Source organism: Musa acuminata, chromosome BXJ2-3 (assembly GCF_036884655.1).
Source record: "Musa acuminata AAA Group cultivar baxijiao chromosome BXJ2-3, Cavendish_Baxijiao_AAA, whole genome shotgun sequence".
Classification (NCBI taxonomy): domain Eukaryota; kingdom Viridiplantae; phylum Streptophyta; class Magnoliopsida; order Zingiberales; family Musaceae; genus Musa; species Musa acuminata.
The window spans coordinates 33,788,308-33,906,925 of NC_088340.1; the positions used below are offsets into that span (position 1 = coordinate 33,788,308).

General features: G+C 40.6%; 14 protein-coding genes and 3 long non-coding RNA genes across 25 annotated transcripts; 8 read left to right on the top strand and 9 right to left on the bottom strand.

The window, feature by feature from the left end:
* Window positions 1–2,091: 2,091 nt before the first annotated feature.
* On the top strand, window positions 2,092–4,556 carry LOC135607803 (protein IQ-domain 26-like). The gene is made up of 3 exons (XM_065099898.1): window positions 2,092–3,187; window positions 3,337–3,543; window positions 3,620–4,556. Exons 1-3 carry the CDS (start codon window positions 2,768–2,770, stop codon window positions 4,325–4,327), a joined length of 1,335 nt encoding a protein of 444 aa, XP_064955970.1. The 5' UTR covers window positions 2,092–2,767; the 3' UTR covers window positions 4,328–4,556.
* A 1,862-nt stretch (window positions 4,557–6,418) lies between these two features.
* Window positions 6,419–9,890, bottom strand: LOC135607804 (profilin-like). Its single transcript, XM_065099899.1, has 3 exons — window positions 9,679–9,890; window positions 7,884–8,021; window positions 6,419–6,830 (listed from the first exon to the last, which is right to left on the bottom strand). Exons 1-3 carry the CDS (start codon window positions 9,799–9,801, stop codon window positions 6,696–6,698), a joined length of 396 nt encoding a protein of 131 aa, XP_064955971.1. The 5' UTR covers window positions 9,802–9,890; the 3' UTR covers window positions 6,419–6,695.
* A 912-nt stretch (window positions 9,891–10,802) lies between these two features.
* On the top strand, window positions 10,803–16,889 carry LOC103978572 (uncharacterized). Of its 5 annotated transcripts, none has more exons than XR_010485266.1 (4): window positions 10,804–11,426; window positions 12,140–14,676; window positions 14,789–15,217; window positions 16,613–16,889. XR_010485266.1 is itself a non-coding variant. In XM_065099900.1 (4 exons), the coding sequence occupies exons 3-4, from the start codon at window positions 12,316–12,318 to the stop codon at window positions 15,062–15,064; spliced, it is 2,637 nt and encodes an 878-aa protein (XP_064955972.1). In that variant the 5' UTR covers window positions 10,804–11,426; window positions 11,623–11,732; window positions 12,140–12,315; the 3' UTR covers window positions 15,065–16,357. The 5 variants fall into 5 exon arrangements, 4 of the variants coding, with proteins under 4 accessions (XP_009392683.2, XP_064955972.1, XP_064955973.1 ...); XM_065099900.1 differs by lacking the exon at window positions 16,613–16,889 and adding an exon at window positions 11,623–11,732 and having other exon boundaries at window positions 14,789–16,357; XM_009394408.3 differs by lacking the exon at window positions 16,613–16,889 and having other exon boundaries at window positions 10,803–11,426; window positions 14,789–16,357.
* Window positions 16,456–17,138, bottom strand: LOC135607805 (uncharacterized). Its single transcript, XR_010485267.1, has 2 exons — window positions 16,883–17,138; window positions 16,456–16,767 (listed from the first exon to the last, which is right to left on the bottom strand). It is a non-coding gene; the product is annotated as an uncharacterized LOC135607805 (long non-coding RNA).
* A 6,444-nt stretch (window positions 17,139–23,582) lies between these two features.
* On the bottom strand, window positions 23,583–24,666 carry LOC103978573 (uncharacterized). Its single transcript, XM_009394411.3, has 2 exons — window positions 24,217–24,666; window positions 23,583–24,131 (listed from the first exon to the last, which is right to left on the bottom strand). Exons 1-2 carry the CDS (start codon window positions 24,547–24,549, stop codon window positions 23,682–23,684), a joined length of 783 nt encoding a protein of 260 aa, XP_009392686.2. The 5' UTR covers window positions 24,550–24,666; the 3' UTR covers window positions 23,583–23,681.
* LOC135607807 (uncharacterized) lies at window positions 24,576–27,427 on the top strand. The gene is made up of 2 exons (XR_010485268.1): window positions 24,576–24,780; window positions 24,963–27,427. It is a non-coding gene; the product is annotated as an uncharacterized LOC135607807 (long non-coding RNA).
* Window positions 26,355–28,252, bottom strand: LOC135607806 (glycerol-3-phosphate 2-O-acyltransferase 6-like). The gene is made up of 2 exons (XM_065099903.1): window positions 27,443–28,252; window positions 26,355–27,245 (listed from the first exon to the last, which is right to left on the bottom strand). Exons 1-2 carry the CDS (start codon window positions 28,055–28,057, stop codon window positions 26,355–26,357), a joined length of 1,506 nt encoding a protein of 501 aa, XP_064955975.1. The 5' UTR covers window positions 28,058–28,252.
* A 21,426-nt stretch (window positions 28,253–49,678) lies between these two features.
* LOC135606522 (transcription factor BHLH42-like) lies at window positions 49,679–53,406 on the bottom strand. 2 transcript variants are annotated; one of them, XM_065097554.1, is made up of 9 exons: window positions 53,186–53,406; window positions 52,853–53,107; window positions 52,574–52,670; window positions 52,389–52,403; window positions 52,237–52,293; window positions 51,608–52,124; window positions 51,113–51,534; window positions 50,643–51,023; window positions 49,679–49,935 (listed from the first exon to the last, which is right to left on the bottom strand). In XM_065097554.1, the coding sequence occupies exons 1-9, from the start codon at window positions 53,287–53,289 to the stop codon at window positions 49,858–49,860; spliced, it is 1,926 nt and encodes a 641-aa protein (XP_064953626.1). In that variant the 5' UTR covers window positions 53,290–53,406; the 3' UTR covers window positions 49,679–49,857. The 2 variants fall into 2 exon arrangements, with proteins under 2 accessions (XP_064953626.1, XP_064953627.1); XM_065097555.1 differs by lacking the exon at window positions 52,389–52,403.
* Window positions 53,407–54,054: 648 nt separating this feature from the next.
* Window positions 54,055–58,822, top strand: LOC135606523 (uncharacterized). 2 transcript variants are annotated; one of them, XR_010484839.1, is made up of 5 exons: window positions 54,067–54,196; window positions 54,290–54,458; window positions 54,572–54,690; window positions 54,815–54,956; window positions 58,567–58,822. It is a non-coding gene; the product is annotated as an uncharacterized LOC135606523 (long non-coding RNA). The 2 variants fall into 2 exon arrangements; XR_010484838.1 differs by having other exon boundaries at window positions 54,055–54,196; window positions 54,290–54,690.
* Window positions 58,823–61,316: 2,494 nt separating this feature from the next.
* LOC103978578 (putative ABC1 protein At2g40090) lies at window positions 61,317–72,178 on the bottom strand. The gene is made up of 12 exons (XM_009394414.3): window positions 71,892–72,178; window positions 67,405–67,559; window positions 65,590–65,715; window positions 65,329–65,424; window positions 65,111–65,211; window positions 64,572–64,608; window positions 63,230–63,448; window positions 63,020–63,131; window positions 62,423–62,514; window positions 62,144–62,323; window positions 61,883–61,996; window positions 61,317–61,752 (listed from the first exon to the last, which is right to left on the bottom strand). Exons 1-12 carry the CDS (start codon window positions 72,058–72,060, stop codon window positions 61,555–61,557), a joined length of 1,599 nt encoding a protein of 532 aa, XP_009392689.2. The 5' UTR covers window positions 72,061–72,178; the 3' UTR covers window positions 61,317–61,554.
* A 303-nt stretch (window positions 72,179–72,481) lies between these two features.
* On the top strand, window positions 72,482–88,564 carry LOC103978579 (uncharacterized). 2 transcript variants are annotated; one of them, XM_009394417.3, is made up of 8 exons: window positions 72,482–72,852; window positions 73,607–73,735; window positions 85,303–85,500; window positions 86,404–86,500; window positions 87,371–87,474; window positions 87,921–87,972; window positions 88,130–88,339; window positions 88,457–88,564. In XM_009394417.3, the coding sequence occupies exons 1-7, from the start codon at window positions 72,644–72,646 to the stop codon at window positions 88,334–88,336; spliced, it is 996 nt and encodes a 331-aa protein (XP_009392692.2). In that variant the 5' UTR covers window positions 72,482–72,643; the 3' UTR covers window positions 88,337–88,339; window positions 88,457–88,564. The 2 variants fall into 2 exon arrangements, with proteins under 2 accessions (XP_009392692.2, XP_009392691.2); XM_009394416.3 differs by having other exon boundaries at window positions 88,130–88,564.
* Window positions 88,565–89,079: 515 nt separating this feature from the next.
* LOC103978583 (protein NRT1/ PTR FAMILY 8.1-like) lies at window positions 89,080–91,540 on the top strand. Its single transcript, XM_009394423.3, has 4 exons — window positions 89,080–89,484; window positions 89,561–89,778; window positions 89,857–90,407; window positions 90,481–91,540. The coding sequence occupies exons 1-4, from the start codon at window positions 89,376–89,378 to the stop codon at window positions 91,343–91,345; spliced, it is 1,743 nt and encodes a 580-aa protein (XP_009392698.2). The 5' UTR covers window positions 89,080–89,375; the 3' UTR covers window positions 91,346–91,540.
* A 137-nt stretch (window positions 91,541–91,677) lies between these two features.
* Window positions 91,678–96,295, bottom strand: LOC135607809 (phosphatidylinositol:ceramide inositolphosphotransferase-like). 2 transcript variants are annotated; one of them, XM_065099905.1, is made up of 13 exons: window positions 96,035–96,295; window positions 95,783–95,942; window positions 95,528–95,617; window positions 94,497–94,583; window positions 94,324–94,392; window positions 93,685–93,765; window positions 93,541–93,612; window positions 93,382–93,442; window positions 93,191–93,293; window positions 93,023–93,118; window positions 92,882–92,928; window positions 92,665–92,789; window positions 91,678–92,071 (listed from the first exon to the last, which is right to left on the bottom strand). In XM_065099905.1, the coding sequence occupies exons 2-13, from the start codon at window positions 95,798–95,800 to the stop codon at window positions 91,991–91,993; spliced, it is 930 nt and encodes a 309-aa protein (XP_064955977.1). In that variant the 5' UTR covers window positions 95,801–95,942; window positions 96,035–96,295; the 3' UTR covers window positions 91,678–91,990. The 2 variants fall into 2 exon arrangements, with proteins under 2 accessions (XP_064955977.1, XP_064955976.1); XM_065099904.1 differs by having other exon boundaries at window positions 95,783–96,295.
* A 381-nt stretch (window positions 96,296–96,676) lies between these two features.
* LOC135607810 (universal stress protein PHOS34-like) lies at window positions 96,677–101,959 on the top strand. The gene is made up of 5 exons (XM_065099907.1): window positions 96,677–96,791; window positions 99,062–99,232; window positions 99,331–99,440; window positions 99,562–99,680; window positions 101,585–101,959. The coding sequence occupies exons 1-5, from the start codon at window positions 96,707–96,709 to the stop codon at window positions 101,655–101,657; spliced, it is 558 nt and encodes a 185-aa protein (XP_064955979.1). The 5' UTR covers window positions 96,677–96,706; the 3' UTR covers window positions 101,658–101,959.
* A 259-nt stretch (window positions 101,960–102,218) lies between these two features.
* On the bottom strand, window positions 102,219–107,177 carry LOC103978580 (probable pectin methylesterase CGR2). Its single transcript, XM_009394418.3, has 7 exons — window positions 107,005–107,177; window positions 106,483–106,650; window positions 106,343–106,382; window positions 106,138–106,179; window positions 104,859–105,230; window positions 103,226–103,281; window positions 102,219–102,544 (listed from the first exon to the last, which is right to left on the bottom strand). The coding sequence occupies exons 2-7, from the start codon at window positions 106,606–106,608 to the stop codon at window positions 102,398–102,400; spliced, it is 783 nt and encodes a 260-aa protein (XP_009392693.2). The 5' UTR covers window positions 106,609–106,650; window positions 107,005–107,177; the 3' UTR covers window positions 102,219–102,397.
* Window positions 107,178–110,980: 3,803 nt separating this feature from the next.
* Window positions 110,981–112,656, bottom strand: LOC135607811 (probable protein phosphatase 2C 68). Its single transcript, XM_065099908.1, has 4 exons — window positions 112,126–112,656; window positions 111,705–112,040; window positions 111,501–111,606; window positions 110,981–111,401 (listed from the first exon to the last, which is right to left on the bottom strand). The coding sequence occupies exons 1-4, from the start codon at window positions 112,546–112,548 to the stop codon at window positions 111,100–111,102; spliced, it is 1,167 nt and encodes a 388-aa protein (XP_064955980.1). The 5' UTR covers window positions 112,549–112,656; the 3' UTR covers window positions 110,981–111,099.
* Window positions 112,657–113,889: 1,233 nt separating this feature from the next.
* Window positions 113,890–115,828, top strand: LOC135607812 (E3 ubiquitin-protein ligase RDUF1-like). The gene is made up of 2 exons (XM_065099909.1): window positions 113,890–114,163; window positions 114,248–115,828. Exon 2 carries the CDS (start codon window positions 114,297–114,299, stop codon window positions 115,470–115,472), a length of 1,176 nt encoding a protein of 391 aa, XP_064955981.1. The 5' UTR covers window positions 113,890–114,163; window positions 114,248–114,296; the 3' UTR covers window positions 115,473–115,828.
* The last annotated feature ends 2,790 nt before the right edge of the window (window positions 115,829–118,618 follow it).

Genomic DNA, 118,618 nt, shown 5'->3' on the forward strand with positions numbered 1-118,618 from the left:
AGTGATTTACACTATAATATTTGTTTATTGTTATATACTCTTTGAATAGTATATAAAATATTATGATTTTTTTTATTTTAATCTTAATTCTTTCTAAACAAATATACTAGTCAATTCATTTAAGATTCATTTATCTTTAATTTTATTATAGTAAATTTTAAATTAGCCAAACTAAGAAGAAATAAAATTAATAATAAATTATATAAAAAAAGACTCAACCATATTCATGCATATCTAATGTTTTTAGGGCACAAATTTATCAATGTTGATGAAATAATTTTAAAAATTTAAATACTATTATACTAAATTTTAATATTTTTTAGTAAGATATTAGCTAATGACTTGTTAGTAAATTTAAATTTATCTTTAAATATTCTAATTTATTAGTTTTAGACTGTAATTAATTCTAAATATTATTTGTTAGTGTCCATTTGATGTTGGTTGCGACTAGCAAACGTCATCAAGGTGGTATTGTTGTAGTCACCGCAGGCAATGACACTACTATAGTCACCTACGACTAAGGTAGGTTGATTGTTGCAAGGCTATTACAACACACAGGCATCCGTTGCACCTCATTGTGCTTCTGTCGTATATAATAACAACAACAACTGTACACAGTCCGCGACTAAGCTAATGACTATCGGAGGTCGCCACCCTCAATAATGCATTCGCTAATAACAGACTATTAATGATAGTCCATTAATTAAACATGAAAAACCTCACATCGTTCACAAGCAAGCAATACGAAAGATGAGATATAAAAGTAGATTGATAATTCACACAAATTGTTTAAGTATCATACAATCAAAACCGTATAATAATCTTTCATAATCGAAGGGTACTAATAAACATATCTAAATAAAATAGATCTGACATACTTTATAATCAAAAGTATTTGATTTATGATACCAATTGTGAGAATAAAAATCATAATTATGCTATTGTTATATAAAAACTTTAATATCAGAAATCGAAATCAAATAAAGAAGATCAAATTTATGATGCACACATTTCAATTTTATTCAAAAAATATTTATTTGATCTACGAGTGCAAGACAGGCTCGTCTTCTCCCCTCTTTCTATCTTTCATAGGATAGTTATAAGTTATAAAATAGAGAGCGAGAAAGATTGAAAATAAATATATAATATTAATATCTATTGTTTTATCCCTATCAAGTTATTTATTTTTATAGATTAAAACAGAGAATTTAAGACGATGGTTCGATCACTTATTAAGGAATCATATCATAATTAAAATTTTTTTATTGATCGATAATTATAATCAAATCTAATAAGATTTATAATATATTTATCTAATTAAATAGAATAATATAATATAATAATCAGATCAATTTTGTACGAATTAAATGATTTTTGTCGATGAGTGAGAGAGTTTTTAGGTTAAAAAAAAAGAAATCTTTTTGGTGGGCTTTTACAGTAGCTGTTTCAATTGCTGGGCAATATGGTGGGAGGGTGATGTAGCTCATTCCACTGCTCTGCTCTGTTTCATATATATTTTTTATATGATGACGTCCATATACGATCTTCTTGGAAGATGAGAGGAATGACCGGTGGTCTCTTTTCCCTCCGTCTTTAGGAATTAAGGTGTTGTCCTTTGGGAGCAGTTCCTGATGCTAGGAAGAGCAAAAAAGCTGAGAACTTGTGAACAGTGGCAGAGTATGAATGGAATGACAGGGAGGGACGACGCTCGTCATGAAGCGAAGCGCAGGACTAATAACTGCACTGTCAGCGGTCAAGTGGAACTCAGAGAGAGAGAGAGAGAGAGAGAGAGAGGTGCAGCGGTGGGAGTCGCCACTTTAGATCTCGGTTCAAAATCTCTCCTTTTCTTCTCTTTCTCTTCCTCTTCTGGTGAATAAAACTGGACCAGAGGCGACGGGGTCGGGTCGGTTGGCTATCTTTTGACGTGCGACGATCTGTACTTGTGTGAGGGATTTGGTGGAGGAAAGGCCGCGTCTTCTCTTCCTCAACCCCTGCGTTGCGTGACCCAGTGGGGCTACTGGTTACGTAGTTTCGATATGGAGAGGCGTGGGTGGTGGGGGTGATCTCTTCTTCCTGGTGTCCTTTTCTGAATCCTCAGGGTGCGTAGGGTGAGGAAAAATCCGATCTTGCGCCGCGTTTAAGATCGCCGGTCCTTTGCTTTATTCGATCCCTCCCTCCGTGTCGTTTCTGCCCAACTTTTGCAGGGGGAGAGAATATTTGGATCGCCGGTTCCTCTTCCTGCGCCCCTTTTTTGAACTCCCAGATGAGCTTATGTGCACAAGCCAAGCCCTTCCTTGGTCTTCCACTTTTGAATCTGGACTCCGTTCATCTCTCTCTCTGTGCGCTGCTTTTTTTTTGTGTAATGGGCATAGGTTATGGGTTTTACGTGGAGCTGCGATTAGTTTAATGGCAGCGGGGTGGTGGTGGGGAAGGCTTCCTTATCCTTTGGGTCACCCTGCGACGTACTTTTGTCTTGTAATGCTGTTCTTCACGAGGGTTTGACAGAGTTTTCCTTTTGAAAAGATCCCATCTTTCCATCTTTTTTGGCCGAATTCTTCTTCCTTCGGTTTCCCCTTGTGTTGTTCGAAGCGCTTCTTTAATCATTGTATTGCCTCTTTTTTAGCTTTTACCTCCTCACTGTGAGATTCCCTGCTCTCTTGTTCTTTTAGGGTGTGTGAGACCACCGCACTCACATCCACTTCTCTTGAGCTGCTGTGCTCCTTGTAGGACCTTCAAATCACTTGGCTTTGTTGCTACAGTCCGAGAAATGGGCCGGGCGACGCGGTGGCTGCGGAGCCTGTGGGGTGGGAAGAAGGAGAGCAAGGATCTCAAGGAGTACTCCCGCTACAGCGGTGGCGAGGACAGGAGGGAGAAGAAAAGGTGGAGCTTCGGGAAGCCAGCCAGGGACGCCGGGGAGGTGGTGCTCGGCCAGAATGCTTCGACGGCCGCGGCGGTGGAGGCGGCGTGGTTCAGGTCCTTCTACGCTGAGAGCGACAAGGAGCAGAGCAAGCACGCCATCGCCGTCGCCGCTGCCACAGCTGCGGCCGCCGACGCAGCGGTGGCGGCGGCGCAGGCTGCGGTCGCGGTCGTGCGGCTGACGACCAGGGGGACGGGCGCCGCTCTCGACAGCTGCCGCGAGCGGTACATGGCGGCGGTCAAGATCCAGACATCATTCAGGGGATACTTGGTACTGAAACCAGCTCACCTTGGTTCCCTCTGCGTGCTTCATGCTCGCCTTGTTCTTGCTAAACGTCCCATATTTTCTGATCCTAATCAATGACATCATCCTGTTCTTCCAGGACGAGATTTAATCCCTTCTGGTTTGCGATTTTGCAGGCAAAGAAAGCCCTCCGAGCTCTCAAAGCACTGGTGAAGCTACAAGCTTTAGTTAGAGGCTATCTGGTACGCAAGCAAGCCACAGCTACTCTTCGTAGTATGCAGGCCCTCATCAGAGCTCAGGCCACCGTCCGAGCTCAGAGATCTCGAAATCTTCTTCCACATGACCGAAGGTTTCAGCTAGAATTCCGCCATCGGCGATCGTTGGTATGCTTCCAACACAGGCTGCTGCGCCATGTAATGCTGCGTTGCTCGGTTCGCTATCTGTTTGCTTTGGTCGCAGGAAAGGTTCGATGATACGCGGAGCGAGAACACGTCGTCGTTCCACAGTAGAAGGCTCTCCGCGTGCCTCGATAATGTCTCGAACAGCTTCGACCGGAGCCCGAAGATTGTCGAGGTCGACACCGGCCGCCCGAGGTCGAGGTCTTCCCGACGAAGTACTCCATCTGTCTTAGACCCCGCCGAAGACTTGCACTGGAGTTCCATCACGTCTCCTCTCCCATGCCAGATTCCGGCGAGGATCTCCGTCCCCGACTGCCGGGACTTCCAAGACTACGACTGGTGCCTCGCCTTCGAGAAATGCCGACAATCTGCAACCGCGCAGAGCACCCCTCGCTGCGCAAGTTCATGCAGCAACTGGCCAGTCACTGGGGCGAAGAGCGTGTGCGACGAGGACGGAGTTCTCCGCCGCTTCCCGAACGTGCCGAGCAGCCCCAACTACATGGCGATCACGGAGTCATTCGAGGCGAAGTTGAGGTCTCAGAGCGCTCCGAAGCAGCGGCCGGATCCGGCCGGGACGAGGAAGAGGCTGCCTCTGAGCGAAGCGACGGTGGAGTCCATCGCTGCTCTTAGCGGAGTGGGATTCCAGAGGCCCTGTTCTCGAGCTCAGGAGGACTTCAACTTTAGGAGTGCTGTCGTTGGGAAAATCGACCAGTCCTCCGAGTTGAGGACGGAGGCAGAGGAAGAGTTCTACTTGCCAAGGAAGTGGTAATGCAGGAACAGAGCCATAAGATTATTAGAACAAGAGGAACATAGAGAGATCTGTCCTTCTTTCTCTGGATCATTTCTTTTGCTGTTGTGTTCACAGCACTGGTGGAGAGAGAAGCATAGTGTGGTTTCCATGTAAATTCTTGACAAATCTCATCTTCCTCAGGAGATGCATTGTTTCCTTCCAAGTTAATCATCTTCAACCTCTTTATCTACTGGACTTTGTTGGATTGGTTTGCATGTGCCTCTTTTCTGCAGCTTCCTCTTATCCTTCTTGGGTTAAAAGAAACAAAGAGACATCAAAGGTTGCTCAACCATTCATCTGATGTACTTTGGTCAAAACATCTGTAACCACTCAGATCAATACTGCAATAAAGTTTTGTTTCACAAGAAGAAGAAGAAAACACACAAAGTTGAAGGAACCCAAGATGGGCATAAGTACCCGAAGAGTGTGATCAATCCAAGAAAGCAAGACACTCCTTTATGTCTTTCTAAGCTCCACTGGCTTCTGAAGCCAATGGATGCGGAGTTGAGAAAAGCACACATAGACAACTTATCATAAGGTAAATGAAAAGAACTCCACAAGATTGAAGGGTGGGCATGGTTTTCAAAGATGAGATGACACAAGTCATGTGGGAGGTCTGCGAGGGTGGGTCAGCAGATGAGCAGCAGGTTGCTGACCTGAAAACTTTCCACTCCCTCCTTCATGTTTCCTTTTCAGCAATCATTAGGTTTTGCTATGATTGATGAGAGGGTTTGGGAGTGTGTGCACACAAAACACCATGTGGACTTTCCTCGGTGCTCTCAGTCTCTCCCTACGCTGCGTGCACTGTCGCCTTCCAATCACAGGGCCCGTAGCTTGCATCACCTTGCCACACGACTCCAACTGGAGTTCCTATTGCCACCGTCCTCTTGACCCCTCGCCCTTTGGCCACTTCCGCTGCTCTCCTCCGTCACCACAGCTTCCTCCACGACCCTATCTCTCGACTGGCACAGCAGCCCGTGTCCTTGCTCCACTCCACCGATCGAGTGCATCGCTGCTGCATGCCGCTCCTCGTCTTCCTTCTCGAACGAGGAGACAGCAGAACGGACTGAACCACACGATCACATTGCTCGATCGGCATGAAGCATCACGTTAATGGTGTCACCTCAGCGTGAAACAATCTACGAAGTTGATGCTTGTAGGTACGTAGGATTATTGTCCTTGTCCTTTTCTAACTCTCATCGATTAATTCGTTGCTCCGATGAAGCATTGATATGATAGTGCACCAGTTCTTGTTCCATGTTCTATCACGGTTGAAGTACTAGGAGTGTCCGATTACTGTTTTGAGGAGTTCAGCAAGGTCAAGGCTAACGCTATCCTATGAAATTAATATTATTAGTTCACGCAGGGTTTTAGAATAGGGGTCATGAATACAATAATGTCATGACCTAATGGATCCAATCTTAAACAAATGAGGACAAGGAAGTGGGACAAGCTTACCTGATGGGATGAACATTCAAAATTTCCCTCCAAACTCGGCACCACTAATCTACACTACAGTGATACAGTGACACACACACATACACACACACATATATATATATATATATATATATATATATATATATATATATATATATATATATATATATATATATATATATATATATATATATATATATATATATATATATTTGCTCACTATTCATTTCTATCACTATAAACAAGAATGAAAGAAAATAGTTACTTGAGAGAGCTTCTCATGGGTTGAAGAAATGTTTTACAGCTTGCAAAGTCCAGGAATTCGCTGCAGGAATGGAGGCATGACCCACAAAGGCACATGTAAAGGGACATGGTTGCAAACCCCCAAACGCCTTGTTCGTGCCTCATGTCTTCCACTGGTTCTTCCTCGAGAACAGTTGGGTGATGCCAGTGTCAACTAGGCTGAAAAGAAGAGGAAGAACAATAATTACCACACTGTGATAACCTTATCTAATATGATATGTGCTATAGCAGATGGTTTTGATCAGTATACCAGACACTATCCAACCCCAAAAGTACATTCTAAGTTTCTATAGACATGCAACGGAAAGCAACACACAACAAGCATGCTGAAGAGAAAGACGACAAGCATGATAAATGTTACAGAAGAGAGGTCTCTCAACGTAGTAGTTTACACAAACAGGTACAAATAACAACCAGATTTTGCAACAAAACGCCCAAAATAGACCACAAGCTCGTTATTCCTCACGCTCATTGCAAGTTCAGGTAGATTCAAGGGTTTAACACCAACGACACGACTGGCAGAAATAGACTCCATAAAGTCCATCCAAGGATTTAACACCAAAGACACGACCGGCAGAAAAGGATCGCGGCTCCATGGCCATGTTCAAAAGCCCTGATCAAAGAGATAGTCGCCAAGCCTCTCCACTACCATATTGCATTGACCAGGCGTCATGGGCTCATTATATATGCCAATGATCAAAGCCAGATTGGTTTTCTTGATGGTGACACCGCCAGAACCCTAAACATTTAAAACAAGTCAACGGTCAGCAGAAATTGCGGCTGAAGACATTATTTACTAAAAAGTATCAGATTGCGTTTCTTAATTATGTACTCCACTGGGAACATGTGTGTGTGTGTTCTTTTATTTTAAATATGCCACTGCAACATTCATATAGCCAATTTTTCAATAAATAATGCAAAACAGACTCTGGACGATGAGCATAGGCAATGACAACACAGGCAATTATCGTGTTTTGTCAACACATCAGTTAGTAAGAAACAAGCTGATAGATAGCCAAATGGGAATCAAACATTCTCAATATAGTTTTTTTCACAATGCATTGAGATGATCTAACCAGCAGACTGAATAAACCCACAAAGCCATTTACAATGCATTTTAACACAAAATTTTGCCATAAAAGACTGATGATTGATTGCTATAATATCAAAAGGTTTATAAAACAAACAACATTCTCGATGTTCATAAAGAAAATCTGAGTTATCAAATTGTATGCGCTCTATAGTTCATTGTTTCCCATGTTTAATTTATTTTTATCTTCATTATATTATTTTATAACAACAACAACAAGATGTTGTAATGTCTCAATTATTTGGTATAGGAAAGAACAACATAATGCAGGGAGTCCCATCAATATGAGGCCTAGAGAAAATCAATGCACATAGCCGCCTTAGTTACAGAGAAGCTGTTTCCATTTACTGGATCCCTAATCTATCAGGTTAGATAGAATAAACCTTACCTCACACCTTAACCTTTAGAAAATTTAAAGTTGAGCACTACTGACAAAACCAGTATTTATGTATTGACCCTTCTCAAAACAAGTTGACAAGTCATCTATGGAGAAACTACCACATAAATTACTGAAATCATTAAACAATTTGTTAAGTGTTACAAGTATATTACTGAACATTAATCACTTGAAAAATCAAGTGAGTACCATGAATGAGACATTCTTTGTAACAAAGTTGAAATTTCATGCACTTGAAATTCTGAATCCATACTAAAATTTGCATGAATTTAGTCTAGTCCATAAATGGGATGTAGAATTCTGACCTTCTTCCCTCGAATAACAGCTCCTGATTCCCCTTGGATGACCATGTACTTCGTCCCACCAAGGTATAAACCAGTTGGAGCAAGAGACCCAGGTTCATCGAAGTCTTTCATAATTGCAGCAATCTCTTCAGGCTTGCACTGCACAGTTAATAAGAATAAAGCTATTGACTGAATAAATAAAAGATATAGAAAGAATCCTCGGAACGATCAGATAGTGCATTATATTGAATATTTGCACTGACAATCGGAGAGAAAAAAAGCCTTGAAATAAAAAAAAAGCAAATAAAGTAACACACTTTTCTTTTTTATTTTCATGTCATCCACAAGTAAATGTCCATATTCATTGACACAAAGGCAAACATATTCATGCCACATATCAACAGATGTATGGGTATCAAATGTATATCTGCATAATGTACACATGATATCTTGATCATTATACTTCATAAACATAATTTAACAGTTACTCATTGACTAACTTAAGAAATTAGCAAGCTCACTTGATAAATTTATACTCTAAGCTATATAAAATTATAAATAATAAAAGTTCTTCAAAACCACTATAATATGAAAATGCCTTTGGATTAACTGACCACATCATATCCCTTTGTAAAATGACGTGAAACTAACCTTGTTCTATCTTAGTTGTTATGATGTGACCCAATGAGATAACTGACCCATTAGGATGATAATAGTAGAAGACTCAAATCAAAGCTAATAGTAGAAGACTCATTTAGTTCTCGTAGACCAATTCAATTCAAACTAAAGTTGAGGTATTGCAATATTTCATCACTTAGGGCTTCACATCATTGTCAAGACCCGACATATCTTAGAATCAAACCTCAGTGCAACTTGAGGGTCAACATATTGGTGGTTTCACATAGTGATGTCTCTCTGGTCATATCCACATGTATCTAGCTCTTTCCTATTTGGGTTCCTCAACATGATTAATACTAAGTGTGTTCTAATACCATTTGTCATGATACCGTTTGATGAGACAACTAACTCATTAACTTGATAGGTCTAGAATCATATGCTCTCTAGTAAAGCTCATCTAGCTCTTATAAGCCAACTCAATTCACTTTCCACATCCAATGTGAAACTATTTGGAGTGTTATAATCTCTCCTACTCATATTAGGGAAGTTCACAATAAGTTTATTTGCAATGATCCTATAACAATAATTATCGCCACCACAAACATTTAATGATCCTACAATATAGGCTGAGCTCAACGGTCTTAGAGGATAAAAAACCCTTGACAACTCCGTCTACATCGTTTTGTAATTAAAATAAAAGAACCAAAATTGCAAACGTTTCGAAATTGTATTGACCTCTAAGAGCCGAAGCTTATCTTACAGTAACGAATGCAACAACTAATGTCACTTGAGCATGAAATCCGGAATTAGATTCCCTCTCGAATCACCGTTGGTAATCCCTGCAGAAACTAACACCTGAAATTTAATGCGATGTAAGAAAGTCACATGATTTGATCTGCCATCCAATCCCTCCCAGCAAAGTTCCCGTTGCTCCATGAAGTCAAATTCTTCGTCGACAGGAAAATCACAACCCAAGGGGATCGAATCTACGACGAGCCAACAGTCCTCGATCAGATAGAGAAAACCCCTCCCCAGTCACTTTCACCACCGACCACAGAAAAAGGACCCAAAGATAGATCTCCGGCTCCAATCATCATCGGCCAGATCCAAAGATCACAACAAGATCCGATCGAATCTAACTAGAACGACGGGCAGGAGAATCAAGCGAGGCTACTAGGAGAAGCGAAAGGAAGGATACCTGAGGGAAGGCGTCGCTCTGGGCCCAGACGCTGCCATCGTGGCCGACGATGGCGGCGGCCGTGAGACACTGGCCATCGATGTCGCACAACAAATGGTCGTCAACGTACGTCTGCCAAGACATCGTCCTTCCCCTTCTTCTCCGGGCGCTCGCCTCGGCTCCAACGCGTGAGCAGTAAGCGCTCGCCTCCTCTGCCTAGGGTAACTCCCACTCGCATATATATGTATATATATATATGGAAGAATCGACTGGTGAGGGAGGGGCAATAGAATAACGACATCGTCGGAGGTGGGAAATGTAAAAGGCGCCGTGGGCCTAAATTCCATTCAATAATTGCTCCAAGTCCAATAGGTCGTCGGATGGGCAGTGGGCCCAATGGGCCTGAGAATTAAAAACGATTAACTAAAATGATTGTCCGACATGTCATGGATTCAGATCAGAGACTATCTTTCAAGTTATCACGAGTTTAGTAAAAGAGATGATAGGTTTGATAATTAGTTTTGTAAATACTTATTTGAAATATTTTCAATAAATATCCCTCCGATGTTTGAGATCAAGAACTAAATGGATCTTTATGTTAGACGCTAAGTCGATATCATACTTGAATTTAAGACTGATGAGATAGGATGATATCATATTTCTTACATGTTAGAACTTCGACAACAATTGAACTCGATAACAAAAAAAAAATTCATGTAGTTGACCTCAACGACTAAAAAAATTATTCATATTATTTTTCCCAAATAACTGAAACATCATTCTTTAATTCGGTTTGTAGTGTCAGTACCAAAATAACCTCATCGATGTACATTAATATACTGGTGTTGATCACATAGTGATAGCGAGATGGCCAACCATGTCTCCCATTTACATGGCATAAATGCATGAGTGCATGTGAGCTCCATCGAGGCCACAACAATAATGTCATTTCATTAATAATTTTGTATATATAAATCTTGTGTACACCAATAATGTCAAGTCAAAATTAACCCAAAGTCAAACTAGACGCTTAGATTACATTGGAACGTACTCTCCATATCACATAAGTTATATCTCGACAAGATCGAGCTCATACCCACTTGTGATCGCACATCCCACCGCCCTTTTGATCCTTGGATTCTTTGTAGGCGGGAGCGAAGTGGATGATTGCAAGCTAGCGCTGTGGCATCGTCGCCTATCCACGCATAGACAGACCAAAGCTTTGTTTTGGCTTCTTGCTTTGCTTTGAACTAAAGATTACCGCCGCACGGCCTTTTGAGCGACCATTTATCAAAGCTGCCTCTTTGTTCAGCGCTTTGCATGGAGTGGTCCTATCGAGATTTGTCGCTAAAGAAGATAAAGCCTACAGCGATTACTTGCAGAGGACGGGAGCAATCATTCGTGCTTCATTGTGATCGAAGCAATCATTGGCAATTCCCCTTTGCTTACCGAACCCACCACGGATTGACCGCAACGGGGTACGCACTCGACGGCCGCATAGAAGATGGAGGACGACGAGGCGCGGTCGCATGACGGGCCGCACGTCTTTTCTTGCCCACCGCCACCACCAGCCGCTTCCCCTCCCTAATTCCCTCCGCGATCGCGGGTTCCCCGCCCCGCTTCTCTCTCTCGTTTGGTCTTGCACCTGCGGTGGTAAGTCTCTTACTTTACTACCAAGGCTACCTTGATGCCAGCTACACTCTTCGATGTGACCCAGGAGACGGGGCAAGGCAGATCTACTTCGGCAATTCTTCTTCTTCTTCTTGCTGGTACGCCCCCCACCCCCATTCTATGTTCTCGTAATGGTTGCTCATGTCTGGTCGTCGGTCTCTAGTTTGCTTACTCGCACATGGTGATCTCTGAGACGATGCTTTCCCCTGCGATTTGCCGTCGTTCTTTCATTCGTGGCTCTCGTGTAGGGAAATTGATCTGGCTCTGTCGAGTTTGATATCATGATTGAATTAGGTACGATGCGCAGGTCTGGGGAGGATGGTGCTGTAGTTTCTGTTGCTGGTGTATCTTTCTTTCTTTCTCCGATGGGCGGTAGCCACTCAAATCAAAGCAATTTTTTGGTGGTAACAGTTCGAGCACCTTTGGATTGTTCATAGAAATAAGAAAGTTGCGGTCTGGTGCTCCCGAGCTCGCCGATCGAACATAGAGTTCATCGACCATCGGCGGTGGAGACACCCTGTTCCTTTCATCAGCTTTCATTTTTTACTGCTGCGTCTCCTCTTGGCATCTTTGGTTTGTGAACGAAATGAAGCATTTGATAGTGATTTGTGAAAGAAAGGAACTCATGTTCTTTAGTCTTGAATTAGATCAGTTTTTACTGTGATGACAAGCAATTTTGTCTCAAATTTCCCTTTTTGCTACTGAATCATGTCAAAATCATGCCTCACTTTCTGATTGTATTACTCTTTCTTGTAGTTATTATCACTACTTGAGCAACTTATGGACGCTGATCTTTCTTACGTGTATGCAGCATTTTGCATTTGTCATACCGAAAGAGATTGAATGCGAAGTTTCTTTCTCCCTCAACATGAAGCCATGAACTCATGAGAACCGAGTACACTGTCTTGTTGTCAGAGTCATCAATTGCTACCACTTCTGTTGCGTCATACTAGGAAGCTAGCTGCAGTCAAGAACAATGAAAGAACTATGATAGAAATGGGATTCAATCAGAGTGAGAAGATGAGATCACTTCAGCACCGTTCCTCAAAATCATCCAAGGAGAAAGGTCTCCCCTCGAGTGAAACCAAGAATGCTCATGTGTTAGAGAAGGTTGGAACCCTTAAAACCGAAAGGCTTCGAAAGCCATGGCCTCGTAGGAATGCGACCGGGATCGAAGGACCAATTAAGAACATGTCGAATGTACCTTACTATCTTCAGCGCAAAGAAAATGGAGATAATATTCATGAAAAGGCACTGAACTTTGGAGTACTGGATTGGGGGCTTCTCGAGAGATGGGCATACCACCAAAGAAGTGTCACAGATGTGGGTGGTGGAGACTCTGCATCTAGTAGCACCATGTCATCAACATTTTCTACATTTGGTTCTTCAAACCAATCTTGTAGAACCATGTCTAGTTCTCGAGGGAAGAAATCTCCTTCAGCGTTTCATCGTAAGAAACCACCTGTTATGGACAGTTCAATTAAGATGTCTGAGAAAGAAAGCTCTGCACATACAAATGGCTTTTGTGGTTCAAGAACCTCTTCTTCTTCTTCTTCTTCTTCTTCTTCTAAGTTTCCTGTCCAGCATGAGAGACATTCCGATAGAGATTTTTGTTTAATCGTTGACCACAAACTTGGTACAGATGACAATAAAAATTTGGATTCACAAGCCATTTCAAGTGAAGTATGCGTAGCTCTGCATTCTGCAACTTCGCCTTCAGGATATAAGATTGATGACTCTCCTGCAACAAAAGTGGTGGAGGACCAAAACAGTAGCCTGATGAAAGCAGAAATGCCACAGGACTACCCTCATAGCCTACCCATAGCCGATGATATGCTATGGTTATCCCTGGATCGGAGAGTAAGATGGGATTATCTTCGACAGAGTGTGGACGGAGGATGTCTTAATTCTGATTCCCCGTTAACTAGTGATGGCTGGCTGGATGAGCGGAATGACAACAATTATTCAGGCAGTTTAGCTGAAGATGTTGAGATCATCCGACAGTATCCTCATGTTCCGCATTCATGTCCTCTCCCACGGACAATTCTGAATGATGAACCTGATATATCCTGCACTCTTCCGTCGGAAAGTTCAGGACCAACCGATAAATTATTTCCTAGAGATCCTTGCAATCAACTTGAAGTTAACACAATCCAAGAATCTAGAAAATCTGGGGCAAAAGCTATGGCTGTGACAGGGAAGAAATCATCTGACCATCCAACTAGTGTTGGTTTAAGCCGAATGAGCAGAAGTTGTAGATTGAAGGAGGGTTCATCTGAAGAACAATTCGAGACAATTTCTTATCTATATAATTCACAGGGAGATCAAGCAACCAGAAATAACAAAGGCCGGCAAAGCCCACTGAGGAGGATACTTGATCCTCTATTTAAGCCAAAGAACAATCTTCGTTTGACTGGGATAGCTGCAGCCTTACCGGGCCGCCATTCCTGTGAACTAAGTAGAACCGTCAAAGCATTCCATGGATTGCACAAGCCATCAAAACCAAGTGTTGATTCTACGTGCCAGCCTAGGAGAAGCATGAACGCTTCAAATAGATTGTCCATCAATGGTAAAGGAATACATCAGGATGAAAAGCATATGGCATCAGTGAAGCAAGCATTTCTTCAACTTGCTTGGGAAAATGGATATCCTTCGTTTATAATCTCGTCTTGCGACAGTGAGGTACTGGCAGCGACGACAACAATGACAAGTGTCAGCAATGATGATGGCCTTGAGTGCATATATAAGCTATTCTCCATTAAAGACTCTAAGAAGAAAAGCATGTTCTGGAGCAACCCTGTAAGCAAGGGCAAGAAGCATCAGCTGACCTCCAATGTTGTTGGCCAGCTGAGGGTTTCACTTTGCAAGTTGAGGAGCTACCAGTATGACAATTCTCATGTCGTGAGAGAGTTTAATCTGTTTGGTGCTGAATCCACACCAACATCTCACAAACCTGTTGACAATCCAATTGAGAGTGAGCTGGCTGCCGTCGTCGTTAATCTACCACTGGAAAGGCCAAAAAGTACAAATGTTGGTGATTTGCGCTGCAGTGAATTCAGAAGTGCTCCGAACGAAGAGAAACGTTTGCAGACCGATCGGCATGATGCTGCTGTAGATCGATCTGGTGTATCTGTCATACTTCCGAGTGGTGTTCATGGATTGTCAACCGATGGTGAGCCCTCACCTCTGATAGAAAGATGGAGATCAGGAGGAGCTTGTGATTGTGGTGGTTGGGATGAGGGTTGCAAGCTAACCATTCTTAGCGACAAGCTCCAAGAGTGCACCTCTGGTTCATTCCAAGATCGTCAAACTACAGACCGTACTTACAGATTTGAGCTATTCATTCAGGTATATCCACTTGGCCAGTCATTTGTTCCTCTTTCCAAACATACTCTCTGTTGTTTTTCTTGTAGCATTGGTGTTGATGTAGATAATGCTAATAGTTAACCTCTTCTTATAGGGTGGATCTCAAGAAAAAAGACATGCCTTCAGCATGGTTTCTTTCGGAGATGGGCGGTATGCTGTGGATTATCTATCTTCCATTTCTCTGCTTCAGGCTTTTGCAATCTGCATAGCAATCCATCATGGCAGGAAACCTGACAATTATTCAGCAGAACCAAAAAGCTTCCGGGAACATGATGTCTGTGGTCAGTCAGGGAGAGCTCTTAGAGCCCAAGGTGATCATGCTAGCTATGTACCAAATCATCCCCCTCTTTCTCCCGTTGGAAGAGCTTAATCGTCCCCATGGTACATTATAGCCTGGGTCGTGGTACTTCTGAACATGTTTCTTCCCCAATTAGCCTGTTCATTGTGGTAGAGGTGAAAGGAGCACTACAAAGTTTCGTCCATAGTCTATACAGAAAACAATAGCAGTACACTGGGAAATAAGGTACTTCCATCTCACCAAGCAATTTCTCTATCTTATGTATGTGGCTTCTCAGTGTAAAGAAGCTCATATTTTCTCAGTAATACAGATGAGGAAGCTATTTTAGCTCAGAATTACAGTATTATTGTCATTTAGCATCCTAATATATCGACTATATAACTATAGATGTTCTCCGAGTCTTGTTATCGTCCATATATACTCGACTTTTTTTATCGAGGTAGCTTCTGAAATGACTTAGATTTCCTCAAAATTCAATTCATTGCCACTCCCAGCAGAAAATCTAAAAGTGTTTTCTGGTCATGCCAGTGCACATTTGTTGGGATTCATGTGCAGAAGGTTTCTTGTGGGTTTGGTTGTATTGATACTCTTGACAAGGATGTCATCAACATATGTTGTATAATCATGCTGAAAGTTCTTATTGACTAATATGTGGTATATGAATCAGACATTGATTAGACCAAATAAAATAACTACATAATGATATGCATCCCTCTCCTCTTTCCAATTACAAATAGGCTTTCTCTGTAACAAGACCAGGTTTAAGCTTCTTTGTTTGATGGCATCCAGAACTGAGTGGCTCTTTTGAGATCACCCCAAAGAGAAGCATGTTTGATTCTTGGTTTCTAACTCATATCCTTGATGTTGAAGCAACTCTTAGCACTCAGATCATCCCTTTTTCTTTCATAACAGGAAATGAAATTGCCATGAATTCAAGTCATAATTTTTGTGCATGACAGAAAAATATTGAGTTCACAATGAATGATCAGTGGAACCCAAACTTGTCACCCCAATTTCTCAATGAATGGTGACATTCTTTCCCTTTTTCTTCTCCTTTCTCCCTTTTGGATAAAATCACACCAGGCATGATAATGATCTGTTTTCCTCATTGAAAAAGAAGGCTGCCAGATGTTCTTCATGAAAGTTAATGTTGCAAAAGTGATGGTGATCAAGATCAACATTTCATGTGGTATGTGTGATGACAAATAAGATAATTGTTGAAGAAATCTTGGGATCTTTTTGAGAGTCTGCTCCAGTTCTGTAACTAAGAAATATACCACTCTCAAAATAAGTAGATTATTCTATGTTTGAAGGTTTTAATGCTTATCATCATATACATATATAATCTGCCATAATATAGAGCTCATAAAAAAGAATTAAGTGCCTTCTTCTTCTTTTTATTGATTCTTTTGAATTGAATCCTTGTGTATTAACAGAGGAAAATAATTATGAACAAATCAACAAAAAAAAATTGTGGAAATTTTCTTCATCAAAGTCCTCAACTAATTATGTATCAGCTCTCAACACATCAATATACTTGTTGTGTAGAATCATGCAAGTAGCAAGAAACTTAGAACAAGTACTTGTGACCTTCGACAGTAATCCAAAAACTTTTTGCAGGGCCATCATGCAGTGCATCAAGTTCTTCTTCTTCTTCTTCTTCTTCCAGTAAATGCTCAGAGAACCTGTTGAAGCATGAGTGAAACAAACACTTATAATTGATGATGCATGTTCTCCCTATCAACTTCCTCTGGAGATGACTTCTCTTAGGGTATCTGATGCACAAGAAAGAAAAATACACATGATGGCAAGTACCAGAGGAAAAAGACCGTTTAATCAGTAGCAGAAAGAATAGGAAGGCATGCAGAGATTCCTCAGAAGCAATCTTACTCTCAGGCAGTCAGCAGCCTGCTCGAACCTACCTACGCAGGGATTTCTCCATGGAAAGAGGGAAGTCCAGTGAAGGATGGGCGGATAGTAAAAGTGGCCGGAGGAGGTATCCAAAAAGATCGCATGATCCGATTACTGTCAATGAAGAAAACGTGTCTCAAGGGATCAATGCGATCCCTTTGGATGCTCCCTGCAGCCACAGTTTCTGCAAGTGAAACAATTCAACTCTTCTCTCTCTCTAAGTAATCCAAGTCCCAGTTAGAGAAAGAAGACCATGGGAGGCTCTCCTTGCAGTGTGGGATACATATAGAGAGGATGCATACCTCACTCTCTAGGCTCTCTTGTTTCTGAATTGACCTAACATGACTACAACATTAGAATGTCATCATGGTCAGGTGGAGTTTGTAATGACCAATGTAGGTTTGATTTTTGTTTGGGGATATCTTTTCTGATAATTAGAATTATGACTCGAGTGTTATCTTAACATGACAAATCAAGCATAGAAAGCAAGTTAGATTACAATCAAGCAAGCTCTTTCTTGTTCACTTCAATCACGTCACCATTGATTAGATTCCCCACCAAGCTTACTACTTGTCTAACCATTCTATTCTCTAGAGTTCCAGTAGAGTTAAAATATGGATTCTTTGAGTAGTGTGGTCCTTAACCTGTGTCCCAGTAGCTGTTCTAGGCATAAACTGGTGCTACCCGTGGCCTTGATTTACTAGCTTTGTGCAGCATAAGAATCGTATAAGAACAGTCCTATCTATCCCATGTGTTCAGTGCACCGGTTCCTTTCATGGTGCATTTCTCGATGAAAGTTCTCATGAACAAGTTTGTTGCTGCTGTGACCAAGCTATGCTTGTTCCTTGTCCAAAGACCGGAAGGAGAATATGTTGGGGATGGAGTAGCAAAAAAAAATATAAAAAATAGAATATTATGATATAATTTTTTAAAAAAATTAATCAAAAAAATCGATATAGTATTTAAATAAAGATAATACATAGAATACTTATAAGATATTCTCAAGTACACACACTATCTTGCTTCATGAACTATTATCTTATTTATAAGACCTAGTGGTAACTATCTTACTCTATCATGTCACATATGATTAAGTTAGATGTAGAAACTACCATATAATTTCTAGATCATGAGCCACAATTTATAATATGCCTACAACATGGTAACTACCTAGATAACTATCGTGAATCAATTCTCAACACTCTCCCTTGATTTATAGTTACATACACCAATTTGAGACATGAAATAAATATGCTTCTGAACCGAAAGCGACTTGCTGAGGATATTCGTAACTTATTTATGTATTCCATAATACTTTATTGCTATAACTCTACTTGCTACAAGATCCCAGATTAAATGATAGAGTATCTTTATATGCTTTATTCTTCCATGAAATGTTGGATTCTTCATCATTGCAATTGTGGCTTTGTTGTCACAATATATTTCCGTTGTTTCTTTTTATTTTTTATGAATATCTTCAAGAAGTCATCTAAGCTATATTGCTTAACGAGTCGCTGATATTACAGCTACATATTCTGCTTCCGATGTCGATAACGCATTTGTTGCTTGCTTTTTTGAACTCTAAGATATAGCTCCTGATCCGAGGCTAAAATATTATTTGAAGTACTCTTTCTATCATCTAAAGCTCTTGTCCAATCACTATCAGTAAAACCAAATAATGTATATTTAAAATTATGAGAATATCAAATACCATAATATATAGTTTGAGCAATATAATGTATAATTCTTTTAACAACTCTGAGATGATGTTTGCTTGGGCTATACATAAACCTAGATACTATACTAACAAAGATGATAATATCTTGTGAGTATGAGTTAGATAAATCAAATCTCTAACCAAACTTCTATAGTATCTTGTATTTGTCAAACATATATCATTTTCAAGTTTCAATTTCTCATTTACATTCATGGGTGTTGCCGTAACTTTGCAATTAATCATGTTGGATTTTTTTGAGTAGATCAATTACATACTTTCTTTGTGAAATAAAAATTTCATCTGATCCTTGCTTCACTTCCAACCTAATAAAATAATGTAGTAAACCTAGATCTAACATTTCAAACTTATTCATTATGTATTTTTTAAATTCTACCGAGTTAGATGAACCCATATATATAATATAATCAACATAAAGGTGATTATGTTCACATTTCTTCTTTAGATAAAGAGTAGGTTTATTATTGCTCCTTTTAAATCTATTTTGATAAAAATAATAATTAATTTTACTATACTATACCCTTGGAGCTTGTTTAAGCTCATAAAAAGCTTTCATTAGCTTATACACCTTTCTTATGATCCTTTAACCAAAAAACCTTTCGGTTGAGTAACAAAAATCTTTTCGTATAAATTTTTATTTAAAAACATAGATTTCATATCAAATTGATAAACATGACAACTAAAGTAAGCAACTAAAGCCAAGAAAGCTCTCTCGATTTTGAATCTAGCAATTAGAAAAAAAATATCTTTAAAATCAATACCTTGCTGCTGTGAATATCCTTTTGCTACAATTCAAGCCTTATACTTTTGGATACTTCTATCTACAATTAAACTTTATTTTTAACACTCATTTTAATCCAATAGTTTTTTTTTCTTTTGGTAGATCTATTAGCTCCCAGGTATCATTCTTCTCGATTGACTTAATTTTCTCCTTCATTGCTTTTTGACATTTCTTTTTTTTAATTATTTTTTCAAAAATTATAGGATCTAAAATGAAGAAAGCAAATGTTGAGTCATAAATTTCTGTAAGTGATCTGAATTTTTCTAGAGTGGTTTCCTATGAGGAATCAGAATTTGAACTATTATTAGGTGAGATCGATGATGAACTCATTGGAGCAGGATCTGTTACTTGATTTTGTAGAATGTCTAGTTCTGTTGGAATAACCGATATACTTTGGATTGTAAGGAATAACTAATTAAGATATATTTTTTAGATTTTTCATTAAGCTTGTATTGGTTTGTGAATTTATCAAAGCATAAACAATACAACAAAAAATTCTTAGATGCTTTACACTTTGTTTCGTACCATACCAAACCTCAAAAGGAGTCTGATTCATAATAGCCTTTGTTGGTAAAATATTTAACAAATAAACTACTGTTACAACTGCTTCTGCCCAAAACTGATTCGGAAAGTACTTTCTTTTAAGCAAACTTCTTGTTATTTCAATGATAATATGATTCTTACGTTCAACTATATTATTTTGCTCCGGTGTATAAGGTGCGATCAATTCTCTATGAATACTATTTTTTTCATAAAAAGAATTAAAGTCATTAGATAAAAATTCACTATCTTTATCTGTTTGAAGTGTCTTTATGTATCTACCACTTTGCTTTTCTACAAATGCCTTGAATTTTTAAAAATTATCAAATGTTTTAAATTTTAGTTCCAGAAAATATATCGAACTCATGCGACTATAATCATCAGTAGAAAATATTGACTTCAACTAAATGATTTTGTATTCATAGGTCCACATAAGTCAACATGAATTAATTCAAAATAATTAGATGCTCTTCATGTTTTTCCAATAGGAAATTATTTTTTATATTATTTACCATAAATACATTCTTCATATACATCAAGTGTATTAATTTTATGTAATCCAAAAAATTATTATTATTTATTTAATAACCTTAAACTCTTAATGTTAAGGTATCCATATTTTAAATTTCATAAATTAGACTCATTCTTTTGAGTTGCTACAAGAGCATATTTTTCAATATTTGAAACATCAAATGGAAACATCTTGTTTTGCATCATGCAAATAGTTGCCATAGCCAAATCAGATTTTTTATCTTTAATAGTACATGAACCATCATTAAATATAACTGAATATACATCATCTATCAATTGTTCAATACTTATGTAATAAACTATGAACAAAGAAAATATTATCAAGGTGTTTTACCTTCCCTTGACTTGTCTTTACCTCAATTGTTCTTTTTTCTTCCACTTGGATTTGCTTATTATCTCCAAGTCTAACTTTTAATTTATAAGTTTTATCAATATCTCTAAATATTGATTTTATGCTTGACATATGATTAGAACATCCAGTATCCAAAACCAAATATTATTTGAGATATTATTAATTTATGAATTAATTATAAACAACTTACTATTTTCTTTATTTTTCTCCACATAACTTATTTGTTTTTATCTTTTCCAACAATCTATCTTTGTGTGATCAAATTTTTTATAATAGTGACACTGAATTCCACTTTTATATTTTTTTTATCATAATTTGATTGCTTTTGTTCATCATGCCCATCAAAGTGTCCTCTTCCTTTTCCTCTTTCATTTCCTCTATCATGAAATACTCCTCTGCCACATCATCTACTTATTAATTTTTTATCTTCTTTTAAAGTAGAAGACTCTCCCTTAACCTGAAATGTTTTTTCTTCATTTTTCTCAAGTGACATGTTCAGCTTTGCTTCATGTGCTTGTAAGGAATCTATTAGTTCATCAAATGAAAATATAGATAAATTTTTTGACTCATCGATTGTGACAACAACATGATTAAATTTCAAAGTTAAACTTCTCAAAACTTTTACAACAATTATATGATCAGGAAGACGTTCACCATAATATTTCATTTGACTAACAATTTCAGTCACTTGAGAAAGAAAATTTTATACCGATTCATTGTTTTTCATGAATAAAATTTCAAACTCACGATGAAGGGTTTGAAGTTTTACCATAATCATGATGAAGGGTTTAAAATTTTAAACTTCTCAAAACTTTTAGAACAATTATATGATCAAGAAGACGTTCACCATAATATTTTATTTAACTAACAATTTCAATCACTTAAGAAAGAAAATTTTGCACCGATTCATTATTTTTCATGAATAAAATTGTAAACTCACGATGAAGGGTTTGAAATTTTATCATAATCACCCTTGATGAGCCTTAAAATTTATTTGAAAGTATCAACCAAGCTTATTTTAAGGTTCTCGTTACTGCAATTCTTGAAAAAATTATCTCATGTATAACTTATTGAATGAAGAATAATGTCTTTGAATCCTTCTTTTTATTTTTTTTTCAACTTGGTTTCTTCATCTGGATCTGCATATTAATTCTCTATTAAGTCTTAAAGATCTTGAGACTTGAATAGAGTCTTCATCTTGATACTTCAAAATTCATAGCATTTGTCCGAGAAGATGAAAATATAGGATTACGACATGAAATTACCATTGAAAGCCATAATACCCAGTTCAGGTTGAAACTTAGCTCTGATATCACAAATGTTAAAGATGGAATAGCAAGGAAACGATAAAAAATAGAACACTATGATGCAATTAAAAAAAAAACTTTCAATCCAGAAAATCGATGTAGTATTTAAACAAGAAATAAGATATAAAACACTTACAAAATATTTTCAAGTGCACATACACTATATTGTTTCATGAACTATGATCATATTTATAGGATATAGTGGTAACTACCTCAGTCCATCATGTCACCCATGATTAAGTTACGTATAGGAACTATCTTATAATGTCACCCATGATTAAGTTATCTATAGGAACTATCTTATAACTTTTAGATCATAGATCATTATTTAAAATATAATAATTATATAAAATATGATAACTATCTACGTATAACTATCATAAATCAGCAGGACGCATGAGAAAAGAACATCCAATCTGTCAGCAGGTTTACTAAACTTAGTGGGAGTAGGAGCAGAATATAGGGTGGTGGCGTTGGGTGTGGGAGAGAGGTGATGTGAAGTGGAGGATTCATGGTACTCTCAGTCATCCCATCAAGAGGGCACACCCGTCAGGCTGTGGTTCTACTTTTAGTGAACATAAGATATGTCACCCAACTTTGTCAGCGCCAGCAGTATCTTCTTCCTCAGACCACAGAGTACCGCTGCTATGCCATGTTTTCGCTTCTCCACGAGGTCGAGGATCCACCGCTTCCTTATCCTTGCCTCACATGTCGAGCATCCATATGTGCTTGCCAGAAGACCGTGAGGTGTCGCTCCCAGATGCCCAAACTAGTAGTGGCCTTTTTGCCATTATTTTGCAGGACCATCATCAGTCACCATGACCTCCTCGTCTCTTCCAACACCATACTTGCGATGCCAGTAAATGGAGTTACGGGGACAGCCGTAAACCACGGAGAAAGGAACTCCTCCCGTGCGTCGTTGATGCCTCTGCTCCAATGACTTCGTTCCCACTCAATACAGCATGGCCCACACGCCCATGGATGCTCTCGCAATTTGACTCGAGGGCGTCTCTTTCGCCATGGATGCTCTCATCCCTGCACGAAAGAGGCAAGAAAACGAGAGCGCACTGAAAGACAAGGCTTGCAGGATGCTTTTTAGATTACCATTTCCGCTTCCACAAGGTCGAGCCGTGCACTCCATCCACATTACCCCCCACTGCTTGTCCACACACACTCTCATGGACGACGACCCTTCCATCCTGTCTCATGACATTGATGTAATTTTTATTTATTATTTATCATAATAAACTATATATATATATATATATTCTGAAATAGACTAAGTATCACTGGGCGACGAGACGAGGAAGAAATGGAAGGAATCGGCGAACCCATGTCTCCAGATAGACCGACCGGCCGGCCCATGTTAATATAGCTGGGCCGGATGAACTAATGTGATCCAACCCACCAACCGTAATCTAATCGATCGATGGTTGACTTTTGGAAGGTTGAAACGCGTCGGTTATATCCAGAATGGATTACGTTACATGCAACACATTATTTCTCTTTACAGTTGAAGCAGCAGTTGGTCCTCACTCTTCCTTCTTCGTCTCCTCTGTCTGAGAAGATAAACTCTTCTCGTAGATGAACTGAGCGACTAAGCCCGCAAATATCAAGCCCAGCGCAGCGACTTTTCGCCATTCCACCTCCGGAGTGACGACGACAGCGTTGGCAATGGTGAAGCCCAGCACGGTCATCAGCGCAAGGTATATGTTGCTTCGCACCTTCAAACCTGCGTTTCTCCTCGTGGCTTCCTCCAGCTTTTGCGCTTCCATCTTGGCTTTCATCTTCGCTCCCGCTTCCTTGTCTTTGGGTGCAGGTCGTTTCTCCTTCAGGTTCTTGAAGAACAAGCCCTCGTTCCGGTCCCTCTCGATTTGGTCTTCGAACTCCTCCAACACCCGGTCGTTCTTCTCGATCTCCTGCCTGTTCACCTCCGCGGCTTCCTCGAACGCCTGCGCCCGGTTCTCCAGCTTCTCCATGATCTGTACATGCGAAGAGCAGGTGTTATTTCCCGAAGTGGTCGCCAAGGCTTGAGAGAGAGAGAGAGAGAGAGAGAGAGAGAGAGACCCTGGCGCTGGCTTCGTCGAGCTCTTTGAGTGCGTTCTCCCCTATCTGGTCGAACTCGGCGTTGGCGTCCTCCGCGAACTGGGTGAGGAACGCGGACCGCTCGTCGAGGAAGTCGGTGAGGCGGACTTTTTGGGCCTGCAGCATGGCGATCCGGGCGAGCAGTTCCTGCTTTCGCTTGTCGCCTTCGGACGGGGAAGAGGAATCGGCACGGCCGGCGTCGTTGGAGCTGCAGAAAGTGGAGACCGATCTCCGCCTGTTGCGTGACGTCTTCCTCTGGGCAGGAGATGGGTTTGGGCGATGGAGGGATGGTTGGATCGCCTTGAGGATGCTCATGATCTCTCAATACAATCTCGATCGGGTTTCTGGGAATGTCCGCCTCCCGTTTCGGCTCAGGAAACAATATCTACTGTATTATTTGGGAAAGTCCACGAATTAAGATGACCGTTTTACCCCCTTCTCCTAACATGGTTTATCCTTCCTCAAGAGCATTATCACATCCAAGCCGTCCATTGATGATATGTCTATGGAGCAAACCCATCATCAACCGTCCATCTGAGTTTGATGGTAACTTCGTTATTTTTGCAACTAAGATTCTCGATGGCATAGGAATATTTCTAGGGAATATATAGGGGTAATATGGGACATTTGCCCTTCCATTGGATATATTGATCAAATTTAACCTGTCTAATTTTGCGCCCGAAATTATTGTGAATATAACCGTATGATTTGGTTTCTGATGTATGAAGCGCGTCCACAATCTTTGCTCCGGCCTCCATCCGTCCCGGCCAATCCATCCCCCATCGAATGGACTCCCCGCGGCGTCCCCTCCTCCGTCATCGACGAGCACCTCGAGAACGTCTTCCGGTGTGGGTGAGTGTCTCATGTTTTCCGTTACTTCCGTTGCTTCTGCACACCAACTGCTTGCTCTTTTGTCTGAACAACCTTGATGTTAACCTTAGGGTGTAGCTTCTTGTGTTGGCTCAACTTAGCAATCGGTCATTCTGCTAGAAAGGACTTCCGATTTACCAAGCTAGATATTTTTTCTGCACAGTGGGTGCTTGTTGTTGTGCCTCCTGCCATAATTACCTCTTGTCTTGATGCTTCAAACTACACCATCATGGCCACCATAGACACCATACTCTCCTATTGCACCTTCTCACACAATTCTTAGGATTTATTGGATGCCTATTTCCCTGGCACTATGAACTCCTATTGCACCGACTGTAGATGTTGCTCTTGTTAATTTGGTGTTCGAAACTTAATGCCCTGGTTCTTTTGATGGTTGGTGAGCCAACTTTTGTGTTAGCTGCTCATAGTGCTCTACTTTTGATGGTTGGTGAGCCAACGATCGTTCGCAAGAACAAATACAAGCAATGCGCTTTATGCATCATAATGGAAGAAAAATGTTGGCTTAACATCTACAGACCTGACCACAGAGTTTACACTTGTCTTGTGAGTCCTGCTACTCCCTCTTACCTATCAACAAGCCAGCAGTTTAGCTGCATTTTCCTACCTCTTCATGTCTCTATATCTCTCTCCTCTGTCAGCTCCTCAACAACATATATGCTGCTTTGTCTTACATCTTCTCTTGATTCTTGCTCGCAGTGCTTTGGCTATAGAATTTTGCATGCAGGACATTGATAAGTGACTTAATTTTAGTTTTATTTTACTTTGTTGGTTTTCTTCTCACCAGTCTTGTGTTTTAGGTGTTCTCTTTATTCTGCATTTACTCTCAATATGGCTACTTTGTTATATGTTTCATGAATGCAACTTGTTCCTAGAAGAACTTGTCTGGTTTATGAATATTGGATGGTAAAGACTTGTCCATGAGTGTAAACAGCGGAGTTAATACTATGGTTTCAACTCCGGTAATCGAATTCCTCGTTCATTGAGTTACTTCTTTTTCTCGTCCAACTTTGTCCTTAGGTCATCCTTACAAATATTTTGTATGTTTGTAAGTCTCGATACTGATTCCATCAACATAATATAAGAGCATAGACTTCCTTACAAGAGCCAAACTCCCCCAGCAAGGAAGAGGACCAACTTAAAGACAGAAGAATCATCATAGGTAGAAATCGGAGATAGTAATGCATCAGTAGCTGCAACCTTTATCTTTGCGGCGAGACTGGCAATGGAGGTCACGCGTTCTGGGCCTTCTCCTTGGTCTCCTCCTTCTTGGAGGGCACTCGGCCATCGGTCCCGGCGAGCAGCACGTACTTGTCCTTCCTGGTGAAGTTGGTGCCCTGGAAGCCCAGCGTGATCGCCAGCACACGCTGTATGTAATTGGCGACCTCGATGGGCGACTTCCCACCGGCGCAGGTGAGCTCCTTGGGCAGCTGGTTGAGGAAGGTGATCTCGTAGGTGGGCCGCGGGTTCATGAAGAAGAAGTAGGGGTCGAAGAGCTTCCACCCCCTGGCGGTCGTCCCGTGGAACATGCTCTGCTTGGTGTTGATGGCCACGGGGACGATCCGGTCCGTGAGCTCCGCGAACATGGCGCTGAACCTGAGGAGGAAGGGCTCCCGGCAGGTGGTGCCCTCGGGGCAGATCACCAGGTCGCCTTCCTCCAGTAGGCGTTTGATGTGCGCCGCGTCCTTGTCCCTCTCCCGCGACAGCGCCACGGCGTTGATGGGGGAGATGAGCTCGGAGAACTTGCTGATGCTGTAGGTGACGCAGCTGATCTTGCGGCGGAGGGCGACGGCGGTGACGACCGGGTCGAGCACGGTGCGGTGGTTGCACACGAAGAGCACGCCGGGGTGGCCCTTCTTGGGTGGCGGCGGGGGCGCGCCCTTCACCACCAGCTTGATGCCCATGATCCTGTAGTTGTGGAACACGATGCGCTCCGGCAGCGGGAGGTTGATGTACACCCTGAGGAGCGAGAGGGCGAAGCCCAAGGGTATCCAGAGGAAGGTGACGAGCGCCACCATGGGGGTCGGCAGCTGGACCAAGCGGCCGTCGTGGAGAATGACCCGGTTCAGGAGCTGGCTCTTGGGCACCGGACTCCATTTTGCATGCGGCACAACGTAGGCTTCCTGAAGCCAATCGGAAAGCAGATGCTGTTATCAATGGCTCCCATCCCCATCCGTTTGCACAGGAAAGAGGAAGAAAGAAAGAAGAAGGCGGCATACACCGCAGACCCCGATAATTGTAGATATATGTGATGCTCAATTTTGGAGTAGATCAGTTCAGTCACTAGATCCATTGAAGTAGGTCAGTTTTGGGTTCAAACCTTGCAAATGGACATGAAATCGTAGTCAGTCTCTCTGTCGCCGATGCCCACGTCCGGCGAACTCCCTCCAAACTCCTCCTCCACCGCCTTCTTCTTCAGCTGTCCGATGAGCACCCCGGGCTTCTTGAGGAACCCCGTTGCCCTCCCTGACGCGGTCACCTCCAACTCAGTCCCCAGGACCTTGTCGGCCCCGAGGAAGCTCTTGGTGAACGGTTCCACCATGATCCTGGGGTTCGCCGTCACAATGTATCTCCGGCCGAACGAACCGAACACCCGCCACGTCTCGGGGTGCACGTCCTCGGCGTAGAACCTGGGCAACACCGAGCGCGCCACCATCTCGATATCCTTCACCCTCAACCTCGCGAAGGCGATGAACACCAGCGCTTGTATGGCCACTGACTCCGAGAAGAAGACGTAGATGGTGTAGACGACGGGGACCGACATGAGGAGGACGAGGCCCCGCAGGAGGCTCCCTGCCTCGATCGCGACGAGCATGAAGTAAGGGAAGGCGCTGCGGGAGATGAGGAGAGTGCCATCGAGATCAGCCGCCACCGCCTGATGCGACCGTTCTTCCGAGCTACACTTGTCGATGGACTTGAACCTAAGCGACCCCATCTGTGGAGCTGTTGATGGTGGTGGTGGCGGTGGCCACGGAAGGGCAGGATTCGCTTGGTTAAATCACCAAGGATTCGAAGGAATATAAATGGGAGTGCAGTAGGTGGCACCGCGAGCTAACTTGAGAAGCTACTTATTCTACTAATTTATGCATGGAGAAGGGACGTTCACAACAGCCAATTGCTTGTGATCGATCGACCTTTGCTTGACCAAGTTTGAAGCCTGGATCAGGTAGATGTCAACGTCAGTCTTCTTGGCTGTCACCACCGCTCTGGTTTTCTACCTCACGTTAGCATTCGACTATTAGTAGTATAAGCCGATCCTCCTCCGCAGCATTAACTTGGAGCCACCGAACCCACGAGAATAAGGAAGTAAAAGCAGTAGCAGCAGCGGCATGCAGTCTCCTGCAAGAAGGATTTCGTTAGCTGGTGGTAGCGCATTTTTGCGATCGCCATTAATGGAGTGAAGCAATTAGTTGACGGCGTGTTATTATTATCACATGCAGCCTTCCCCATGCCGGTGATCAAACCAGTCATAGCAATGGTAGAGCTTTTTCACGTTGACACACGTCTGATCCATCCTTTTAATGTCCTACCTAGAAAAGTGGACTGTTTTATGCCCACTGATATCCTTCATGGATGCTCAAATCTTCACTCTAATTCATCGTCTGCAGTAAACCATCTTTGACACAGTAGCCCCTCGTCACCTTCGTTAGGCGAGGAAGCTCCAGATACCCTAATCGATGCTCTCAAAAACAAACGGACGAGAAGGGGACGGCAGGTGATGTCCACCTCGTGATGCTCCAAAGTGGCCAACACTTATCCGATCTACTTCACCGTCGATGCAAGCATGGCTTACGTATGTGTCTCTGCCTAACTTCTCTGCATTAGTGACCTCACACATTGATGAGGCATCTCCAACTCCGACTTCACACAGCATTAAACGGACCTGAAAGAAGAGTCCTTCGACCAAGTGTCACTGTTTTAATTCTACCTATATTACCATGCAAGCAATTAAATGCTACCTATATCTGCATGCTATTGACTGCTTGTCTTCGGTTCTAAACCCATCACCGAGCCTCGATTTGAGCGGCACAAACAAGTTCTCATGTGCCCGTGCCCAGTGAACTCATTTCACGGCCACTGGTCGCGCACTTCCTCAGTTCTTAGCTCAAATCGTCGTCTATGTTGGGCTGATAGCATAGTGGGTTCGAACAGCTTACAGCCCACTTTTCTTTTTAATTTAATCTTAATTTATATTAGGAGGTATATGATGACTATGAAAAAAGACATAAATAAGACAACAATGAGCGCAGCAGAAGAGATCCTTGCAACAAAAAGAAAGAGAAAAAGACAGAAATCCAAAGAAAGAGAAAAAGACAGAAATCCAAAGAGAAAGAAAGAGAAGAAAATAAGGAAAACGCAGAGAGACTATTCTCAATTATCCGGTAGTGTTCTCATATCAGGTTAGATCAAATCTACAATAAATTCATTTTGTAATTACTTTGGAGAATTAGGAAGGATTTAGAATTTTAAGTACAGTAACGTGATCCTTATATCCCAGTTATTCTCTTGTGATTGTTGCTAGGGTTTTGGGCAAAAGATTGAGATTTGTATATTCATTATTCTTATAGTGGATTATCTCTAGTTTGCCCCATAGTTTTTATCCTTCACATTGGAGGGGTTTTCCACGTATATCTTGGTGTTCTATTTGATTGTGATTCCATTTAATTCCGCTGCGTGTTATGGCATGCTAGTATTTATTCATATACAAAAGTTTATATCTCTTTATATCTCATCAATTGGTATCAGAGTAGGGTTGTGTTGATTTAATTTTTTGTATTTGAATATAGAGGCCGGTAATGTTTCTCGCATGATTAGTTTGAATGGAAACAATTGGATGATATGGAAACCAAGAATGTAATATCTCTTATATTGCAAAGATTTGTATGGACCTTTGTAGGGGATAGTGCAAAACCCACAACTATGACAAATGATGAGTGGAAGATGTTAGATCGAAAAACAATTGAGTTTATTCGACAGTAGCTTGATGATCGTGTATTTCACCATGTTTGTACTGAAAGATATGCATATTCTCTTTAGAAAAAGTTGGAAAGTCTCTATGAAAGAAAAACAGCTGGTAACAAAGCTTTCTTGATCAGAAAACTTATGAACCTAAAATATAAAGAGGGTGTTTATATTGCTGAGTATTTGAATTAAATGCAGAGTATCACTAACTAGTTATCCTCTATGAAAATATCTTTTGATGATGAGTTGCAGGCATTGTTACTTCTCGGTTCATTATCAGAAAGTTGAGAGACACTGGTGGTTTTCCTCAGTAATTCTGCACCAAATGGTGTTGTGACTATGAGTCAAGTAACAAGCAGTTTGTTGAATGAGGAGTTGAGAAGAAAAAATTCAACAACATCTCAGAATGATTCACAGACACTTATCTCAGAGAATAGAGGAAGGTCAAAGTCTAGAAGCAGTTCAAGCATGGGTAGAAGCAAGTCAAGATCAAGAAAAGATATTGTTTGCTATAACTATTGTGAGAAAGGACATTATAAGAACCAATGTAAATAACCTAAGAAGAGCAAGAAAAAAGAGAAAAGAAGCGGAGTTTACAAAGTCAAAAGATAATATCACAACTATAGTGCAGGGTGGTGATTATTTGATTTTGTCTCTTTTTGATAATATTTTTTCTTTTGTGTGTTAGGATCTTGAGTGGGTGATTGACACAAGTGTTTCTTATCATGCTACACCACGGAGGGAGTTTTTTGCTACCTACAGATCTGAAAATTTTGGTATTGTTAAGATGGGCAACTATAGTATGGCAGAAATCATTGGCATGGGTGATATCCATTTAAAGACTAACTTTGGTTGTAAGTTTGTGCTTAAGGATGTGAGACATATGGTTGACTTGAGGCTGAATTTAATTTTAGTTGGAAGGCTAGAGGATGAAGACTCTGATAGTAGATTTTACATAGGGCAATGGAAGCTCAGTAAGGATTCTTTTATTGTGGCTAATGGAAAGAAATGTCATACTTTGTATAGGTTGCAGGCTCAAACTTATGGTGAGCAGTTAAATGCTATAGAGAAAGACTTCAGCATGGAGTTATGGCATAGGCAATTGAGACACATGAGGGAGAAGGGACTACAAGCTCTTTCCAAGAGAGAGGTATTGCTAAACCTCGGAGGTACACATCTGAACCATTATATTAATTGTTTGGTTGGTAAACAACACAAAGTTTCATTTGCTAGTCCTACTTTGTCTAGAAAAATGCATATCTTAGATCGTGTTTATACATATGTATATGGTCCTTTGAGGACAAAAACCCTTAGTGGATCTGTTGATGTTCCTTGTATAAGTGGTGCACTTTATTTTGTCACTTTTATAGATGATTTTTTCAAGAAAGTTTGGGCCTATGCTTTGAAGACCAAAGATCAAGTTATTAATGTTTTCAAAGAGTTTCATGCTAGGATTGAAAAGGAGACAGAAAGGCAATTGAAATACATAAGATCAAATAATTATGGTGAGTACACAGGATTATTTAATGATTATTATAGGTCACATGGTATCCAACACGAGATGATAGTTCCTGGTACATCTCAGCATAATGCTATTGCAGAGAGGATGAACCGCACAGTTATGGAAAAGATCAAATGTATGTTTTCATATGCCAAGCTACCTAAAAGGTTTTGAGATGAGGCTTTGAGGACTACAGTTGATGTAATTAATTTGTCACCATGTACAACCCTAGATGGTGATGTTGCAGAGTATTTATGGTCAGAGAAAGATGTTTCCTATATGCATTTGAGAGTGTTTGGTTGTCGTGCATTTGCACATGTTCCAGACAATGAGAGGTCCAAGCTGGATGGTAAGACTAAAGAATATATTTTTCTTAGCTACTCACATGATCAGTTTGGTTATAGGCTTTAGGATCCAGAAAAACAGAATGTGTTTAGAAGCATAGATGTAGTATTCTTTGATGATCAAACCTTTGAGTCTTTAAAGAAGAAGATACAAGCCAAGACTTCTGTAGAAGGATTAGCAGATTGTGACCCAGTTACTCCTCCAATATATTAGGGTGATGGGGGAGATGTGTAGGAAGATGGTGTAGAGCCTGATGTTGATCTACCTACAGGACATGTTAAGCAAGAATAAGTTGGAGAGCAACTGCTCGCAGAACCTCAGTTGAGAAGATCTTCTAGACAACGTCAACCTTCCAGAAGATACTCTACATATGAGTATGTGATACTTACTGATGCAGGTGAACCAGAGAGTTACCAGGAAACAGTTAAAAGTGAGCAGAAAGAGAAGTGGTTAGTTGCTATGTAGGAAGAGATGGATGCTCATTAGAAGAACCACACTTATGATTTGATACTACTACCAAATGAAATGAAGGCCTTGAAGAACAAATGAGTTTTTAAGTTGAAGACTCAAGAATATTATTCTCAACCAAAGTACAAAGTTAGATCGGTTGTTAAAGGCTTTGGTTAAAAGAAAGGTATTAACTTTGAATAGATTTTTTCTCCTGTTGTTAAAATGTCTTCTATTCGTATTGCTCTTGGTATTACTGCTAGCTAGGACTTAGAGGTTGAGCAGTTAGATGTGAAGACAGCTTTCTTTCATGGTGATTTGGAGGATAAAATTTATATGGAGCAATCAGAAGGCTTCAAATTTAAAAGTAAAGAGAACTTTGTCTGTAAGTTGAAGAAGAGCTTATATGGCCTGAAGCAAGCTCCAAGATAGTTGTCACGGACTTAGCTGGTTTTGCCTAAGTCGTGCGGCACCATTGCGTATCCGTCCGCAAATGTCAGCCTCCCTGAAGCCTCCCATGATCCCTTAGGACCCACAAAAGAGAAAACAGGTTAGAGAAAACATCTCACTCGGGATCCAAAGTAAACATTTTCGAAAACACTCCATAGACAATGCAAATTACAAACAGACTTTACAAGCTCTGAACAGTTGCACAACAAAAGGTCAAAATGGTCAATTACAGATCAAAAATCTCTCACACGTGTCTACATGACACAACATTTATTTACAAGCCTAAAGTAACCACCAATATAACTAAAATAGGACTATTAAGCCTTCGACCGTCTCTCTACATGTTGTACAAAGCATGAACATACCAAAAGACACGGACATACATAAGCACTATATCAAACATCCTATTTAGAAGTTTGTCCATGACATTCTCCCCCACTTATTCCTTCGACGTCCTCGTCGAAGCCTTTGTCGACACTGCAACTCTTCGCCTTTGCTGAGTCTTGAATCTTCTGCTCCAGCTGCAATGTGCCTCTTGGCTCCTAACTGCTCTCCGCTGCTGTTTTTGAGTAGTTGAACCTTTGATCCATCATGCTACTTCAACTCACCAATGACTCTAACTCTAGTGTGGGGTTGGTTGAGTTGTGTTGATCCCTATTGGTTTCTGCGGATCCTCCAGATGAAGGAAAATACCATTCTTACTGCGCTAGTCTCTCAAATGCCTCATGCTGCTTGAATTGGGTGGATGCTTGTTGGAGCTTTAACGAGTATCGTCTCGCAAACTTCTGAAGTTTTGGATCCTTCCTCCACAAAATTTGCTCATTGAGTCTTCTTTCACTTAGTTGTCACTTCCAAGTAGGTTCGCATCACTTCCGCTTTCGATTGACATTTCGTTGGGAAATGAAGCGGACAATCTACTCTCAGTAACACTGATCACTGTTGGTAAGGATTTGATAACTATTGTCTTCCATTATCTTCGAAGGGTCTTTGAACAGGTGCAGGGCTCCTCTACTGGATAAATAAAAGAATTGGGGTACTCGGTTTCGCCCATTCTCTTAAGTGTTGAGAAGGCAAAGGTTACTTGATTTCGCCCGCCTCCTCGAGGTTGTACTCAATGCATCGAGCTGGTTACTGGTCTTCGCCTGCTCTTTGCTCACACTTCTGAAGCGCTTGAAGTGTTTGCACTCCTTGCGTTGAGTAAGTTACTGTGATTTACCTTCTCAATGCCATCGAACTTCTGGAATGTAGGAAGTTTTCACCCCAACTTGGAGTAATTCTCTCGTAGGTTTGGTCGCCTCTGGGATTGTACCGTCTTCTCCATCAACCCTACCGCCTACTCCACTGAGTAGCAAAGGTACAGCACTGCGTACTGCTTGCTTCGTTCCTTGGTCATGCACTTTTGCCTGACCCGAAGTCCTTCACTTTCGGTTGTTTTGATTAGAAGCTCGTTGACACTGGTCTTATGAAGTTCTTTGGCCTCTGCCCTTCAGCTTTGTCTCGGTATTTGGAGTTTGCCTCTGCATGCTCCACCTCCTCGACCTCTTTCACGACCAAGCACTCTCCCTCCATGAGAGCAAGGGATCAATGACTTTCACGGAAGTCCCACCTCTGCGGTACCATGGCGCTGTCATGCCCATGACACTACTATCCGTCGCCTCGCATTTGTATCCATTTTCTTCACAATCAGTAGATATGCCTTTGTGGCACTCCTCCGAGTCTATCTCCATTCTAACTGGTGCTTGATTTTGGGTAGCTAAGTCCCTATGGACTCGTCGTCGCTTCCTCACCCCTTTCGACCTCCTGCTTCAATACCTTTGTGTTCTCCAAGCAGCTCCCTTTGGTTGATGGAAAGACAGACTACAACTCCCATGCATAGCCTCTGCCATCACGTTGTAGGGTTTGCACCGATTCTGTTCTCCTTAGCTTCCTTGGTAGCAACGTTCGCTTACTCGACCTTGTCCTCTGACTTATCGGGCTCCCTTAAGCGAATATGAGCTCTGGAGTAATCCAACTCTCTAGTTGCTTCGATCATACCTCTGCATGATCAAGTCCCTCCCATGGGACTTACTGGTACTTGCATTCGAACTTTTTCCATTGGTGGAACACAGCCCCCATATGCTGATGACCAAGGCTTTCATCCGATGTAAAATTCGATGCATGCACGGAAGACCCGCCTCTGCAGTACCATGGCCTTCACTCCTTGAATCCATAGCCCTTCTTACCGTCGTGTTGTTCACCGAAGTGGAGCTTCTAGTAGCTCCCGATCATACCTCCATATGATCTAGTCCCTCACGGGACAATGTCGTGTGTATCGCATTACCACGAATTGTTCCACCACGATCTGCTACAACATGTCGCCTCTTGGTGACATCTCTTTTGCATTCTGATCCTTATGGGATGAACTCGAATTGTGATCCCTCCATATGTGGCCTCTGCTAATACATCGCAAGGTCTCTTTCACTTTTGATTTTGTTCGCTCCTTTGGCAATCGACCTTCATCCACCCACTCTTGGGTCACACTTAGATGAAGCACCGCTCTAGGATAGTTCATCGCCTAGTAGCTCCCGAAGTCTCCCGACTTCGCTACAATTAGTGCACCATTGTTTGGATCTTGGGCCTCTGCCCCTACCAGCACAATCTCCGCTGCGCACTGCTTCCTTCATGGCAACTTGAATGGCAACACTGTGGCATATTCTTCAAGAGTACCCGCCTCCGCATCCTCTTGCCCCCGTGTCAAGGCCTTCAGAACCCAACTTCGTCTCTGTAAGTTGAGTCGCCTTAGTTCCTCCATCAAATGCTTCTCTGAGATAAGGTGCATATGCCCAAAAGCTTCCTTCGTCTTTGGCACCATGCAAGATGAGTCCACTCCGTCAAAATGAAGGATCCATGGAACAATATGATCTTGCTCTTGCCTCTGCAAGAGTTCATGTCCTTGACTTATGTCCAAGGAAAGCACTGTGCCTTTGCTCCATGTTCCATCTTCTATGCTGGCTCCCTTCATACGGCTTGGGTTCTTCGCCAAGTTACACCCAAGTTGCTCCGCTCCTCGTTTTGCACTGAGTTGATGGTGGCCCTCTCGCCCACCATTCCACGGGTCAGCCCCCCCTTGAGTCCGATCTCAATATCGACTCCAAGTGTGCCTTCATTTGTGTTGCCTTGGGTCGCTCCCCCACTTGATCTCACAATGCATCCACCAATACATTCTCTCAAGTGAGATCATGCGACGACTCCTCGTCGCTTGCTCGGTCCATTGAGCTTCGTGGAGTTGTTGTTTATTGAGGTACTCCTCCTCAACATGTGCGGTCCGTCCCACATGATTCTCCCTCTGGAGAGCCGGGACTTATCCCTCCTAGATAACTATCCCATTGGAGCAACATTTCTCTTCGTTTCGGAGACCACCATCCCCTTGGACCACTCCAATTTGCTGAACAAACTGTGCATTGTTCTGCCTCTTGCAAACACATTTGCTAGATTGCGACTCCACGTCAATACAGCCCCCGCTGCACCACTCAAGGCCTAGCAACATGCTGAACTCGTTGCACACTTCAACCTCCTACGAACGTATCCTTCACATGCCGAAGAGAAAGTTTCAATGCTCCATGGCGCCGAGTTTCGGTCGCCTTGGGTGTTGAATCTCGTATTTTGATGATGAAACTACTTGATATATGTTTATGATTTAATCTACGTTTTGAGTGACGCAGGATGCTTTGATCAGGATGAGATAATTAAAGCAGGAAAATCATGTTGTGCCGGAGGAACATGTCAGAAGATTGGACGTCGAGCTGCTGGATCGGTCGACGTATCGACAGAAGGCTTCAGGCCGTGGACTTGGGCATTGGGCCAAGAAGAGCGGGTATTGTGCCAAGGATATCGGAGTTGCGGAGTCAACTGGCCGATTGGGTAATAGGCTGCAGGAGAGGACGATGCGCCGAAGAATCGGACGAAGCGTCGAGGGACCAATGACATGCCGGACAACTTGGTTAATTGTTTAGGATTAATTGTCTCGATCGAAGTTTTGTTTTAATTGTGCAGGATTAACTATGATAACGATGAAGACATAAAATGAAACAAAGTGTCGGAGTCAAGCGCGAAGGATTTGTTGCGAGTTCGAGAGTTCGACGGAAGTCCGAAGGTTCGTCGGGAATGCTACCGGAACTAGCCGAGAATGAGCTGGGAGCTTGCCGAAGGGTTTTTCGGAAGCTCGCCGGAAGGTTCGTTGGAAGTTCGCGGAGCTCGCCGAGAAAGATCGGAGCTTGCCGAAGAAGCTCGTTAGAACTCGCTAAGATCAAATCGTGAAGTCTAGGAGCTTGCCGGGAGTCCGCAGAATGGTTTCCGAGAGTTCATCGGAAGACCGCCGGAAGTTTGCTGGAAGCTCGCCAGAAGAAGTCTTGACTTGCAGACTTTGTAATAGCTTATAAAATGTCTTTAAAATCATAGTTAGCACGTTAATTAGGGTTAGGATTAGGTGTTAATCATATAACCCAAGTAGGGGCCAATTAGGCCCAAGTTCGGACTGGTTTGGGCCAAGTTTGGAGCCAAACCAAGTGAGCTGAAATAGTGAAAGAGGTGGCACCGCCAGGGTCAGAGGTGGCACCGCCCAGGAGAGGTTCTCCCAGCGAAGCTGGGAGGTGCAACCGCCCCAGGCAGGCGGTGCCACCGCCTGGGCTCAGTCTCCAAGCGAGACTGGGCGGTGCAACCTCCCTGACAGAGAGGTGGCACCGCCTGAGCTCGGTCTTCGAGCTCTGGCAGAGAGGTGCAACCGCCTCAGTCAAGAGGTGGCACCGCCTGGGGCTCAGTCTCCGAGCCAGACTCAGGCGGTGCAACCGCCCTTGACAGAGAGGTGCAACCGCTTGGGCTCAGTCTTCGAGCTCTGCCAGGCGGTGCAACCTCTCCAGTCAGGAGGTGCAACCGCCTGATCCCGGAATTCTGGGATTTGATCGTTTTAAGCTCCAAATTTAAACTGGGTTGGGGCCTATAAATACCCCACCCATTCAGCACAGAAAGCACACAGACCCACACCGAAATCTTGATCTTTTTTGTGATTCTAAGAGCTCAAAATTGTTGTAAAGCCTTTAAGATCTCCTCCTTCTGTTCTTCAAAGTCTTGAGTTGTAAAGAGAGGAGAGAAAGGTTCTGTAAGGGTTGTCTCCTGATCCCGTCAAAAGGAGTGAAATTGTAAAAGGGCAGTTGGCCTTCGCCTATTGAAGGAAGGCCTCTAGTTGACGTCGGTGACCTCGTCGGTGGAGGAAGCCAAAAGTGGAGTAGGTCAAGACTAACCGAACCACTCTAAATCTCTGGTTTGCGTTTATTTTGAGCACTTTATCATTACTACAAACCTCCTTCATAGCTACTGCTCTTTGCGCTCTTACAAACAAGTTTCTAAGTTCTGATCTTTTCGAATCTGCATTCAGACGTAAATCGGTGTCTTCGTACGATCCTTACATTGCAGTTTACTTTTACGTTTTGATTCTATAAACTGTTTTCTGCGCTTTTACGAACGAGTTTCTAAGTTCAGATCTTTTCGTAAAACTACGTTTATACGCAAACTACGTTTAGACGTAAAACTGCGTTTAGACGTAAACTGCACAAACTGTGTTTAAACGTAAAACTGTGTTTTAGACGTAAACTGCTCAAACTGTGTTTAGACGTAAAACTGTGTTTTAGACGTAAACTACTTTTAAGCGTAAAACTACGTTTAGACGTAAAACTGCGTTTAGACGCAAACTGCGTTTAGACGTAAAACTACGTTTAGACGTAAAACTGCGTTTAGACGTAAAACTGCGTTTAGACGCAAACTGCATTTAGACGCAAATTGCATCTAGACGTAAACTGTGTTTAGACGTAAACTGCGCTCAATCTTAAGGAATATTAGAATCAGCTTTTATATCGAAATCGTGTTTATCGAACGAACGCAGCTTTCATTTTTAATCGCTGAAAGATTTCCGCTGCACTAATTCACCCCCCCCCCCTCTTAGTGCTCTCGATCCTAACAATTGGTATCAGAGCCCGGTTTTTCTCATTTCGGATTTACACCCTAGAGAAATGGCTCTTCATGGCTTTCAAGAGGGTTTATCGGTTTTTCGTCCACCGTTATTTAACAGATTGGACTACACTTATTGGAAAACTCGAATGAGAGTTTTCTTGATTTCTACAAATTTGGATTTATGGAATATCATTCAAAACGGTTTTCAACTTCCCTCTAAACCGATGAACGAATGGTCGGATTTGGAGAAGAAGTATTTTTCTTTAAACGCAAAGGCTATGAATGCCTTATTTTGCGCTTTGGACAAAAATGAGTTCAATCGGATTTCTACGTGCGAAACGACTTTTGACATTTGGCGAACACTTAAAATCACGCACGAGGGAACTAGTAGAGTCAAAGACTCGAAAGTTAACTTTTTATTGTATGATTTTGAGCTTTTTCGAATGCAACCAAGCGAGACTATAGGCAACATGTACACCCGTTTCACGGATGTCGTCAATAGTTTAAGAGCTCTTGGAAAATGTTTTTCGGATTTTGAACTTGTAAACAAGATTTTGCGTTCTCTTTCTAAGAAGTGGGATTCAAAAGTAACTGCAATACAATAAGCTAAAAACCTAAACAACTTACCACTTGAAGAACTAATTGGTTCGTTGATGACATATGAAATGGTGCACAATGCACATGATGGGCATGTTGAACACAATCACCTTCCAAAGAACAGGAAGGATTTAAAACTCCGGACAAATGAATGCCACTTGAGCGATGACTCAAGTGATGAGGACAATGATGAACTTGAACTTCGAACACTAAATCTTAATAAGTTTATTAAACAAAAATCTAAAATAGACAATGAACTTGAACGAAGGAAGAGGTCAAAGAAGAAGAACATAAAGTGGGATGAATCGAGCTCCTCCGAAGACGAGGAGAAAATCAAGAAAGGCGAGGTGGCAAACTACGCCTTAACCACTTTCAATGATGAGGTAATCGAAATCCCCCTAATTTACTTTGAAATTACTTGATGCTTTCATGATGTATTTTCTTTTTTAGTTTAGAATTAATGTTTAAAAAAAAAATATGATCATGCTAGTAATTTCGAAAATAATAATGTTACATATTTTATGATAAACAAACAAAATGATTTTGATTGAAATGCAATCCTCTATCTTATTGATTTTTCAATAAATCTATGCTTGTCATATATGAATTTATTGAATGTAATTTTGAGGATGATTTCATATTTGACAAATGCTTGATTCGTATTTACGACATAAGATACACTTTAAATATGAATCATGCTTCAATCATGTTAAATGCTTCAATCATTTTCTATCTCTAGAGTTCTCGATTTTGATGAAATTCAAGTGATAAATTTATTTATGATATCTTGTAAATTACTTGAATTATGAATGAGTTTTTATGATGTGTTAAAAGAATCACTTAAAAAGAAAATGCTTTTCCCATCTTATCGAGATTAATGCATGATATTGTGTGAATCTCGAAATTGATAACGTTATTCATGTTATGAATCTCAAAAATGATAATATGCTTCATGTGATAATATGAATACATGAAACACTTATGATATGATTTTTATACAATTCTGTGTATTCATAAAATTTTTATCTCCTCATCAAATAACTCTTCTTGATATTCCTTATGAGATGAAATGAAATAATGCATGAAATACAAATGAGGAGTTAATGATCATGCATAATAGGATGTAATGAATTCTGATATTTAGATACCATCGTTTGAATATCTATGATCATGTTGCCAAAATGATATATCATGAATGCTTGAATATCATGTTTGATATGCTCATGATGATGATTGATTTTTCGGTATCGTGCACAAAAAAAAAAAATGAAATGTAATGTTAATGAATTTGTGCATTGAAACTATAATGATGCACAAATAAGAATGATTACTTACCTTTGTCATGATTTAGAAATTGATGTAAAGGGTTTTTCCCTTGTTGACAATAACAAAGGGGGAGATAGATTGCTAGCACAATTCAAGAAACAGGTAAAAAAAAATTACACTTCTCAAAAGAGAAGAAATTGCTATCTTGAACATCACCGATAATTGCTAGCTTGAAATGTCAAGAAAATGTAAAAACTTGTTTATTTTCTTGCACATCTAAAGAGAAGATGCAAATGTAACACTTGCCAAATTGTTTGCTTGCCTCATGTAAAACATTATCTCTTGCTAGTTTGGCATTTTACTAGCTTGCACTTTGCAAAGAAAGCAAAAATGATACTTCTCAAAAGAGAAGAAAGAGCTTGCTATCTTGAACATCACCAAGAAGTGCTATCTTACAAATCTCAAGATGCACAAATGCAATCATGTAAAATTTATAATTTTGCACATCATTAAAATTTATGATGCTTTGGTGATTATGCATGTTCTAAAATGTTATAAAATTCACTAGCTTGCATGATGTAGAACTTAGCTATATTGAACATCACCAAGGAATGCTATCTTGCCTATCTCAAGAAGCAAAAAGTTAACTTGCACATCTAGCAAAACTTATATTTCAAGAAGCAAGAGTTGCTTTCTTGAACATCTCAAAATTGCTAGCTTGCGGGCCTTAAAATGTAGAAATTTTTTGCTAGCTTATGGTAAACTTGCTATCATACTACCATGATGATGAGCATGTCTTATCTTTATGATTGTATTTGAAAAACTATGGCAAAAATACGTCCTAATGATTGAACTTGTTAAAATTATTTTTCGAACCTTCTTGATTGAATGATCGAATCACTTGATTGGCATAATGATTTTACACAATTACATGTTGAAAATTATGTGCTTGAATACAAAACTTCCATGATAACAAGCATGCTTTACCTTCATGATTGTAATTGAATATCTATAGCAAAACCTTGTCCGAATGGAAGAAAGAGTCAAATTTCATTTTCGGATTCTCTTGAATCTAACGTATCAAGTTCACTCTCTTCCAAACTTAACAAGCATATGTCATATCAAGTTTAGTTCATATCATTGATTTTTGACATATGTAATTAACTAGCAAATACATCTCTCATACACACATCATGTGAAAAATATTTTTTGAGAAATGGATTTGATGAATATGGATGAAAGTGTTTTTACTTGCAAGGATTTATTTCACATACATAACAACAAGCACTTATGCTTAAAATTCGCTTATATCGTTCTCCGTTTTGTTGATGACAAAGGGGGAGAAATATATGAATTGATGCTATGAACACTGACGCTATGCTTGCATCATCAAGAGATATATGAATTGATATGATTGCCATATTTGCAATGCTTGCATCATTAAGAGATATATGAATTGATGTTATGATTGCCAAACTTGCATTATGCCATGTTTGCATCATGCGTTAAGATATCAAGAACTTGTATCGTAATTTTACGCGTTGATAGCTTACCATGTGATGAAATGCTATAATTGATAAACACTTGAAATGTTTGCGTTATGATATCAAAAGCTTACATCGTAATTTTTCATGTTGATATTTGATATTAGCAAACTTGCATGATGATAAAACTTAATATTATGATGCGATGAGTTAAACCATATCACACACACTTGATTGTGGTACTTCTCCTTTTTGTTGATGACAAAGGGGGAGAAGTATGTTGATGACATGGCATCTGATGCATAAGTTTATGCATATGTTCATGTTGACGTGTTGCAAGTATTCATGATGAATATTACAATGACTTGAATTCAGTTTGAATTCAAGGTTCTATCAATATGGCATATTGATAGGGGGAGTTTGTTTAAACTCCGGGAGTTAAGGTTAACTCCGTCATCAAGTAGTTGTCATCATCAAAAAGGGGGAGATTGTTGAATCTCGTATTTTGATGATGAAACTACTTGATATATGTTTATGATTTAATCTGCGTTTTGAATGATGCAGGATGCTTTGATCAGGATGAGACAATTAAAGCATGAAAATCATGTTGTGCCGGAGGAACATGTCAGAAGATTGGACGTCGAGCTGGTGGATCGGTCGACGTATCGACAGAAGGATTCAGGCCGTGGACTTGGGCATCGGGTCAAGAAGAGCGGGTATTGTGCTAAGGATATCGGAGTTGCGGAGTCAACTGGCCGATTGGGTAATAGGCTGCAAGAGAGGACGATGCGCCGAAGAATCGGACGAAGCGTCGAGGGACCAATGACATGCCGGACAACTTGGTTAATTGCTTAGGATTAATTGTCTCGATCGAAGTTTTGTTTTAATTGTGCAGGATTAACTATGATAACGATGAAGACATAAAGCGAAACAAAGTGTCGGAGTCAAGCGCGAAGGATTTGTTGCGAGTTCGAGAGTTCGACGGAAGTCCAAAGGTTCGTCGGGAATGCTACCGGAACTAGCCGAGAATGAGTTGGGAGCTTGCCGAAGGGTTTTTCGGAAGCTCGCCGGAAGGTTCGTTGGAAGTTCGCGGAGCTCGCCGAGAAAGATCGGAGCTTGCCGAAGAAGCTCATTGGAACTCGCTAAGATCAAATCGTGAAGTCCAGGAGCTTGCCGGGAGTCCGCAGAATGGTTTCCGAGAGTTCATCGGAAGACCGCCGGAAGTTTGCCGGAAGCTCACCAAAAGAAGTCTTGACTTGCGGACTTTGTAATAGCTTATAAAATGTCTTTAAAATCATAGTTAGCACGTTAATTAGGGTTAGGATTAGGTGTTAATCATATAACCCAAGTAAGGGCCAATTAGGCCCAAGTTCGGACTGGTTTGGGCCAAGTTTGGAGCCAAACCAAGTGAGCTGAAATAGTGAAAGAGGTGGCACCGCCAGGGTCAGAGGTGGCACCGCCCAGGAGAGGTTCTCCCAGCGAAGCTGGGAGGTGCAACCGCCCCAGGCAGGCGGTGGCACCGCCTGGGCTCAGTCTCCGAGCGAGACTGGGCGGTGCAACCTCCCTGACAGAGAGGTGGCACCGCCTGAGCTCGGTCTTCGAGCTCTGGCAGAGAGGTGCAACCACCTCAGTCAAGAGGTGGCACCGCCTGGGGCTCAGTCTCCGAGCCAGACTCAGGCGGTGCAACCGCCCTTGACAGAGAGGTGCAACCGCTTGGGCTCAGTCTTCGAGCTCTGCTAGGCGGTGCAACCTCTCCAGTCAGGAGGTGCAACCGCCTGATCCCGGAATTCCGGGATTTGATCGTTTTGAGCTCCAAATTTGAACTGGGTTGGGGCCTATAAATACCCCACCCATTCAGCACAGAAAGCACACAGACCCACACCGAAATCTTGATCTTTTCTGTGATTCTAAGAGCTCAAAATTGTTGTAAAGCCTTTAAGATCTCCTCCTTCTATTCTTTAAAGTCTTGAGTTGTAAAGAGAGGAGAGAAAGGTTCTATAAGGGTTGTCTCCTGATCCCGTCAAAAGGAGTGAAACTGTAAAAGGGCAGTTGGCCTTCGCCTATTGAAGGAAGGCCTCTAGTTGACGTCGGTGACCTCGTCGGTGGAGGGAGCCAAAAGTGGAGTAGGTCAAGACTGACCGAACCACTCTAAATCTCTGGTTTGCGTTTATTTTGAGCACTTTATCATTACTGCAAACCTCCTTCATAGCTACTGCTCTTTGCGCTCTTACGAACAAGTTTCTAAGTTCTGATCTTTTCGAATATGCATTCAGACGTAAATCGGTGTCTTCGTACGATCCTTACATTGTAGTTTACTTTTACGTTTTGATTCTGTAAACTGTTTTCTGCACTTTTACGAACGAGTTTCTAAGTTCAGATCTTTTCGTAAAACTGCGTTTAGACGTAAACTGCGTTTAGACGTAAAACTGCCTTTAGACGTAAACTGCGCAAACTGTGTTTAAACGTAAAACTGTGTTTTAGACGTAAACTGCTCAAACTGTGTTTAGACGTAAAACTGTGTTTTAGACGTAAACTACTTTTAAACGTAAAACTACGTTTAGACGTAAAACTGCGTTTAGACGCAAACTGCGTTTAGACGTAAAACTACGTTTAGACGTAAAACTGCGTTTAGACGTAAAACTGCGTTTAGACGTAAACTGCATTTAGACGCAAATTGCATCTAGACGTAAACTATGTTTAGACGTAAACTGCGCTCAATCTTAAGGAATATTAGAATCGACTTTTATATCGAAATCGTGTTTATCGAACGAACGCAGCTTTCATTTTTAATCGCTGAAAGATTTCCGCTGCACTAATTCACCCCCCCCCCCCCCCCCCCCTCTTAGTGCTCTCAATCCTAACATTGGGATGGTCGCGAACATTCCATCGTCCGCATACAAGCCCATGCATGAGTACCGAATTCTTTGAGTTAGTAATTCCCCTCACCTCTATGAGCTTTGCATAACTTTTTCGGTCGCTGAGCAACTCATTCCACCTTGCATGGTCTCATCCTTTACTAAGCGCCTCGCTTGCCTTGAGCACCATCAAGTATAGTTGTCAGCATTGAGCCATAGCTCAAACTCAGCCATCCCAACCTTTGTGCGCTTCGCATTCTTCCAAGCTTGCATGTTGTCATGGTGCCTCTTGAGCGAAGGGTTGGTCATTCCTCTGAATGCCAATCTCAGATGTCCGCTCCTCTGAGCGACTCTTTTTCCCTACATCTCCATGCTCGTTTTCCACCAAATGGTCGCGCGTATGGTGACTGCCCTCAACGCAGCCCCATTAGGTCCCCCACGTTTGTATGCTAAGTGTTTCTATGAGTGCTTGTCCCGCTCTGATACCATCTGTCACGGACTTCGCTGGTTTTGCCTAAGTCATGCAGCACCCTTGCGTGTCCATCCGCAAAGGTCAGCGTCCCTAAAGCCTCCCATGGTCCCTTAGGACCCACAAAAGAGAAAACATATTAGAGAAAACGCCTCACTCGGGATCCACAAGCAAACATTTCTGAAAACACTTCATAGACAATGCAAATTACAAACAGATTTTATAAGCTCTGAACAGTTGCACAACAAAGGGTCAAAATGGTCCATTACAGATCGAAAATCTCTCACACATGTCCACATGACACAACCTTTATTTACAAGCCTAAAGCGGCCTCAACCTAACTAAAATGTGAATATTAAGCCTTCGATCGTCCCTCTACATACTGTACAAAACATAAACATATCAAAAGACACGGACATACATAAACATTACATCAAACATCTTGTTTAGAAGTTTGTCCGTGACACGGTGGTACAGAAAGTTTGATTCATTTATGACAGAAAATGAATATAAAAGAACAGCTTCAGATCATTATGTGTTCCTCAAATGGTTTGGTGAGAATTTTATTATTCTATTTCTTTATGTTGATGACATGCTTATTCTTAGGAAAGATATATCTAAAATTGATAGGTTGAAGAAGGAATTGAGTGAGTCTTTTACAATGAAGGATATAGGCCAACAAAGCAAATACTAGGCATGTAGATTTTCCGTTATAGAAAAACCAAGAAGATTTAATTATCATAGGAGAAATATATCGAGAAGGTATTAGAAAAGTTTAGTATGAGTAATGTAAAATCAGTTGGTTCTCCTCTTGCAAGTCACTTCAAATTGTGCTCAGAATAGAGTCCGTCAAGTGATGAGAAAGAGAAAATACAAAAGATTCCTTATGCTTCAACAGTTGGAAGTTTAATATACACGATGGTATGTACGAGGTCGGACATCGCATATGCAATAGGTGTTACTAGCAGATTTCTTGCAAATCCAAGCAAAGAATACTGGGCAGCAGTGAAATGGATTTTTAGATATCTCAATAGGAGCTCTAAGGTTTGTTTAAACTTTGGAAGTGGACCACTTGTGTTGACAGATTACACAGATGTAAATATAGCAAGAGATATAGATACGAGGAAGTCCACATCGGGTTATGTACTTACTTTTGCAAGGGGAGCTGTGTCATGACAATCTAGATTACAAAGGTGTATTGCTCTTTCCACCATATAGACAAAATATATTACTGCTACAGTGGTATGTAAAGAAATATTATAAATGAAAGAATTCTTACAATAATTAAGGTTGAAACAGAAAAATTATGTGGTGCATTGTGACAACAAGAGTGTCATCCATTTGTGTAAGAACCCAATGTTTCATTCCAAGTCAAAGTATATATATGTCAGATATCACTGGATTCGAAATGTATTTGAAGAGAAGCAGTTGCAGCTTCAGAAAATTCACACAGATAACAACGGAGCAAACATGTTGACAAAGACTTTACCAAAAGAAAGACAGGAGATATACCGACAGTCGGTCGGCATGACTTCACATTGAGGAGTCATGGGACAACCTCCCTTATGGGCTGAATGGAGAGGTTGTTAGGCTGATAGCCCATGGTTCAGCTCATAGTGGGCTTGAACAGCCCACAACCCACATCATCTTTTAACATAACCCTAATTCATATTAGGAGATATGTGGTGGTTGCGAAAAAAAGGTATAAATAGGGCAGCAATGAGGACAGTAGAAGAGATCCTTGCAGCAACAAAAAGAAGGAGAAAGAAAGAGAAGAAAACAAGGACAACGCAGAGAAACTATTCTCAATCATCCAGTAGTATTCTATCTCAGGTTAGATCAAATCTACAGTAAATTCTTACTTTGATTACTTGGAGAGAATTATTAAGGATTTAGAATTTTGAGCACTGTGACGTGATTCTTGTATCTCACTTATTCTATTATAGTTGTTGCTTGGCAAGAGATTGAGATTTGTACATTCATTATTCTTATAGTGTATTATCTCTAATTTGTTCTGTGGTTTTTACCGAGGAGTTTTTCACGTATATCTTGGTGTTCTATTTGATTGTGATTTCATTTAATTCTGTGTAATGGTTTCTTGGTATTTATTCATATAAAAATATTTATCTCTTTATATCCCATCAATTTAAGGAGAGTTGATGACACGTTTCTTAGATAATGATTTCATTCTTTCCGTAGAAGTCTTATTTGAGCTGCGAGTATATCTGAAAACGATCCTTGGCCGAAATCTAATAGTCTGCAAACTGATTCGAACAAAAGTCTGATTCCGTCGCGTAAGCTCCGACGATGTGTTGGATGTCCAAACTGCTGATTTGCATGAACCGTCGACGGCGGAACAAAAGCCATCGATTATGATTTCAGTGTGGTCGTAAAGAAGAGTTTGCAGACTTTAAAACTCCGTAAGCCGAGTGAGAGCTCCGATTCGCGTTAGGTTAAAAGTAAATGAAAAAGCATTCTGAGTTGAAGCGTCAAAAGTTGTCCTAATAAAGATGTATTCCCGACCTTCGTACGGGTTTGACTGGGAAAGCCATTCCGAGATATAATCGTGAATTGTCAGCGAAGACGAACAGAAAGAAAGCATCGAAAGAATGACTGCAATAAGATGAAAGTACGAATCTTTCTTCCTTCATCGGTTGCAAGTATCGTAGCGGAAAGGCTTTCTATAGCCTTTTCCATGAATCAAATGCTACCACACGGCAGCCTACGTGCAGAGATACCAAGTCAAGCCTCATCGACGTGCGCGCAACATCCGTCTGCATGTGCATGGGGGACGAGAGACTCGCTCAAACGTAGAAATAAGGACATGAGTATGAGGGCAACTCGGTGGTCATCGACAACACGTATGTGGCTTTCTCTTTCGATTCAATGAACAGGAAATTTTCAACATCTAAATCCCATTTAGCCACTGCACTGCAGTTGGAACGAAGCAGAAACTCTAGGCTTCCTTTCTTTGTGCTCTTGTTTGTCTCTTGCAATCAGTATATTTCGTTTGTTTTGACCATTAGCTGGGATGCATTGAAAAAGCCCATGGGTTTGTTATTTGAGTCATCAAACCTTGTATGTTATTTGAATCTCGTTGATATAAATGAAGTGATTTTTATGTCAGGAATTTTTTGTGCAATTATTACTTGAAGAAGTTAATGGTATCATTCAAATGTTGTGGAAGAGATTTATGTAATCCTCTATTCGGCTTTGAATAGCAATAATAAGAATACAAACTAGCGTAACCTCATGCATAAGGTAGACGATGACCAACAAAATAGATATGATAGTCCATGTGATTTCGCTAGGACCACAAGGATCACTATGTTTGAAGAATCATAATGAAGGTAGAATAAATATGTTCATTTTTTATTTGACGAAAATGCTACTACTTACGTATATATAGAACCACATAATTGTTTAGTCTATTTGTTATATTTTTTTTGTCTTGCTTGCAATTTTTTTTAAATTTTTTTTTTTTGTGTCGGTTAACGGTATGTTACGTGTGTGTTCATGTTTCTATTTTTTTTTCTTTGTGTTAATTCTTAATGGATCGCACAAGGTCAATGTCTATGCTAATTAACAAGTATGCTTGAGTGTCACCTTAGATGATCTCATCTAAGAAGGTGAGCTTTGCATCACTGTTAGGTTATCAAATTTATTGCTTGGGTCGGGCATAAACTCTCGACTATCTCATAAAACATATATGAGCCTTAAAATTATCTACTAAGTCCTAATAAGAGGTTAGTGATTCTCGATAGACTAAACTATTATCCTCTTCTTCTCAATTCTCTCTCTCTCATTAGTCTCTTGCCTCTCTTCTTTATACTCGTTCATCGAAAGCTAGCTTAAGCATCAGAGAGAACCTTATGATCGTAATTTGCTTGATGATGTCTCTTTAGGTCTTATTGTACATTGTAGTCAAGACCATAATTAATAATAATTAAATACATTGTAGTTAATTTGCTTTTCCCATTCTAAAATGGGGATTCTAGGATTCAAGATAGTGTAACTTTGATGCTCAAAGAATAAAATTAAAGGAAATCTAGGATATAATTATCTTTAGGACAAAATAATTATTATGCTCAAATCAGCATCTTAATTTGATACAAAAAGAAAGCTTTGTGCTCATCAAATGGGTGAGCACAGAAAGCAAAAGTGAGCAAAAAAGAAAGCTAGCTAAGTATGACACATGTGGAAAACAATGATATGGTTTTCAAGTTATTTGTTGCAACCTTTGCTATGTCATCAACCAAGAATTATTACAAGCATAGAGAACCTATTGATGATCACACAATCCATAAAATACAGGTGACTATGAGAATACTATATTAGTATTAATGCTATCTATATATATGCAGCCAGGAATTAGTTTTAATGATCAGAAAATATTTGGTCAATGGTCTTCTTCACATCTGCAATGTTGACTCTCTTCCCATGAACCTCTTTCACCTGAAAGGGCACAGATGTAAGGAGATATCAGTCAACTAAATTAGATGCATAGAAGAATTGGCACTATCAGTGTCTCTCATGGTCTACATAGGTCAAGAGTTCCCAAAGCAATATGTAATATCCAACATTTCTCATGAAACTAAAAGAAAACAGCTAATAAAAATTTTAAGAAAAAAAGAATAATAATGATTGAAAGAATAATAAATTTCTCATTGTGGAATCAAAGTCAATGAGTAAGGTAATAGGTCATATGGTAAGATAAAAAATGGAAAAAACCACTCTAATTCTGACTCATCATACTAAATTCTCAAGAAAAGATGATTTCGACTCTAGTAGTACTCACTTTTATTGTTCTACTTGTTTACACATACATTATCGTTGAATGGAATGCTCGTTTATCTTATCATATTTCTGTTGGTTAATTATATATTATTCTCTATAATTAACTAATTTTAGCATCTCGATCCTTATATTTTTAAAAATTACATTGCGATACATATCTATATATTACAAAAGTGAAATATTTAACTTTGTCGCTCTAACAAAATCATAAAATTATTTTTAAATCTTGTATAGGGATTTTAATGTTTTATTTTCATAAATATAGGAATCCTGATGTAATTTTTGAAAACATAAAAATTAGAATGGTGAAAATAGCTAATTAGATAGGGATCCTAATGTAAAATATATGCCAAACTTGGTATTACCTTAGCACGTAACTCTGCATTGCAGACGGCATTGCTGGCGGAGAAGTGCACGGAAGAGACCTCCAATCCCAGCTCATGAAGCCCCTGCAAAACCTTCAGCAGTAGCCCGTCTCTGTGAGTGCACTGTAGCTCCAGGAGAGCATCTTCTTCTACTACGGACGCATGCACGCCCACTCCGTTGCTTCCCTCGAGCGCTTGTAGCTTCCTCTTGTCCACCACATGGTTGTCCAGTTTGTAGTTGACCGCGTAATCTGGCTTGTCAACCTCCATTGCTTTCAGCCTCCGATCGCTTTGCCTGTTTCTTGCCTCAAGATCTTGAATCCGTTTTCTGAGTTGCTTCACGTACTCGATTGTGTCGCCAAGTATTGAAGCCTTGTCCATCTGCAACTCCTCAGCTCGGACATATGAGCTTTAGATGATCTAAGATCAACGGCATACGTAGAAGAAGAAGAAGTGGGAGGCGTGCATGCCTTGGTCACAAATGGAACTAATGAACGGAGGATCATAAACCTCTCGTTGAGCTTCTCTCTCCTGCGGCGTTCAGCGAGAACATGGTTGGCACTGATTTCTTCTTGCGCCGCGCCCTTCTGGAACCTGTTTCCGCCCTCTCCATCCGTCGACTTGGGTGAGCTGCCGTCGCTCAACTTGCAATGTAGATCGCGAATGTTGAGCACGACACTCTTCAGCAACCACTGCGAAATACAGCTCCCTCGTGAGCACACCGGAAGACGATCTCTTTCGGAACTCCATCTGGAGAAGGCTGACTTCTGCGATTGAATCACGTCATTGAAGGGGCTCGAGCCCACCCATCGCTTCAGGTTGTGTCGTAGAACACTGGACACCGTCTCAGAGTAGTGGGCATCTTCTGGCGATAAATCTTGCTCCTGAGTTCCTACAGGACAATCTGCAAGTGTGAGTTCCACGTTAACAGCCAGCTGTCCGAGCTTTGGAGTCTGCAGGGATACCTAATGGCTGTTGAAACCCATTGCCAAGATCTTCAAGAAGACAATTCCAGTTTTTACAGATAGATTGCGCTGCGGGCATCTGTTCTGGGTCCAGGTTATTGGAACAATCGCTGATGGAGCCTACTCTGATGTCTTCCGACATCTCAAGCTGCATCAACTCGCTTGCTTCAGCCGCTGGAATCGTCTCCGCCGCCGCCACCGTCAGACCAGGAGGCACAGAAACATCAACGCTGTACTTCATCGCTCCGAGTTCCGATCGGGAGCTGCCTTCTATCTCGTCGCCCTCATCGTTGTCCTCCTCGTCATCATGAGCAGCATCCTCTTCTCGGTTGGAAGCGTGTATGTCCATGTTCATCTGTTGCATCATCGCTGGTTGCTGATACAGTGGATGATGATGGTCTGCCCTCGCAAAAGGATTAGAAGTCGAGTGCTCTGAGAGGGCAGGCTTGGTATGTGCATCGAAAGAGTCCATGAAGTGTCTCTTTGCACGTTGTATCAACGCCATATCTTCCTCAACCTATCCGAGAATTATATCAAACTGTAGCTCAAACATTACAGCGAAGAATCGAGGACAACTCACGAGTTTGTCTTTGCTTAATGGCTACAAGAACGAAGATGTACATACTGACCTTTTCTATGTTACCTAATTCGAGGACTCCATCCACGAGAGGGATGCACGCAACTGTCTGCGACATCGAGAAAAGAAATCAATTGTAATCTCTACTCACATCTTTTCTCATGATTTATCGATTTCACGTGAAATAAGAGAAAGAAATGAAACCTGAATATGAGCACTCTGTTGGTTTTATGGAGTCCATGAATCATAACGAAAAGAAAAGGTTAGTATTATCTCAATCATAAAATCCTCACACAACATATATATTTATATATGCACATCCTTGTTAATGTCGGGAAGGTTTGTTAGGTTCTGTGGAAGATGACGAAGAGACTGCAGACAAGTAGTACCTTTGCGAGAATGGCCCTCGAGAAGACCTTGCTATCAACCTCGTTTGCCCTTGTGAGCCAAACATGTCGCTGCCTTGCAAATGCCTTCCCTGGTAACCTAAAACATCGTTGAATTATACTGAGCTAAGAAGAATACTTCGATACAAGGGAGTTGGAGACAATTTGAGAGGATTAATTAAGCATTAATCTTTGTTCATTATGATTCTACTATATATACCAACTACTAATCCAGTATTGTTGGGTAGAGGGGGGGGGGGGTGATGGATGGCGGCATGGTACCCGACGCCAGGAGGGAAGGAGAAGGAAATGCACATGAGGTAGAACCATTCAGCCTCGGTGAGATCCTCCGGCGAGAGTGCAGCACAAGGTCGCCGTGCCGGGAGGTTGGCCTCTCCCGACGAGAGCGACTCGTAGAGCTCCCTGAGCTGCTGACTCCTCTGGAGGGAGGCCTCCTCCGTGCTCACCTCCACTGGCTGCACCGTCTTCCTCGTCTTTATCGATCCATTGTAGTACCCATCTCCCCACACCAGAATTCTTTCGCAAGGCATGAGAAAAAGCAGAATTAGGAGGAGGAAGAAGGCGGTGGGACCGTTCACAATGCTGTCTTCTCACCCTTGTTGAGGACAGGGCTGCCAGAAGAGGCTATATGTCCACCGAACGCTCTGCACCACCGCCTGCAGCGTTTGCTGAAGACTGGTGCTCGGTGGGGTAACCATGACTTCCTCGGCAGCAGGAGGACGATGCTTGCCACCACGACAGAGAGAGAGAGAGACAGAGACGAGGCGGAGTCGTTGAAAGATACAGTGGAGGAGAGAGGACTTCTTGGTGGTGGAATCGACGTAGGCAAAGTTAGCGATGGATTGGCAAGGCATTTAACTGGTGATATGGGGATGGCTTTTGACCGGTGGTTCTACCAGCCGGTTCTCACCTGCTTCGTTCAGCAATGACCACGTGGTGGACGGCGTACTGCTCTTGTCGACTCCACCTTAACTACGTCGGTCTTCCGTAAATATGTCGCCTCCACTCCATCTCCTCAAACGACAGTTGACTACTCTATTCATAATTATAATTATAATTATATATAATTCTAAAATTAAATTATTTGATATATATATTTTTTAAAATAGATATTTTAATTGTGTAATATAACTAAAGAAACAGCTTGATAATGAAGTGACTTCATCCTCCAAGACAAAGAAACTATCTCTAACAGCATGCTCGATTGGGGAAAGCCACTGCATGTGAACAAATAGTCAACGCTCATTTAATCCCTAACAAAATATGGTCAACATATCAGGCCCAGTTACATAATTAGTATGACCTACTCGGATCCGACCCAATTCCATCTTTAATCGAATCGGATCTTATGGGATGTTGAGGCCTTCAGTTATTTAAATCCAAATCGAGGATCTCAGCATTATTTTCCTAATGTAAACTAAGATTAATCCAAATTTTGAGAGCTGATGTCGCATGCTATATATACACTTGAAGAACCCGATAGTTCCAACAACTTTCACGACGTGAGCACCGCCATCCCTAGAATTTCGCGGAGCGGACGAAGAAGGTCGCATCGATGCCAGTCATCCCTCATCCGCGACGACGAGGCCGGAGAAGAGCGCCTGAGTAAGCGAAACCCCTTGTTTTCTTGGAATCCCTCTTCTTCTTTGTCGATCTTCCCCACCTTTTCCTTTGATTGACATTTCTTTGTTCTGGCAGCGGCCGCCGGAGAATGGAGGGTCCGGCCCAGGAGCGGGGAGCCCATGGCTTTCCGGAAATGACCCTCCTCTACCCTTTTCGTGAGGATCGATGGAAGGAAGGGAGAGAGCCCAAGAAACCACACGCGAGGTGTCATCCTTTCTCGGGGACGCAGAATGGCATTCTTTCTGTAAGTTCTGGAACGAGGGATTGGTTCGGGCAAGTGAATGCCCATTTGCAGACTAAATACCATTTGCATTAGAAAGGTTGATGGCTCTTGAGGGGTTTTGTTTTGTGAATTAGAGGGGCAAGCCATACTTGCGAATGAGTATTGCGGCTCGACACCTCTATATGATCAAGTGTCATAGACGACGGCAGCATCCATGGATGTAGCCCTCGACGACGCCGTGACGAGTGCCGGGGTAAGCGAAACCCTATATTTTCATGGAAGCCCTCTTCTTCGTTGCCGATCTGTCGCCCTTTTATTCTTCATGATGTCTTTTCTGCATGCCATCAAGAATTCGATCCCCTCTCTTTGATTGGCAGTTCTGGCCGTGGTAGGGAAAGAGAGCCCAGTCCAGCAGCAGCTCGAACCCATGGCTAAACGGGAATGGTAGTGTGACCCTCCTCTTCTCTTCCCTAGGGGATCAACGGAAGAATGGAGAAATCGTATGAAACCATACGTGAGGTATATCGTCTTTTGTTGCGGATGCAGAATCACAATCTTTCTTTAATTGTTAGAATTAGCGTTTAGTTTAAGTTATTTGAAGCTCTGTGACTGAATAACCTACTTGAAATAAAATTCCATCTGCATTAGAAAGATTGTCGGGTCTTGAGGATTTCTGTTGTGCGAACTAGAAGGGAGAAGTCATACCTGCTGACAAGTATTGTGCCCATGATGGAGCCTTTAAAGCCCACTCGTGTACTGTCTTTCAGGATCTAGAGTTAGGGGATCCGGTGACATTGTTGAGTAAAAAGGGGAAGGCATTCATAAACAGCTTAACAACAATCCTGTCGATAACCTACCTGAGTAATGGAAGATGAGAGTAGTATCAGAATGTAGACTTGTGAGAGGAAATCTATGGTATACAAAAGATGCTAGTTTATTCATGTACACGTTTAGTAAAAGGATGATGGAAAGCATAGATGCTTTTTTAGGAATTAAAAATTGATCAATCTGAATTGGGATCATCTTGGCACACAATGTGATAAAAGATGGAGTGTTTCGATATCTATTGCAAGATTGACTTGAATCATGTGATTGATCGAGAAGGATCACAGCTGATCTCAGAGGATATGACGATTGGAAAGAGAAGAACAGGGGAGAAGACGATATGAAGAGTGTTAGAATTGGTTCCTTCTTAACCTCGACTTTTCTTCGAGGGAGAGAAGTGCCTCCAAATCTACTCTAAGTAACTAAATGAAGGGGGGAGAAGTAACTACTGTTATGCTAGAAACAAAGGTAATGATAGCCAAGAGTGTGTTAGAGGCTTACAAAGTTCACTTATAAGGTCATGCATATTTCAAACTAACATTGTTATTACATAGTCATTTCTAGATTTCTTCCTTCAATATCGTGGCAAGACTTTTCTTTAAGCTCCAGGATTGGCAGTCCCTCTTTGGAATGGTTGGTTGACCACTTGGGGGCTGGCCAACACTTCCTTTTCAGGGATGGGAGCTGGCTGGCCCATATCATGGCCATGATTTTCTGGCCCATATACAAAGAGGCTATACTTATGTTGTATTTGATCTTCTAGCCGGAATAGAGGTTCTTCAAAATAGTAATTGCTGCTCTTATCTTCCGGTTAAAGTAGGAATTCTCTTGTTTTTTCCCTAGGAAATTGTCTTGTCTGCCTTTGAATTCTTTATGAGCTGTTCTGATCAAAGTAGGAGTGTTTCAACTCTATTGTTAGCAGTGAAGGGATCCCTGAGCCCTCCAAATAGTTGGTTAACTTGGTCTCACTTTGGTGCTGCCAAAGCCCCCTAGACATGACAGTCAAGGGCTTTTGATACATGATAACATTTTAGTGACAACGGCTCAATCACTCTGTGTACTTATTCAAATGGAGAAAAAAGTTTAACTTTGGTCCTGATCGTTATTGATATGGACAAAACCTATGATAGGCTTAATCCTATTGTCATTGTTAAGATCATCAACCATATGAACTTCCTTAATTCATCTTTGGGTGTATTCTTGTACTTATGCTATTTGGGTTCATATAGTAAATGTAATTCATGTATATCTTAGCTTCAAAGCTAGAAAAGGGTAAGGCAAGGGACACATTTTCACTGAACTTCTGTATTCATGTATCCCAGTTGTTGTCGCTTTGCCTAATGGATCAAATTAAATATTACAACTTCTAAATTCAGACATATGATCAAATTGGGCATTCAATGTATTCAATTACATTTTGACGAACATCGAAGCCTCAAGCTAATTTTGCAGGTATTTGTTAAATGCATTTGACAAATGGAAGAAGATTGGATAACTAAAGATTAAATGTCCAAAAATTTGCAATATTCTTTCTCAATCGATTATTTTTCATGCACTGGGCTGTTTTTTCTTTAATATATAGCAGTAAGGTTCTGTATTACTGGATAGTTGTAATGGATCAAAGAATGATCTTTTATATGGCCCTACCTTGCCTGTAGAAGCTCCATTGTGAACTTTGTGGTTATCTCTTGGTAGATCACAGGGAATTCATCCCTTGATAAACATGAGAAAGCTTCAGATAAAAGTACTTTTAGGAGCATGACCTTGTTAACTCATTTCTATTGGCCTTGTTTTAAATGAGCATGGAGTTACCTGTATCCCCGACATTTGAAACTTTTCTGTTGAAGTTGCATTTAGGGAGAATACTGGTTATCAAATGGTCAGGTACTATTAGTGTTACAGGCAGTCAGGAATGCTAGTGGGTTGTATAATGTCATCACAAAACAAATTTTCATTAATATTAGTTGTTTTTCCAGTTTTTATCCTTAGTCCAAAGGTGCCTTTAGTAATGCTTCCAGTTTTTTTCAAACATTAGATATCGGACAGTGTTTGGATCAAAGATCTGGTCTTGACAAAGAAGAAACCCTAAGAAGCATGGACACACGCTTTTGGTGGACATGTCCATGTCCATGTCCGATCACGTCAGACACACGGGCTCGTGTCGGACACTCGCATGCGATGCTGCACTCGTGTGGCCCTCACATGAGGGCCATATGCTTCACAAGAAAATAAATCTAGAGATCGTTGTAAGGAAACATATATAAATTATGTTTAGAGATTGTTGAATATTATTTGATAATTTTAATTTTTTTCAACCCATATGATGATATTCATTTGTTCACATTTCTGAGTTTATAAAATTTAATATAAATGCTATAAAACTCATGTAAATCTAATATTATATGTATATATATATTAAAAAATATATGTGTTCTCGCTGTATCTGTTTCCTAATTTTTTTTAAAAATGACGCATCACCATGTTTGTGTCGCCTCATGTCCATGCCCCATGTCCTGTGCTTCTTAGAAGAAAACTTGTTTAGGAGCTTTCTTTGCTAAAATGATGCCACTGGTTATTTAAATCTTTCTGCTACATGTGAGGGGAACCCCACACCATACCACAGTGCTTTTTGGTGGAAATACCACCTTCAGATTGGTACAAGTTGGTCTGTTGGCTTGTGTACATTTATGAATAAATATCATTATGCTGAATGTATAATCTGGAAATCTATAGTTTTATGGAAGCATGTATTTCACAGCTTTGATTTAAGCTTAGTTGTGAAGGCTTCATTTCTGTGGGAAGGCCTGGAATTTGTTGCTTAGGCAGGCATCCAATATCTCTGGGTAGGGAGTGGTTTTGTGAATCTCAAAACAATCTGGACAAGATTATTAATTAGAGGATTAAAACATTGTACCTGATAATATTTTTTTTCTAAGTCTCTGAGAATGTTTCGTGGTCACATACTCCTAAGGTATTCAGGCAGGCTGCATTTTGTACCTGGATGGACTATGTTCCTGATGTTCCCTTTCGCATTTTGGCTCTGACACCATTGTTACTTCACATGGATGATGAATTGTCTTTCTCACAGAAAGATATCACTATATATTTGAAGTCATCAGAAGTTATTCTTAGAAATTAGCTTTTTTTGCTTGGTCCATTGTTAGTAACCAACCAGATATTGTAATTCATCATGTTGTTTATGAAATTTCATCTTTTTTTCTATATTGAAATAACATGACTATTAGTTATAACTAGTTGCCTTGTCTTGTATCTAAATACCTTTTTACATATATGTCACCTGTAGTGGGACCAAAGCTTTGGCCATCTTTTTGCAAAGGTTGTTTGGAGTGGACACTACAACCTCGGATTTCATGACTTGGAAATAGAAGAAAACATTGCTTATAATTATAGAGCTAATTGGATGCCTGGCTGCCTCATGTCAAGCGTAAGCTTCATTTGTTTTTCTTATATGTCATGTTAGTCTAGTAAGAACATAGGTTGATGACAAGACTATTTTGCAAAATGAATTTCTGATAGTCATATGATCTAACTTTATCTTCTGCAGCCTTGTTAATGGTCATTTTCTGTTTCATGTTATATCCTAGATTACCTTGCAAATTGTTTACCTGCCCATGCCAACATGTGAACTTATAAGCCTGAGCAGGTAATAAAATGTGAACATATCTGAATGGATAATGATTGGAGTATAAAATTGGCTAGTGATTAATTGAAAGAGGATATGCAATCCCCCAGTGGGATATTTTCATGACAATCAAACCATTAGAAGTATATGGACCAAAATTTCACCATATGAGGTACTTGAATTCTGAAATATGATTAAAGGTTAGACTATGGATACATTGCTTATGGTAAAAGTAACAGTTCCACTGAGCTTTGGGAAGCAAGATTGAATCATCTGGATTATGAGAAAGTTTCAAGGAGATTTTTAGGAGACTTGTATTCGCTGACTTGTTCTAAGATGATGTTTCTTTAATATGAAGATACTTTTTCATACTGTAGTAATGCTGTTCATTTAGCGTAAAACTTGAATGGATTCACTTTTTTACACAAAATTTTACTACTTAATGTCACTTCCCATGTTTGAAAATCGATAAAATTACCCTAAAATCTTCTTGGCATGGCCGGGAAAAAAGGTTATTTTAACATGTAACCAGTCTAAAATTACGTCAGCAATATCTCCCTACAAATCAAGGATTACAGCCTTATAACTCTTCTGAGCATGATGTTAACTCTTCTTAGCATGATGTGTAGTTCAAGCACTTGTAGGAAGTCATAGCCATTGATGGTCAATAACATTTAAAGTATCAAAAGAAACTATTGGAGTCCATAATGACATCTTTTAAGATAAAGTTAATGTTGATCTCTGAATATTTTATAAGATTGATGCAATTTCTATAGGAAGTATTGTTGTAAAGGATTTTGAATAATTTCTAAGGTACAGATTCATAAAAAGAGCCTAAAGTACTATTGGTGAGGCCGTGTGTGTACGTGTGAAGAGGAAGTATATAGGTTTAGGTAGTTTTGTCTGCCCATGAGGTAAAGATCAAGGGTTCTTATGATACATAATAAGGTTAAGGGAACTTGTAATCACTTTCATAGAATAAATAAATATATGAATAAGACTAGTTTGGTCCAAATAGGAGTAATGTTTTTTGATTGGAGGATGATCGTACAACTGAAGATTATATCAGTGTGAGAGAAATTAGTTTAAATGAAATACATATGTCTCATTGGAATACAATAGTTTAAGGTTGACTTGAGTTGGTAGTATCTTTGTGGAGGTAATATAAATTCTTGAACAATTAATTTTAGGGCGGAAAAATATGAATCTACATGACGGGCCATGACAAAGACTTGACCTGAACCTAAATTTGACTGTACTTTCCCAAGAAAGGTCTCAAATCAGAGTACAAATAAATAAAGTGCATCTTTGGTAACACGAAGAAGAAGAAGATGCAGTTGAAGTAGATGATCAAGAGATAACCTTCGAGGCACTTGACAGGTCCCCTTGGCCTAAACCTAATCAACTTAAATTAATAGTGTGGAGCCTTTTTTTTCCCGTCATATCAATATGGTTTGTAATTAAAGGTTCCTCATTATCTTCAACGTATGGGTTACAGTCTTAGGCTGAGGGTAGATTGATTGAGTTGTTGCAGTCCTCTTTATTGTCTTAGGTGTAGTTACATGTTATTTATATATATTTTTTCCATTTTTTACTTTCTCTTTAACTTATCCATGTATTGTGCTTTCTTTCGTCACTACCCATTTAGTTATTCGAGATAAACTTCATCTGTTGCTACCGACTGATTTTGACTATTTATCTGAGTTTTTGTTTGTCCCATATTTGCTTTTGTTTATTCATTTATTTCTGACCTATGCTTTTTATTTCTTTTTTCCCTTTATACTGCTAATTTACATGGCTACTAAAAAAAATACATTTTTTTTCTTTTTCATGTTTTGCTGCATTTTTCTACTTCTGCTGCTCAAATGTTTTGTTGTTGTTGTTGTTGTGTGTCTTTGTGCTATAGTTTTTGCTTCCCGTCATTTCCATTTTCTGCAGCTGTTACATGATTATTTTCTTTTTGTGTGTTTCTCTCTTTTCATTTTTGCATTGTCATAGATAATATTTTTTTATTTATAGTAATATATATTTTTGCAGTTGAATATATGAAGTTCTGGATTCTTTTATTTATTTTTTATCATCTTTTCTTGGTTACCATACAATAACATTTTTTTTAACCTAATAAAAACATCATCTTTTGTTGACGTTCTATTAATTAATTTGAGTTTTCTGTTGCTTTTTTTATTTCTTTTCTTTTATCAAGTATGCTTTGGTTTAAGAAAAGAATGAATCTTTTATCACTTAGGTTTTGAAGGGAACCTTGTGCATTGACAAGGATCTTGTTTAGGATATTTGTATTTGATCATTCATGGTGTTTTTCTTGTCCTTAAGGTGTTTCGTTTCGAAAAATTAAAAAATTTCGCTAGTTCCAAGTAAAAAAATTTCAACTGAAAAACTTGGGAGCGCGGACAAATGGTAAGTCTCCTTGAAATCCCATACCACTCATAAACTACCATCATCTTCCTCCAAAGGATGGATGGATTGTTTGAATAAAACAAGAAAATAAAACATTTTATGGGCATAATGAATAAGGACAACTTATTTATTTATGTTTTTAAATAACATGGAAAAAGAATAAAATGATTTGGCGAATAAAAATGAGACTGTCACAACTAACTCAAAGCGTGACAAAAAAATAAAAAAAGGTGATCAATCGCTCTTCATAAGCTGTAGAAACCGCAACGCGACTCTCAGACCCAGAATTCGAGCTTCGAGCAACATCATTTCCAGCCATATACATACGCTCCCCAAGAAGGATATTTTAACTGCAACTCTTTTGGAATCCGTCACAGCTTCAGAAGCGATTCTTCCAATTATAAAAAAGGTATCAAGAGAAGATCCTTGCAGCTGCCGAATAATACAAGTCGGTCCATGTAAGTGGTTCGCTAACTTGAGAATGCATGCGCGCTAGTATGTAATGATATCTCTATACGAGTGAGATGCACAATTAAGACAAAAAGGCATCAGGTAGGCTTACCAGGACATGATTGACAGCACGTAAACAGTCGTTGGTTTTCAACATCAGTAAAATTACACGTGGAAGTCTCCTAAGCAGCTCTGATATTTGAGGAAAATACAGAGAAGCATACATCTGTGGTATAAAAGCATAAAAAAAAAAGTACATGATAGAATCAGCTGTGAAAAAGAAATCTTGTTGAAAATGTCATGTCATTGTAACTAAAGATAACGGCAAACTTGTTTGTTCTAAGTTAGACCCTTGACAAGGACATGAAATAACCTGGAGTTCTGAACGGTCACCGTCGTTGCCTTCCAAGACCAGATGGTCTGCAGATGGATCGATGACCTTTTTCCAAGGCCTCATAGTGAGTACTCCTGCAAATAGAGCACAAAGATCCTCACCTGCACCAAGTTTTATACTATTTTCCTTGATGGCGTTAGCATCGGCAAAAACTAGACCCTATACGCAAAGGTGAGTGAACTCACAAAGTTAACTATGAAATTTATAAATTAAAAAAAAAAGAGTTTAACTATTGAGAAGAAAAGATAAAAAATGCACCTTCCAAAGTGCAGCATAGTTTGTTCTAGTTGAAAAATCAAGCTCTCTGTAGAGACCATGATCAAGTAGTATCAATTGTGGTTTTCTCCTCCCTGCACGTCACATGCACAAGCTGCTGCTTTAGAAAATATCTCTACGATTTAAACCAAAACTATATTCTTCACTATCAAATCTGATGCAGGACAGCAGTAAGAAAATTAAATTCTATTAGAAATGTCAATTTGGAAAAAAAAAAAAAAACAGGATACAAGATATAAGAAATAAATAACAATGAATATCTGAACTGACCTCGATGACTTAAAAATTAAAAAAAAATCAGCAATTCTTAAGTAGATGGCTAGTGATTATCTGAACAGAGAAATTGTTCTAGTAACACCCCTCGACTTTATCCCATATACATTTTATATGCACCATAATATTTATGAAATTGAAGTCCAAAGACATACTTGATGGAACTGTAAGTTGTTTTCTGCAGACTGGCCATGGTTAAAAGCATGAAACATGTAAATTTTGTTAAATTTACTGGAATCAACTATGCACAAAATTGTACCATATAAGCACAAAGGTCATAAGCTAGATGCAGAAAAAGCTTCTTACCAAAAATATTCCATTTATTGGATGGCAAAGGCCTAACCATCATATTGGCAGCATGTGGGTCACAATGAACAAATCCATGCTTAAAAATCATCTCTGCAAAAGCTCGGGTGACCTGCACGATTTTAGATTTGACATACAGTGTGACACACATTATACGTAACATTCTGATTTCTGACAATGAGAAATGATTGACAATTTAAATAGACTTACTAATTTTGAAACATCAACTGGTTCGAGTCCAAGGCTTCGTATAGCAGTCACATCAGTAATTTCCGCAGCGTCCATAAATTCCATAGTCAAAAGTCTAGTGGTACTCAGGTTCCAATAGACTTTAGGAGCATATATGCTATGTGCAGTACGAGGAGATAGCCTTCTAAAATTGTCCAAACATTTGACACTGTTCCTAGCCTCAAACAAAAAATCTAATTCCTGGAAATCATGATATGATTGCTTAAAATTTAGTCCAGATTTCAAGATTAAGATCATGAGTGGCATACACACAAAAAAGTGAAAAAAAAATAAAAACCCATAGTGTAGAGTAACTTACACTCTTCATTGCCATCACTAAAATTTGTCCTACGGATGCTTTACAGCTATTGGTAAAGTTATCAGAACTTTAGTACAGACAAAATATTGGGGGTTACAAACAAAAGTCAGATTACAAAAAATATTATCATGCTACACTGTTCAGTTTACCATAACAGTGCAGCTTTGGGCTGGCTATGTATGTGTTGCTATGTATGTGTTTACACAAGCATATGTGCTTACAAAAGCATAATATGATTGGACTTCTCCACTCAAGTTTACAGAATACATTCTAATGACAAGCATTAGATGGCAAAAGGGTGATTGAACAAATAAGAAAAAGAAGAACGACCATAAGCCAAATGTGAAATCATGACGATGAAGAAAGTCAGGAAGTAACCTGATTATTCTTATATGAAGGCTCTCAGATGAAGAAATAATAGAGAATACATCAAAGAAAATGTAGTTGACCAACTTTAAGAAGCAATACTCTTAAAGTTTTGAACATTAAAAGAAAATTGCACATGATTCTTCAGCATGAGCAGTACACACAGTTTAAACATTTCTGAATATTATATAGAAAATGAACTTCATTGTAGCAAGTTCATCTAAAAAGATTTGAACATTAAAAGAAAATTATATGTGATGACCATTCTTCAAAAATTCAAGTTTCATTGGAGAATAGATACATAAAGATTGACAGAGTACCCTGCATATATACATGCATGTGTGACTTCTCTTAAACATTACCAAAAGCATAGTTAATGTTTGTCAGGCCCATGACTTCGTAAAGAAGTAAACATCAAAATAACAGGACCATACAATATGCTAAGTTGATTGACCAAAAAAATAATGTGGAAATCAAGGACAAGCACAAACCAAAAGCATGAAAATGTATGAACATGACACGATACACCAGTCAGAACATGTCCATACCGATCAGACGTTTTCTGATGTGTCCAATTAAAATAAATGTGTGGAAACACAAATTAAAACAGAAGGGGAATACATGTAAAAGAAAACCTACCTTGGGTGCACTTTCACGAATTTCATCAACCAACCACCTATACAAGAAAAATGTTAGTTGGCATGAATGTTGGTTTTTGGTAGAAAGAATGAAACATGAATGCTGTCAATGTGTGATGTGAAGTTGGACAACCATGAATCAGATAATGTTCTCCATTGTTGGCAAACAAAAATATGCACTATACATTTAACAGTAATTCAATGTTTACTTTAGGACTTTTACTTAAGTAGAAACAAGTAAACAATCATAACATCTTTCTCAATCCAGATTGCACTAAACATCTTCAAATCTTGAAAGTTGGCTGCAAATGGTGCTAAAAAAAGGTTCAAACAATCTGGACCTTGATGCACGCACAAATAAACCGACTCAACATTTTCAAGTAGTAGTTGAATTCAGATTACAAGAAAGGCCCTAATGTGAACATGAAAGATTGCCAAAGATCTCACTTTCTAAAATAACAATACATGTAATTATATGTATTTCATAAAGAGAACATCTTTACATGAAGGATCAATAAAATAGAACCACCGAATATGTACCTATAGTCAAATGCAGGAAAACACCAATGCAAGAAATTCACTAGCAAATCCACAGTGGCAATATCTGCAACAGCAGTATCTGTCAAGTGAGTGTGTTGCACCTGTGTGTAGCAAAAATAAGGGAATTGAGTAGCACCAGGTATTATGCAATCTCATCATCGGAAAAAAAAAGTATTAAGCATAAATCTGATTCCTGCATAAAGAATATATCTTCCAACCTTTACAGCAACTTTTTGTCCATCATGTGTTCTGGCAGCATGAACTTGTGCAAGGGATGCACTAGCTAGTGGGTTTGGATCAAATTCTGCAAAAATCTGAGTACATATTGCTTAATTAGTAGATACTTAAAAGATAAAAGGTCCTATATAAAGATGTCTTTTGATAATTTGCTATGAGGTGGGCAAGCGAGTGCAAGAGATGTAGCTAACAGAAATACATCAACATCTAGTATTGCAAAATGAACTAGCGATAGAACAAACTTTCTCAGGTGGTCCACCAAGCTCTTTAATGACTACATTGTGCACTTGATCATACGAGGAAACAGGACATCTCTTCAACATTGACGCCCTCATTATTTGAACATATTCTTCCGGAACTACATATTCCTAAAGGAAGATTTATGAAATTAGTCATATATAGACAATAAAATATCAGTAAGAAAGAGTATCTAGAAATGCTTGCAGCAAAAGCAGTGAAATTATTCTATAGGAATACTGCAGAAGTGCACGTGTAAACTCTGAACAAAGATAATATTCAGTTATGGTGTTAAATATAATGCAGTCGGCATAAACTAAGGCTCAACATCGATTGTTCAGTGTCCCGATGGAAAAGGAAAAGTTGCTAAATTTGGCTTGAATGACTCCCTAAATCCCTTCCAGGCTTTTTCAATGTTCTGTCATTACTTCAGTTCTAATTAGACAGTAGGAATCAATCAATCATCACTTGAATCTATAGGAGTTAGCCAAATTGTTGATATTCATTCTCTATTTATTTCCTTTGCAAAATAATCCTAAAGGGCATTAATTGATGACACTCTAATCCTAATACGAAGTTGAAATTTTTAGGATAGCTATTAGATGAATAAGCGTGAAGTGATTTTCCTTTTCTCAATCAACCTCAAGGGTATAGGAGTCTTAGGATGGTTGAAGAGTTTGATGCAATCGAGCGGATGCATGCAAGTTATCTTCAAAGTATACATCTTTCACCAATGTTCCTTTGTATCTAATGTTGTAATAACAACAAAAAGTCGTAAGTTCTAACTATTTGGGATCAACTACATGAATCTCTTGTTGCCATTGAAATCTAATTTTTTTTCTCTGATGTTACAATACCTATTTTTTTCTCTTCTGCATCTCTGACTTTTCTTCTATATTTTTATTTTTTTATCAATCAATTGAGAAAAGATCAGCAATTGTTTATATTCTAGTGCAGCATGATCAGCCCCAAATCCTCTACAAAACTTTATTAAATACAACAACCAGATATACAATGAATAGAACCACTTTAGTACAAAGTGTTAATATCGTTGATCAGTATGTAACCATAGTACAAAATGCAACAAAAAACAGGGTGAGAGGAGAGTCCCTTGCCAAAAGGTCAGTTTCAAGACCAAGGCTATATTCCAAATGAGAACAAGAAGGCCTTTCCAACCATCCAGTGCAACAAAAATGGGGGTGAGGGGAGGAGGATAGTCTGCTAGTAAAGTCAATCTCAAGACCAAGTAAGGCTACTTTCCAAATGCAACCAAACAAGGTCTCCACCAACTGTCCAGTGCAATTAAAGTTGTCTAAAATTGGCATATAAGAACTAACAAAATTCCAGCAATTCGTGCTTTGAACAAGTACTTATGGTTCATTGAATCCATAAAGGGACAACAGTCTTTTTGTTATCACTATTTTGGCCAATTTTTTCCTACTAGTGATTTTAACCAGTGAAAAAATATATGTCTACTTGTAAATTCGGTCCTGTCAATGGATAGCAACCACCTAAGCATAGAATACCGATCTCTATTAGGATGATGCCATACATATTCTAATGCTCCAGAGAGATAATAACACCAGCTTCAGTCATAAAACTTCTGCCAAAAGCACATTGGAACTACTCTCACCATCCAATTTTCATTTCCAAGATCAATTATCTTCATTATTTTATATAAAAAGGAAGGAATTTGTTCAATCACATCAAAACCTGATGAATTACTATTATTTCTTTATATTCAATCACATCAAGCTATATTACTTTTCATGTAGAACTTGATGAACATTATTTCAGCTTTATATTTATTTAAGACATACCAGTTGACTAATATGTTGACCAAGCTTGATATATATCCCTCCATTGCGAAAACACAAATCCTGTAATCTATGAGCAGATCGCTTGTGAACTTCATGCTTTGCCTTGGACCACTCTATGCTTCCCTCCTTAAGGTTCCAAAGCGAGTATTGATAGTCTGAAAGGAAAGTTTGGGGAAGAGCAAAAACAAGCACAAATGAAATATTATCAGTCTCTCTTCTTTTTTAATAAAATAAGCAGCATAAATTACAGGGAGAAACAAAACAAAGGATTCTGCACATATATTAAAGGTTTGACCATAAGCAAATAACGAAAAATTAACACAAAAGAGTAGCATCTAACTTACAAGCCCAAAGTGTATAATTATTTGTTCACATCATCTATGCTTTCAGTTTCATGCTCCAATGAGACCCAAGCATGACTAAGATGTACTTTAGCAAAAAGATGAGATCAGGCATGACCAAGAATCTGTTTGGAATGGTATGGAGTTGTTATTGCAAGATAATGAAGTTAGTGTTGGTATTTCTCATGCAATACTGATTATCCTAACTTCACAAGTTTATGGTCTGTCTTACCTACTCTCGCATCCACAACCTTAAATCCTGCAGGATATAAATCCATGCAAGGATGGAAAAACAACCTCACCATCTAGATTTCGTTACCAACTAAGTTGGCTCATTAAATAGGATCAAACTGACCTTTCTGTGCTAAGATAGGTGATGAGTGTAAAAGTGTCTCACTGCTTTCACTGCCTCAAATCACCACTTAAGCTGCCTTGCCTCACCCCTGGAAAGAGAAGGGAAGACCAGAGGACAAGGAGTGGTTGAAGGATCAGTGGAAGGTGAGCTTTTCGTATATTTGTCATCAAGTTTTGCCATTTTTTCTCCTTTTCTGTTTTGGTTTTGTATTCCTTTCGCAAAGTGTGTCAACTGAAATAGGCGTGTGCTAATAAACTAAAACCCTTGGATCTATACGTCAAAAGTTTACACCCATTGACTACTGAGATGAAACCTCTTTGTTTGGTAGCTTCCAATAAACTATCTTCCAAATTTAGCATCAACAACATAATAATATAAGTAAACATCAAATCAGTTCTTATCCTTGCATGCTCTAAAGCTTCTTTTTGTCTTCTTGCTATGTCTGATACTTTGATGCCCATCAAAATTTGATTACTTTGGTTACAAGTATAAAATCTCAATCAAATGCAAATTTTGACACCTTATCAAATTGGTACCTTTATAGAAAGGTGGAGAATATATCAGCTTGTCTTACCCAATAGCACTGAAAAAATAATAAAAAAGTGGATAATGACCAATACCAACCTATATGGTTTAACCAGTCCTTGGTCAGACCCATAAATACTGGTCGGGGTATATACTGGTCCATTCAATATTTGTAACCTTATGTTACAAGTCTACCAAAGATTGAGACCCTAATGAAAGACATCTCTAGGGGACAAGATTCAACCAAGTTCAATGAACTTTTAGTTGCATAATCCTTACATCCAATGAACACAAGGGACCAACTTCATTCGGATTCCATGAAGCCCCAAAGACTAAAGAGGTTGGTGGAGGTTTAAGGTCCCTAGATCTAATCCTTTGGTGATAGCTTAAAGAACCTTCTAATGTATTTTCATTGTCCCTAAATATACAATGTGGCATGAGTAAGCCCCATGGTACAGTGGCACTAGTCAAAAAACCATGGAATGCCACAACATGTGACATCTCTTAAGAAGTTATTCACCAAATATCCATTAGTATAACCAATGTTCCTTTTTTCTGAGGAAATATAACCAAGTAACCAACAGTTTTTAAGATTAACAAGCTTGTACAATGAAGCACCCATTTCAATTCATCCATAAAATGGATTATCACAATATAGGTTGCCTAACAAATCATACATACTGTCTTCAAATCATACTACACGACATAACAGAATTCAACTACTTCATAGGTGAGCATTAACAGGTTAAAACCAAATTAATGAACTGCACCAACTCTATTTGGTCAATTAAGTTCAATTTTCTTAAAAATTTGGTTCCAAGTGGTTTATTTTTAAATGAAATATTCAGTTTTTTATTTGCTCCTGTAGAATGAGAATCATTTAAACCAAATAAACAAAAAATTTAGTTGCCATAGGCCTGATTGATTTAGTAGCACTGCAATATAAATACTTGATAAGCCCTGTGCTGAAGTTCGAAATCAAGACACAGCCAGAACACATTCTAATGTCTCTTGGTGCTAGCTTGAGTGGTTCTCAAAACTCAAAAGTACAAAACTTTAGAATTCAAGGAGGATATAATCTTCAGAAAGAAAATTGACTCCTAAAAACCTAAATACCACTATGATGGGTAAACCTGATTCTACCCTATTGGTTTCTGCTTGTGCAGTTTATCACATTAGGAAATACACCAATTCCACCAACTCATCACTGTTCTAGATCAGTTCTTTTTTTAATTGAACTGACTGAATTGCAAATTTAGTGTGGTCAGTTTAGTTCAGATATAATCTCGTTTGTTTCATTTTTGAAGTTTAATGCATCCCAATCCAAGAAAACCAACTCAAGATAACCTAAATTTAAATGCTCACCCCTATTAACAGTCCATCCCTATAAATGTGGACAAGATAAAAAGTCTATCTCACAATTTAAAGAACTTCCTAACTATAATATTTTGAACTCATCGGCTTTTTTGGACTAAACAGAAGAGAATACCCAAAGCAATGGTAAACAACTCAAAAACATTATCAGGAAGTGATCAACTACGCAATAATCTAAAAATCCCTAAAAAGTAGTAAAACATAATCAGGAAGTTAATCAGGATCCACCAAATTGCCAGTGTTGCACAGATCTCATCCTTAAGGTCTTCTGTCATTGAATTAATTTATACTGTAAGTTAATCAGGATCCACCAAATTGCCAGGCTACACATGTGATATATATCTCATTAAAGATCACTCTCATAATTGCAATCTCACTAAACCACCATAATTTTTTGTGATCCACATTTCACAATAAGGGACAAACCTACAATAAGTAGGTTTAATAGGTAGCAAACCTATAATGAAACTCTAGGTAGGAAGAAATACGTAAAAGGCACAATGAATCTTTCCTCAGAATTTCAGTACCTGCTCTGATCATTTGAGAGACATAATATCCCAAATCTGGGTTCCAAATTGATTTTGAATATGCATAATAGTGAACCATTAAAACAGAAAACTTAAATATACCTAAATTTAAAAGATATGAGCATATAAAAAATAAAGGTAGAAATCAGGATAAGGAATAAGTAAACTAAAAGCTAGAGAAAATAACACTGAGAAAAAAAAATAATATAGATCCTTATCAGGCAAAGAAAGAGCTCATGCTTCCAATAATCCGTTATGTAAATAATTAAACTTAGACAGAAAAAATAACATGCAAAGAGAAAAAATCATGTAGAGTCTATTGACAGAGAGAACTATTTGACAATCAATCATGTCAAATACATAGGGCTTATTTTGAGGGTATCTACGAGAAGTCATCTGATTCTAGGGCTACAAATAAAATGAGGAATTGATCTTATCATCTCCACGGTTAAACACAATCTAAAACCCTAAGAGAGGCAATTCAAGATCCGAACTATCAAAATCTAGTGATGAATGTTATTCTTGAGCTTAAGAGACAAGGCTCCTTCCACTCAGCATACTTTCTTACTTCAGAAATTAACCAAAAATTTCAAGCTGTGACACGCAAAAGATCAAGAAACAAAACAGGAAATTGGTGCTCACCTGCAATGATCATAGCTACAGTGAGGTTGTCATGGAGTCAAAGAGGGACGATGGTACAAATCCTAAAGATGGTTGAATGATGAGGTAGCAGCAGGATTCATCTGATTCTAGGGATGCAGACTCCATAAGGAATCAATCTTAATTTTTCTCGGGCTAAACTAAATTTAAAACCTTAAAAGAGGCAATGCAAGATGCAAATTGCCAAAACCTACTGACGAATGTGTAATTCTTGGACATAAGAGACAAAGTTCATCTCGCTCCAGCGTAATTCCTTCCTAAAAGCTTTACCGAAAATTCGAGGCCACCATACGTGTAAAATCAAGAGACAATAAGATCAAGAACTGAATATAAGGAGAAAGGATGGCGAATTCATCTGCCAACCGATCAAGAACGATGGTGCAAATCCTGAATGCGCAATTCTTGAAGGTCGTCGAAGGATGAGGCGGCGAGGGAATACATCAGGGCTACGGATATAAAGGAACCGATCTCATCTTCTCCCAGGTTAAACTCGATTTAAAACCCTAGGAGAGAAGAAGCAATACAAGACCCAATCGTCAAACGCTAGTGACGGAAGGTGTGATTCTTGGGCTAAAGAAACAAGCTCCTCGAGCTTCACCGAATATTCCAGGCCGTGATGCGCGTCAAATCAAGAAAAAAATAGATAGATAGATAGATGGATAGATAGATAGATAGATAGAGAGAGAGAGAGAGAGAGAGAGAGACCTCCCACGATCGTGGCTACGGTGAGGGTATCACGGAGGAGGCGAAGAGGGACGGTAGTGCAAATCTTGAAGTTGGTCGACGGATCGTCGGAGGTGGCGATGGCGGCGGCTGTAGCTCCTCCGCCAAGAACGGCGGCCCCAACTGAGAGCTTCGCCGCAGCGCGCCACATGTAGACCACGATCCACCTTCCCGCCAAACCAGCACGAGACAAGAGAGGAGGAGCGGCGCCGCCTACTCCGAGAAGCCGACAAGCGAGGACTCACGTAGCCTCTCTCCGAAACCTAAGATGACATATAAAGGCCCATCGTTAAGGCCCAACTTTGTTGCTTCCCGTGGTGATACGGATTTCCAATTAACGGACTCAGATCCATCTTCTAAACGGATTCGGGTCAATGAAAACCCGATTGCACAATTACATGAACCAGGGTTCGATGAGACCAAATCGCTCTTTTGTAATTGGGTCAATCTCGGGTTAAAGACATAACTAAGTCCGGTTCGGGTCAAGTCAAACAATTAGAACACAGGAAGAGCCAATTTAAATGGCATTCGTGTTATTAATACTAATCTATAAGGCTAAGGATTTGAGTTAATCCCGTACGTCCTCGAGGGCTCCGTGGGCAGCTCTTACGGACGCCAACACAGAGCCCGACGACGCCAGCCTTTCTCTCCCTCCTCCGTTCTCCATCTCCACCCGATCTCTCTCTCTCTCTCTCTCTCTTAGGGTTTGCGTGGCCTCTCCACTCTGACGATCGATGGCGGGGATACGGTGGTCGCCGGAGGACGCCGATCTGCTGCCGGCGCGGCCGCCCGGCGATCCGGTGTCGGACGACGACCGGTCGGTGGCGGCGGACTCGTGGTCCATCAAGAGCGACTACGGCAGCACCGTCGACGACGACCAGCGCCATGCCGACGCCGTCGAGGGCTTCCCCGGCTGCAGCTTTCCGGCCGCGTCAGATTACAGGTACCCCCTTTCCCTCTCCCGGCTCTGTTATCCCCTCTTTTGTTCTGAATCGGCACTCGAGACCTTTTGATTTGTTTTCGGTTGATTCAACTAGTCGTGTTTGCATCGTGCTGTGCATTTTGATATGCATATCGTTCACTTGCCATAGTAATGTATCTTCTCAGCGAAGCTATTTTACGGATCATCAGTGTTGGTATGGTGTCATTATCAGATTTTATTTCCATTGTTCCGAAATGTGTGATTTGAATGTCAATTTTTTATCTCAAAGATTGTTCCTCGGGAATCACGAATCTCAGATCCGGGAAAGCTCTCCAACGGAATGGCCTTCATGACAATGACGTCCATTTGACCAAAATTAAATCCTTGACAGGCATGGACTCGATCATTATCTTCCTAAATGTGACTTCAGCGTACAGGTTGCTAATTTTATTGTTCGGTCTCATGAGAAAAAGGCTTGGATTATTTCGTGGGTATGCTATGATAGATCTTATGTTCCAGGCTTGATCATAAAATATATTTCAACTTGTTTTTGGTTTAAGCAAACAATCATTATATCGTCACGGGTAAAAATCTAATTTTGTTCAGTCATGCACGACAATCATTACATCGGCGCTCAGGTACGTGTAGTAAGGTGTATGTGCAACTCGTTCATTATGATACTGATTGCTTTGAATGTGTCATCCTAATCAAGTGTTGATGACTAAATGGAGATGAATGTGACTAGTTCTGTTTTGATATATGGATGCAAATGCAGCTCTGACAAAGATGCTCCTGATGCCAATGAGGTTGAAACATCATTGATGGGCTCACAAAGCTACTGGAATTCTACTTATGCTGAGGACCTTGCGAATCTCCCTGAGCATGGGAATTCAAGCGAAGTTTGGTGAGTATCTCTTTGATGTTGCAACTTATTTGAATTTGTATCATTCATTATGATGATCATCTAAGTTCAATATTACTGGCATTGCTCTTTCCTAAATTTTCAGCATATTTAGTGCTAAGGATTGCTATTTCATTGCATGGATGTGTAATGATGCCTTTCTACACATTTCTGAACTGTTCCAATCATCATGCTTTGTTTCTGCGAGCAGAATCCCAAAAGTGACCTAGTCATATATCAGCACCTCCAGTGTGGTTCCGCTTGGTGTACGACTGTGCCATGGTATATTCTGATCCATGCTGACATATGTTAATCAGCATGGCTGTCACGCCCCTCAAAATATCCATGATTTTTAAAATTTTCGTCACAGACCAATCCAGGATCCAAACTAACGTTTGAGGACACTGAAAACATTCTATTCATATTCACATCCATAAAACCTGTGCAGTTTATAATCATATATCACATCACTCGATAATTCACATTTATGGCAACCCAAGCCAACTTGACAAACATGAACAACATTTATAAATCCACAAGCTAAATAAATTATACAATCAGAACTCCAACTATTCACCACAAGTTCATATCACCATAAATTAGACTTAACATTCTGAAATTCCAAATAAGAGAGATCTCCTAACACTTGGACACAGTATATCTATTTCGGTTCATCGACAACATTTCATTATATACAAGACATACTTATACAACAATATCGTAATAACCAACCAGACTTGCCCATTATTCTGAATAGCTATCCACTGCCTCAGCCCAAATCAAACATCTCGAAGAGTGACAAGCTGACCTGAAAGATTCATATAACAACGGAGTGAGCCAAAAACGGCTCAGCAAGTGACAAAGCATATTCAGAACAAAAGGAACGGTTTCAAACGAGTAAGGTATCATAATGCAAGGCAGAATACAAGAATTCTCAAGGATACCATCTCAATAGATACCAAATCATACGTATCATGTCATTCAAAACATAATTGATCCATAACGAATGGGGCATAGAGTAATTGGAACATATCAATGGCAGATAGGACATTTCAGAACGTATCAGTTCATAGCAAATGGAGCACAGAGTAATTGGAACATATCAATGGCAGATAGGACATTTCAGAACATATCAATTCATAGCAAATGGAGCACAGAGTAATTGGAGCATATCAATGGCAGATAGGACATTTCAAAACATATCAGTTCATAGCAAATGGAGCACAGAGTAATTGGAGCATATCAATGGCATATGAAATGTTCCGGAGCATATCAACGGCATATGGAACATTTCGAAGCATATCATCAGTGAATGAAGCATTTCAAAGCATATCGAAAACAAATATCGTACAAAAGCTCAAACGTCGTCTTTGACGTTGCAAACATATCAATCTTATCCAAAGCATGTACAGAAACACATAACCAAAGCTCTGGATATCATATCAAACATACAGAAGGTGTAGTGGGATCTCAGTCAGAATGTGATTCATCCATTTCTGAATGACCACATGACAAAAGTCTACAATATCCCACATAACGGGACCCCACAAAGCGGGCAAATAAGCGCATACCAGAATATCCCACAAAGCGGGACCCCACAAAGCGGGCAAATCAGCGCATACCTTTTACCATTTCTGGCAAAGGTCCAGACAATCCCACACACCAGAGTACAAAAGGATAGTTTCAACAATAAGTAGCATATATCGGAAGCACACGCGGAACAACAAACGTACATGTGCCTTTACGAGTCAATCCGAAGTAAGCAATAATCTTTCACAAGTATATTCAGATTTGAAGGGAATTGAAAGCAAGGGCACATATGGAATCCAAGCAATCACAAATAACTCAATTCAATAAGAAGATTTGATGAATTCAATGTCCAAAGGAATGAAACTGGAATAGGCACATATCGAAAGCAAATGCGGAACAATAGGATATACATGTGCCTATATGAGTCAATACGATATAGCATAAACGTTACACAATAGTTTTCAAGAATGCAAATAACTTTAAGGACAAGAGCATACAAGAATTCAGAGCAGTAATATAAAGCTCAATTGAATAAGAAGGCTAAAGGATATTAATTTCCAAAGGAATGAAACCAGAATATGAGAAATCGACCAAAGCTTTCCAAAGGAATGAAACCAGAATATGAGAAATCGACCAAAGCTCGATTTCTGGCAGAATACAGAAGGCACATTGAACAAATGATTCAAACTATCAATCGTGCTCCAATTTACTCAGAAATAATCATTGGATAATACTTTCGGATAAGACAGGCTTCATATGAATTGAACTGTCCAACAGAGAGAGTTACAAATAATTTGGTAAGCAAGTGTCGTAGAACAAAATCTCTGTTGGCAGAATTCATAATGTCAGATTCAACAGATAACTGGGCAGGTGTTTGGATTTCAGATCTTTCAATCCATATATCAAAGAAAGGTCTACGAGTCTAGTTTCCAATGAAATCAGTTTTGAACAAATCAGAGTTTCCACAAAGTCTTATAGGCAGTTCGGTATCAAAAGATCAGAATCTCAAAAGTTGCACAGATTCGAATCGTTACATGTAAACAGGAGATATAACAAATGCAAGGCTAGTACAATTCAAAGTTCCTCATATTCAAAGCAAATGTAGAGATAAAAATGGCAGTGAGGAAGATCAGGATACTTGCAATAAGACATATCAGAGCAATTATAGGGGAAACGATCAGGGAACTTGCAATAGAAAGGATCGAAACAAGTGGGAAACTTGCAATAAGAAATATCAAAGCAATTATAGGAGAAACGATCAGGGAACTTGCAATATAAAGGATTGAAACAAGCGGGAAACTTGCAATAAGAAATATCAAAGCAATTATAGGAGAAACGATCAGGGAACTTGCAATAGAAAGGATCGAAACAAGTGGGAAACTTGCAATAAGAAATATCAAAGCAATTATAGGAGAAACGATCAGGGAACTTGCAATATAAAGGATTGAAACAAGCGGGAAACTTGCAATAAGAAATATCAAAGCAATTATAGGAGGAACGATCAGGGAACTTGCAATAGAAAGGATTGAAACAAGCGGGAAACTTGCAATAAGAAATATCAAAGCAATTATAGGAGAAACGATCAGGGAACTTGCAATAGAAAGGATCGAAACAAGTGGGAAACTTGCCTTTCAAAGATTTCGATCCGAAGATCCAAAGAAGGTGCCAGCCCAAATCCTTCTACTTTTCCTCCGTGTCCTCTCTCTGTTTCGTTTTGTGCTCCCGTTTTCTTCCTTTCTTCGCAACTACACCACGTGTCGAACATCGAGGCACAGTCACCTGCTCTCTCTTACTCTCATTCCTTCTTTTTCTTTCCCAAACGCAGCTGCCACAGCCGCCGCCGTTGCCGCTGCTACAATCGCAGCCCCTTACACCGCACTACCTTCCTTCCTCCCTTCTCTCACAGACATAACTGCTGCATACGCAGTCGCTGCCGTTGCGGCCGCAATCCCGTCCGCAGCCCCTTTTTTCCCCCCTTTCCTTTCCTTTCTTTCCCGGCTGCAACTGCCGCAGTCGCAATCGCAGCCATGGCCGCAGCCACCACAACCGCAGCCTCTTCTTCCTCTGCTACTCTATTTCCTCTCCTACTTCTCTTCCAACTGCAGCTGCCACTGCCGCAGCTGCCACCCCTTCTCCTCTTCCTCTCTTCTTCCTCTCCTTCCCTTTCTCTTCTTCTTCCTTTCCTTCTCTTCTTTCCCAGCCACAGCTGCAGCTGCCATCACCGCAGCCGCAGCCCCTTCTCCTCTTCCTCTCTTCTTCCTCTCCTTCCCTTTCTCTTCTTCTTCCTTTCCTTTTTCTCTTTCCCTGCCACAGCTGCAGCTGCCATCGCCGCAGCCGCAGCCCCTTCTCCTCTTCCTCTCTTCTTCCTCTCCTTCCCTTTCTCTCTTCTTCCTTTCCTTTTTCTCTTCCTCTTTCCCTGCCATAGCTGCAGCTGCCACAACCGCAGCCGCAGCTACTTCTTTCCCTTCTCCTCTTCCTTCTCCTTCCTTTCTTCTTCTTCTCTCCCCGCTGCAACTGCTGCAGTCGCGGCCGCAGCCACGGCCGCAACCTCTCCCTCCTCCCCTGCTCATCTTCCTCTTCTTCTTCTCTTCCAGCTGCAGCTGCCATCGCCGCAGCTGCAGCCCCTTCTTCCCCGGCGTCACACACACCCTCTCCTCTGTTTCCTCTGCAGGAAACAGAGGTATCACACCTCTTTCTCTTCCTCTTCTTCTTCTTCTCCTCTTCCCCTCTTCCCTTTTCCTCCCCAAGGCCACACATCTCCTCGCTGCAGCCTTGCCGCAGCTATCTTCTTCTTCTTCTTCTTCTTCTTCTTCTTCTTCTTCTTCTTCTTCTTCCCTTTTCATCCTCAACGCCCCCACACATCCTCTCCTCTGTTTCCACCTGCGGGAAACAGAGGTGCTGCAGCCCTGGCTGCTGCAGCTGCCTCTCTTTTCCCTCTTCTTCTCCTTCTCTTCTTCTCCTCTTCCCTTTTCCTCCCCAAAGCCACACACCTCCTCGCTGCAGCCTTGCCGCAGCTATCCTCCTCTCTTCTTCTTCTTCTCTTCTCCCTCTTCTTCCTCTCTTCTTCTCCCCACGCCCCACAGCTCCTCGCTGCAGCCCTCGCTGCAGCCACCTCCTCTTCTTCTTCTTCTTCTCTTCTCCCTCTTCTTCCTCTCTTCTTCCTCCTCTCTTCTTTTCCCTCTTCTTCTTCTTTTCTTCACTCCTCATGCCCCACCGCTCCTCTCTGTTTCTCGAAGAAACAGAGAGTGCGTGGGAGGCGGTGGGATAAAACCGAATTTTCGGTTTTCCCTTTTTTTTTCTTTTTTTTTTTGCAACTTAGCAGTTTAGTCCTTGTAATTTCTATATTTACATATAGGTCCTCCAATTTACATATAAATCTTTATTAATAATTTTTAAAAGCGAGGGATATTACACTCTCCCCCCCTTAAAAGAAAATTTAGTCCTCTAAATTGATCATAGCTCAATCGATGAAAAGATGAGGATTATGATATCTCTATTTCCTCCTCCTACTCTTAAATAGTTTCATCAATACAATACAATTACATAATTATCCACGAGTGACCGAAATATTCTCCTCCTTGATCCTCAATAGACGGTAACCCGACCTTCAATCAATTTCTAAAAATACTTGCGTACCCTGTAATTAATCAAACAAGTGGTCACTTTAGAAAATACTCGTTTTTTGATGGTCACCTAATTCAACTATCTATAATCAATACAAAGCCTCAATGTTCCATCCATCTTTTAACTAACACCGGAGCACCCCATGATGAAATATTAAGCCAAATAAAATCCTCATTTAATAATCCTTGTAGTTGCTTTTCTAATTCCACTTACTCAAATGATATCTTTCTGTAGAGAGGTTTAGATATTGGGATTGTCCCAAAGGCCAAATCAAAGCAAAGTCACGTTTGGAGGTAATCCAAGCAATTCATCCTGGGATACATTAGGCAAGGAGATAAATAATGTCCAATACTCTCAAAATAAAAGATCGGCTGATCAAATATGCAAAAAGTGATCATTTGTTATATATCAATCCATACTGGTATGATAAGAAGATGGCCAATCCATACCAAGTATAATATCATAACTCCAAATCTCTAGAAGAACTAAATCAGCAAAAGTTCAAGTTCTCCAACAAAAATCAGACAAGAGGACCAGATTCAAGTTCGTTATCAAAGAATCTCCAATGATCGTATTTACATATAGCACATAATGTAGTGGTCTAGGTTGAATACCCAAGTGATAGGCAGAATATTCCGAATCAAATCATAGATGGGACCCATGGTCAAACAAATATTTGCATTCTTTCATAAACATGCATAATACCTTTGACCACTAATTCAGAAGTTTCAGAATCATATTTAGTGATAGCATACACTCTTACATGGGCTGATGATTTATGAGGCAGTGACTCTTTCTTCTTGTTCAAAGGGCAAACTTTTATTTTATGATCCAACTTTCTACAAGCAAAATAGACTCCAATCACCCGAAAACACAAACTTGTTTCATAATTTAACTTGTAATTCACACATGATTAAGTCTTTGGTGGTGACTTTCCTTTTCAAATTCAAATGTCTTGACCCTCTTGTCATTACTTTCTGATTCATTTCCAATCATATTCTTATTGGTAAACTTGTCCTTATCATTCTTGTCACTGATCTCCAAAAATTCTTTTCATTGTTGTCAATAATAATCAGCCTCTACTTCCAATATAAGGTGGCAAAAGAAATCTTTTGATCATCAAAACAATTTTGTACATCAAATATCTTCTCTGTTTGCATCATTCATTTTTCTACCACCAATGAAATTAGGTCCACCATGCTTCCGCTGCGCCACTCTGATTCAATATCCCCAATCAATCCTTTCATTCCCCTTAATTAATCAGAAACAATGAAATAGGAGGACCAAATGTCCTCATCATCCCAGATTCCTAAAATACATCAAAGAAAATTTCCACCAATCACTATAGTTCATTAGACCTCAATATATTTTGCACGTCAACATATCAAATATTTCAGTAATCCTCAAACAATGCTCTGATACCACCTCTGTCACGCCCCTCAAAATATCCATGATTTTTAAAATTTTCGTCACAGACCAATCCAGGATCCAAACTAACGTTTGAGGACACTGAAAACATTCTATTCATATTCACATCCATAAAACCTGTGCAGTTTATAATCATATATCACATCACTCGATAATTCACATTTATGGCAACCCAAGCCAACTTGACAAACATGAACAACATTTATAAATCCACAAGCTAAATAAATTATACAATCAGAACTCCAACTATTCACCACAAGTTCATATCACCATAAATTAGACTTAACATTCTGAAATTCCAAATAAGAGAGATCTCCTAACACTTGGACACAGTATATCTATTTCGGTTCATCGACAACATTTCATTATATACAAGACATACTTATACAACAATATCGTAATAACCAACCAGACTTGCCCATTATTCTGAATAGCTATCCACTGCCTCAGCCCAAATCAAACATCTCGAAGAGTGACAAGCTGACCTGAAAGATTCATATAACAACGGAGTGAGCCAAAAACGGCTCAGCAAGTGACAAAGCATATTCAGAACAAAAGGAACGGTTTCAAACGAGTAAGGTATCATAATGCAAGGCAGAATACAAGAATTCTCAAGGATACCATCTCAATAGATACCAAATCATACGTATCATGTCATTCAAAACATAATTGATCCATAACGAATGGGGCATAGAGTAATTGGAACATATCAATGGCAGATAGGACATTTCAGAACGTATCAGTTCATAGCAAATGGAGCACAGAGTAATTGGAACATATCAATGGCAGATAGGACATTTCAGAACATATCAATTCATAGCAAATGGAGCACAGAGTAATTGGAGCATATCAATGGCAGATAGGACATTTCAAAACATATCAGTTCATAGCAAATGGAGCACAGAGTAATTGGAGCATATCAATGGCATATGAAATGTTCCGGAGCATATCAACGGCATATGGAACATTTCGAAGCATATCATCAGTGAATGAAGCATTTCAAAGCATATCGAAAACAAATATCGTACAAAAGCTCAAACGTCGTCTTTGACGTTGCAAACATATCAATCTTATCCAAAGCATGTACAGAAACACATAACCAAAGCTCTGGATATCATATCAAACATACAGAAGGTGTAGTGGGATCTCAGTCAGAATGTGATTCATCCATTTCTGAATGACCACATGACAAAAGTCTACAATATCCCACATAACGGGACCCCACAAAGCGGGCAAATAAGCGCATACCAGAATATCCCACAAAGCGGGACCCCACAAAGCGGGCAAATAGCGCATACCAGAATATCCCACAAAGCGGGCAAATCAGCGCATACCTTTTACCATTTCTGGCAAAGGTCCAGACAATCCCACACACCAGAGTACAAAAGGATAGTTTCAACAATAAGTAGCATATATCGGAAGCACACGCGGAACAACAAACGTACATGTGCCTTTACGAGTCAATCCGAAGTAAGCAATAATCTTTCACAAGTATATTCAGATTTGAAGGGAATTGAAAGCAAGGGCACATATGGAATCCAAGCAATCACAAATAACTCAATTCAATAAGAAGATTTGATGAATTCAATGTCCAAAGGAATGAAACTGGAATAGGCACATATCGAAAGCAAATGCGGAACAATAGGATATACATGTGCCTATATGAGTCAATACGATATAGCATAAACGTTACACAATAGTTTTCAAGAATGCAAATAACTTTAAGGACAAGAGCATACAAGAATTCAGAGCAGTAATATAAAGCTCAATTGAATAAGAAGGCTAAAGGATATTAATTTCCAAAGGAATGAAACCAGAATATGAGAAATCGACCAAAGCTTTCCAAAGGAATGAAACCAGAATATGAGAAATCGACCAAAGCTCGATTTCTGGCAGAATACAGAAGGCACATTGAACAAATGATTCAAACTATCAATCGTGCTCCAATTTACTCAGAAATAATCATTGGATAATACTTTCGGATAAGACAGGCTTCATATGAATTGAACTGTCCAACAGAGAGAGTTACAAATAATTTGGTAAGCAAGTGTCGTAGAACAAAATCTCTGTTGGCAGAATTCATAATGTCAGATTCAACAGATAACTGGGCAGGTGTTTGGATTTCAGATCTTTCAATCCATATATCAAAGAAAGGTCTACGAGTCTAGTTTCCAATGAAATCAGTTTTGAACAAATCAGAGTTTCCACAAAGTCTTATAGGCAGTTCGGTATCAAAAGATCAGAATCTCAAAAGTTGCACAGATTCGAATCGTTACATGTAAACAGGAGATATAACAAATGCAAGGCTAGTACAATTCAAAGTTCCTCATATTCAAAGCAAATGTAGAGATAAAAATGGCAGTGAGGAAGATCAGGATACTTGCAATAAGACATATCAGAGCAATTATAGGGGAAACGATCAGGGAACTTGCAATAGAAAGGATCGAAACAAGTGGGAAACTTGCAATAAGAAATATCAAAGCAATTATAGGAGAAACGATCAGGGAACTTGCAATATAAAGGATTGAAACAAGCGGGAAACTTGCAATAAGAAATATCAAAGCAATTATAGGAGAAACGATCAGGGAACTTGCAATAGAAAGGATCGAAACAAGTGGGAAACTTGCAATAAGAAATATCAAAGCAATTATAGGAGAAACGATCAGGGAACTTGCAATATAAAGGATTGAAACAAGCGGGAAACTTGCAATAAGAAATATCAAAGCAATTATAGGAGGAACGATCAGGGAACTTGCAATAGAAAGGATTGAAACAAGCGGGAAACTTGCAATAAGAAATATCAAAGCAATTATAGGAGAAACGATCAGGGAACTTGCAATAGAAAGGATCGAAACAAGTGGGAAACTTGCCTTTCAAAGATTTCGATCCGAAGATCCAAAGAAGGTGCCAGCCCAAATCCTTCTACTTTTCCTCCGTGTCCTCTCTCTGTTTCGTTTTGTGCTCCCGTTTTCTTCCTTTCTTCGCAACTACACCACGTGTCGAACATCGAGGCACAGTCACCTGCTCTCTCTTACTCTCATTCCTTCTTTTTCTTTCCCAAACGCAGCTGCCACAGCCGCCGCCGTTGCCGCTGCTACAATCGCAGCCCCTTACACCGCACTACCTTCCTTCCTCCCTTCTCTCACAGACATAACTGCTGCATACGCAGTCGCTGCCGTTGCGGCCGCAATCCCGTCCGCAGCCCCTTTTTTCCCCCCTTTCCTTTCCTTTCTTTCCCGGCTGCAACTGCCGCAGTCGCAATCGCAGCCATGGCCGCAGCCACCACAACCGCAGCCTCTTCTTCCTCTGCTACTCTATTTCCTCTCCTACTTCTCTTCCAACTGCAGCTGCCACTGCCGCAGCTGCCACCCCTTCTCCTCTTCCTCTCTTCTTCCTCTCCTTCCCTTTCTCTTCTTCTTCCTTTCCTTCTCTTCTTTCCCAGCCACAGCTGCAGCTGCCATCACCGCAGCCGCAGCCCCTTCTCCTCTTCCTCTCTTCTTCCTCTCCTTCCCTTTCTCTTCTTCTTCCTTTCCTTTTTCTCTTTCCCTGCCACAGCTGCAGCTGCCATCGCCGCAGCCGCAGCCCCTTCTCCTCTTCCTCTCTTCTTCCTCTCCTTCCCTTTCTCTCTTCTTCCTTTCCTTTTTCTCTTCCTCTTTCCCTGCCATAGCTGCAGCTGCCACAACCGCAGCCGCAGCTACTTCTTTCCCTTCTCCTCTTCCTTCTCCTTCCTTTCTTCTTCTTCTCTCCCCGCTGCAACTGCTGCAGTCGCGGCCGCAGCCACGGCCGCAACCTCTCCCTCCTCCCCTGCTCATCTTCCTCTTCTTCTTCTCTTCCAGCTGCAGCTGCCATCGCCGCAGCTGCAGCCCCTTCTTCCCCGGCGTCACACACACCCTCTCCTCTGTTTCCTCTGCAGGAAACAGAGGTATCACACCTCTTTCTCTTCCTCTTCTTCTTCTTCTCCTCTTCCCCTCTTCCCTTTTCCTCCCCAAGGCCACACATCTCCTCGCTGCAGCCTTGCCGCAGCTATCTTCTTCTTCTTCTTCTTCTTCTTCTTCTTCTTCTTCTTCTTCTTCTTCCCTTTTCATCCTCAACGCCCCCACACATCCTCTCCTCTGTTTCCACCTGCGGGAAACAGAGGTGCTGCAGCCCTGGCTGCTGCAGCTGCCTCTCTTTTCCCTCTTCTTCTCCTTCTCTTCTTCTCCTCTTCCCTTTTCCTCCCCAAAGCCACACACCTCCTCGCTGCAGCCTTGCCGCAGCTATCCTCCTCTCTTCTTCTTCTTCTCTTCTCCCTCTTCTTCCTCTCTTCTTCTCCCCACGCCCCACAGCTCCTCGCTGCAGCCCTCGCTGCAGCCACCTCCTCTTCTTCTTCTTCTTCTCTTCTCCCTCTTCTTCCTCTCTTCTTCCTCCTCTCTTCTTTTCCCTCTTCTTCTTCTTTTCTTCACTCCTCATGCCCCACCGCTCCTCTCTGTTTCTCGAAGAAACAGAGAGTGCGTGGGAGGCGGTGGGATAAAACCGAATTTTCGGTTTTCCCTTTTTTTTTCTTTTTTTTTTTGCAACTTAGCAGTTTAGTCCTTGTAATTTCTATATTTACATATAGGTCCTCCAATTTACATATAAATCTTTATTAATAATTTTTAAAAGCGAGGGATATTACAATGGCGATCCTTGTTCTGGACTATCAAGAATTAATATATATATATGATCTACTTGTTAACAGTAGATACATATCACAATGAGTTATTAACATTTTTGCCTTAGTTTCGTATGTCATTTTTGCTGGCTGATTAATTATATCCAGGAAGTGTTTTTCAACAATAATGATTTTGCTGTTGATTGTCAATTGAAACTAAAACAAGACTTGTGTTCTTTATCAATTGGTCATAAATTGGAAATAGATTGTAGTCAGGAATTCTAAAATTTGTTAAGTGTCTCCTCTTTCTATTATTTATTTGTTACTGAAGTTAACATAAGCATCCTTTTCCCTGCAGGTTTGGTGTTGAAGTCATGGATATTCTTGTCAAGTGGACAAAAAACTTGTGTGCCAGCATCTGCCAAGGTCTAGATCGATCTGATAACAACAGCTGCAAAGCTGAACCAGGTGACACCTTCAGAGACTTGTCCAGCTGGCGTGTACTCGACATTGGAACTGGGAACGGTCTGCTTCTGCAGGAACTTGCAAAGCAAGGGTAAACATTTCATTATTTATATGATTTGGATTTAGCAATTTGCTTCAAGCATGTTGCAGTTTAGAGAAGCAGTCAATATTAGATAGAGATAGCATTACTTTTAATCTCAAATTGTCCATTTATTTTATATTTGGAAAATATATGTGCATCCAGCACCTTTTTTTTTTTTATCAATGTGATGTTGAACAATATTATTCATTGATACTTTCCTTTCTCTATGGATTTTGATAAATTCAACATCTAGATTTGATTTGCATAATGTCGAAACAACAAGTTAACAAGTTTCAGAATAGGTTTTGGGGCTATTATCCAACACTAATCACTGATCCATGACCACCTGAATTTGAGTTGGGCTTTGGAACAGAGGAGTGCAGGAAAATTGATTTAAGCATTTTTGGAAGTTCACATTGACAAAGAAATCAGCATTCAGAGGAGGCAAGGTCATCAATGACTGTGGTCGCAAGTACATACTGGCTAAAGATTTTAGTGACAACACCAAGCACAGCAGGCAACAACATCTACAAGTTGTTAACACTTAACAGTGATTGTTTTCCTTGTCATTGAAAATATACCAGTTAACTTGTCACCAAACTGTTAAGGCTGGTTGGCAAGATAAATGCTCATAAAGACCTGTAAGTCAATATTTAATTTCTTTACATCTGATCAAGAACTGAAGCTATTTTCTAGAAATGTCGATATTCAAAATTGTTTACCTGCAGTTTTTGATGCGATCTTGTATGGTTTAATCCTGCTTGTTCCCTAAATGATTCTGTTTGTATTAGGCTTAGCTGGAATATATTCTTATTAGTGATTGAGGAATCTCCACTAATATTTAGATTATTCTATGGCTCTTTTTTCCTGTCCAATATGTTTGCAAAAGAGTAATTATTGATAATTTTGCAGGTTTCATGATCTGACTGGAGTTGATTACAGCGAGAGAGCTATTGAGCTTGCCAAATCTCTTGCTGTTCGTGGTGGATTCTCCTACATAAACTTTGTGGTATGTCTTAAGCCATACTTCCTGCAATGTTTGCTACTTGCTATCACTCTTGTATGCCCTCTCCGTCATGACACAATTGTAATTGTTGGTGATCATGCACCCCCATACAAGAGCATCCAAATAACTATCTGATGGTGCTTAATATGATTGTGCATCTTGTAGTCTAAGCTCTTGAAGAAACTATGTTTAATGCAATTTGAAACTACAAATAAAATCTGTAAGCTTGCAGTTTGAATGATGGCCTTTAAATGTAGGAGCATGATCAAAATAGAGAACTATGATGAGCTTTAAGAAAATAGTTCAGATCCAGTCAGTATAATAGAGCTGGAAGTTGAGTGGGAGCCGTAAGTTAGGGAAACCTAAATTGCCTTGGAGTTCAACCACCAGCTTATGATAGCTGTCTGATTAACAGTTTTAAAAAGACAGTAACAAAGAGAGATTTATTTGGACTACAATGCTAGTTTATCATCGGTCATTCAACAATGATGGTGCAAGTTTGATTGAGGACACTAGCAGGTTAACGCACTCAAAGTTTTGACGGATCCAGATAGATTGTCATGGTGTGCCAACTTCCAAGATATGCGACACATGATGATCGAAGTTAGAAAAGAAATCCAGACACTATACCTAGGCTTCTAATATCTGTTGTGCAGTATGTCCTTTAATTGTGTTATAGATGTAAATCATGTAATACCAACCATATGGACTTATAAATTTCCTCTGCTTTTCTTCTTTTAGTGATAGATGGATCTAAGATTGAATTTTGTTATTTAAATCATCTTTCCCTTCATGATATGAACCTATAGGCAACTTGACGGTAGCTGTTGGGTTTCTTTTGTAAATATATTCTCTTTCATAATTATCTTGCAGGTCGACGATGTCCTTGAGACAAAACTTGGCAGGAGCTTCCAACTTGTTATGGACAAAGGGACTTTGGATGCCATAGGGCTACATCCAGATTTTCCTGTCAAACGGTTATTTTATGATTTTATCTATGATTGAAACTTTTAGAGATCTACTGCTCTTGGTTTCAATGTTTCTGTATCATCTAAAATTTTTCAAGCATTATAGACCTACTCCATTATAAAATCATACTTTAAGTGCTTCAGCAGTAGTTTGTTATAGCTGTACGATGAAACGTGGTTTGAGTTTACGAACCATTTCTGCTTGGTTACAAGCGTTATAATTTGGCGTGTTCCTGATACAGATGAAAACAACAATTAGCAACAATTATTTCAGGCAGGATTATCTTCCTCCATTTATCACTCTTTAAGGGAAACACTTTTTTTCCATATTCTTGAAATACTGGGATGTTTAGAGAAATCATGTGAAATATCTGGTGCTTTAGATAACATTGATGATTTTACTTTCATAATCGTATGAATAAGCTTTATTGACTTTCTTGGTACTCACGTTCCAGGATGATGTACTGGGACTCTGTCTCGCATCTGGTTGCTCCGGGCGGGATACTGGTTGGCAACTTATAGTTCATTTATAAATTTGTTCTTTGAACTGAAATATATTTATTCCTTCCATTTAAAACCAATTTCAAATTTCAGAAGCTTCCATATGTTATTTCTCAGACTTCACCCCTCACCATCTCCTTATACACATGGATTTTGTTTGCAGGTAATCACTTTATGTAACCGCACAAAAGATGAACTACTGCAAGAGGTTGAACAATTCAACCAACAAAGGCTTGGCTCCCAAGAAGAGAACTCAAGCACTGAGTCTGCAGTCTTCCAGTACCTCAATCATGTTCAGACCTATCCTACTATAACTCTCGGCGGTGTCGATGGGTCTCGCATCACCACTGTAGCACTAGTCCGCCTTTGACTGGTTGATTGTTTCTTTTTATTCTCCCTTTTAGAGTTGATGAACTGGCCTCTGCCTGTCTTCTATCCTCACTTTGGGAGTTCTCTAATTTCATTTGGTTTTCCTCCGTTGTCTTGACAGGTTGTCACTTGTCAGTTACGTTGATGGATTTGTCATGTGGACCCGCTGCCATCTGACTAATGTTTATCAAAATTTATGTGGAAAAAGATGCTATAAAATTGATGGAAATCGACCCCATGTCAATATAGAATGAGTACTATGTGTATTATTGATTTTTGTCGTAACGTTAATTATAAATTAGTTCTTATTTCGATCTTTACACTTTCAAAAGTTATATCAAAATTTTTATATTTACAAAAACAAAACGTTTAACATCGTTTCTTATCACATTGTGTTTATGTTCATCGTTTCTTATCACATTGATGATAAATTAAAGTGAGATAAAATTAATATATGCTTGTGATATTGTCGTTAGCGTATCTTTCAAACTCAGGAATCTATGATCTTTCAGTTCCCTCCTACTATGATTTCATGCTGAATATTTAAGACCACAAAATATGTCCTGTTGTGATCAAAATTTTTCTTCATAGGATCCAACGTTAAGCTCATCAGAAGCATAGGAAGACCACACACTCTCTCCCAGATTTCATGCTTCGCAATCACTTAACGATTGCGATCTCCTCCTTCGGAGAGCAAGTCAACGCGAATGCTTCCTTGGAGTCTCCTTCACGCTCAAAGTGTATTGTATTGCTCATTTTGGCTCGAGGAATCTGAGCCAGCTTTTGTCGGGATCGCTTCGATTCCACATGTCGGTATCATGAATGAGTGCCCGTTCCTCCAATGAACCGCGACATCGATGTTGCCGTCTTCGCCGTCGTCGTCTGTTTTGGAAGAATAGAATGCTTTCGTTCTGCTGAAACTAATGGTCGAGTTTTGATTTTAGTGGCAACTCGAAGACAGACGATCTCCATATATCCCCTTCTCGTCTCCGTGTTCTTCCCCTTGCTAACATCAATCTCCTCGTTACTTCCATAAACCCATGGAAGACAACAAAGACGTGTACACGAAAGATGGGACGACAGATCTCCATGGAAACCCAGTTATCAAGAAGAACACCGGAAATTGGAGAGCTTGTCCCTACATTCTCGGTACAACATGCATCTACATGGTTTGATCTTGTTAGCTTCCGCAGATGCTTACGCTATGTGGTTGGCTGATCTGCAGCAAACGAGTGCTGCGAAAGGCTGGCGTACTACGGGATGAGCACCAACATGGTGAACTACATGAAGGATCATCTCCACCAAGAGAATGCCACAGCAGCGAAGAACAACACCAACTGGTCCGGTACATGCTACATCACACCCCTGCTTGGGGCGTTCATAGCTGATGCCTACCTGGGAAGATACTGGACGATTGCCGGCTTCATGATCATCTATATCTTGGTAAGGAACCAATGGAGTCGGTCGGGATTGATTGCGTGGAGAATTCAGATAAGTAGCTCGTCTTCGACTTGATTACAGGGTTTGACACTGTTGACGATGACCGCGTCAGTGACGGGTTTGAAACCTCCTTGCCAAAATGGTCTCTGCGATCCAACGACGGCACAAAGTGCAGCATTCTTTGTGGCACTCTATCTTATTGCGCTGGGGACGGGAGGAATCAAGCCATGCGTCTCTTCCTTCGGCGCCGACCAGTTCGATGAATCCGACGAGTCGGAGAAGAAGAGGAAGAGCTCCTTCTTCAACTGGTTCTACTTCTCCATCAACGTAGGCTCCCTGGTTGCTTCTTCTGTGATAGTTTGGGTTCAGACGAACGTGGGATGGGGATGGGGGTTTGGGATCCCGGCGGTGGTGATGGCTGTCGCGGTGGCGAGCTTCTTCTTCGGCACTCCCCTGTATCGGCACCAGAAACCCGGAGGAAGCCCGCTTACGCGCATTGCTCAGGTTGTGGTGGCATCTTGGAGGAAGTGTGGAGCGAAGGTGCCCGATGACAAGTCACTGCTTTATGAGATTACGGAGAAGGAATCCGCCATTCGAGGCAGCCGTAAGCTTGACCACACAGATCAATTCAAGTAAGTCCACTGCAACTCGCATGCAGTTGGCATGGATCGAAGCGAATGAATGGTCTGATTCTTTCCCTCTCAGGTTCCTCGACAAGGCTGCGGTAGAGACGCAAGCAGACAAACTGACGGGTCCGGTGAACCCATGGGGGCTGTGCACGGTCACCCAAGTGGAGGAGCTGAAGAGCATTCTGCGGCTTCTGCCCGTTTGGGCAAGCGGCATCGTCTTCTCTGCCGTCTACAGCCAGATGGGCAACATGTTCGTGCTGCAGGGCGACACCATGGATCGGCACATGGGCCCCCACTTCGAGGTACCGGCGGCGTCGCTCTCCATGGCCGACACCATCGGCGTGATCATGTGGGTCCCGATCTACGATCGCATCATCGTGCCGGCGGTCCGAAGGTGGACCGGCCGGGAGCGCGGCTTCACGCAGCTGACGCGCATGGGCATCGGCCTCGTCATCTCCATCTTCCCCATGTTGGCAGCCGGTGCTCTGGAGGTGGTAAGGCTGCGAACCGCGGCGCGGCACAACCTGTACGACGACCCCGATGCCTACGTTCCCATATCCATATTCTGGCAGGTGCCGCAGTACTTCATCGTGGGCGTCGCGGAAGTCTTCACCTTCATCGGGCAGCTGGAGTTCTTCTACGACCAGGCACCCGACGCGATGAGGAGCATGTGTTCCGCCCTCTCGCTCACCACGGTGGCGCTTGGCAACTACTTAAGCTCCTTGCTCGTCACGATCGTGGCTGCCGTTACGACGAGGAACGGGAAGCTCGGATGGATCCCGGATGATCTTAACCGCGGCCACCTCGATTACTTCTTCTGGCTCCTGGCCGTTCTCAGCCTTCTCAACTTCGGCGTGTATCTCTTGATCGCCAAGTGCTACACCTACAAGAAGACAATAGACGATGAGAAGACAACAGCTAATGACGCTGAGCTGCTGTGAGGCTTGTAATAGGTTGGGTTGCTTTAGCAGACAGGCGAGGCTGTGGAAGAACTCCACCAGGTGTTTGCGTTTTGTTCGATGCTGGTCGTGCTTTAATGGAGCTCTGCAAGTTGGCAATCCTGCGATAGCTTGACTTGTTCTTGTGACATTTTTAGCATCCCTAAAACAAAGAAATCCCATCTCGAGTGCTCTCTATATATACACCATGAAGTTTGAACAAAGTGAAACCATTATACACCACAAGAGATGAGATTTTTCCTTCTTTTTTCGATTGCATAAAAAGAATTATTGAAGACAAGAAAATGCGATACATGCGCGGGGCTTCAACACAATGAAACTAATCCACAGCCACAGGAGATGAGATTTTTCTTTCTTTGATTGCATAATAAAGAATTGTTGAAGACAAAGAAACAATGCATATGAACATGTTATGCTGTCGGGAGCAAAATGATTATATGCAACAATCAAATTTCAGTTTCTTTTTTAAAACTCATAAGCATCAATGCCCAGTTCAGCCAAGACGTGCAATCGATGCGAGGTGATTGTAGCACTTCCAAGTTCAGTCCATGCTGGTATCTCCAACGGGGAAACAGGCGGTCATGATCGATGATGTCCGTAATCAACTATGTACCAACGGCTAATCATCTATGTACCACTCACTACAGAGTTGGAATGGATGTGGTTCCCATCTTCTCCATGCTTGCCGTTCACTTGCACTCTCTGCCTCTGGTTGGAAGCAAGAATAGAAGTTTGCATTCAGTCAGGAATAGTAAAGAGGTAAAAGGATGGGAAAAATTCATAGACAGGTGCAGATGAGGCTATGTTCTTAAGAGACCGATACCGACTGTAAGTGACACATGTTAGAACATGTGATCTGCATCATCTTTATGGGATTACAAGAAAAGAAAGAGATACCTAATAATACAACTTAACACATTTAAACCTATTGCTTTAAGTAAATTGATTATGTATAAAGTTTAGTCTTAATCAAGTAATTCCATGTCAGCAGGCTCCATGCAGAAAATGTTTGTAGAATAATATACCAGTCTAATAATCTTAGTTCTGATTGCCATGACAATATGAAGCACACTTCAAATTCAGTGCTTTTCACATACACAAGTGATTGGCTTTTGACATATACTTACAGAAACAAATCTAAAGTAAATAAGGACTATGCCAGAAACAATCCAATAATGACAAAGCTATGCTAACAATACCTCTGTGCTATGGTGCTTTACGATTAACTACATAGCACATAACATACTATAAATAAAAGATGATCAATTACATAAAAAATACATTAGGTAAAAGTGTCATACCCAATCAGCGGCATCCACTGTATTTCCGTTCAATAATTTGCGGTGATCTTCTCTAAATTTTCCATCTTTCTCTTTGACATTCAAAGGTAACAATGGTTGGGATCCACTTGAACGATCAGGCATTTCTGTCGTAAATAATATGAAAATTTTTCACTCAACCAGTATATATTATGAAGCAATATAGAATATAAATCAATCAAGTAAAAGACATATTTACCTGGTAGTTTCTTGTCAATGAAGAATACTACTAAATTCACGGTATACCTGCAAGCATACAAATGGAAACATAATTTAGTTGCCATCAAGAAAGTTTATAAAGAACATAAAAAGAAAATACCAGGACACGGGTTCAACCCACCATGCAACGACTATGTCTACTGTGTAATGTTTGCGGGAGGCTACTATAAGCAAACTCTGAACAATAGCAATAACCCAAGCAAGAAACTTAATGAACCTGCAAATGTCCAGCTTCGGTTAACTTTGATAAATAACAAGAAGCTAGAGTTGCACAATGCAACAAGTGTACCTTTTAGAGCCATATTTGTTGTAAGTAAGCACAAAAACTAGTGTAAATATCATGTGGGATGAGAATATAAGATCACCACAGCCATAAATGACCCCATGTGGAACTGCCAGCAAGAAAACACAAGATAAATACCTAACATGGCAATGATGCTATTTAACTTGTAGGATATAATATTGGATAAAGGAACACACAGTTAATTAGAAGTACTTCAGTTACACTCTTCGGTGCGGGCAGTCTGGCAAGCTCCGATCCCTAAAAAAATGAGGAAAAGGATGTTGGTGATGTTACAGATCAAAATTATTTGAGAGGCAAAATAATATTAAGAACTGACAGCTATTCCCTGCATATACCTCACGACAATGATAGTTAGGACCAGGAAGCTGCGTAGAATAGAAAGTGATTATCCGCAATACTTGAGAAGCCTGTAAAGACCATCAGCATTATATAACAGGATGACCAGGAAGAGAGGAAATAACAGTTAAACACAAACTTACAACTAAAAATGCCAAAACTCTCAGCCAGAGAAGAACAGTGTAGAAGCGCTTGCTATGATAAACAAAGGGATGAAATGTCCACTGTCACAAATAACAATACCATGTCATAATCATCATATGATTAATAAAGACAGTGATTACAGCATTAACAAAGATGAGCAATATAATGTAGGAGCTCAGAACAAACATGGTCACCATGAGTGTACAACAAATGCACATGGCTGCATGTGTGTGTGCACATGCACATGTGGCCACTTACATACACTGCCAAAATAAAAGGAGCAGATAAGAAAAAAAAAATTTTACTGCATCCCGATACCAAGTAAAATGGTGTTGACTTTAAAGAAGGCTCAAGATTATATAATAAATGTGCATTAAATTCAGAGTAACTAGCACAAAAAAGTTAAACAAAAAGGGGTAAGGTAAAAACTACAACACTGCAGTAAAACCAGTATGGCTTTTGAAACTAATTTAGGCCTACAATTGTTGCGTGATGATAAATTTATTTGACAATAGTATCCAACATGCTAGATAATGACGATGATGCTGATTCTGGAATTGCTGTCAAAAAGAGAAGCATCAATGAATAACACACACAGAGAGAGAGAGAGAGAGAGAGAGAGAGAGAGGGGTACATACCAGTGCAAAGGACACAAAGACGAAGGTGAACAGACTTTCACTGATATAACCTCTTTCTTTCCCAAGTTCCTAGAATTATCAAAGCATTGATAAAATAATGATGTTACTTCAAACAAAGAACTGAACAATTTTTTCGAAGTTTTAGTTAATCAAGTGCAGATACAAGTACACACCGGCAGGATCATAAACCCAAGATCTTGAAGAGTTGGTCCAGGTCGATGTAGATAATGAACTCCTCGTGCAGCCAGACCGTGAATATACTAGAGAAAGACAAAAGCATTGAATGAATGTCCAGTCTGATTCATGTATATTCGGTGGAACCGCTAATCAAATACTCACCACGCGTAATGAAAATAAATTGAAAGAAATAGTTTCAGTAAATTAATCACATTAGTCCACAATTGATTACTAAAGCTGATATAGATGTAGGCATAAGATTAAAGGGGAACAGCCATGAGTTAATTAAGAAATAAAAGGAAACAACAAGAAAGTTCTACCATAAAAGTGTATATAGACAAAAAAAAACACACATGAAGCGTTTAGATGAGAAAAACAACCGTTGGACAGAGTCCAACAAAGAAAAAGTGACCATGAACCAAGCAGAACTTCTTTAATGATTATGCTTCGTTTTCAAAACAGAATCTTGCAGCAGCATTTAGTTAGAGCTCTAAGATAAGAATATTTAAAATGACGAAAGTAAATATCAACTTGAATAAAATGATGCAGCTAAGCGTAGTTTGTCCTAATTTTATCAGGAAAACCACCAAAAAAACTATAATATTGCCAAAAGTGCAAACAAGAAATGAAAACAGATTACTCATGAAGTTTCAACAAGAATTTTTAAGGGAAAAGTCCATCAAAGGAAAGCAGCCCATGATTGTAAAATCATTATATTATGAGTTTCTCAAACCACTGCACGATGAATCACTGTAAAAATGCGAACTAACACATTACAAGTTATGCTATCACTTTCAGGAAAAAAAACTACGTCTCATGTAGCACTCAGCTCACCATCCGATCAACGGCTAAACATCATTTACAATGACAGATATGTTTAAATTATTAATAAACTAAAGATTCCTATCGAGAAGGATGTCAGACCAAAACTGAAACCAAGATGAATTCACACTAATTTTGTCCACAATTTCCATCTGAATAGTTGTTTGGTAATCCATCGAGGTCATCTGAGGACACAAATTAATACCTGAAATATGATTCCTGCTAGTAGCAGCCTCCACTTCTCCATAAGAAGTTGCAGTTCCACAGATGTCTCCATGCAAACCTTCCTCCATAGCTGCAGAAAAAGGAGACCATCAGACAAAAAATAAAACTTTGAAAGGGGGAAAAGCTATGAAATTTAGATGGAAAAGGAGGGACTTTGGAAGCCTCGCGAGCAATGTAAAGCGTCATAACGAGCAACCAAAAGTCCAACCACTCGCATACTCGTTTAACAACCAACCTGTTTTGCTCTCCACATGATCCCTCGTCTCTCCTGCCGCTTCCCAAACACCTTCCTTGAGAATTAATCGATCGACCAGACGGTGCAAAAAAAAGACTCCCGGTTTCGGCTTTCTCTCACCGATCCGAGACCTTTCTCGGCTCGCAGAGGTCAATTCGATCTAGAACCAAGACATATCATTCAACGAAGGAAAAAGAATTAAAAAAAAGGTAACCCCCTCTCTTCTTCCTCTAGAAGTACATATATTTATACAGAGAGATGAATCGTGGACGTCAGACGGCCGGGTGGGCTCCCCCTCCTCTTCCCTTTCTTAGAGAACGCGGTCTTCACACGGATCTCTGCCTGCCTTGGAAGGTTCGATATTTTCCTCTCTCAGCCGGCGACGACCGAAGTGGAAGAGGACAGAGACCCGAACCCAAGCGAGGGAGGGAGGGAAGAAGGAAAGGGGGGAAAGGAGAGAAAGAGGGCGACCAGAAAGGGACGCTCCGCTCAGTCGATAACAAATTAGAATGGCGAAGGCAGAGACTGAGACATCACACAACCCTTAAAATGTATTTTCCTTCTTTTTCCTTTCATTAAAAAATAAAAATAACCTATAAATAATAAATAAATAAATCATGCTTTCCACAACAGCTCGAGGTGTCAAGATGCATGGAGCATGGCCTGGTGTGGTGGTACCCACCACCGCAGTTCCAGGTCACGTTCGTTGTCACCTCGTGCCGTGCACTCCAATCTCGACCCGACCCATTAGTTGTACCCGAGAACGACCAATCATTCCGACCCACCATATGTCCAGCGATGGTTTTAGCTCAAATTCTCCTCTTCAAAATATTAATTTCGTATAATAATTATTATTTATAGTAGTAAAAGTGTAGATGCAATATGTAAATCCTCCTCATTTATTTAAGTTCGTTCGTCGCGGAGATGTGGTTCGCTGCTGCGGTTACCAACCATCCGCAACGAGCGAGCCGGCGAGCAGCGATGGCGGAGGGCTATTCATCGACGGGAGGTATGTATGTATTGCTACGAAACCCTCTCTCTCTCTCTCTCTCTCTCTCTCTCTCTCTCTCTCTCTCTCTGTGTTCCTGTGAGTTGGTCAATTATTTGGTACTCCGCGCTCCCCTGGCTTCGAATTCAAATCTCGCGAAGCGGTTCCACGCCCGCGCCGGGCCCGGCCGATTCCCCTGTCCCCATCGGCCAACAACACCCCGTCCGTAGGCGGAGCGGGATTGAGTTGTCAACATCGGCCTCGCGATTGATGAAGATTTGAGGAATATGGATGCCAGGGTGAAATGAATGCTGCCCTCGCGTGACTTGTCAACGGGATACCAGCGAGCAAGGGAGACGCCGAGGACAAGGGGATCTGAGCGCGGACGGAGCATGTGGCTGCGGTGGTTTTGGTGCAGGGTTTGTCGATGGGGGAGATGGGGGAAAACCGATGCCTGCAGAGCCTAGACGTCGATAGAGTGTTCGCCTGCCCGCCCTGGCAACGTGAATCTGGTCGTGTTCGGAGGGTCAAAATAATGGAATCGGGGAATCTGGTCGTGTTCGGCTGCCCGCCCTGGTAACGTGACAAAGGAAAAGTAGGGTGGTCTCGGTTCCATTGCGTTCCCCAGCTCCTGTCAGTCCAATCCATCCAAGGGAAGAGCGCATGCGGTTTCATCTGCCATGGAATAATCTGATGTCTCTACATCCCAACTCGATTTTGAGAAGATCGATCAAGTATCGGAGTCCTTCACTTTAACCTAAACTTATGAAACTTAAGATCACGAACATGATCATGATCTGCCTTAGCTGTCATTACGGTTCATATCGAACCGAACCCAAATCATAACCTAACCAATTAACAAACAAAACTGAACCGAGTCAATTATTTTGTAGGTTCTGAACTGTTTAGAAAATTAAAGAAAAAGATTAAAATATGAATGAGTTATTTCGTGTAGTAGTTAGTACTTGATAATAAATAGTTAATGATTTGGGTTTAAATTTTCATGAAATCTTTTTTTAATGACCTTAATGTTTGAGATCAGACCAAAGTATTAGATGACATTAGGTACATCATTTTAATCGACCCGTCATCATGTCACATATCATCTCGTTAAGAATGCATGTTCTGAGGATTAACGTGGACGTCTGAAACCGTCGAGAAACTTCCAAACTTGGCAAATAAGACTGTAGTAGGAAGTTGATGTCTGTATCTTTAAAATTCATACTGTATACGATCTCGATGCGGATAGGATATCATGAAAGGTTGCATGAACCCACTACGTCAGCACCGCGTCATCAATACCTCGAGGGATACGTTTTGCGTGTACTCATCTCCATTAGTTTGGGAAAGACATTGACGTGGCATCCAATGAATCACGCTACACACAGTTTGATGAGTGTACTTAATATGAGATGTTCAAATCGATATGGATAAGCTAGGAATATTTTCGTCCCCACGAGAAAATATATATATTTTTGTGATAATAAAAAACAAAAGGAGCTCAAAATAGTAAAATCCAAAATTAAAGAAATTGTAAAAAAAGCATGCATATATGGCCTTTTTTTAGAACCTTAAATTTTTAATATAAATCTTTTGGATGAATTTTTGAAAAAAAAATATTCTTTTAAGGTTTTCCCTGAAAAATGTGCTCATTTGATTTTTCAAACGGCACCATTTTTATCTAATATTAAAAATATTATTTTTGATATTTTCTATGGGTTTGTCTTTAAAATCATTCCAGTTATAATGTTTTTATACTATGTTATAATATTTTCAATAATACCAAAAAACCTACTCTAATAAGTACAAAAATATCATAACATAATAATTTTAGACAAATATTAGGAAAACACTATAGTGAAATAAAAAATACTATAACATGATGTGTTTATTTTCAACAACACTTAGAAAACACGGTAATACAGTACATAAATAATATCACATCATTTTTTACTATGTTATAGCATCTTTAGATATTACTAAAAATACTATTAACATAATATAAAAATATTATAACTGCACCGATTCACCTTGTGGACGAAAAAGAAGGAAAAGAGATAAAAATACGTATGTGATATATGATATTTTAGGTATTAAATAAAAAAAATAGGGACACTTTCGAGATATATATATATATATATATATATATATATATATATATATATATATATATATATATATATATATATATATATATATATATGTGCTTGCTCCTCGGAAACACCGTCACAAGTCCTGAAGGAGTTTGTTTGATTGCTACCGCTCTGTTGTGGTTCTAAGAGGGATGGCAGGGAGCGATAGGAAGATCGGGGTGGCGCTGGACTTCTCCAAGAGCAGCAAGGCAGCGTTGGGTTGGGCCCTCGGCAACCTCCTCCGCAAGGGCGACACCCTCATCCTCCTCCACATCATACCCACCACGGGCGACGAGGCCAAACACCTGCTCTGGTCCCAGTCCGGGTCCCGTGCGTGCACCCGCTCCCGGCTCCCCTCCCTTGCCTCGGCCGCTCACCATCTCCTTCCTTGCTCACCTTCTCCCTCTCTCTTCCGTTGTGTCGTGCAGCTCTCATCCCTTTGATGGAGTTCCGGCAGCCGGAGGTGATGAAGCACTACGATCTCGATGTCGACTCGGAGGTCCTCGATATGCTCGACACTTCTTCCCGGCAGAAGGAGGTCTCGTCTCTTTCTTTGCCCTCTTTTCTTCCCTACCACAGTTCACATCTTGTATCTTCTTACACTCTCTCTGATTGATTCGGTGGTCACCATCCCTAACATCAAGGATCAAATCTTTCAGGCGACCATCGTTGCGAAGCTGTACTGGGGAGACGCGAGGGAGAAGCTGTGTCATGCTGCGGAGGATCTGAATCTGGACTTGCTGGTCATGGGTAGCCGGGGTCTTAGCCAGATCCAGAGGTAATTAATGCTTTCAGTGCGTGCTTGTTCACTCTTGGTATCAAGTGTTTCTTTACTTCCTTCCCATGCCATTGCCACTGCCACAGAACATAATGATGATAGGCATGTCATCTTTCAAATACGAATTGTGCATAATTTACATAGATCATTATTCCTAAATAACTAGGAACACTTTTTGTTTGGTGTTATGAAAGAATCTTTGGTTACCATTGTTCAATTCATTGGTAGTCATTTTAAGGAAAATGCGGGTTTTTCTATAAAATGTCATTGCTTCAACGAGCTTGATGTGGCCCAATGATTTGCAGTAGGATCACATTAGATGTTCAAACTCTTTCTGCAATGTCGTGTCTTCATGTATGTAGCATAATGATCTCTTTATCATGCTACTTAGCATTTGTAATGTGTCATTAGAATATCTCCGAAGCATAAATTACATAGCCCTGTCCGATCTTTCAAAATATGTGTCGATGATGATGTATGTATGTGATTCTTAGGAAACAATCTATTGTAAAACAAAAACATATTGTTGAGGTGCTTTGGAGTCTCTCCTTCAGACACAGGGCCTTATATGGAGTGATGAACCATATGGTTAAGCCCTATTACTATTGTCAGAACCTAACATCTACAATACTAACACTAGATGCTACCTCATTTCTGCTCCGAATAGCTTTGTTCATATACTGTGCCGAATCGACCTTGTTTTTCCTTTGTTATGGTCAACATGGCTTCTTTTAAGGTAATGATGGTAGGTCGTAGATCCAATCATAAATTTTTATTAGATAGTATATGAAGAAACATCAAAAGTAAAACACAACAGATCAAAGAGATTCCCAGGCGAGCAACTTGAGAGGGTCGACAAGGATGGAGCCAAATCAACAGGAAAGGACTTAGGCCAGCCAATTATAATGCAGATATCATCTATATGCTTTGTCAGGCTAAAGTTGGCTCCTCAAAGACAATGCTGTCACAGGTTTTCCAGATGTCAAAGGTGAATATAAGCACAAAGCAACAAAGACTATGGTAGAACAGTCAAAAGATGAATCAAGCTAGTTGGGAGAAAGGGTAGGGATAGTTAGAAACCTAACTCGGGGAGGTAGGTCTGTCCATGTGAGTAAGGAGGATGTTTGTAATTGTAGAATTATGCAGATTCACAATGCTATGAAGCCTAAGGGTTAGCCTGCTGTGAAGAATTGCCACGGTGCAAAATGACAGATACATTAAAGTTAATCGATAAGGTCTACAATAATTCAAAAGAGTAAAAGATGAATTTGGTAATCTTCAGTTTCGGCCCATATCAACTGTTTTTAGAGTACATAAGAAATTGGATTTGTAAGTAGTGATGCCATGAAGTACATTTTTTTGTATTAGCAAACCTCTAGCACCTGGCAGAGAACATCTGTGATCAAGATGAAGAAAAAGGTTAAGCCATAGTGAGCCGGGCGGTGCCAATAACTTAATTCTGACAACTAATAGATGAATCCGGTTCAGGTGAATTTAGCAAGGTGCAAATTTTAGAATATCTGTCTCGTAATGCAAGATGAAGGTCTCTTTTCTGATTAACCTGTGAATAGCAAGATATAACTTTGATGATGATCTTATATGATGTCGTCACAATCGCAATTACAAGACTGTGATTGTAAGAAGGCTATAGCTATGTTCTCATCATGGAACTCCCATATACATGAATGAATGCTAGTTATATCTCGTCTAATTATTTATAGAAAAATCAAATATGAATGGCATATCCAGGGTTTGTATGTACATACACATACCGGACAAAGTCTGGTGCCAATGGAGTAAAAAAGTATGGGCTTTGCCTTATGTGTTTGTATGTATATATATATAGTATTGTATTGTCATGTTTTGGTTGAAGTTCATGCGATTGTGGTTCAATGTCCAAGCAGGATTATGTTGGGTAGTGTGACAAACTATGTGTTGACGTACGCACCGTGCCCTGTTACTGTCGTCAAGCAGTGACGCGAAGCCAGAAACATCGTGGAGTGCATGTCATGTGTGATGGGAGAATGAGCTTTAAAGAAGGTCGTCCTGTGAATTTGGAATAAAATATTGCTTGATGAGACGGATGAACGAGAGAAGTTCCAAGTTTACGTTGCTTTGTAATAATGCAAACCGTGGACGCTGGTTGACTAACAATAATGCAAACTGTCGAGCTGCATCTCCTTTATGTCTGCGAGATCGTGCTTGCATTTATGTCCCTGGCTTTAAACATTGTTCTTGAAGCTGCGTTGATAGTTTAGCAGTACGTTGTTCGAACACAATCATCGGCCTTCCGGGACAAAAAGTATTTAGCAGTACTTGTGCAAACATGATTGATTGATTCCCCTACGAAGACTCTAATACTCTGCTTTTGGAAAGGAATAGAACAAACCAAATGGAGTAGAATTAAGCGTAGTTTATATTCACAATTTCATGTGTACGTTTTGCATTAAGTCCACAACTTAACAAGTAGTAGTTGATCAAACTGAGGGAGGAAGATTATGGAATTATGAAACGGCACTGCCAGCGAGGAGATCAAACTGAGTGGAAGACCATTTATTACAACTCAGCACGTATGAGATATAAAGATAAATTATCTACAGATAGAGGAAGTGGCGTTCGCTAAACACCGTATCCAATTTGAAGTGCAAAAAGAAAACACAGTTCATCACAAGTAGAAGCTACAAAGCAGTGTTTTCAAGGAACCAGGCAGTGGTTCTTTAGGAGCTGACGTGGAAAACTTGGCAGCTTGGTTGGTAAGAACTCTTGGTTGAAACTTGCTCAAACTTCTTTATGGCAGTTTCATTCTCTTCGAATCCAGTCTGGATGAAATAACGTCTCCACCAAGACAAACTCCTAAATTTAGCCTGCACAAAGTATACAGCGAAATGTGATGGGAGTCATACATATTAAACCGCAACAGTCTACAGCTCTCCTTGAATGAATGGGTGCGAGAACAGAATGATTATGTGTAGGAAACTAGGAACTATGAGCAAAAGCATAGCTTAATTGATTTGCGAATGGAAAAAAGCAATCAAATAATGATGATTCCTATACAGATAGATATGCATTTTCCCAAATCCAATCCGATATCATGGAAAGGGCAAGAAAAGCTGAGAACATTCGGAGCTTCACTTCAGAAATAAAATCTACTGTTGGCTACGCAAAATGAGAAAGAGCTATGGGTTGTAGTTTACTTTCCTACGAGTTGCTAAAATGTAAATAGAAAAAAACAGTAAGAGATTACTTCCATCACTCCATTAGAAGCCAATATCAAATTGAGCATGATATAAGAAAATTCTACTGTATCAGGAATAATATAACAGTAGCTAAGCCAAAAGATCAGGACATATATGCCATTTTTCTAAACCATCTATACTCCTCATCAATTCTGATAGCAATGATAACGATAGCTAAAATGAAACAAGAAATACAGTTCCATCTGAATAAAGAATACACGTTACTAGTCCATAGTCCAGAGGACAGATGATATAAGTCTTTGACAAAAAAAATCAGAAGAGAAATTCAGATTAATTGCTGAGTCATACCGGCCTTCCAAATTTTGAAAGCTCCGATACCTTGACTCTCTGCTGACCTGGGTAACCTAGAAAAATCATAAACAGTGATGAGAAAATGAATGTACATTTAGATACCAAATGATCTTCTAGATATCACACAGCAAAGGAAAAAATCATTCTTTGCAAGTGTCTTCCATGAGCCTTATTTGATGCTTGATTTAAATTACTTGGATCCAGCAACATGTACCTTTCATGTTTCGATAAACAAACGTTGATCTTTTATTAGCAAAAAGTTGTCTGTATTAATCACAAATGATTTATATCTGGCCCAAAGTTATACTTACTACCTTCAAGAGAGTAATAACACATTTTTTATATTATGTATATTTTTTACCAACAGGTAATTCTTACCATATGGATACATATATACATACATATATATAAAATCAAGCCCAGCTATGTTCAAGGCCAGCTTTTTATTCAAGCCAAGTTCAAGCAGTTGATGAACAGATTGGTTCAACCTCAATTGCTGTCCCTAGTTGGACAATCATCAGACTGTAAAATTCCAGTTGGTGGATGCCAATTTATACATGGATGCATCTATGGATTGCTTGCTAATATGAATGTACACACTATTGTAACGGTTGTTTCTGAAGAAACAGTGCATAATAGACAAAAATATCATTTTTCACTGCACTATATAAATGAACTTGCCTGGTCTTTTGTGGCACAAGGCCAAATAAATATTGCTCGTCTTACACTGGACAAATATGTCCAAGACACCTTAAGTGTTTGGATGTACCGATCCATAATAGTATATTCAAGTAAGAACTGTATATAAATTTTCAAATTATTATATGAACAAAGAGAAAAACATAAATACAGCAAAAAAATATAATAACCTCCGACTGGAGTCTTCACAGCTTTAGGCTCAGGTTAAATGCAAAAGAGAACAACTTGTCCTTTATACATTAGGTCACAGCACATATAGAAATTCTTCAGTTATGCATTAGTGCAATGTATTACAAAGGCAGCCCAGTGGACAGTCTCTTGCTAATGCATGGTTTAGGAGGATCAATATATGCAGCCTTACTGCTGCAGTTAATCCCACAAGCAAGGAGGTTGTTTCCCCAACTTAATTTAAGTCCTTTCACATCTTATGATCAAACTAAAGAAAATAAAGTTTATGAATGCTATAAAAAAATATATATTGGTCCTTTCACATCTAAATGTGCCAACATATCATATTTAAGTTAACTTTCAGTGACTACGTACCTAAGTCCACAAAAAAATATTTTCGTATTAATAACTATGGTTGTTTTTCACTTTTTCAGTTTTGTGCCCAAAATAGATTAATTTTATGGCTTTCTTGACATATGCCTTACACAGAAAATAAACAATAAGTGGATGCATCGTACTCCTGAATGTCGCTAGGTAATGCAAACTTGTGCTTTCAACAGTTACCTTATTCTGATTTTACTTGACCAGATATTTAGATAAGTATGGGTGCCACTGATAATTATGAAACCCCTATGGATGAATGGCTTGGGGCACATGTATGCATTACTAAACTACAATGCAAGTAGATCTAGTGTTCCTTCTGTACTTCTAAAGCCATTAATGCTTGAGTGAGCCTAGGTGCTAGTGAAGTACAAAGAATTACCAGCAAATATAACAAGACCATCTGCTGATACCCTTGCCAGGTCCGGAAGGGTCTTGTTGAGGTACTTTGAGGATAAGTAATCCAATGAATCTGAGACAATAACAAGGGAAAATGATTTTGGCCTGTAGGGTAGAGGAAACTTGATATCAGCTAAACGCACAAAGCCTTTCCGGACAAGGCTCTTGCAGCTACTATCGGCATCTTCCAAATCATATGGTTCCACACCCCAGGCTTCGGTATCTTCTTCTTTCAGCAACATAGAAACAACTGCACAAGAATCCGGACCTACATGCAAAACCTTCCGCATACTATCTTTATAAGCTTTCTTTAAAATAGGTATTGCCTGTAGAACATCTGATGTGCAGGAAACACCTGTTAATATGAGAAAAATAAAACAATCAAAATCAAAAGAAAGAAAGACCAATCCTTATGGACATGTATATACATACTTTTGCAAATTAATAGAAACCATAGCATCACTCAAATGCAAACATAACATAGAAGAACAAATTCTGGACACAGATATGACTGCTAACCACTAGAAATTCAGGTTGTTTGCCAAACACTGAGGACAATGAAAAATAACAGCAAGGGGAAGCCATCTCAGTTCACCAAGAATGTTTCGCCAATCCATATTTGATGCGTGATAGCTTGAAGGCTGTGTTTATAGGGCCTCTAGCTAATTTCTGCCTTGATATGTACATTCTCCAATATAACATAACATATTATATCCCCCTTTTGCTAAGTCTTATATAAATTCAGGGGCATATCAGAAAGCTTCCCCTTGATTGCATAAGCTACCCTTTAAGCTTTAGCTTCAATCAATACAAACTTTAAAGGATTGATGTCAGACTGATAAACATTTTATAGTTTCCATGATCTTTAAGCAGTTTTACTATTCAATGTTGTGCTCTACAGTGAACGCTATACTTGATGAAAAAGGCTTCCGTTAAAAAGATCTAGATTAATTCAATTATTTATGCCATACATCTTCAGAAAAACCAAATGTAAGAGAAATGATCTTACTTCCATGTATCATAAACTGCTAGGCCCATTTGTGATGTCCAATGTTTTTGTCATGTCTATGAACTAAGGATACGAAACTAAATAGAGAGTCCATGATTCAAAACAATGGAAGCTGATAAAAGAACTAAGCTAACAACAATTTCTCAAAACAAAAATATTATAAATAAAAACATGAGTAAAAACATCTCAACAAGAATCGATAATCATGTGATCAGATAAAGGAAATTTCAGTTTATGAGGGAGGAAAAGGTACCTTGACCGCTGCTTATGGCTTCCTTATTACCTCCAAATCCACCTGGTAAATGAAGGGGGGAAAAATAGCTTGTTCAAGCATCATAATTTGGCCAGAGAAGAATTTAAATGAGGGTATTTCATGTCAGTGAATAACAAGCTCTACATCTCAAGATATGAATCAGGAATCTAATTCTTCTCAAAGTTGACAGGAAAGTAGCACGTACCTGAACCTCTGAATAAGTAAAATATCAGACATAATACACCCTAAAATTGCAGAAAGGATAACGCATCAGATTCAATAATGTTTGCGAGTGGTGCATTCGCGTCTGCTAAAAAGCAATGTGCTCCAAGATGAAGAACATACCAAAAGAACCAATCCAGCAGATAGTAAGGGCGAGCTCCGCGACTTTTGATGCAGCGAAGCAATAAGTGGAATACTCCCACTGTCAGTCGCACGTCGAGATGGATTGATTGCTCGCCTTGAGGCCATACCTTCGGTCCTTCGATTCCAATAGAATCGCAAGCCCTAACGCTAATCGAAATAAGCAAAAGAAAAGACAACAAAAACAAATCATTAGGATCAGCATCAACAAGATTCCATAAAAGAACAGCACCCAGCAGCATATCAAACACGCCCAAACTAACAACTACAGACTCCATAAACAAATCAAGAATAGTTGCAGAACAACTCCAACTCGAGACCCAATGTGAAAGATGCATGAACTTAATCGAAGGAACTACGCTCCAAGAACGAGCAAAAAGGGTCGAATCCGGGTCGAAGAGAACACGCGATCGGTTAATCCGAAGTCCTGAACGCGAGACGAAACCCCAGTAGGAGATAAACCGATTCCAAAAGCTAATCGCCGACGAGAAAGTTAGAGGAAACCTAGGTTGGTCGTGGGAGGATCAAGGGGAGGTGACGAGTTCCGAGCCAGATCCGGATCCCAACCCTCGCTTCTTCTTCGCTGCCTTCAGAGAGAGAGAGAGAGAGAGAGAGAGAGAGAGAGCAAGACGCGAAATCGCGAGGAAGGGATCGCCTACGAAGGAGACACGGGCGAAGGTTGATGTGGCTCCTTTAAAGTGCCGGTATCAACCGTATGATCTCTTGATCAGATTCCTGATACGAGGATTTTCTCAATTTTTTTTAATTATAAAAAATACTACTAGTATTTTTTTTTTATGAATTCATATTAAATACTTTTGTTATACAAAATAAATTCTATTTATGATATTATTTATTATTAAAAAAAGGTTAGTTTATTAGAACATATCATTTGATCTATTAAAAAAATATTAATCAGAAGCCACTTATAAATTATTTAATTTAAAATTATAAATTTTCTATTCATTATTAGTGATTATGTTATTTATAGAGTTATTTAATTGTTATATGATATTAATATACCACTGTGCAAAATAGTGAAATTGGATCTTGTTCATTACTAATCTATATTTACTTTTCCCATGATTATTTAGCAAAGTTTACAAATCATAAACTACTTTGATTTTTTTTCTATGACACATTCACATTCACATTACAAAATATACCAGAAAGAATCAAATTCCATAAGAAAATAATATTTAATTTTAATATCACCTTCCGCCAATTACACTATTTCATAAATCACACTAAATTATATGGCTTATATTAATGTTCATGAAAATTTAGCAAAGATTTCAAATTATTACATTATTTGTAAATTTAAAAATATTGATGAACTTTATGTCGTGGTCGAGGAGTCAGTACGGTTTGGTCCAATCCCGAATATACAAGGTCGCCCATGCGAAGACTATGGGGTAAGATTGCACGTCCGATCAGGTTGAGCCACGAGCTAAGAGTCATGTTGCAGGTTTCTTTGTCGTCATCCCTTGCACACACGGGTTGAGGTCGAGATGAGAATTTCCCGACTCGATCCCTCCGAAGCTCAAATTAGCGTTGAATGGAATAAGAGTGAGTTGAGTGTGCCCCAAAAGGTCTCAATGGCTCTGGTCAAGTGGTGGACATTTATACCTACACAACGGGATCGGTTGTACCTCATATGTTAATGATCGTCGACCCCTTAAGCGGTCGGCCTATGCCTCTGTGTGCGGATGCTGATCGACGTGTATGGATCGTCCCCGAATGGTGCAGTCCCAATCATTCTAGAGCAGCTCTGTACTCGACGGTGTCCTTCCGATCGACATATGCGAATCGTCCCCGAGCGGCATCGTCCCGAGCATTTTGGGGTGGCTCCATACTCAACGGCATCGTTCCGAATCTTCCGGGATAACTTCGTACTTGATGATGCCGCTTGTATGGCCCTGCAAAGATCGAGAGGATGGTCGCATTGTCTGAACTGTTAACGTGGTCTGCCACATCCATTTACAAGTTTCACATCGATGCTACCATGGCTATGATATGCTGTCAAAGAGCATGCTGTCGCCCTATCAAATACTTTTTAATATAAATATGTTAAAATTAGATATTATCGAAAATTGCTCGACGCAACACATCAGCTTCTTTATTCAATAGAACATCGACAAGTTTATTCTAAAAAAAAAAAACACTACAACCATCATTATAAATCTTTCAATAATTTCTTTCTCTGGTTTCTTCCTCACTTATCTAATATTCTTATACCCATCATCATCTGTGGTATGAGAGGAACATGATTCACGCATTGTGGGCATGAATACTAAACGATTTGTTCTGAGTCATGCATGCATGCATATCAAGTGGGGTTCAGAGAACAAAAAGCATATAGAAAGAGCAGCAGAAGAAGCATTTGAGTAGCTTCTGATTCTCCAACAACGCCTTATAACCTATCACGTTATTCTCCCTCATATATGAGGTTATCAACGAGCAACAAAAGTCTTCTGCCACACTGTTCTCTCCAACAAGCATTCCTAGCTGATTCTGATAGCATCTCTAAGAAGCTTGAAGTGGCGGTCACTACAACACTAATCGAATCATATTCTCTGCTTTAAAAGCAGAGCACAAGAATTCTGTATGTTTAGAAGACATTGTCATACCGAAGAAAGGTTGGCTTTACAAAAGTTCAGCATGATTCTGCTCGATTATGGGAATCTATTTTATCTTCCTCTTCTATCAGCCTCATTAACAGTGTGCATGCAATGGGAGCTGTGCTTATGCCAAGTCAACGTCATTAGTGGACTTGGTGAGGAATAAAAGCTGGCAATTCTGATGCAAATCCTGTTTGGTATATCCTCAGCTAAATGCTGCTTGTTCGATTCCCTCATGGGATCCCAGGATTAGTTGTCTCAATCTCAATTTTTATCCTCGTTTGGGGCTTAATTATTTATCCTGTCTAATTGATTTGTCAGATGATAAAATAGGATAAAGGAATGAGCTAATTATTTTTTAGTGTCTTGATTTTTTAATTAAAAAAATTATATTGAAATTTGATAGGGCACAATTTGACAGCACGCGCCTTGGTACCCGAGCGCAGCCACCTCAATGCTAACGAAAAGTTTCGAAGTCGGTGTGGCACACCACGCCAATACAACATTATCCCGAAGAGTGGAATGGCGCCGCTTGGGTACAACACCGTCCCACGAAGAGTGGAACGGTGTCGCTCAAGTACAACGTCGTCCCATGAAGAGTGGAACGGCATCGCTCGGGCATGACAGCGGCACCACTCGTGTATGATGTCGCCTCGTGGAGGTTCGGACAACGTCGCTCGAGTACGATGTCATCCCGCAAAGAATGAAACGACGTCGCTCATGTGTGACGACGACATCGCTCGGGTACGATGTCGTCCTTGCAAAGAATGGGATGGCGCCGCTCGAGTACACTTCTGCCCCACAAAGGCATGGACAGCTCTGCTCAGGTGCGACGACGCACAGGACAATCAGTGTCAGCATGAAAGGTATGGGTTCGCCGCTTAAGAGGGCGGTAGCCATTAAGAGGCTGGTAACAGCCAACCCCCGCGAGCAGGCATAAAAGCCTATTTCTTAGCCAACACGAGGGGAGCTTTTTGACTCATACATCTACTCTCACTCATTCAACGAAAAGCTAACTTAAACATCAAAGGGGTCGGATCAAAAAAATTTTCTCCCAACCTCGATCTATGTGCAGGAGCCCAACGGCAGAAAAGGTCACCCTCGAGAGACAAGGTTTTAACCTGGCTCGACGCATGAGCGGAGACACGAAAGACCCTACGCATCGAGGACCTCGAGACAAAGGACGGCATCGGACACGAAACGACCAACGTCAGCTTCTGAGACCCAAGTGCTAGACCAAGCGACCCTACGTATCTGGAATCGATCAAAATCGTGCTTACTCCCCGGCCACGACATAAATATACCGTATCAAAATTTTTATAGTCAAATCTTTTTTAATATTTCGATCCATAGACTTAAAAATATTTAAAAATATTTAATTTAATTTATCTTGATATTATTGACTTTATCTATGAAAGATATATATGACAATATATAAAAAAATGATGAATAAAAAATTAAATTTAATAATAATATTATTATGAATGACTATTATGATAATAATCGATGAGAACGATATGATGATCAATTTTATTGATATCCATACAAAAAGGATAAAATTTTATTTTATATTAATCAACGATATTAAGACAAATGAGATTAAATAATTTAATTTTATAACTATAAAAATTTTAATATAAATTTTTTAAATTTAAAGAACAAGATATTAAAAAAATTAATTATATAAATTTTAATATAAAATTTTTAAATCTAAACATAAGTATACTAAAAGATCTACAATGATAATATAACCCTATGTAATTAGTCCCAAAGATATAGATGAAACAGTATGTGAGCTACCTGCCTTAGAGATATAATACGGTAGAACAGTATATGGCATTGGCTAATTCCAAGGAAAATAAGTTAAAAGCTGTTTATATGTATCATTTCATAGATCTACATTTCTTCCTCTCTCTCTCTCTCTCACTCATTAAGAATTCCCAGTTCACGTGTTACTGCTACTCTCGGTAGAACTGCATCATCTCGATTGTCTCCTCAGGTCAACGACGACCACGCTGACATTGTCCTCGCTCCCCCTCGCGAGCGCCAGCTTCGTCAGCAGCGTCGCGGCGTCGGAGCACGCGCCGTCGCGACGCTCGCCGGGTACCCTCGCGGGTGAACTGGCCCGCAGGCACATGCGAGCGACGTGGCAGGCCATGTCGTTGGTGACCACGTCCCACAGCCCGTCGCTTCCCAGGATGAGGCACTCGTCCTCCTCGCTCCTCTCCGTCACAGTCACCTCCGGTTCCGATGTCACGTACGGCTTCAGGTAGTTGTCCCCTGTTGCCACGACACAGAAGCAATTGATGGTTCTGTTGATCGGTGACGCCGTCCCGTGGACGGTGGCGAGCGATGGAACGATGGTAGAAGGTTGCTTACCGATGGCTCGTGACATGGCTAGCACGCCGAGAACCCTTGCGCCTTCCCAGTAGATGACTCGACCACCGGCCGCCTCGATCCGACTCAGCTCGTCCGGCCGGTCCGGCTGCAACACCCGCATGGCAAAGAAGGATCATCATTCGCTCACGCAGAGCAAGTCAAAGGATACATCTGAACAGGGAAGTCTCTTCTTCGTGGGAATACCTTGTGATCGAAGGAGAGGGGAACGGGAACGCCGCCGCGGCAGAGGACGGCACGCGAGTCGCCGCAGTTGGCGACGACGATGTGGGTAGGTCCCACGACGCCGACGACGGCGGTGGAGCCCACGTTGTCGCACCTTGGCGTCTGAAGCTCACAGCGGCAGCAGGGGATCAGCCGGTCACTGCCTAACTGCGCCGCCGCCGACGCCTCCGAGTCCATCAGCGAGAAGCTCCGCTCCATCAACCTCGTCCATGCCTCCGGAGGCAGGGGATCAGATCCGAGTCTTGACATCTCCTCAGCCACCAACTCGTGCATCCGATTTCTGCACAACGCCGCCACCTGCACGAACAAAAGGAAAACCATGAGCCCATAATAATTTGAGGCAGACGGCCAGAGAGAGAGAGAGAGAGAGAGAGAGTCTTACATGGGAGCAACCATGGCCGTCGTAGACGCCGAAGAAGCTGTGGTTCCTGGCGGCAGCCCGACATGCACGTTTGACGAAGTTCGGGCGGATGGAGACAGCGTCCTCCATCTCCCTCCTCCGGCCGCAAACGGCCATCATCCCATACTTAGGGGGCGACAAATGCGTCAGCTCTGGGTCGCTCGCCCTCTGAGTCACCACTTCCACCCTCGGCTCCTCCGCGCCCTCCACGCCGGGTGACGAGCGGGAGCAACCCAATCGCCGCCTCTTCCCGTCCATCTCCTGCGTCAGATCCAGCGCTTCTGCGCCGGCGAGGATCTTGAACCGGCGGGTCATGCGGCGCCGCCGGTCCAATCGAGGTCTGGGCGAGCAGGGGTTGGCCAACCGCTCCGCCTGGGTCACGACGTCGCAACAGATCTCTGCCATGTGGAGACGGAACAAACCAAAGAGAGTGTTCGGGAGGGGAGCACCGCTCGTCTTCTTAAGAGCGTAGGAGAGTGCCGGGGAAGGAAGAGGGAATCATTGACGAGGCATGGGCGTGGCGGAGCGGCAACAAAAAGCAGCTGTCGCTGCCCGGGGGCAACTGCCCGTGCCCGGCGGGCCACGCTCCACCCGACAGGCACCTGCCGTCCGTCACGGTCGCAGTCGCAGCTCGTGGACGCGTGGTGGCCGCTCCTCGGACCGCAGGGGGACGCGTGGATTCGTGGGCAGCCCCTAGACGTGTGCGGTCACTCGCATCGGATCTTATCGTATCTCGTTTGCCTTCCGTCAGATTTTTTTTTCCTTTTTCTCCTCCTTTTTATTTTCCCTCCCCGTCATTGCCCTGTGAAGCCACACCATCAGATAACGCCTTGACCCGACCGTAGTCGTCATGTAATATCCAATTAAATCGGATTTTAAAAGGGTATAAGAGAATATTATTATTATTTTCTTTAATGTCGAGGATCGAATCACTGACGTGTAGGAAAATTCCTCGTGGACGCCAACCGTCTTGGAGGAAACGATATGCTCTTCGTCGATCCCGTACAGCGAGCCACGTACGTGTTCTCTTGTCCACCGCACACGTCAACGATGTCATATCGTGTGCGGTTTGTCCATTCCCAAGACTTCGTGAGCTGATCCATTACGTGTCCAAGATCTTGTAGCATCAACCGTTCTCTTGTCATGTGCTTTCGATGATGCCAAACACGGAACACACGCACAAGCTCTTCATGCCACAGTTCACGGCCAGATATCAAATGACACGACTCACGATCAACGAAATGTCATGAACACTAAAGTATTTAAGGAGCAACAAATTAACCGAACATTTGGATGGATTGGGCTAAAGTATATATTGAGGGTTCATTAGTGTGCATCGAACGGCTCATAACATCCCTCTCAGGCTATAATAGTCGTGCATCTTTAGAGGGGAAATAGGCAAAAGAATTAGTCAACATTTCTATTACGGCCTTCTCTTTATGTTCGTTAGGATGAGAAAACTTGGCTTTTCTTTTTTCTGTCTGTTATTTGTTGTTATTACAGGGGCCCGCTGGGCCAGGCTGTCCGATATCGAGATGGGCTTTCTCGTAAATTGACGGTCAACGACGAATCACGGGCTCGGCCCGACCCGAGACGTCTTGTCTGACCCACGTGATCCGGATCAAGCTCGATCGCCGTTTAACTAACGCCGTGAAGCGTATAGAGCCAACGACAATTCGCCACGTCGACGAAGCAGTTAGAACGCCGTCTGGGGAGAGCTATGCCGTGCCATCAAGCGTCCGAAGCACGCCATCACGCACGCGCCCCCGCTGCCGAAATCGTCGACCGCTTCAAGTCTCCCCCCTTTTGCCTTCCCTCCTCAGGCCGTCCTCCTTTTCCCCACCCAAATCCCCGAGTCATCGCGGGGTTTGGGTGCAAATTAAGTAAGGGACTTGGATTACGTAGGGAATTTGTATTTTTTTTTCTCGTCTTGGTTGCTGGGATTTTTTTGGGATACCCGGAGATCGGATTCTATCTGCAATCGAGCGATTTTTTTGATAGCTTGACCGGTGTTGTTGAGGTAATTTCTTGAACGAATTCGGATTTTTAGGGCTTCCATTGCAGATCGATTCGTTTTTGAGTTCAAAGCTTGGATCTTTACAAGGGATTCCTTTCCTCCCCCGGAGCTTCGTCGTCGCCTTCGCTTGCTGTCGATGATGACTTCTATGGCGACGGCGCCGTCGTACTGGTGTTACCGTTGCAGTCGCTTCGTCAGGGTTTGGCCCCGGGACGCAGTCGTCTGCCCCGACTGCGGCGGCGGCTTCCTCGAGGAGGTGGATTCGCCTCCCCGCCCCCTTCCTGTCTCTGCAGCCAGCGCGGAGCCTCGTCGCCGCCGCTTCCCCTCCGCCGCCGTCGACAGAGCCGGCGTTAGGCGGCACCACCGTTCGTCCACTGGCGAACGCTCCCCTTTCAACCCCGTCATCGTCCTCCGCGGTCCGCCCGAAGGTCGAGGCGATGCGGATCGTGCCACCGGCAACAGCTTCGAGCTCTACTATGACGACGGCTCCGGATCTGGCCTCCGCCCCTTGCCGGAAAGCATGTCGGACTTCTTGATGGGATCTGGGTTTGAGCGACTACTCGACCAGCTCGCCCAGATCGAGGTCAATGGATTCGGTGGGGGCGGTGGCTTCGAACACCCACCGGCTTCGAAGGCTGCCATCGAATCGATGCCCACCATCGAGATCGCTGACGGCCACATCATGATGGAATCCCATTGTGCCGTCTGCAAGGATCCCTTTGAGCTCGGAGCTGAAGCCCGTGAGATGCCCTGCAAGCACATCTACCACCAAGATTGCATCTTGCCATGGCTCTTGCTCAGAAATTCTTGCCCTGTTTGCCGCCATGAGATGCCGACAGATGCACCGGAAAGGGGTATGGCAGAACCGGATGCCGATGAGCAGACTCACGTCGCTGGCAACGAGGAGGAGATGGTGGGGCTCACCATATGGAGGCTTCCTGGTGGTGGGTTTGCCGTTGGGAGGTTTACTGGTGGCAGGAGAGCAGGGGAGAGGGGACTTCCAGTCGTTTACACAGAGGTGGATGGTGGATTCAGCACCGGTGGAGCACCGAGAAGAATATCATGGTCCTCCAGAGGGAGTCGGTCGAGGGAGGGTGGAGGAATTGGTCAAGCATTCCGCAGTTTTTTCTCATTCTTCAGGCGTTTGAGATCTTCTTCCACCACTTCGTCGAGATTGAGCTCTGAATCTCGTTCAACCTCTACCTCTTCTCTTAGAAGCAGGAGGCATTCAATCTTCAGTAGGAGTTCGCGGAGCCGCACCACTAATTGGGCATTGGAGGATGGGAATGCAAGTGCAATTGCAAGATGGTGATGATGACAAAGAACTTGGAAAGATCAGCTTCTTCTCTCCTTGGCTTCAATTCCTCTACAAAACTGTAATTACTTGATCCTTCAAGAGGAGTGAAAATGATTGTGTAAAAGGTGGAGATGGGTGGTCTCTAGACATGATTCAACTGTAATTAGAGAAGAGCTAAATGACAAAGCATCTTCGCGGTTCTAGCTCCTCTGGGCTTCATTACATATTCTGATCTCTTTTCCACACAGAGGAGGCTGTAACTTTTCAGGAGTCATAATGTTATGAAGGTATATACCTTCTTGTAGTGCCCTTATTTCAAAATTTATAATGTTTGAGCTCTTATTTCAAAAATTATAATGTTTGACATTCTATCTTCTGGTGTTGTTTCGAATGTTCAATGTTCTTTTCGAGTTTATGATCAGCAACTTGAACGGAGGTTTTATCTACTTTAAATTTCCAATTTTATGCTTGCTGAAGTTATCAATTTAGTACTACTCCAGAGATGAGAAGATTCTGATGTTTACTTTATCCTTGCTCATACTCAGATAATTATAAGCATGGATCGTATAAATCACTGAAATGTTGTTCAGAGCTTCTGATGTTCATAGAAAGTGATCTAGTTAAAATTGATTAATGTCATCCCCTCTTGATGCTTTTGACAGAATCGATTTTTCTTGTTCCTAGATCAGAAAGCCGATTACATAATTTAGCCTAAAATCTAAAGTAGACTTGTATTTTCCTTTTTCTAAAGGCTTCCCAGTAGCATATTGTATTGTACCTTTTACGACGATGTAATATGAATTCTTCTGTCAGAACATACTGTTAATCTAGATTGTTCTCCTCATTGTTCTTATCATGTTTTCTCTTGCAATACTGTTTTAGGTTGCTGCCTCACATTAAAGGATTCTATTACTATCTCTGTGAACTATTTCATTTGATTGCTTGTATCATAATTGTGCTTCAAAAGCCATCTGGATCTTGTTTATCACTCATCGAATCACATCGGTACATGCTTTATACTTCTTTATCTTGGTTGAAATATTTGTAGTATGTATGATATCTTCAGGATGTTACATTCACATGAGTGGTTGACCTGTATTAGTGCTAGTTTCTCTCCACCAGATATTTTTATTGTTCATGCTGTTGGGTTGTCCATTTTTTAAAGCAGTGTTGGAACTCTTTTGTCTAATAGTCTGGGCAGACATAAGGCTGGTGGTTGGCCTTCCTCAATCTGTTGGTTTTCTCTGTCTTGTATTGTAGGGATTGATTGGATCTATTCAATTCAAGATTTGTCTGTGTCTCCTTTTTCATCTTTTCTTTAGCATCAGTTTCTATCAACTGTGTGGTTTACCATCCTCTTTGACTCAACCATTTTTATTTTTTTTGGTTCTAAACACTGTTCTCATGTATTAATATCCTTTCAAATCCACTGGAACTTAGCAGCAAAAATTTTCTCATGGTCTAAATTTTGATTGTTTGACACTTGAGATCATCAGATTTTTGTTCCTTTTGTTGTATCTTTTTCTGATTCCCATTCAAGATGCTTGAGATCATCTATAATCTGTTTTATCTAGCAGATAGCAAATCTCAGGTCCTACAATTTTGTGATAGAATAATTTCATTGATTGTATTACATGCTGCATATTAGGGATAGTATCTCATCTATACCAAGCTATACATCAAATGACTTGGGGAACATTGATTGGCTTAGGAACTGCTAGTTGTTGCTGTGCATTGTACTGTGAACTAATTCAATGCCAGTGGGCAAAAAGCAAGAACACACCAACAGAGACAACACAAATTTGCATCTCTTCACAGGGCCATGGTGTCATGATCTTAGCTCAATGTGACATATGAATCAGTCCTTGACATGGTCTGTTGTACAGGTCAATAGCCAAAGTGATTATGTTCATTGCCTTGGAAGTATGTTAGATGGATGGCTATTTGTTGGACTTGGTCAATGCATCTCTCTCTGTCTCTGTCTCTCTCTCTCTCTAAACTCCATCTTGATTTTGTTGTTTTTTTTCTTGTTGGTGAGTCTTGTTGGCTTCCATTCACATGCAAAAATCTATTCATAGATACCATAATTGATATAGACATCTTGCTATTTAGTATTTTTAAACCAATAAGATATCTGTTTGAAATCTTATGAGTTGATTTCTATTTATTCTTGAGTTCATTTATCTCAACTGTAATGTTTTTGAATAAATTACTATTATAATCGACACCATAAATCTTATCCATATAGGATTAACACAGTATCAATGAGTTCATATAACATAGTATATTTACATATCAACGCCATTGACAATTTGGCCGAGTTCGTGATGACGACTGTTGATGCAAAGTATCACCTACTCCTCCATGGTGGATTGGGACAGAGAGAGAGAGAGACAAGAAACAGAACGCTGCAGAAAGCTGCTCACTCGTCTCTCTTTCAGTCATTTTACCTGTGAAGAATGACAATATGCGGAATAATGCTAATGTGGCACTGTTAGATCCATATCTTCTTCCCAAGTTCAACTAGTAAAACAGTAGTAGAGAAATATGAGCTCCTCTGCTTCAGCTCGCTTTCAAAATGAGCCCCAAAAGTGCCGTCTTTGTCGTCCGCCACCACGTCTCCACCGCGAGAGCGAGCACGTGATGTGTGTCCTCTGGCCCCGCCGCCGCCGCCGCTCCACCGCGAGAGCGAGCACGTGATGTGTGTCCCAATTGCTTTATGGCTAAAGAGAAAAGTCGATCGGTCGTGTAGAAGATCGACGCTCGTCTTCTTCCGCTTGCCTCCATGCCGTGAACTCTCCTTATCTATTTGCTTTGTATTCTTTGTTCCTCCTCCTCTATTTCTTCCCTCAGAATGCATTTCGTATCCTTCTTCATCTCTGAGATGCTTGTGGATGATCAGAGGGACAATGGTCTGGTTAACAGGTTCCTCTGTTCCGTTCTTTGCATGGGCATACGATACTTCTCTCTTCAATCTCAGCCACTGTGACTTCCAGCTTCAGTGAACCGAACAGGAAAAGGGAACCACTGCATGATCCGCATGGTTCAGCGTGGCCATTGCCCAAGCACAGATTTCGACATCCATTACAGAGCTCCAGAGTTGGATCTGGGATTGCAGAAGACCCCAAAAGCTGGACGAAGAGCCGAAATAAGAGACGAAT

Coding starts and splice junctions, on each gene's coding strand:
- LOC103978573 (XM_009394411.3), bottom strand. CDS start 24,549: ATGAGCATCCTCAAGGCGATCCAACCATCCCTCCATCGCCCAAACCCA. Junction 24,132..24,216: donor TCGACGAAGCCAGCGCCAGG/GTCTCTCTCTCT, acceptor TCGCATGTACAG/ATCATGGAGAAGCTGGAGAA.
- LOC135606522 (XM_065097554.1), bottom strand. CDS start 53,289: ATGGTTACCCCACCGAGCACCAGTCTTCAGCAAACGCTGCAGGCGGTG. Junction 52,671..52,852: donor TCCTTCCCTCCTGGCGTCGG/GTACCATGCCGC, acceptor ACGATGTTTTAG/GTTACCAGGGAAGGCATTTG. Junction 49,936..50,642: donor ATGCAGAGTTACGTGCTAAG/GTAATACCAAGT, acceptor GTGCCCTTTCAG/GTGAAAGAGGTTCATGGGAA.
- LOC103978583 (XM_009394423.3), top strand. CDS start 89,376: ATGGAAGACAACAAAGACGTGTACACGAAAGATGGGACGACAGATCTC. Junction 89,485..89,560: donor AGCTTGTCCCTACATTCTCG/GTACAACATGCA, acceptor GCTGATCTGCAG/CAAACGAGTGCTGCGAAAGG. Junction 89,779..89,856: donor TCATGATCATCTATATCTTG/GTAAGGAACCAA, acceptor ACTTGATTACAG/GGTTTGACACTGTTGACGAT.
- LOC135607809 (XM_065099905.1), bottom strand. Junction 94,584..95,527: donor TAGCAGGAATCATATTTCAG/GTATTAATTTGT, acceptor GTCTTTCTCTAG/TATATTCACGGTCTGGCTGC. Junction 92,790..92,881: donor CATTGACAAGAAACTACCAG/GTAAATATGTCT, acceptor TATTTACGACAG/AAATGCCTGATCGTTCAAGT.
- LOC103978580 (XM_009394418.3), bottom strand. CDS start 106,608: ATGGCCTCAAGGCGAGCAATCAATCCATCTCGACGTGCGACTGACAGT. Junction 106,383..106,482: donor CTGCTGGATTGGTTCTTTTG/GTATGTTCTTCA, acceptor CTGCAATTTTAG/GGTGTATTATGTCTGATATT. Junction 103,282..104,858: donor TGGTCTTGTTATATTTGCTG/GTAATTCTTTGT, acceptor TGATTTTTCTAG/GTTACCCAGGTCAGCAGAGA.
- LOC103978578 (XM_009394414.3), bottom strand. CDS start 72,060: ATGTGGCGCGCTGCGGCGAAGCTCTCAGTTGGGGCCGCCGTTCTTGGC. Junction 65,716..67,404: donor GTCAACATATTAGTCAACTG/GTATGTCTTAAA, acceptor ATCTTCCTTTAG/GAATATGTAGTTCCGGAAGA. Junction 62,324..62,422: donor ACTATGCTGCACTTTGGAAG/GTGCATTTTTTA, acceptor CTTTGCGTATAG/GGTCTAGTTTTTGCCGATGC.
- LOC135607806 (XM_065099903.1), bottom strand. CDS start 28,057: ATGGGGTCGCTTAGGTTCAAGTCCATCGACAAGTGTAGCTCGGAAGAA. Junction 27,246..27,442: donor ATTTCATGTCCATTTGCAAG/GTTTGAACCCAA, acceptor GATTGGCTTCAG/GAAGCCTACGTTGTGCCGCA.
- LOC103978579 (XM_009394416.3), top strand. CDS start 72,644: ATGGCGGGGATACGGTGGTCGCCGGAGGACGCCGATCTGCTGCCGGCG. Junction 72,853..73,606: donor CCGGCCGCGTCAGATTACAG/GTACCCCCTTTC, acceptor ATGCAAATGCAG/CTCTGACAAAGATGCTCCTG. Junction 87,973..88,129: donor TTGCTCCGGGCGGGATACTG/GTTGGCAACTTA, acceptor TTTTGTTTGCAG/GTAATCACTTTATGTAACCG.
- LOC135607812 (XM_065099909.1), top strand. CDS start 114,297: ATGATGACTTCTATGGCGACGGCGCCGTCGTACTGGTGTTACCGTTGC.
- LOC135607811 (XM_065099908.1), bottom strand. CDS start 112,548: ATGGCAGAGATCTGTTGCGACGTCGTGACCCAGGCGGAGCGGTTGGCC. Junction 112,041..112,125: donor ACGGCCATGGTTGCTCCCAT/GTAAGACTCTCT, acceptor TTGTTCGTGCAG/GTGGCGGCGTTGTGCAGAAA. Junction 111,607..111,704: donor CCCTCTCCTTCGATCACAAG/GTATTCCCACGA, acceptor CGGGTGTTGCAG/CCGGACCGGCCGGACGAGCT.
- LOC135607810 (XM_065099907.1), top strand. CDS start 96,707: ATGTGGTTCGCTGCTGCGGTTACCAACCATCCGCAACGAGCGAGCCGG. Junction 99,233..99,330: donor CTGGTCCCAGTCCGGGTCCC/GTGCGTGCACCC, acceptor TGTGTCGTGCAG/CTCTCATCCCTTTGATGGAG. Junction 99,681..101,584: donor GGTCTTAGCCAGATCCAGAG/GTAATTAATGCT, acceptor ATGTCCAAGCAG/GATTATGTTGGGTAGTGTGA.
- LOC103978572 (XM_009394408.3), top strand. CDS start 12,316: ATGATAGAAATGGGATTCAATCAGAGTGAGAAGATGAGATCACTTCAG. Junction 14,677..14,788: donor GATTTGAGCTATTCATTCAG/GTATATCCACTT, acceptor CTCTTCTTATAG/GGTGGATCTCAAGAAAAAAG.
- LOC135607803 (XM_065099898.1), top strand. CDS start 2,768: ATGGGCCGGGCGACGCGGTGGCTGCGGAGCCTGTGGGGTGGGAAGAAG. Junction 3,188..3,336: donor CATCATTCAGGGGATACTTG/GTACTGAAACCA, acceptor GCGATTTTGCAG/GCAAAGAAAGCCCTCCGAGC. Junction 3,544..3,619: donor TCCGCCATCGGCGATCGTTG/GTATGCTTCCAA, acceptor CTTTGGTCGCAG/GAAAGGTTCGATGATACGCG.
- LOC135607804 (XM_065099899.1), bottom strand. CDS start 9,801: ATGTCTTGGCAGACGTACGTTGACGACCATTTGTTGTGCGACATCGAT. Junction 8,022..9,678: donor AGAGCGACGCCTTCCCTCAG/GTATCCTTCCTT, acceptor TTAACTGTGCAG/TGCAAGCCTGAAGAGATTGC. Junction 6,831..7,883: donor CTGTTATTCGAGGGAAGAAG/GTCAGAATTCTA, acceptor TTAAATGTTTAG/GGTTCTGGCGGTGTCACCAT.